We start from the raw sequence: 144,179 nt of genomic DNA on the forward strand, positions 1-144,179 counted from the left end.
AACACCAAAACAAGAAGTGGCGCTGAAGGCACGCCCCAGCCAGCACCGAAAGGAGGTAATTCAAGACATGTCGGCTTCTCACGACAAAAACCGACTCTAGCAACACTAAAACCTCACACCGACCACCCGAACCATCAACAAAACCCTTGTAAATACCCTAAGACCCCACTCTTCCCTAATAACCTACTAGCCATGGCTAGTGGATTGTAAAATCTACCCATCCCACTCTTTTCTCTCTCTATCTCTACCTTCTCTCTCTCTATCTCCCTCACTAAAGAGGCATCTAGGCCTTTTACAGCAACCGCAGGTTATTTGAAATGACCAGTGGGTAAGGACCACCTCTCAAGCCTATATAAAGAGGCCTCTGCTTCGCACAAGGAAAAAAAGATATACAGAGTGAAGAGGAGACACCCAAGAAAGAACACTCAAGTGTAGGAGGAGCATACTAGCTCCATGCACTCTACATTGTAAGCACCACTAAGCACGTAGTGCACCCATGCTTTAGAGCTAATGGTATCATGTTTTGTTGCAAGCTTTGGGCATTTTAACATTGGCAACATCACCATTCCCCCATGATTCACCACACCACGTTGAGTCACTAATCACGATCACTCTATGCACATGAAGTAGTCACTACTCTCCACCAAGCAACATGAGCATGCTTGGATTGAAGGCATCGCTCCCAATGTTGGTGATTGACGTCGTCGGTGCATGCATCGTCTTGCTATTTTCCCTCAACTAACCCTCCCTTTAACTCAAAACCTTGCCATGCACCATATGGCGCTCGTATTCCACGTTACATCCCTAATGCCAAGAGCCAGGTTTGTAGTCATCAAGACCATCAGTTGTAAGTATCTCCATTACCAGTGAAGGGTGTAATGTTGTCTTGATCTTTTGAGTCCATTCTCAATTTTGGTTTCCTAGGATTACGGGATGTTTTGCTTCTTGTACACCACCCTACTCGTGCTCCATCATGTGAAATCTCTTCCACCAGTCAGTGTGCCCTATCCTCAGCTCTTCACGTACCTCTCTTGTGCAAACACTAATGATTAATGATTAGGCATCTTTTCTACACATGAACAGTTATCACACCACCATTTCATGTCGATTACCTAGAGGGCATTTCACGTTTTCTACCCTAGGCCATGTATGTTTGCGTCCTAGCCGCATTTATGCTAGGTGGTGCCCCTTCCTATGCATAGGATCACTCCCACATCGAGATGATGCTTGGGGATGTTCAGGCTATGTGTGGTGCAGAAGCCACCCCATATGGCATGTCATTTTCGGCCATCAATGACAAGTCTAATAGCGATATATGTTTAGCGGATAAGGACATTTTGTTGTATTTTAGATGGATGATTATGTACAAACATTGACATTGTACATATAATTTATACATTGATGATTTATATATTCAATTTGCTTAAGTTAACTCTACTCCACTTGTTTAGTGTCAAGTTTATTTAAATCTTGATCGTTCATGTTCACTTTGTTTCAATTGTTTTTGTTTATTCACATAGTGTCAAGGAGAAAAAAACATTCTGTGAATTGATACTTTTGATTTTATTTTTGTGCAAATTTGTGTGTGTGTGTGTGTGTGTGTGTGTGTGTGTGTGTGTGTGTGTGTGAGAGAGAGAGAGAGAGAGAGACAGAGAGAGAACTAGTAGTCAAGGAGCTCACACTCGAGAGCTCCCCCATCTTAATGGAAAAAAAAGTTCTAATGTCATTAAACAACACCTGGTATAAAGGTGTCCCTTAAGCGATGCCTAATAAAAACAAAAAAAATCTTCACTGAAGCATCACTAAGTTTGTCACACTAAGGCTAACACTTAAGCGATGGTTACATAGTGACACCCATAGCAACATAGTTTTCATCACTCAAGTGACATCCTTAGGCATCCCTAACAACAAAGGTGCCTAGTTATAGTGAGAGTCTAGGCTACAAAACTCAAACATGGTGCTATGAGTTTCTTGTTATTCCATTTGGGTTAAATAGTGCACTTCCCACTTTCAGACGTGTGATGAGCCACATTTTCATGGATCACCATCATTTTTTAAAAAAATTCTTCATATTTTTCTTATTCTTTTCCCTTTTCAATTTCAAGAGGAGTAAGGTAAGTAAAAGCCCATTTAGAATTGCATTTGTACTATAAATTTTGAAGTGAATTAAATATGGCAATGTATGCCTATTTTTTAGCATACTTATTTGGAAATACTTTTGCACATATGGACTCACCAATACACTCCAAACATCACTAGGAATATATGCATGTGATAAAGCTAATAAATGGATATCCACAAAGACCACTTGTAATATAGGTGTGCCTATTTTCCAACTCATGTATATGGGATCCATCTTTCAATTTTGACCTCACAACCTACTTGTATGCATTGTATAGATCAAGAATACCACTTTTGGTGTCATTTGCCTAATTCAATATCCAAATAGATGAAGAATTTTAAAATTTTTGATGAATGAAGGGAAAAAGAAAGCAATGGGTATTTTGGCATCTAAAAGTCAAGACATTTCACTAGTGGGGCCCTAAACGTATCTACAAATCTTGGGCAACTTCAAAAGACAAAAAATACTCAAAATTTAGTAAAATCTAGTATAAGTGCACCTATTTTCTAGCTTCATCACTATGGAGACGTCAAACTCCACATATACCACTTTTGGATGACGATCACCGACAATCATCATCATTGGTGCACCTTGATGGATACACATATCTTTGCTAGTGACACTACAATTGGAGTACACTCACTTGGTGTTACTATTGTATTGATGGCACACTTATCCATTCAGCTCACTCACTAGTGTTTCACACTAGACCATTGTACTATTTTTCCTTTATGTTGTATTTTATTTTTATGATTTGTAGACTTCATATCTTGAGTAAGTGAAGAAGAATATGTAAAAGATTTGCCTCCATCTTTTTATGTGTGTGTGTGTATGTGTGTTCTTGAAAGATCTCAAGATCTCTGCTTCTCCATCTCTTAACATGGTGTTAGAGGCTGGTTGTGTCTAAGGAGCTTGGAGAAGACAACGGGAGAAGCAAAAGAAGCAATGTTGGCATTCCATGGAGCCATCATGTCTTGGGTTTGCATGCTTCCTCAAATTGATATTGTGTTACTAGATTTCCATTCCAAGTAGGGGGTTATCCTAGCATCGGCCTAATTGCAACCCACGAACAACAAAATTATCAATCCATGGATTGGCAACCCGGTTAGGGCTTGGATACTTGAGCGTCATCAAGAGCATCAAAATAGAGGATGCAATGGATCCTTTACCTATCATAGAGAGAATCCAAGGAAGGTTTTTCTCTAATAAAACACACAAATCTACTCACTAATCACTTTGCATACATTGTGTGATTAAAACTAGCCTTTACATTAATCACCATATTCACAATTCTTAATCAAACACATACACAAGTAATGTAAGTAACACGCCAACTTCACATTAGTGTGTCCATTCCGGTCCAACCCCTCAATGTTACTTTCCATGCTCAAATACTAATTACACCCTTTGTATAGAGAGAGAGAAAGAGAAGGAAGGAAAATACCTCACACACCATGGCCAAATGATGTGGCTAGAAGAGATTAATCAAGAGCTCAAGCGCATGGCAAGCCTAAGAACCTCATGACAATCAACCCTACAAAGAGAAAATATCACCCAAGAATGCCTTATCATTTAGCATAGGCTACTCTATAGGCTTGGACTCCAAGCCTTCTCATAATGGAATTAAATGGAGCCCTTTAGCCTATAGCTTATACAAGTTGGAATTCCATTGAGCCCAAGACCTATATAAAATAAATGGAAAATATTACGGTGCACATCCCTTGAACATCCTTGCTTATCTTTAATCTACGAGTCTTGGGGAAGCTAGGGTTCAATTTTATAAAAACCTCCTTTTCAATGCTTTTCACGATATTTTTAGTTTTTTCATGCTTTTCGATGAAAAGCAAGTCCGTTATTTAATTTGGGTGGATGAGAAGTAGTGGTTTAATTTTAGAAAATTTGGCTCTTTTTTTACTTTTTATGATATCTTTGGCTTTTTGTGCTTTTTGATATTTCCAAAAGGCAATGTGCTTTCTTAAATGGTCTAAAGCTAAAAATAGTATTTTTAGTCACCATTGGGATGAAAAACAGACATACAGTGAAGAAAAAAACTAAACAAGATTTTTACAAGAATTATTTTTATAAAAGACGATATTGTAAATACGTCGAGGCAATATGATGTGTTGTGATTACATTGGAACACTATAGTATAATTTAGGTCACTCATAATATCATTGGTTGCTAGAAATTGTACATGAGATTAAATTCTATTGATAAAATTGAATGGTTTTGGCCAAAGTTGACTTCCAAACACTATGCCATGTTTTTAGAAAAAAAAAATCCAAAAACTAGGTTCTAAATCCTCGACAGAAGAGAGGGTGCTACCTGCTGGCTTGGGACACACTCGTCGGCCTAGAAAAAAATGTATATAAACAGTTATAGTACTTATTTTTCAGTGCCTACAATTGTATAGAAAATCACAAGACACTATGTACGTATTGTACAGAGTGATACAAGCGCTTCATCACCATCTCCATAAGGATTTATCTCTCATTTGCGAGAAGAAGAAGAAGAAGAAGAAGAAATATTCTATCTCTCTATGTGCTTACTATACTCTCCTCTCTTTTCACAGTGTATATGCTCTTCAGCAACTAGTGGCAAAATACTCTACATGCTTAGAATACTCTCCTCTCTTTTCACAATGTATGCACTCTCTACGTGCTTAGTATACTCTCCTCTCTTTTCACAGTTTGTGCGTTGTTAGCGTGTAAACGACAAGGAAAACAAGTGCCTCTATAGCCTTGCACGAGTCACACTGTCGGAAGGAAGAATTATTGCATTACCAAAACCACTTGTGATCAGCACCTGTAAGGGTTTATGAAGAACCCTTCTAGCATGGAGCACACTTGGAATTAGGAGAAACCAAAGACATAATGGTGTATCTCGTCTTGAGTAGATGTCTGTAGAGCATCCATAGGCTAAAAACAGAAAAAAGATAAGAGAGTTATGGCCACTCACTTGAGACCATATAAGGCAATGTAGCCCTTATTACTAATTCCAACTTCATCACAAGCCTTCTGTACATCAACATCGCCCACAATATTTAAAACTTTAGCATCAACTCCTTTGTGACAGCATTGTTTAAATGTTCTGCATTTGGTGCTTGTAAAAGGGCTACAACATCCAGTTTCTAGAGGCACAAAATTAACAAATGGATGTGATCCTCTTGGTTGTGGCCACCACACAGCTCTTGGATGAAATTCCTACAAGAATGAACAAAAAAGATTACCAAAAATTTCCCACAAGAATGGACAAAAACATTACCACAGAAGTACAGATTGGAGCGTAGCAAAATGCACCTTGTAGCTGTAGCCCTTCTTTTTCAAGCACCACCTTCGGGGGCTAAAGTCTCTATGGCATTGAAGCTCCCCTTACGTTCCCTTGCACCTAAGGGCGTCTTTTTAAGATGCAAGATCTTATCTTCAAGCTTCACAATCTTAGCATCCTTCTCTTACACCTGTAGCTTAAGAGTTTTCACTTCCTCCTCTGCATGAACAATCCTTTTGTGCAATCCACTAGTAGCATGGGAAATAAGTTGACATTGGTGCAAAGACCATTGTGCGCTATCAGCTCCAATAGTCAACAATCACTTGCAGTATCCAAGAAGACCTTGCTCCCCCCTACATAACATCTCTTTCCTTACTTATGATGGCATCTTTGGTGCTACGGACAAAGTCTTGGCCTTCATTCAACAATTCGACTCGGCATTTGGAGATGAGGGCTTCACGGAGTCCTCTAGGCTATGCCATGTAGCTATGCATTTTCAAAAGTCCACCAGGCAATGGTGGTCTAGCCTACGAGCAAACGGTGAAGCTCCACAAACATGGAAAGCTTTAAGAGCTTCCATCATGAAGCAGTTTTTGGCTACCGATGCCAAAGACAAAGTAATCATCGAATGGTGAATCTTGAAGCTCTCTCCCTATAAATCTATTCACAAATATGTACACAAGTTTTGGGACTTACATCTCAAAGCCACTGTCTTCAAAAAGATGGATTTTAGAGAGCAAAAACAACAATTTTGTGCGGGTTTAACTGAAGATATAGAGGAGTATGTCAACTCCCAAAGGCCACGTACCATATCTACGATCATACACCATACCATGGTGGCTTCACGAATCAATTTCCAACAAGGGGCTAAGGGAAATCTTAAGCCCACGGAGAACCAGGACCACAATAACGAGCCCAAGGGGAAGGACAATGTCCAAAAGTCTCTTAAAGGCAACGCCAACAACAACAAAGCTAAGGAGAAGGGAGTCTATAAAGGCAAAAATAAACTCTCTCCTGAAGAGCTTGAGCATTATCGTAAAGATAACCGTTGTTTCAAGTGCAGGGAGCAAGGGCATGCCTATCATGCTTGTCTCCACAAGAATACATGAAATGAGCCTCCTAGAGCTACCTTGGTCAAAATCCAAGAAGAGGATGCTCACCACAAAGGATCTCCTCTATGCCATGCTTGGGGAAAGGTAAGAGAACATGATTCTTTTTTTCTCTTTGACCCTGGTTCTACTCACAATTTCATATCCACATCGTTGACCACCAAGCTAGGCATACAAGCCTATGAGATGGGAGATGTCCTACCTGCCGATGGTGCTTTCAAGGGGCAAGAAGCCTCAATCACTCCCTTAATTGGGAAATTGAGGCTCCATGTCCAAAGCTATGTGGACAAGGAGGACTTCTTTATCTCTCCTCCGAAGCACAAGGATATAATCCTAGGGGCACCATGGTTTGATCGCATGGCTGCCAATGTTAAATTCCCTGAAAGGAAAATCTACTTTAGGTTCAGGGAAAAAGATATGTACATAGATGCTAAGGAGTTGGGTAACACCATACCCATTGTACATACGCAAGCTTTCAATAAGTCAATAAAGAGCTCTATTTTCGTGTACATGATTTTTGTTAAAGATTCTCAAAATGAACCTAATGCTTTAGCAAAAGAAAATATAAACAATCGCAAGGAATTAGAGTTATCCAATTTTCTCAAGGGATTTCAAGATGTTTTTATTGACGACATCCCTTGTGAACTACCTCCTAAACGAGGCAATGATGACCATGCAATTGAACTTCTTCCAGGAAGTTATAGAGTTTCTCAAGCTCAACAAGAGGATATTATGCGGCAAGTGCATGAGTTAGTTGCGAAGGGCATGGTTAGGCCTAGCTCATCTCTATTTTGTTCACCCGTGTTTTTAGTGCAAAAGAAAGACGGCACATATCGTATGTGTGTCGACTATAGAGAACAAAATAGGATCACTATCAAGAATAGGTCTCCCGTTCCACGGGAAGAAAACCTATTTGATAAGCTACAAGGGTCGACCTATTTCAGTAGGATTCACCTAAAAAGTGGCTACCATCAAATAAGGATAGTTGATCAAGACATTGTAAAGACCGCATTTCGCACTACATTTGGTCTTTACAAATACATTGTCGTGCCTTTTGGCTTGACTAATGCACCAACCACATTTTAACCGCTTGATGGAGAGGCTATTTAGGCCTCACCGAGCCTTTACTGGAGTGTTTTTTGATGATATCATCATCTACTCTAATTCACTAGACGAACACAAGCAACACCTCCAAGTAATATTTCAAGTCTTACGAGAGAATAAACTTTATATTAATCGAAAGAAAAGTGAGTTTTTAAGAGATTCAGTATCTAGATCACATTATCTCTCAAGATGGCATCCAAATGGATCTATCAAAGCTAGAGGTAATAAAAGGATGGCCTAATCCAAGGAATCTACATGAACTAAGATGCTTTATATGTATGTGTGCATACTATAGACGCTTCATAGAAAAGTTCTCACAAATCGCGGGACCATCACATGACCTAAAAAAGAAAAATGTTAGGTATATATGGTCTGCCAAGGAGAACAATGCTTTCAAAAAGCTTAAAGAAAATCTTACCTCTCAACATGTGTTTACACTGTCGGATCTCTCAAAAACCATTTGAGGTCCAATTTAACGCTTGTGGTGATTGCCTTGGAGCTATTTTTCTCCAAGAAGGGCACGCCATAGACTATGAAAGCCAAAGGCTCGACCCTATTGAGCAATCTCTATGCATATATGAAAAGGAACTCCTCGCAGTTCTACATGTCTTAGACTCGTGGAAGCACTATTTATTGGGGACTCCTTTCATTCTGCGGACGGATCACCAAAGCCTTAAGTAGTTCATGACGCAGACCAAGCTCTCCAACAAACAAATGAGCAAATTTTCTTTCGCAGTTTCATTTTCATATTGCTCACATTGCTGGCAAGCATAATCAAGTAGCCGATGCACTCTCAAGACGACCGAGAGTAAATGCGGTTTCCATAGCAACTCACAATGATCTATCTTCTATGATAGATGAGTACGCTATTGATCCCGATTTTAGAGATGTGATTCTAGACCTTGCACTAGGGAAGAAAGGAGAACCATTTACCTTACAAGATGGTTATCTTCTCTATGACAATAGACTATGCGTTACTAATTCACTACGTGAGAAAGTAATGTATGAATCTCATGCTCCTTCTTATGCAGGGCATAGAGGGATTCAGTCTACCCTAAAGGGAATAGAAACATGTTTCTATTGGCCTGCCATGAAATCAAACATACAAGAGTATGTTTCTAAATGTTTGATATGCCAAAAGACGAAATTTGATTGAGGGAAGAAACCTGGATTGCTTCAACCTTTGTCAATCCCTAATTCACCCTGGGAGATCAAATCCATGGATTTTATCTTTGGATTGCCTAAGTCTATCCATTGGGATACGGTAATATGGACGATAGTAGACAGGTTCAGCAAACAACCTCATTTTATACCTATCAAAAAGACTATCAAAGCCCATCAAATGGCAACCCTCTTCATATCACAAATCTTCAAGTACCATGACTTGCCTATGTCCATAGTGTCGGATAGAGATCCTAGAATGACCAGTAGTTTTTGGAAGGGTCTCTTTGAGAATTTAGGGACAAGGCTAAACTTCTCTTTAGCCTATCACCCTCAAACGGATGGCCAAAGTGAAATAGCTAACCTAACAATCCTTGATCTACTAAAAGCCTACGTAGCAGAAGTAGATCAAAGGTCCCAATGGGAGAAGTACTTGCCGTTAGTGGAGTATGCCTACAATAACACTATACATACCTCCACCGGAAAAGCACATTTTGAGGTAATTGAGGAAAGATCTAAAATTCCCCTCCTACTTAAGGTACACAGGAAGATCTTCACTGCAGATGAGTATAGCCGAGACCTACAAGAATCTTTCCAAAAGATTAAGGATGATATCTCTATCTCACAGTAAAGGCAAAAGGCTACTGCTAATAAGAACATAAGAGCTCTAAAAGCCTTTAACCAAAATGATTGGGTCTTACTTAAATTTCCCAAGGCTCGATTAAGGCACACAATGGGCAAGAATTTTACGAGACACCAAAAGTACTATGCTAAACTAGCAAAAAGGTATTATGGTCCCTTCCATATTGTTAGGTCGATCAATGACTCGATGGCCTATCAACTCAAGTTACCCAGTCATTGGCTCATACACAATGATTTCCATGTGAGCTTACTAAAGCCTTACAAAAGAGAGCCACCTCAAGAACCAACTATTGCAGACCCACCGGAGATTGAGGACCAAGAAGAGGTGTTGCATCTCGAGTCCATTCTCCGACATGAAGACAAGGTATTGAGAGGCGGTAAGATTATCCGACGGTATCTTATTAAGTTTAAGAACTATCCTTTTGAAGATGCTAGATGGATGCAACACATACAACTAAAGGATAACCTAAACCTTGTCAATGCTTAAAATGCTTCCCTAGAGTAAGCAAATGTAAAATTGTTTGAAATGAACAAATTTTTTGTCTTATAAGACTCTCTTTTTCTTTATTGTGCACAAATGTTAAGAAGTATGCATGATTAGGATCATGTTTGTGGAGACGACGTCTCCCAAACACCAAGTAGAGCTTGTCACTCTACTAAGGAAGATTGATAGGACTAACGTGCAGACATGTTTGCGATAGCTTAGGCTCTCAAGCACCAAATGGATTAGTCATCCATTCTGAAACGATGTCGTAGGGTGAAATAGGGATCCTCTACCCGCTAGAAAAAGGACTAATAACTAGGCTTTATCTTCTCTACCTCATAGTCGAGGACGACTATGATTTCAAGAGAGAGGTAATGTCATAATAACTAATATCTAATTCTCCTAAATGATTTTCTCATGTTAAATTGATCATTTTATATGGGGAAGTACCAGGGGAGAAAAAGCTAGAATATTGGTTAGGCTGGTAGACCGGTCATAGTAGGGATCCAAGGGGGGGGGGCCTCTGCAAAAGAGCAATGTGCATCAATGGGCTTCAAAGACCCTAAGGTTCAGCCCATTAAGACTTCCAAAATGCTAAGGTTCCAAAATTCAAAGGTAATGTCCAATGGTCAAACCTTAGGGTAAACTGGATGCTTGTGGGAAGACTCAAAAGTCTTCCCACATCCCTATCTAGGAGGGGGCGAGCCTTTTATGTAGGGGATGAGAGAGAAACACACACACTCTCTTGCAAGCTCCCTTTACACAAAGGGCATAGTGGGCAGATGTCAGCTCCCTAGCCCAGTTGCCCCCAAGGTGCATTCACATCCTATTGGATGGCCATAGAGGTGGACCAATGAGACTTAGGCTAGAGTAAATTTATTTTAGATCATTTAAAAACACTTGATAAAAGAACCAATAGAAATTAAGCTCTCTAGAAGACTATTGGACAGTCTCCCCAGGGGTCCAATGAGCATTCAGCAACCCAATGGCTTGCCTGATTCCTATTGGCCAGAAGACTAAGAGGTCCAATGAGAGTTTAATTGCATTATTTAAATACCTAAAGCTCTCACAAAAGGGGAAAGGGGGACACATGTCACAAGGCTATCACTTATGCTTCTTAAGTATCATTGGCAGGGGCCAATAGGATGCTAGCATGAGCAAATAGCAAGAGGGGTCGACCAAGAGAGAGAGGGGGGGCTGATTTTTGCAAGGCATTATCGCACACACACTCAAACAATCTCATGTGTGAAGTAAAGAAGACTATCTCTCCTTCTCAAGCTTTAATGGAAAGCTCATCATCTACTCCAAGCTTGTGAGAAGGGAGGCCTACACCAACAACTCTTGGCTTTGTGATGTAAATCCAACCAAGAGCCAAGCTCCAATGCATGCTCATCTCCTCTACCATGCTGATTACTAAGCTATTAAGAGTGATTATGTGAGGAGACATACTTCTTTCTCGTAAGAATACTCCTTCTTCCTCTCGATCTACTCTCATACCCTGCTAGCTCTCACCATCTTTGAAGGTGTGTGAGGTCTTGGGTCTGAGACCTAGGGAATTAATGTTGTGTTTTCAAGTGTAAGCTTGGTGCTTGAAGCTTCCATCTTCATTGCACCAACGAGTTATTGAAGGAACACAAAATATTGTACTGTAAAATGTCTCCTTTGATGGGGGAAACCTATAATACAAATCTTTTTGGAGGGGGGACCGGCTCCATGTAAATCCGGTCCTCAACTATTGTCAATAGCTTAATTTCTCTCTCTTTTTGAAGTATTGTTCAGGCCTATCTAACTAGGTGTTATGCTTTTGTTGCTCTCTCCATCCGAGCACTCTTGCTATGCTCATTAGGAATCTAGTCTTAATGAAATGCTCACTATGTCTATGTTATTTTCCGCTACACACAAGTTACTAGACCATTAAATGTTACAAAATAAATAAACGAAATTAAAACCAGAAGAAACCATACCAAAAGGAGTGAGTTCTAGAGGTTTGGCGCTAGTCAACAAAAAGTTTGATCCATTGGAAGAAATTCTAAAGGCTTACAAGGCCAGAATAGACAATAGGCAGACAATGGAACATACATGGTTGACTTATCCTACCGCAAAATGGGAAAGCTACGATTGGTGATGTGCAAAACGTTCATTGAGACTACTCAAACTCTTATGGAGCCTCCACTTGCAATGCCCATCCAAGAGAGGATGGTTCTCCAACCATCTGCAGACTTGAAAGACCTTGATGAAACAAAATAAATAAGTGTACAAAGAAAGCACCTTGAAATTTCAGTCCCAAAGAAAAACAAAAGGGAAACGATAGACAAACAAGTCGAGGAAATGGAGTCAAAACACCATCCAAAAAAGGAACAAGTGGACATAGGCCAAAAGGCCTGATCAAATCAAAAATCAAAGAACACTATCGGATAACTCGGCTGACTAGATACCACCTAATATGCCATAGGAAAGAGAGAGCTGGCCGGAAGAACAAAAATTGATGACCATCCACCACCACTGCATGGAAGGTGAGAATTTGGAGGTCAGGACTTCCTCCAACACCTCGTCTCCCTCTATCATCGAATCTTCCTCCTCAATGGTGTTGGGCTCTTGCAAGAGGTCGACTGCCATAGATGCTTCACCCTACTCATCAACCTCTTTGATAGCTTCATTTGATTCCTCCACAATGGTCACAAGAAGTTTTTTGTTGGCCTTCTCCTTTGATTTTCCCTTCTTCGTGCCCTCAAGAACAAATAAGACCAGAACCATGTCCCAAGAAATGAATTGGGTGCCTATGCACCCCATGCCCAAGTCTATGAGGTCATCCTCATCCTCTAGCATGCAATCCTGTTTAGTGAACCCTTTAATAAACCTCAACAAGCAAAAGAAAAAGTTTTTATCGACTATGTAGAGGTGTTTGAGGAAATCCATTGGCAACCACACCATGTCAAATCCCTCAAACACTATGGCATATTCTTCCATGTGTTGCACCATGTACTCAAGAAAACTTTGGAACATCTCTCCATGCTGGCTGGTAGTGGCTTGCATGTCGATCGGCCCCTTGAACATATTGACTAGCTCATGTGCTCAATCCGCAAGTCCTACATTCTTAAGTTGTGCAAGAAGTGCGTCACAAGACGTTGTCATGGGTTCGTTCACGAAGAAAATTATAGGAGATCTTGGAGCTAGAGTTTTGTGAATATGAGAAATGAAGTTTAAAAACCTAGAAAGTCACTTATATACCCAATGTCACTTTTAAAGAAGGCATTCATGTTCCAAATCAATGAAATTCACATTTCAATCGAAATCTTGAACAGATTGAAAATGAACAAGTATGCTCAGATACAAGATTGAAAACAATATATTCAGGGAAACACAATGTTCTCACACAGAAACCTCTTCTGTTTTTTGGAATGGACAATCTTTTTATTAATTACAAAGAGGCATTGCTTGGGCAAGGTATATCTAAGATTAAGATACTCGCAAAGATGATTGAGCTGCCAGTCGTTATTAGCAGAGAAATTAGTTGATTCTCTGGCAGCAACATTAGAGTCTAGTGCCTCCCATTCTCCCATCGTCAGCTTCCATCTTCTGTAGGGAAAGACCATTGACAAGATTTACTTCGCAATATGGTATCTGAACACCACATTCTTAGTAACTATATAACACTTAATTCTATCTCCCTGATGGTTGACCACCTTTGTCTCCCATCCAACTGCAAGGAAGTCATTCATCGTACTTCCCCCTTTGAAAGTCCACATTTTTTGTTTTCTGTGAACACTTTGCAATCAAAAGATATACACAAACACATGAAGATACATAAACCATGCTATCATTGATTTGTGGGAACCATAGGTGCACTTCATTATTGCATGCATATCTGCCTTGATTCTCCTTTTGGTTATTGCTATCAAAGCACTATTTGGCTTAGGCCATTCTAGCCTCTTTATGATTGGTGACTGAACTTGAGAAAGATTACCATACCCATTTGGTGTAGGAGGGACATTAGTATGGCTATAAAAAAAACTGCCCCATGAGACAAGCTCAAAGGATGGACAACCAGCATTGAGAAACTTGCCAAGGCTAGCATGGATGACCTCAAAGGTTCTTGTGAGGGACTCTATTGGCTCCCACTCTAAAAAAATGGATAGAAAAACATCTGCAAACATGAACAAGCAATGGAAATTTTACAGTCATCAAAAGAAACATATACGATAAAAATAGAAAATAGAAAATCTAGAAACTTGATAGAGGAGTGATATTACAATTTGCAGGAAACCTTGATGGAGCCAATGTTGCCTCTAGCCTCACTTGTGAAGCAACATACACATGTTGCACCTTCATAAGCTTCTTTTCTTCCCTTTTAGTGGTGTGCTCGAGAAGCCATGTGAGACCTTGTGTGCACCTCTTGAGTTAGGCTGCATTGTCACCCACATCAATCGTTTGAACTCCATCGTCATCCAACATCCACTATTGTCTTCTACTTTTTTTCATGAAGTGGAGTCAATAACACAAGTCATCGAGTACCTGATGATGGAATTTTTAATAGTAGCACAACTTGCACACAAACACTTAATATTAATCTATGCACATCCATGTTCTCTTCTGTATAAAGAAAAATATTATTGATGGTACACAAAGACGGTTAATGCCACTTATTGCTATTCTATTCCACCTGCAAGCTGGCTTAATGGGGAAGATAATATAGAGGGAAGTAGATCCACTCTAGAGAGCTTAATGGATAAGGAGTAGGAAACATGTTGAGGAAAGAAAAAGGGAAGATCTAGTAGAAGGATATATTAAAGATCTTTAGCTTTAGGTAGAGGTATGCAGTGAGGCTCATGGAGCAATGGGAAGCCTCAGTTTAAGGAGAATGCAGCAAGCTTGAGGAGGGAAAGTAGGTTCAAACTTTTGTTGTAGAGCTTTTTGGGAGGGAAAAGTGACATTGAGGAAAGAGATACAACTTGCAAGGTATATTAAAGAGAAGTGAGAGATGGTATAGTAGAGAGAGAGAGAGAGAGAGAGAGAGAGAGAGAGAATGATCAACACATTTTTGAAGGGACCCCCTTTTAAGAGAGAGGGGGAGAAACTTGTAGCCATTAGAGAGAGAAAGGATTGGTTTTTACCCCAACTTTTTAGAGAAAAGTTTAGTTTTTTGGAATTTATAAGAGATTTTTTCTTTATATTCTATAAAAGAGTACAAGTTTGACCACCTACTTCTAGGACTTGCCATACCCACCATTTCACTCCACATGGCATCCACCCATTTGCCCCTTCCATAATCTATTTTTTAATCCCATGGAAAATAAAGAGGCCCCCTTAGACCCCATTCCCTTCCTAATGTAGTAAAATCACCAGTCAAATCGTCCTAAAAATTGATATTGAAGCTTTAACAACGAAAGATTGAATCGTCAATGTAACAATGTATCTATCAAACAGTTGATTGACGAAACTACGATAACTATTTACAGCTAACCATAAGGGAACGTACGCAATTGCTAAAGAATCTTATATTCAAGAGAAACCACATGCAAAAAACCTCAACATTAGAAGCCCTTGAGCAAACAGCCCAAGACCCTTATCTTATACAACATAGTGTTTTGAATTGCATTGAAATCATAAGCATGGTAGAGAGAATTAGGATTGCATATTGTGGAGGACTCCAACTAGGAGGGGAGAGACAATTTAAATGTGGATCCAAATGCATAAAAACTATTTTTAAAAGGACAATGTTTAAAGAGTCAATCAAGTGTTTACATGTTAACGTGTGATTTTTATGCAAAATTTTCTTACTATACGTTCATTAGTATAGAAATTGGGAAACATACAATATAATAACCCCTAGGTAGGTGTGTGTGTGTGTGTGCGCGCGCGCACGTGTGTGTGGTGTAAATATCATCTAAAAAAATCAAAAGCTTTATCATTTTTGCTTATTTTATGTATTTTTTGGCCAAAAAGTAACCAAAATGGAGCAATTAGCAAAAATATGGCTAAGTATAGTCTTTGGATATGTTTTGTTAATTATTGGCTTGGATTTCTATTTTTTAGTTTGGAATGTAACTTTCTTCTATTTTTTCTAATAGAAAGATAAAAATAGTAATAAATAAATAACAAACAGGCTTAGATTGATGAACAAAATTTATGAAGGTGATCAAGATGTGGCTTCTACTAACAAATCAGATTTGGTGTGCATAGATGGACAGGCAGTCTTCCTTGCCCAAGTGCTTATCCACTTAGTGACCAGTGGGGCCATCTGTCACTGCTTGTTGTCATCCATGCGAGCACACACACTACAGTCCAAACATCTTCAAAGGATCATAGATACATCGGCTAATGGGGGAGCCACCCCACGACAATGGATGAGCACGCCCTTTTGTCCATGCAAGTCCATGAAAGCGGCACCCATGGTCCTATTCCAATCGTCAGAGTTTATCTATTTTCCAATGGCGATGATCATCTCCCTGCTTTTTTGGATTATCTCTGTGAACTTAGCTATTTCCATGGATTTCTCGAAGATCCAACAGTTCCTTACCTTCCAAATATGTTTGAAGTAACAAAATCTCACGATTTGTGTTACGATGAGCAGCTCTTGGCTCTTGAACACCTTCCCACCCAAGAAGAGATCATTCTTGAAGAATCCTATTTTCCAGGTCTTTTAAACCCATTTGCAAATCTTCCCTGCTAGGCAAAAGATCATCGGGCACCCTTTGAAAAGGTGATAGGACTTTCCATTATGTGTGCACAAATGTTAACAACCTCTGATAAGGGCCTACAAAAAAGGTTAAAAAGGATGTTTGTCATCATTAACTTATCATGTATGATGTGGGACTAAAATCAGCAAGCTTCATCCATGGGCACAGGCACCTGCTGGCAGGCGGTGTGTAGCTGGGCTAACGAATTAAATTGAATTCCAAAAACGGGCAAGACATCCTAAAGGGGAAAAATGCTCGGAGTGGGAGTCCTAATTAGCTCACCTTCTTGGAAAAGGTGCAGGCTACAAGTGTCAACAATGTGCGCATGCATGCGCCATGCGGAGGCGGAGGCGGAGACGCACATCATCGACCGACTGGAGTCTGGAATAATCGGAATCGTATAATAATAATCTATACTAATATTTTAAATGAATCCGTGTCTCGGCGTTCAAGGCCCAATGGGGAAACATTCTAAAGGAGGTAGTTTTTATGGACCTTTTGGTCACGACTGAGGTTCTGAAGGGGGGGGGGGGGGGGGGGGAGAGAGAGAGAGAGAGAGAGAGAGAGAGAGAGAGAGAGAGCAACCTTCGAAGTTCGCATGCATCAGGAAGAAATTAATTAGGGTAGTAATAACAGGACAGGGTGATCTGTGTTAAAAGGATTAATCTTTTAGAACGTACCGTTCTGGCTCCTGCAAACAGCCTGATGAAGAGTCTCTAAATCAGGAGCTGGCAGCTACAGCAGCTTCGTTGAACTAAAGTAAAATGCAGTACTCTATATTCATCTAAAGGTTTTTTGGGAGTAGTTGAGCCTTGAGGTTGACGACCATCTCCGTCCGTCCGTGTTTGCATTCTTCTCAACTTAGGCTGGGTTCACAACTTAGAGTGTAGGAGAGTGGGGGTAGTGGGGGGAGTGTGAGAAGATCCCTTTCACTCTTACATCGCTTTTGAGCTACAACTTCGGCATAGTCTGTAGGGCAAATTGACACTGAGTCTAGGTGGCTCTAACTCCTACTCGCACACCAAGAAAGGTGACAACACTTTCCAAATTTCTTGGCAGGGGAGGTGAGTAATGTTCATCTCATCCACAGAGAGGAAAAAAAACTATCACTTTGGAAAAGAAGTTTAAGTCCTAGAGTATCCCATTTTATCTCTTTTGCAAGATGTTAAGGGGCGTCATAGAGATATTGTACATTAGAAAAAAGAACTTGATTTTGTATTCTCCTTGGGTCTCAAGAAAATTGGAGTGCGTTCGTAGGACCTTGCACTTAGGTTAGGATATGCACATTCAATCACAACTTTGATGCTCGTACGTAATGTTGAGTGCCATTGGAAAGGCATTGCTACCTTTTCTAGCCATTATTAACTCCAAAGAGTAGAGCAAAAAGCACTCTTCTTCACAATACTCGAACCTTATAGGAGTTTTTCGACATAATAGTATTCCTTTACTTTGTACAGAAAGAGATTGAGCAAGGCATAGGGGTAGATAGGTAGAAAGAGATACAAAAATACATACACAAGTGGAGAAAAAGTTTAGGAGGTATAGAGATAGAAAAATGAGTTACAAAAATATAGGAAGATATGGAGCCATGCGTACATGGATAGAAAGAGACCAAGACAAATAGGTTTAAGCATAGTCATGGAAGAGATATCTTGACAAGTGTAAACGAGTAATATATAATCCTAATAGGGGGTTACTCTATATGCAGCACAATTGTGTCATTCATTATTCTCTATCTAGAAGAACATACAAGTCACACAATATGTTCTAGATTTGGTGTTTTTCACGAATGTTACGATTGTGAGATACAACCAATGAAAGTGGTCAGTAAAGACATCTTTTACACTATTGCAAGCGCCCTTACCCAATTTCCCTTCTTATTGATAACCAAATTAGATGGCAAACACAAAAATAGATAATTCAACATTGGGGTAGGAATCATTTTCTCATGAATGTATGGTGGCAAAGGAATTGTCTACTATGTACCCTCACCAATCAAAAATGATATCCAAACACAAGACTTTGATAAGACAATCAATTTACTTTTATTTGATGGATGTGACAATCTACTTTATTCTTGCTTCGATTTTTCATTGTTCGAGTAGCATATCTTATACAACTTGGGAATGACCTTTCATTCTCCACTTTTAGGGGAAATCGATAATCCTATAGATATTTGTACCCATTGATTTCCATTTATCAAGAGTCAAATTATTTCTTGCTTGAGAGTGTTCACAGAAAAAATGTCTACTCATAAAATGCACATACACCCACACATAAACACATATATGCATGCATTGCCTAGCTAATTTTGAGTGAAGCCATTAAAAAGGGTTAGCAAATCCATGATGAAATTTCAATATTAAGGTTGTCAAAGTACTCATTATTGTGGATCAAGCAATCACAAAGAGAAACAATATCCATCATAAAGTTTTAATGCAAGGTTTGTCAAAGCTTAAGCTATGAGAGACTCAACAAGAGAAAAAGATTGGCAACAGAACACTCTTCTACTATCACCCTTTGCATCCAAACTACTCACCACATTTTCAACGATTTTAGGTCTTGTGGGAGCAAATAATGTCAATGCCAACACCATTATTCCAATTTCTCTTTTTTCATGATACCAAGCAAAACAACCACTATGAGCACAGCAGCAAACATGTCTATGACATAAAAAGGGAAATGACAAGCGAAACAATACACTGCTATAAGGGAAAAGTAAGTGGAGGCTATGAAAGAGTTGTGAGGACAAGTAATGGTATTTTGAACCCCACAAAGACCAACAAGACAAATGTGCCATCATGATTGCTAGTTTTTTTAGCTCAAGCATGCTACTCATGGTAATGGTTCACAATTCCAATGAGACTAAAAGGTGGCATGCATGCAAAAAACATAATAGACATGAACAAATCATTTCTATCTATGGGGCCAATCACACACCATACCAACTCCTCAATCACCACTTCAAATGCATCTATGCAAAAGGCATATGCGAGCTCATTGCAAATTCTTCATGGTTTTTCACATCCATGGCAGACTTTTTATGAAGAAAAACAATACGTCAAGGGGAGTGAATAGAATTAATCAAATAGGTGAAAGCTTTAAAGAAGAGATTCACAAGAAAATATGCATGGACAACGGTGGAATAAACAACAAAACCTAAAGCAAAAAAGCAATATCACATGCTAAACAATCCTTACTGATTTTTTAAAAGAGAAGAATCAACATTTGGATGAACCACTTGGGACAATCCAAATGGTCATCATCACCTTATAAATAATACATAGACGCATCTGCAAAGAGCGATAACAATGATAAGGGTCGCACCTATGCATCCAAGCTTATAAAAAGAGCGATAGAAACAATAAGAGTTCCACCTATGCATCCAAGATTATGGCCGCAATTATTATTGATGGTATAAAATAACAATATGGAGGTAAATGCAAAGATCAATAACAATAATAAGAGTCACATCTATGCATCCAAGCTTGTGACTGCTATTATTATTGATAATAGAAAATAACAAGCATGCAAAGGGCCATGATACCAAGAATAGTCACAAAGCTTATTACCACAATCATACGATGCAATGGCTCAGGGCAAAAGAATCTATTCAAAAGGCGAGGTGAGAGTTAATGCCCATGGCTAGGTGCGTTTTCTTTTTGTCCTATGACTAAGGGTTGTGACGGTAGGAGAACCATTTGAACTTTACGATAACGTTAGAGCATGAGAGCACAGCTTGATGCACCCCATTAGGCTCCTAATCTAAACACAACCAATACTAACTACGATTATTTCTTGAGTAAATCTTGATGAAAAATAGTTCTCATATTCAAACTCTTGAATTTTACATCTTCACCCTTTGTCTTAGGAAAGATATTTTCACTAGAAGGTAAAAATGAAATGCCAATGTTGTTGAAGTATAATTTTAATACCCACAACAACAGTATAAGCGTTTCAAAAAGCATCGATACAAAAGCATCACTATTTCGATCGGCAATAGTCTTGATGTGTGCATTGCCATCACAGTCGATAAATAGCGACTATGATAGCCACACACATAGCGATGCTGCAAACCATAAATAGCGACACTTGCAAGTCAAAAGAAATTGGGGTGATAGAGCTAGCAATCAACCATACTAGACAGTGAGGATTTCTCTCAAATTTTTGCATAAAAATACATCGACATAACTTCAAAAACATAGATATGAAGAGATATTTGGACAAAACTTGTATTTTAATGCTTTAAAATTATGCAATACATTGAATTTGCCAATGGCAAAGCGGGAATAACATATTGATATAAAGTTGAATATGAAAGCGTCTTAGTACACTACTCTAGTGACGATATGATTTCCTCCCTTTGTAGAGCAAGTTCTAGAAATCAAAATGAGAGAACGAACAAAGACTAGAAAATAAAATTAAATGCAAAAACATTAAGTAATACCAATGTAAACATTGTTCAAAGTTTGTATAGCTTATCGATCTGCTTTGACATTTTACTGTTTGGATCAACGGATGGAGACACTTGTTTGTGCCATGATTGCGCTTAAGAGAGGTGGAATCCCTTCCATTCATGGTCCAATGCTGTGAAAAGCAAAAAACACAATAAAAATTTTAGAGCAAGAAATTATAAATAGACAAATCTTTAACAATAAAAGCAATGCAAAAACACTTACAAATCCATTCCAAATATCCTCCGACCATTGGTACGAAGTAATGTAAAATCTCCGCCTCTATTTGCGCCCTAGTGGCCTCTCCCCTTTGGCTCCTCTAGTTGGGGGGTTTACGCTATTCCTTTTTTCATTTTTCTTTATCTTCTTTGTTGAGCCAAGGAGACTTGTCTCCTCCGTTCTTGAGCACTCCACGAACACCCGAGCATTTCTGCTTGCACATCCTTAAATTTGTACATTTGATGGAGAATGATGGAGAAACAATACTCCACATTGGACACAGAAAACTCATGATAAAGGATTCAATGACACAGTCTTTCAATGCACTATCAATCTCCTTCCATTTCTTCATGATGTGATGGCAGTAGACTTTGTACAAAGCTAGTGCATAGTTGAAATGCCTTGTTTTTCTTTCTTACCCAAGTATATATGACCAACGGACAGGTCTGTAGTGTAAGAAATCTCATGTTGTTAATTGCAGTGAAAGCGAGGGGTAACCGCAAGGGTTCCAACATCCGTATCTTCTACTTTGACACCAGAGGTATCATATGCTCGAAAGAAAAGAGTGTCAAGTGATGTATCATGCAATGTGAAGTGAAGAGTGTTCAATTGAAGCAAGGAGTGTATGAATGTCAGAAAAGTATGGAGTATGTGACGAAGTTCTGGTGTGAGTGGTAAGAAAAGATGGGAATAAAGGCTCTTGATGGCTCCGAGGTAGAGTGAAACCATCGGTGCCACCACCTTTATAGCATCTGCCTCCATCGTTGCTAGAGTGCCGTAGCCGAGAAAACTCACAAAGATGTTGGGTAGAAATCTATGATTCAAATTGCTCCAAGGATGTGGAGCGTCAAGGGGATAGGTGGTGTGATGAGCTTGTGCCTTGAAATGGAGATGAGAAATTATACCATTTCCTTTGGTTGAATCCACTTCAAGAAACCCTCCTTTATATACTGTAGAAGCACCACCATCCATGTTCATCTTTAACCATTTCAAATATCTGGACTTTGAATGCTATGTAATCCGCCGTCTAGATTTCCTATAGTGTTCCAAAATACGGCCACCACTGGATTCGCATCTGCTCACGATCGTTGTCGAGTAGACTGCACAAATGTTTCCATAACCCCACAAACAAATGTGCATCGCTTTGTGTTAACTTGCTCTACTCTGAAGTGGAGACATTTACAGCAACCTGCCATGTACTTGTATTACAACATCACCCAGAAGTGAGTTTTAACCAATAAAATCATGTCAAATGAGCACAAGAATCAGATATTTTAAAGATTTAATTGAGGGTTACAACCTTGCAAAAACTCCCACTCTTTATTTGTCACTTGTTCACCTTGTTATCGGGTCTCTTCCATAGCATCGTGCATCTATCTTATTCTCATGAAAGACAACAAGCTCCCAAGATCTTCTGGATAATTGATCAATGGTCGTTTTCCCCTTTTGAAGACATGTCACGCAAATTGTCGCTCTTGCTTTGCATCCTCAAGTCATGCAAGCCACTTCCACATTCATCTTTGCCTCCAAGTCCATGCTCATTCTCTTTTTCATACCTCGGCTTACCACCATAACTTTAGCCAAGCGCTCATCATCAATTATTTGCCAAAGCATGTCATTTGCACGATCAACACCAGGGAGCTACTATCCAATGTATATTAATGACTTTAGAATCATCCTATCCTCAATCATGCTTCCCTCTAAACATGCCCTTTGACACACATATCCCTTTTAGGAGTATCTCATTGCTATTATTCACACATTCTGATGAATTGTAATTGAATAAGCTATAGCTCAGTATAGAAAACACATAATAATTACATAAGGCGTGAGTTAATTCTTCTCTCTCGAGCGCCCTTTGTCATAAGGCATGGCTCGGTATACAAAACGCATAACAATTGAATAAGGCATATCTTATTGCTGCATCCACACATAGTGACGCATCGTATAGTTTGTTTGAAAACCAAAACTTAAACCGTAAAACATACTTAAATGTAAATATAAATTCTAAATTTTAAATTTATAATGCAAAACTTAAATCTTGCAAACGCAAACTAACCATAAACTATATATTAATCATAAAATAACTTTAACTAATCATAAATCATATACTTCAAATTCACTCATACTTCTCAGGAGATGTTAGCTGCATGCAACCATACATGAAAAACTCTATCTACATACTTTGTAGCACTATCTTAACCCTTATCTACAAATGCTAAAATAGTCATAAACCCCCCTTTCTACGATGTTCTTATTGTTACCATATACATGTGGTACTGATGTGTGTGAACACACTAGGACCGCCGGGGCATTTTTTCCCTCTTTAGGAGGTTTTTTCCCCCGTGCATTGTATATACGCCCATCACTCTAGGGCTATCAATCTTTCCATTGCACACTAAGTTACACACTCTCTATTGTGTGCCTTGAGCTTCCTTCGTCTTCTCCAAGCTGTGTGTTTCTCTGCAACCCTAATTCCAACAATTGGTATCAGAGCAGGTCACGTCCTCCCGAGCTTAGTCGCCAGCTGCTCTAGCACACGCCTGCTCAGATTTTTGATTTGGGCTCATTTCGGCCTCCGTTTCCACTACAGGCAGTACTACACACGCTATTTTGCCATTTTGTGCAGAATTTCTGTCAGTGCTATTTTCTGCATAACATGTGCCTTATAGTCTTCTACGGTTTGTGCTATATAGCACAGGTTGTTCCCGCTCAGTTTCTCCTATTTTCGGGCACTTTTCACATCAGGTGCAGCATTTACCATGGCTGACAACAACAACACAGATGTGTTCAAGATGTTTGCTGTTGAGGACAGGTTGGATGGGGACAACTACCCTCTGTGGGCTTATATGATGCAACATGTTCTTGTGTCAAAGGGTGTCTGGAACATTGTGCAGGGCATTGATGTACGTCCTGGTTCTGAGGATGTAGGCGATGTTGAGGATGTTGCAGCTCTTTCTGCAAGGATTGCAGCTGTTAGAGTTGTTTTGCCTACGACAGAACAAGCTCGTTGGGATGTTAAGGATGCGCAGGCTCATGCATTGATTGTGTTGTCTGTGAAGCGCACCATTGTTCCTCACATCCGTTCAGCAAAATCTGCAAAACAGGCTTGGGATATTTTAGCAGGTCTTTATGCAAGCCGCAATGAGGCTAAAATTGCTTTGCTGCCTAAAGAGTTGGAGTCGAAGATTATGCATGAGGAAGATGATATGGACACTTTCCTTGCTAGTGTCAAGGATATCAATGAGCAGCTTATTTCTGCAGGTGAAGCCATTTCAGATAGTTCCCTTGTGCAGACTGTTCTTGATGCCTTACCAGATTCCTACCAGACTTTTGCTAGTACTTGGAGACTTACGACCCAAGGAAATCCTGAAGTTGTCAAGTTTGATGCATTATGCACATTGCTGTTGCAAGAGTCACTTTCCAGAAAAAACAGGACTAGGCAGCGTGCAGTTGAACAGGCTTTTATTGATTCTCAAAGAAAGGGTGGTAACAGTAATGCAGCCACTTCTTATGGTTCTGCTGCGAGTGGCAAAAATTTTGTTCCTAATGCTTCTGCTGGCAGCACTTCGTCTGGCAATTCTGGTGATAAGGGCAAAAAGAAGATGCGTTGTCATTATTGTAAAGCCAATGATCACCATTAGGGCCAAAAACGACTCAAAAAGGGTTGTGTAAGGAATTGGTTAAATTACTAATTAGCAGAGCCGTTTGTGGTCAAAATGGCTCCAAATTTGTCCGTTTTGGTCATTTAAAGCATATCTACGCAATCTAAAGCGTATCTAGGTACATATCTCTAAATATTCAAAAAGATATCGTTTTCTTCACATTCCTTTGTGGCTCACCTCGAAATTTGTTTTCATTTACTTCACTTGGCGGCAAATAGTTGTTTCCACTTTTGAATCTCTCTTTTTTCTCTCACCTTTCGCGAGCTTTTTCTCTTCTTCTCTGATGCACCTTCTTCTCTGCTGCTACGTTATTTTCGTTATACTTTCTGCTCCTTCATTACTTACAATGACTAATACATCTTCCACTAGTGATAACCGCAAGTTTCACTTGAACATTAAGCTAAGCCAGGAATATGCTACTACACGGAGTGTCTATCAAAGACCAGTTACAACTGCAAATGAAGCACAACAACTTCGCAACGAGGGAAAAAAACACATTGATATATGGACAGATGGGAGCTTGTATCCACCGGATCCTAGCACTGGAAGGTATCCATCTTTTAATACACCTCATGATTTGATGAGATTTGTTGGTGATGGGGTTGATGGCTTACTAGGATATAGTTCTAGGTTATCTCATTTACACATTGATCATACACATTACATTCAATATCTCAAAACTGTTTTGTCTTCAAATGCAGTAAGAATTTTAGAACTTGAAAACCAAATAGCATCTCTAAAACAAGAAAATCACCAACTTCGGTCTTTAAAAGAAAATCCAATAGGATTAAGAGCACGATTAAAACGAATGAGAGATGTAGTAAACTTAACAGAAGGTTCTGGACAAAGAAAAAAAAGATTAAAGATTACTAGAGAACATGTGACTAGTCTTTTAGGATTTGATATGTCCAATGGTCAAGAAAGGGTGAGATTTTTGAATGAGGTAATGAACAAAAGTGATATTCTTAAACTTTTGAAACTTCCTGAAAATCAAACTCAGAAAAAATTGGTATTTCAAAGTTTACTGAAAGATATGGGTTTACTGGTCCAACCTTCTCAAATGCAAGAAGTTTGTGACACAGTGGGGGTGAGTAGAAGGGGTTACAAGGCCATCTCTAAAACCTGGTTTCAGGTTTTAAAGTATTACAAGATTAAAGCTTTTGGGTTGCCTAGGCCTCATAATGTTGGGAAAGTTAGGACTCTATTAAACGAAGAAATACCCGAACATTTTGGAGAGTACTATCATATAGAAGGAACGATGCCATATGAAAAACGGAAAAAAAAATCTTCTTTTGAGTATAATGTTTTTAATAACATTTGGATGAGTATAAAAAATGTTCAATCTGCTATGGTGAGATACTATAATATGCAAGAAGTAGATTGTGAAGGAAAACTTATATTTGTTCTGAAATTGGATGAAGCTCAAATTCAAAAATGTCAAAAAATGGAAAGAATATCCATATCCCTTATGAATAGAGCATTGGACTATAGCCAGGGTAAGCTTGATTCCCCATACCACAAAACTCAATCAGAAATGGAACTTTGGTGGATCGGAGCAGCTCAAATACCAGTAGAAAATCACGATACATTGAAATGGCTATTTTTGCAGACTGATATCCCTTCTGTTATACAGGACCAAAATGCAGGTGAAAAACTCTGTGTAGATGACATGCGTGACTTTTTTGTAGAATGGCACTTGAGTGCCGACCTAAAAGCATTAAAGTGCATGTTTGGTGTATGTGGAGGTGCCAATACCAAGTATCCATGTCTATATTGCATGGCAAGCACTGGAACAAAAGGATGGCTTGCAGAACATGAGGTTGGAAAAGCACCATCGAGGAATAGTGTTAACGTCATCGACTACCCATCGTCTTCTATGATTTGGGATCCAATTCTAACAATAGATTTAAAAAATGTACATATATGCACAATGCATGCAGAGATTAGAATCTTGGACAAATTGCTTCGACTCCATCTTGACTATGCATATTCTATTAAGCAAACTAAACTTGCAGACGAGTGCATAGAAAAATGCGAGACTTTGCTCTCTCAAATGGGTTTTCATGGTGGTCAAGTGCATCTAAAAAAATATCCCACTCTTTCAAAAGGAACCGGTGATGTTTTACAAGATGTTTCAATGGGTGGAGCAAAAGCCAGAAGATTTTTGAGTAACCATGACAACAAATAAGTTGATGCTATGTGGAACTGCTGGAAGGATCTTTGTGTTATAACAACCAATGTCAAAAGTAGACCAGATGTAGCCAACAAACGCATGGAAGTGTGGAAGAAGCTCGACAATTTTTTGAAAGTTTTGAGACAACAAGTTAGCTCTGCTACTTATGTAGATGACTTTAAAAAGACAATAAAGCTTTTAATAACTGCTATTACAAATGCTTGGGGAGCAAAAGACATCACATATTACTTGGTGAGTATTCAATTACTTTCTAAAGTCTGGATAGTATTTTACTTTGCATCTTATTGAGTTCAACTAACTTTTTTTTTATTTTTAGCATATTCTGTACCTGCATGGACCATATTTTGCAAAACAAGGACCCCTTGCAACATGGAATACTCAGGGAATGGAAAAATCTCACTATCAAACGAGGACTTCTTTTTTCAAATGTACGAGAAAGGGAGGTGGACAAAGAAGAAGCAATGCACTAAAGGAATTATTCAATTGGTTCTATAGGAGGCAATTACAACGGATGAGATCAAACAACCATGCTGCTCAACCACAGATCTGAGATTAATGCTTCACTTTGAAACTTTGTACTTCTTTCTAAAGAGATCCAAATTCAAAAAAGATATTTTGGTGCAAAAAATTATCAAATTTACATCAGTTTTTGATTTTTTTTATATCTCCAGGCATGTCACCCCTATATCTCAAAAAATTTCTTCTTTTATAGCCCCCAGGAAGGTTGACATTTGTCTCCTCAGCTGCTGCTGCATAGCTAGAGTAGCAAAGAAAGTATCCTTCTCTTGAGGCATTGAATCCTGCAGCATATCCAAACATTCGAAGTGCTGCTGCTCTCTCAAGTAGCATAATCTTGTTTGCATTGATTTGAAGGGGAGTGTACCCTAAAAACCGTGACAATATCTTCAGTGCAAACATTGGCAACTCAAGATCTTCAGAATACTACATGTGGAAAGCACAGAAGGTGGCACTATCCAATGTAGGCATGTAGTGCATGAGAGAGGAGGCATCCCTTCTTGAAGAGCCCTCTATTGCTTTCCCTCTCGAGCCTTTAGCTCTCCCAAGAAAATTGTCTTTGTCAAGGAGTTCAATCTGCAAAACAAGACAATGAGTAATTAAAACTAACTTGAAAAAAAAGAAAGATTTCAGTAGGGAGATCACCTTTTGCAATTCATCTTCGGCAATGACTTTTTCTTGAAGGAGAGTACATGATCCGGTCATCTCTTTTATGTCAAATTCCTTTCCAATTTTTTTCAGCTTAAAGTCTCTGCCAAAAGATTGGATGCCAAGCTCAACAAGCCTCTTCTCAAAATCCTCATCTTTGAGGGAAGGTTTTTCCTCTTCCACTCTTCTCATGCATAGAGCAAGTGCATCAGGAGCAGGCAAAAAATCTTTATTGGATGTATGAAGATCAAGTGCCAAAAACTCCTCTTTTGACTCTTCTTCTGTGTCAATAAAATCTTTGGCCACCTCAGAAGCTTCAGAAATGGTTGCAATACAATAGTCCTCCCTCATATTAAGCAAACACTGGATATGATGGAGAGGAATATACTCTTTCCCATTGATAAAGAAGTAGGGAAGGTTTGGAATAGTAAGGGAAGCTTCACATACCTCTACATCATCTGTTGGCTCATCAATGACAGTACTAGCTCTAAATTGAGCAACATCAAAATTTGCACTCTCTTGCTCCTCAGCTGCAACATCAACTTCCTCCTCTTCTAGAATTTCACTTTTTTCAAGCTGCAAAACTGTGGAAACATTTTTATTTTTTGCCTCATCTGTATCTTTCACTTCATTAGCTTTGCCTTGCATGTCAACTTTAAGGAACAAAAAGAAAAGAAAAGCAACTTCTTTTGGAACAAGGTTACAAGGTTTCAAATGTAATTGACAAGAAATGGTAGGTGGAAAAACAAAGGAATTCTTCTTAGAAAATCTTCCAAACCTCCTTGTTACTTTGCTCTTCTCAATTGAGTTTGTAGTATATTCGGTTAGATGACAATAAGCCTTCCCATCTAAAACCAAACACTTGCCTTCAACTGCTTCTTCAAACTCTTTGAATTCTTCTGCCAAGAAGTCTTTCAAATGGTCTAACAAAGCTGCAAGATCAAACACAAGATTGAATATTTCATATGCTTTGGTGTACACCTCCATGTCACCACCATCCATCACAGCCACCAATAGTTTCTCACGTGGACTCTCCTCCAAAATCTCCTCCCGGACTTCCATCATGGTAGAGGAGAAGTCGACAGGTGACGTTAGGTACAAGTGCCAATGTACCGCACCAAAATGAATCCGAACCACGCGATAGGTGCTTGATCCAAGCTTCGGAAATGCCTCCCTGCGCGTCGTGCGGGACAAAGTCACACAAACACCAAACGGACCAAACGATGCGATAGATGCTAGACCTGGCCTTTGGAATTGCTTCCCTACGCGTCGTGCGGGACCAAGCCACACAAAACCGTAAAACAACACCAAACGACGCGATAGGCGTTCGACCCAACCTATGGAACTTCTTCTCTGCGTGTCGTACGTGACAAGGCAAACAAGAAGCGATAGCGTCCACCAATGTGCAATTTGTAAAGATGAGATAGTGCGAAGCGAAAGGATTACACAAAAATAGATAATATCTCGCGTCGTATGCAACAAATGAACGTGCAACATTTTTTAAAATCGAGACCAAGCTTTATATATATCCGATATATGACCGTTAGTGACACGTGTCAGCCATGCACACGTGCCACATGGCATGACTACAACGGTCGTCGTACGGACGGCTTTTTGTATATAAACCCTTGTCACGTGCTCATTTTGTGCTTTCATCTATACTCGACCTTCGCGTCGTGTCGTCCTCAACTACCCGTACTTCACTTGTCAACCGTCCACTAAGCCAAGCCAAGTTTCTTCTCAACGACGCGACCGGAACTGTTGGGCATGTGGGTGCACCTTCTACTTTCTACCGCTTCCTAAGCGTCCCTTACGACGCGATAGGCGCAAGTCCCAGAGTCTCGGTGAACCCCTCATCGCGTCGTGCGATGGGTCGACTCGGCATAAAATTTTGACCTCGCATACGATGCTCTATACCATTTCCTAAGGTGTTTGTGTGCCTTCTACCGCGTTGTGGAAGTCTCTTTCTCCAAATACTCATGGTTTCCCATACGACGCGATAAGCGTATGTTGCAACTGTTAGGTGGGGCTCTCATCGCGTCGTGCGGGGCTTCTCGGCTTAAAGATTTCACCTCGCATACGGCGCGATACGTCGATGTTCTAGGTTGTGGTTGCGCCCTCTATCACGTCGTGTAGGCAATTCTGTGATATTATTTTTGCATGTTCCGGTGGTCACATACGACGCTTTCCACAGCTTAGGTCACCCTTCTATCGTGTCGTGTTACCCTTCTCTTCACACACGGCGCGATAGAAACATCTTGAAGGTTGTGGCCTACCCCTCTGTCGCGTGGTGTGTTCTTTTACCCAAATGGCTAGGACTAAGCAAACTGCAAGGAAGGTCTACCAAGCCCCAACTGATCCAGAAATAGGTGATGCTGAGAAAGATGCAAAGAAAGCACCCCCTCCACAACCTCTTCAGAGGCCCAATGCCAGAAAAAGATTGAATTATCAGGTGAAGTCCCTAAGAGAAATAAGAAAAGCACAAAATTCTACTTGTCTACTAATTCCAAAGCTCTCTTTCATGAGGGTTGTGAAAGAGATATCTGATAGACTTGTAAGCATGATGAATATCAAAACTTTTGTTTCGGTAAGGTGGCAGTCTCAAGCTATGATGTGCCTTCAGGAAGCTGCTGAGGATTTTCTCATAGACTTTATGAATGATAGCTACATTGCAACTGCATTTGCTCACAGGATCACACTTATGAGCAAAGATTTTGTGCTTGTGTCAAGGCTAAGGTACAAGTTTGATAAGGCTCTTGAGCTCATTCCTAGTGAGGATCTTAGAGCCTTCCAAATTTTAAACATCCCTCCTTCAAGGCAGCAGAAAGATTCTGGGGTTGTCATTGAGGATGTTACACATGAGTACGAGACAAGAAAGTCTCAGGATATTAAAGCAGGAAAGGAAGTTGAGAGGGAGCAAGACATGATATCCGAGGACGCTATCCTTAAAGAGCAAGCTGAAATTTTAAGAGCATCCAACTCTCTTCTTTATGAAAAAGTCACAGGCCAAATGGTGGTGGATGTCTCCTTGTTTGGAGATACTGAGGCATATTTGGACATATTCCCTCAAGACACAAGTATGCTTGTAAATCCCAACATTGAGCTTGGTGACACTGTGCTCTATATCTCTCTCAGGTGTGTTGCTTTGCTAATTATTATAATGTGCATGTGCATGGCAAACAGGCACAAGGGGCTCATTATGGCTTGTGTTTCCTTTTCCAGGTGTCTTATGAGGGATCTTCCAGAGGCTCTAGCTATGCAAATTGCCATACTTGACCCTCTAGTGACACAGTGCCTTTTCAACAAGCAAGGAACCCTTTCAAGTTTTTTTGATGATTTTAACATGCTGACCTGCAATTACATATTATACCCTTATCTTGAAGAGTAATTCTTAACTCCTTACATGTTATTTTTAACATTTTGTGGTATTCTTAGCTAATTTGTTTTTCATTTTGTAGAGGACATTGGAGTCTTATTATCTTCAATCTTTTGGAGAAAGATATAATATTTATGAATTCATTGTCAAGTATCCATGGGAAAAGTAAACTGTAAGTATGAAGCATAATCTATGCTTGATGATGGCCCATTGTTTTCTATTAGTAGCTTTTTGATTCAATGTCTTCTTGCAGTGCTGCCAAACTTATTGTTGGTCACCTGAGTACCACAAACAAGGATTACAATATAGAAGCTTTCAAGTACTACAATCAAAAAGTGCCTTTACAGACAGACTCAACATCTTGTGGATGGAGGGTGCTTGCAAATGCATGGAGATATCTTGAGTCAAGGCGCCGGATGACTACACTCACTGTAAGTGTGGTTCATGTATTTATTTTGATGTTTTATGTATGTATGTCATGTCCTTTAGTTTCTTTTTCTATTTTTTTCACTTGCATGACTATCCAGAGTCTTGGGTCACGTGGGTGAGAGAGAAGGCTGTTTCTATGGTTTTGGAAAGATCAATAAATCCAAATGACCCAGATTCTCCTTTGCCACCAAAGAAAGGTAGAGCCACCAAAGGTTTGGATGCAAAGAAAATGGATCAAAAGTAGAAAAGTCATGCAAAGATCCATACAAAGAAAAAGGATCACAAGAAGAGTCCTACCAAGGTGAAGAGTCCTACCAAGGGGAAGAGTCCCAAGAAGAAGATCCCTGCCAAGGGGAAGAGTCCTGCCAAAGGGAAGAGTCCCAAGAAGAAGATCCCTGCCAAGGGGAAGAGTCCCACTAAGAAGACTGCCAAGGGAAAGAGTCCCACTAAGAGCCCTGCAAAAAAAAGAGTAGATACAAAGGGCCATCCATTCCACTCACCATTGAAATTTAAGGTTCAAAAGCGTTGTACACTGAAGAACAATAAGGGGGAGTCACCTAGCTCACCTTTCAAGCTACCATTTATGTTGTCAAAGAAAGCTGCCAAATCACCCAAGACAGCCAGTCCTAAGGAGCCCAAAGCACCAACCCCTGCCAAGTCACTCGTGCCAAGCCCTAAGGGGTCCAAAGCACCAACCCCTACCAAGTCACCACCACCACCCACTCCTGAACTTTCACCCCTTCTCAACACAAAAGGAAAAGGATCTCTGAGGATGCAGAATCCTCTCAGGCAAAAAGAAAAGTGGAATTTCATGATTGAATAGTCCACAAAAGCTATGTACACTTTTGTTCATTTTATCCATATGAACATATATATATACCCTTTGGTGATTCATAATTTTGTACTTCAAATACTTAATACCAACTGTCGATTCTTAAATGTGTATCATGATGTCATGTAAGTTTAAAACAACATAAGTAGAGAAAAGATAAATATATTTGCAAAATGATTACAATATTGAACTTGTTTTTTCAAGTCCTTGCAAGTGGCTCAAATACAACTCTTTTTGGGGGAGGCATGTGATGCAAGAGGTTGAATTCTCCATCCTTGTGCTCACCACAATTTCATCCACTTTGAATCTATACTCGGGAGATGTTTCATCAAGAAACTCAAGAGATTCTCTAACATCATTTAGTCTCCAATTTGTTGTTACTATCAGGCTTCTATACTCGGTGTGTGGATGTACTGTGACCTTTAGTTCAAACTCTGGACAATTTTCCTCAAAGTCGAGAGGAACCCAGCTACCTAATTTGCTTCTCCATCTCCTATAGTCGTAGCCCAGAACTAATGATTGACGACATAGTTGATATGAGATAGACATAGAATTTGGGCTTACTCTACAACTAATATTGTCACCAATATGGAAAGTTTCTTTGGTGCTCCATCCGTCTCCAAGAACATTATCAAGTTCAGTCATAGAAAGTCTTCTATTAATCCACATCGTCTTTGTCCTCTGCAAATCCATTGTTTTGAAACATGCCACAAAGACATGTATAGGCAAGAACCATTGAACTTTAATCCTTCTTGGTATCCTGCCCGGAGACATAGCTTTAAGGATGTCTTCTTTGATCTTGGATTTGAAGCTTGATATAGTACATGCATCAGGAGCTTCCCAATCAAGTGAGCTTATGGTGGGAACGGGTAACTGATGCAGTTCTCCATATGCACCTTCTCGTGATGTAACTTTGTATTCTACAAAATAGACAAACAAATCCATTGTTTTGTAAAAGGAAGGTGGCTTGTCAGCATACATAGCATCTGCAATCCCTTTATGCATTGCTTTGAACGTCCCACTCAGACTCTCCACAGGCTGCCATTCCACAGCTGTTGAAGGAAATATATCTGGAATGGAATCAAAAAATGAGAAAAACAATGGGATAATGAAAAAAATTCACTGTATCAAATAGTTTTTTTTTGTACTTACAGTAAGAATACAGTGTGGGATGTTCTTCCCAGTCTAACACCATATCCTTGGCCATGTACACATGTTGAACCTTAGCTAGCCAGCCATTGTCGGTCACTTTGAAAGCAAGAACACGACCTTTCCAATGGTTTTTTACTTTATCGCGTTTAGTTCTCTTCACTCTGTGTACACCTTTGCATGAAGGAAGCATTGTTACCCAGTCATTCACACGAAAAGATATGGACTTCCAAAGACCATCCTCTCTAACGTTGTGAAAGTCACAAGAAGTTATGTTATGTGAAGGGCGACGTGCAAAAGACGCCATGGAAACTCAGAGATTAGAGAAGAAAGAAAGTATAGACGCAAACTAGAGAAACTAAAACCTCTCACAAACTAGAGAGCGAGAAAGGTATACGTTTGAAAAAAGTAGGTGATTTGTCATTAATGCTCTTGTTTTGAGAGCCTTTTGACATAGATTTCGTATCTTTTGACAACGCTTTTGTGAAATATAAAATAGAATAAAAGACGAGACTTCATTGCTTTGAGCCGCAAATTTAATGAGCTCTCTCGCCGAAAGCACCTAAATATAGTAGTTTCAGCCTTGTGATCAAGACATTTAGCGGTTCTCCGTCAAAATAGGACCACCAAAACCCACAATAGAGGAGACAAGAATGCCATACTTTTGTATACGTGTTAAATAACTATTGGACTATTCCTTAATCCTTAGATTAACAAACAGCCCTTTTTGAGTCGTTTTTGGCCCTAATGCTTGATCAAGTCGTGTCCTAAGTTGAAGGCCAAAGAGGCTAAGAAGAAAGAGGGTGGTTCCACTGCAAATGCTGGTTCCACTACAAATGCAGCCATTGTTGAGTCTTCTATGAAAAGAGACTGTGTTGTTGATGTTGATGCAGAATGGGTGTTTAGCGCAGAGTGCACTTACAATTCTGTTGTCTATGATGCAGAATGGGCGTTTAGCGCAGAGTGCACTTACAATCCTGTTGTCCATGATGCATGCTTGTCAGTTGCTGCAGATTCACATGTGTGGTATTTCGACAGTGGTGCTACAAAGCACATTACCTCACATCGTGAATTGTTTACCTCTCTCGAGTCTGTCCCTCATGGGAATTCAGTCACTTGTGCCAACAATGCCTCTTATCCAGTTTAGGGAGTTGGAAAGATTGTGCTTACTGCTGCTAATGGAAGTTCTTTCACACTTGTTGATGCACTTTATGTACCTGGGATCAAGAAGAATCTCTTGTTTGTATCCGCACTTGCTAGACTTGGACTTGTAGTCAAATTTGTGGATGACAGATGTACAGTTCATGATCTCAGTTTTGGTGATGAAATTGTTGCATCTGGCCTTTTGTGTCGTGGGCTGTATAAGCTCAGTTTGTATGACAAGTGTGGACAAAATTCTGCAAATGCTGTTGCAGATTCAAGGGCTATTTCAGATGCAACACTTTGGCATGCACGTTTTGGTCATCTGAATTTTGCCAGTTTGCTACGTTTGCAGAAATCTGATATGGTTGCTTCTTTGCCGCCTCTTGAAGCACCTGTCAAACATGTTTGTGAACGCTGTATTTTGGGTAAGATGCAGCGTTCTAAATTTCCAAAGGATGGTTCAGTTAGGGCCACATGCAGGTTGCAGCTTGTGCATAGTGATGTTTGTGGGCCCATGCAAACTCCGTCCTTGGGCAATTACCTGTACTTTGTGACTTTCATAGATGATTACTCCAGGCATGCATGGGTATTTCCGCTTAAAGCGAAGTCCGAAGTTTTTATGTGCTTCAAACAATTTCTGGCTATGGCTGAAAATGTCTCGAAATGTACTATGGGCACCCTCCGTTCCGATCGAGGGGGGGAGTATATGTCTCATGAATTTAATGCATTTCTGGCTAGTCGTGGGATAAAACACCAATGTACAGTGCCTTATACACCTCAGCAAAATGGTGTTGCTAAGAGGAAAAACAGGTCACTGACGGAAATGGCACGATGTATGGTCAAAAGTCAAGCTTTGCCGCATTCTTTTTGGCTTGAGGCCATTATGTGTGCCACTTATGTACTTAATAGGTGTTCTACGAAAGCTTTGCATTCTATTACTCCATATGAAGCATGGCATGATAGAAAACCTTCTATTGAGCACATGCGTGTTTTTGGTTGTTTGGCATATGCTTTGGTGCCACAAGTGCAGCGCAAAAAATTGGATGATAAGGCTGTCAAATGTATTTTTGTTGGTTATAGTGCTAAAAGCAAAGGTTACAGGTTGTATCATCCGCAAACAAAACGTATTCTGGTTTCTCGGGATGTAGTGTTTGTGGAAGATTCTGTTCAGCCCTTGTTGTCATGTACTAGAGATAGTAATGTAAGCTCACAAGACATTTATGACACTTTGTTGTCTCTTTTCAGTGATGGAAATACGAATGTAAGTTCCAATGAGGAAAATGTACAGCCTATGGGGGTTTCTGAAAATGTTCTAGATCAGCCTATTACTGATGTAGATGTACATGATGTACTTGATGAGGAAAGGGCTGAAAATGAGCAGACTAGAGGTATGCCAAAATGGCTGGTGCACACCTTGTGTGACAGTAAATTGGATGCACCTTTGTCTAGTCGTACTCGTTCAGGCTCTCGCCATGCATCTTATGCATCAGATTGTTATGCTTTGGTTGTGTCTAGCTTACATGATGTTGAGGAGCCTCTGACTTTTGATGAAGCACAAAATTCAGAAAATTGGATGGCTACCATGCAATCAGAATATGATGCACTTATAGAAAATGACACATGGGCTTTATGTGATTTACCTCCTAGCAAAAAGGCCATTGGTACGAAGTGGGTTTACAAGTTGAAACGCAAGCCGGATGGTGAGATCGATCGCCATAAGGCTCAACTTGTTGCAAAGGGTTATGCACAGCAAAAAGGCATAGATTATGAAGAGACTTTTGCTCCCACTTGTCGTATGACTACTGTGCGTTTTCTATGTGCATTGGCAGCTCATTTTGGTTGGGATGTACATCAATCAGACATTGTTACTACTTTCTTGAATGGTGACATATTTGAGGAAGTTTATGTAACGCAACCTCGCGGTTTTGTCATAAAAGGACAAGAGGACAAAGTGTGCAAATGTAACAAGGATTTGTATGGGTTGAAGCAATCTCCTCGTGCTTGGTATGAGACAGCTGACACTCATTTGGTCAAACAAGGCTTTCATAATAGTCCAACAGAAAGCACATTGTATGTAAAGCGTGAGGGTGATGTACTTCTCATTGTGGTTCTTTATGTTGATGATTTGCTGATCACTGGACCAAATGAGAGACATATTGCTGAATTTAAGGCTGATTTGAATGCTACTTTCAAGATGAAAGATTTGGGGCTGTTGCATCATTATTTGGGTATACAGTTTAAGCAGTGTGATGGTGGTATTGCCTTGTGTCAGAAACGTTACATAGAGACATTGCTATGTAAGTTTGGACTTGAGGATTGCAAACCTATTGCCACTCCCATGGAAACAGGTTTGAAGTTGATTCTACATGATGCTGGTGATCCTGATGATGTCACTCTTTACCAAACTGCTGTTGGCTGCCTCATTTATGTATGCAACACGAGGCCGGATATTCAGTTTGCAGTCTCACAGGTCATCAGATTTATGCATAGCCCAGGGTCTAAGCATTGGCAGGCTGTCAACAGGATTTTCCGCTACCTTAGTGGCACTTTACATCTTGGCTTGTTTTATCCCAAGGGGGGATCATTGCCGCCAGACTTACATGCTTTTTCGGACTCAGATTGGGCTGGTTGTTTTGACACGCGAGTGTCCACAAGTGGTTTTTGTTTCATGCTTGGCAGTTCATGTATATCATGGTTGAGCAAGAAGCAACCTACTGTGGCCACTTCGAGTTGTAAGGCTGAGTACAGGGCAGTCTTCACAGCTACGGTTGAGTGTGTATGGCTCAGATGCCTTATGGCTGATTTGGGTGTTGGACAGGACACTGCCAACACTATCTACACTGACAGTCAGAGTACATTGGCAGTTGCGAGGAACCCAGTTTTTCATGCTCGCACAAAGCACATTGAGGTGCATTACCACTATGTCAGGGAGAGGCTCTCAGCAGGAGAGATCAGCTTGGCTTATGTGCCAACACAGAACAACCTTGCAGATCTTTTCACAAAGGAATTGTCTCGTGAGAAGCTTGAAGCTTTCCGCAAAGCTTTGGGCTTACTCCCCTTTGTGGACTGATCCTGTCCTCAGGGCATGGCACTTCCCTTTACTCATGTGCCAGCTCTCGTTCACCGCATCACTCCAGGGGGGATTTGTTACCATATACATGTGGTAGTGATGTGTGTGAACACACTAGGACCGCCGGGGCATTTTTTCCCTCTTTAGGAGGTTTTTTCCCCCGTGCATTGTATATACGCCCATCACTCTAGGGCTATCAATCTTTCCATTGCACACTAAGTAACACACTCTCTATTGTGTGCCTTGAGCTTCCTTTGTCTTGTCCAAGCTGTGTGTTTCTCTGCAACCCTTATTCCAACACTTATAGTTGATTTAATCCTCTCCATGTGTGCGTGTGGGGGGGGGGGGGGGGGGGGGGGGGGGGGGGGGGGGGGGGGGGGGGGAATAACTGTAGATAGTGTCATTTTTGAAAATTTTGCCAAAATTTCCTTCGTATATTGACAATAGTTTCAAAATCTTATCAAGTAAGCATGCCTACTACTTAGTGGGATTCCCCATGGGGCTTTCAAGCTTTCAAATCAAAAAACCTTCCCCAACAACCCGCCCATACGTACGATAGATGTTAAAAAATAAGTGGAGGTTATTTATATTGTATACACATGTAAGCCCTATCCAAAATCCACCTTCTTCACACTCACATGATATTGTACGGACCTACATCGTGAATCCCCCAAATCATAATTTTTATAAATTAAAAATAGTCTTAACTTTAAGTAAATACAAACTACCCATAAACTATATACTGACCTAAATTATTCATAAACCATATAGTACTCATAAATTATACTGACCTAAATTATTCATAAACCATATAGTACTCATAAATTATACTGACCTAAATTATTCATAAACCATCTAGTACTCATAAAGCAACTTGAACTTACCATAACTAATCATAACTTAAAACTAATCTAACTATAAACAAATACAAATGGACCATATCCTATATACTAATCTAAATTATTCATAAACCATATAGTACTCATAAACTAACTTAAAATAACCATAAACAAGAGTAAACTAACTTTAAACCTAAACAAACCATAAACTAACTTGAAATCATAAAACATAACTAAAACTAATCATTATAAAATTAGCATCATAAACTTAGAAAAATTTGAGCATAATTACACATATAAGAACCTTTATTAAGCACTTAAATGTATTGTTCAAAATCTAAGAATTAATCAGCTTCCGCTTCCTCTCCCCAACCCTTACCACACTCACCTAGCATCATCTAAGTGAAATAAGAGGGCCCCTTTCATACCACCTAAGAGATCGAGATTGGTTGAAACAAGCTTCCCCACTTGATTAAATCTCTTGAGCTCTCCAGAAAACCCTCCAACCTTCAATCCTCTCCTGGCAAGCCCCCTTCAAAGCTATCTAACCATTCTATGGAACCGTCAACCTTGAAACAAAGGACTTCTCAATCCTTTGATAGACCGCGCCCTCCACCCAATCCGAAAACCTCAAAATATCCCTGCAAGCATATAGCAAGCCACTTCACACCAAGAAAGCACGATGCTACATTACGAAATAATCCCATTCTTTCCATCCCCAAGGATGTTCCTAAGCGAGGCTTGCCAAGCTCAAGAAAAGGTGTAGGGAGGAGTGACTAGGGCTATTACACCCAAGCACTTGGGTTCATAATTTGTTCACCAAGCCCCCCCTCCTTCCTAACCTTTGGAATACCTCTTCTTCAAACTCACTTTCTCCCATCTCCCAGATGCCATTGAAGAAGCCCTTCACCCAAAAGAAAAGAACTCCAAGAAGTCGGCACAAATTCTGGCTTCCTCTCACTCACCCTAATGAATACAAGCTCTATATTTTTAGTAAGCAATCCACCCTTCTTTTTTATAGTAAAATTTCAAACTCTTTTGTTCATAACAACTCATCCATACCTCTTTCTTCCCATGAGCGGAAATGCTTAGGACTTGGCCTTAAGTACATCCCCCCCCCCCCCCAAAATCCCTCCCCCTCAAATATTCTCCAAGCACATGGCAACCTAGCTAGAAGTCTCCATATTAAAACTTTTTCAAGAATAAAGGCCCCCTTTCGCTCCCATCTTTTAAGAAATCCAACCCCACTTGGATGCCACCCAGCCTTAATCCATCCTTAGACCTTATTCTCAAGAAACATCACTCTAAACTTTGCTTGAAACTTCAAAATTATAAAACACACCGCTCTAAGGTAGCCCTCAAAAATTTAATCTCCGATGACACTATTGATATCAAACCTGCAGATAAGAATCTAGGGCTTACAATCCCCCCAAGATCTTGGTACCATTCGAGGCCTTGAGGCAACTAAATGACTACACCACCTATGAATACATAGAAGGTGTTAATTTTGAGTTTTTAGCCTCCTTGCTCATGGCCCTAACTAAGAGCTTTTCCCTCCTTTCCACTTTGGAAAGAGATTATCCTAGCTCCTCTCCAGAGCCCTTGTAAACCTTGTCCTATTTATTTGCTACCTAAGCTACACAAACCCACCCTAGTAGCTAGACCAATTTGCTCATATAAGGGCTAATTATTTGAAAATACATCCATTTGGCTTCACAAGGAACATTACCCTATCCTACTCTTACATAAGCAGCATCTCATGGACTCCCAAACCTTGGTAAAGGACCTCTACACCTTGCAAGCAACCAATGTTTACATGTTCACCTTTGATGTCAACTCACTTTACCCCAGCATTCCTATAGATGAGGGTTTGAAAGCGCTTAGGGTCTCCATTATAGACCATATGGACCCCAAAATCTAGTTTCGTTCTCTCCATAGCTTCCGTCATCCTCTCTCACCACTATATTTCTTTCCAAAACACCACTTGGAAGCAGATTAAGGGCACTACAATGGGCTCTAACTTTGCAGTTGTCTACTCCTACCTCTTTCTTTGCATTCTAAAGAAGCTTTCCCCTCTTACCACCAACCCTAGTCTGTTATACTACAAAAGATACATCAATGATGCATTCGAGGTTTGGAACGGTTCAAAAGCTTCACCATACGTAGCTCTTAAATCCTATGGAGAGCCACTGCAGGAACCCATCACAATTGTACCAACATTGATTCAAGGAGTCCCGATTTAAAAATCATTATTTTTTGGACTCCAAATTCTTCCAAAAACCTTGTAATGCATATAGCTACTTCTAGTGGATATCTTGGCACCCCACTTCTCAAAAAGCAGCCTTTATTAGAGCGAAACTTGGGAAATATATACTTAGAGAAAGCTCATTAAAGGGATACCTTGAAATTTGTAGCGTTTATTTTAGTAGACATAGAGCAAAGGGTTATTCTAGGGATTTTCTCCTCAAGATCTTCCACTCTCTCTTTTCTAGAGAATAAATCTCTCTTGGCCTCGAACACCCCCATCAAAAAGGTGTTTCCCGTTGTCATCAAAATCCCGTTCTCCCCTGAAAATAGAAAACTTGATTTCTCCGCCTTTATTAGAAAACCTATTGCACGTGCTTGCCGAAAAATTTCCCACCTTACCACACTCCCTATACCTACCATCTGTTGGACCAATGAACATAACTTGCATAGCTTGCTTACACAGCACCACCCACCCTAATGATTCTTTAGTTTTGTTAATCCTTTCTTTGATTGTTTACAGGATGACGTTCCTTTCCCTCTTAAGCTTCTCTCTAGATACCTTGAAGCATTTACGGCACCCCCTACTTTAACCCTTTCCTAAAATCCTTCATTAAAGTAGATGCTCGCCTCCATAACCCCCCCCTCCCCTCCCCCTTTTAGTTAAATACCTTCTTCCTCTTTTTGCCTCCATCTCCCCATTTAAAACTCTACCTACCCTCCTTTCATTAAAAGAAAAATCTACCCTTATGGTGCCTCCCCTTAACCAACTTCCTAGTTAAACCCCCCTCCCATTCCCTTTTTCTCAAACTCCCTCTTTGTTACTCCCACTGATGAGCTCCTCTTAGGAGCGAAACGCAATTGGGTTTAACCCTTTACCCTTTATCTCCCTATTGAACATCCCTCTCCTCTCTCAAAGCAATTGATCATTGATGTATTGCTTCTTCGAATTTAATTAATACACTTTTGTAACCTAATTTTTGAGCCCCCGCCCTCCGTTTTAAAGTGTTTCGCACGCCTTATTCATCATCGCTCAAACGCATAATAATTGAATAAGACATATCTTATTATTGTCGTCCACACATACGAAATTGTAAAGTTTGTTTGAAAACCAAAATTCAAACCGTAAAACATAAACATAAATTCAAAATTTTAAATCTATAATGCAAAACTTAAATCTTGCAAACACAAACTAACCATAAACTATATACTAATCATAAAATAAGTGAAATTAATTATAAATCATATATCTCAAATTCACTTATGCCTCTGGAGAGATGTTATCTGTATACAACCATACAACAAAACTCTCTATCTACATACTCTGTAAGTAGCACTATCTTAACCCCTTATCTACAAATGCTAAAACAGTAATAAACCCCCCTTTCTACAATGTTCTTATAGTTGATTTAATCTTTTATGTGTGTGTGTGTGTGTGTGTGTGTGGGTGTTTAATCTCTTTATGAATAATTGTAGATAGTGTCATTTTTGAAAGTTTTGCTAGAGTTTCCTTTGTATATTGACAATAATTTCAAAAACTTATCAAGTAAGTATGCCTACTAAGTAGGATTCCCCTTGGGGATTTAAAGCTTTTAAAATTAAAAAATCGTTCCCCCACAACCCGCCCATGCATACGATAGATGTTAAAAAATAAGTGGAGGTTATTCATATTGTACACACATGTAAGCCCTATCCAAAATCCACCTTTTTTACACACATGATATCGTACGAACCTACATAGTGAATCCCCCAAATCATATTACTAAAACTAGTCTAACTATAAATAAATACAAACTACCCATAAACTATATACTAATGTAAATTAATCATAAAACCATATAGTACTCATAAAGCAACTTAAACTTACCATAAACAAATGCAAACTAACTTAAAACAGAGGATTATAATTAATCATAAATTAAAACTAATCTAACTATAAACAAATACAAATGATCCATAACCTATATACTAATCTAAATTATTCATAAACCATATAGTATTCATAAACTAACTTAAACTAGCCTTAAACAAATGCAAATTAGCTTTAAACCTAAACTAACCATAAACTAACTTGAAATCATAAACTAATCATAAACCATAACTAAAACTAATCATAAAATAATTAAAGTTTAATTTGAAACAATTAGCATCATAAACTTAGAAAAACTTGAGCATAATTGTACATATAGAAACCTTTATTAAGCACTTAAATCTACTATTCACAAATTGAACTTAAAATTAGGAAAAAAATAAGCTTTTTTGTTTTTGTGTGTGTGTGGATCTATACAATGTGTGTTTTTTGTGTATATGTGTTTTGTGTGTGTGTGTGTGTGTGTGTGTGTTGTGTACACAAGAGAGAAAAAGACAGAGAGAGAGACGGGGGGAAGCATTATCTGCAACAGATTTGGGATAGATGGGAAAGCCTCTCTTGCCCTCAAAACCTCAAAATAAGCTCGTGACTTCTCTCAAAAGACTTTTAACCAAGAATAGTGTCACTATTAGCGTCACTATCACAATCCCAATTTTTGACGCAGCTATTAATGTTAATAGCGACTACTATTCGAACACCTCAAAAACATCGTGTAACATAAGCATTGAAAACCTTTAGAAAGCCTAGCAGTGGCTCCTCCTAGTTAATCAAGAGATGGGCCACCCTTGTCTAAGTTGGTGGCCCCATTTTCCAAGAATAGTTTAGCAATGCACAATTCAAGAAAGAGCACTAACCTGATAAGTAACATGTCCATATGAATATCTTTGCAAATCAAAAATATCGCGTTCAAGAAGCTACAAAAAAAAAAATAGAGCACAACTTAAATCCTTAATACTTTAAACGTTTTTCAAAATAGTAAAAGAATAAATAGTGCATAGAAAAAATAGCCGTACAGAAGTATGGTAAAGAGTTGGCACATTGTCTTTTCAAAATTTATAAAGAATGGAAGGGGTGCCCAACCCTACTACACAATCATGCAAATAAACAATGAACAAACCTAAAATTGGTGCAAGGTTGCATTTTAAACGAGTATTGATCAATCTTTCATACCATACAATAAATATCGTACCAGTAATCAGTACTTCACATTGACATGTGTTTTGTGTCTTTTAACTAACAGTCAACACTTTACATATATTGATTGTTAGCTAAAAGACACAAAACACAGACATGTGTATGCATGCATTTACCTAGAGTTCTATACATATGGTGTGTGTGTGTGTGTGTGTGTGTGTGTGTGTGTGTGTGTGTGTGTGTGTAGCATATACATGCATTTACATGTATACAAGTATGCATACATAGACACGTACATCTATTTGTATTCTATACCTAACAAAATTTATGTACTAGTACTGATTACCCATACCGCACAAGGTTTTTTTTGTATCATACCTATCCACCTCGAATTATTGGCAAATTGATGATGCACACAATTTAAGAGATTGCAACAATCATTGAAAAACTCCAACCATCCATTGCAAAAAATAGGTAGCTCTCTCGTTGTGTTCTTGAGCATAACCTGTAACCACACATTCCAACAGACGTAATTAACAATCACGCTGAACTATTTTGCCCCACATCCACGTATTCTGCTTTCAAAATTCAAGTAAACACGATAGAATTTGGGCAATAGTCCTCTCCAAGTAAGCATATGAAGGTGTGAGACCTTTATGGTCTACTTTTTCTTTTGATATCAAATAGAAAAGAGTCGCATCAAACCATAGAAGGCAAGGTGTTCTTACTAAAAGCTTGCATTGCATAGGAGGAATAGGGTTAATGAGTCAATATTTCACATAAACCTTCTATGTTAATATGTCAAGAATCTACATTTTCATAGTCACACTTCATGAGTTGGCATTAACCAGCATCCTACATGGGTGGCACACACTCTTGTTATGTGGAGCACTTCGTCTAGTATGCAGCAATGTTGTAACATTGTGTCTCCTCACATCAACAACTCTATCTGCATGATTCCGCAATAATGACTTTCAAAGGGGAGGATGTTCAAATGGAACCAGTACAACTTTGGAATGCACATTTCTCAAATATGTAGGCATCGGGACATTGGTACAAAAAACTCGTTAGACAATGTTCAAGGATATTTTAGGTTAGTTTAAGGTATCGATGTGAAGGTTCATGACTTGTATATACCATAGAGCAAGCAATGCTCAATGGTATCTACAAGGATATTTTTACTTGTACTGTGTAGGGAGCAACTAGGCCAGTCAAACATGATAGCAACAAAGTAGTCGAACTCACAGCAAGATGGGAGCAAGTGCTACAATATGTTGTAGTTGGTCATGTTCACAAGAATCCCCCCTTGTAATGCATTGTACTAGCTCGTGTCTTGTTACGCTAGAGTTGTAATACATGATGTACTACCTATCCATTGTCCCTAACAAATTGTTGCGGCATAGATCCAAGCACTATAGAGACCAGAAAGCCAGTAGTCGTGGGTGTAGTTGAGCCTGAGAATCAAGAAAGGAAGGCTAGGATGAGAGATGAAGAATCGAAGAAGTTGGATAGGGTGAAGAAGTTCTAAGAGAGGTCACAAAACGTGAGAAGAGAAGTTGAGAGGGTATCAAAAAGGAGTGCCGGGATAGTTTAAACTCTGAAGAGAAGATGGCCTTCCCAACGGATGTGGTTGTCAAAGCATGGAGACGCATGGATGTTGAGTCCCTTGGCTATAGCAAAGGCCAAAGCTGAGAGCCTTAACAATTTAGGGAGAGAGAGAGAGAGAGAGAGAGAGAGAGAGAGATCTCAGCTTCCTCGTCGACTTGTGGGCACAATAGAGGTGGTGACTCGCGACAAGAAAGCAGTTTCGAGATTAGCTTTTAATATAGGACAAGAGATTTCAATAACAAAGGCACAACTTTTCATCTGTGTGTGAAAATTCACATCTCTAAGCTTTTAGACTAGAAAAGAAACAATATGCATTAGACTTACCAAACCCAAAAAATACACCTTGATGCAGAGGGAGTGCATGTGGCATTCGCTTGTCCATAAGGTGTGTGTTCTGTGTGTTTGCTTGCAGGTGGGGTGTGAGTGTGTGCCTCCCTAATCTGCATGTGTTTCTTGCATTTTCTCATTATTCTCTTGTTTGGTGGGTACGTTGGGTGCGAAGGGGTGGTGGGTCGGTTTCGGGCCTCATCTTCAGAATTGTCCTATTTTATGCAAATGCTTTTACATGTTGTAGAGAGTCATAGCCCTATTGATTGCTTCCAAGGATGCCTTGAGCCTCTCCCCCCCAAAGTTCTGATGCAAACAAACTATGCAATGTGATACCTCTTTTTACTCCTTTGAACAATGGAAATCCAAGCCGACTCTTTGGATAAGTTTTCACAAGTTAGGGTGGCCTATTTTCTACTACAGTTCTCTTTTACAACCCTTCCATCACTCCTTTGTCCCTAGCCCTAGATGTTCATCCATCTTTTGTAACACTGTAGTATTGGTACTTTTCCCCTATGTTTGTTATGTCCCATGCGTTATTATTGGAACTTTTTCCCCTATGGTTTGTTATGTCCCATGCGTTTTCTCACTGCCAATTCTGCTCTTTACTGTGAAGCCCTCAGGCCTTGTATTTTGCTTATGCAATACAAAAAAGCTGCAAAATACCGCCCCCCTCCCCCCCCCCCCTTTTTCCGGACTTGTATTATAGTATTCATCTTATTCAATAGCAGGCTCCACAGACGTCGATATGGGAATTAGAAAAAAAAAAGTGCTCTTCAGGACTCTGACTAAATGTTTGTCAAAATCTCGTCTGAACAGCGTGCAATGCCATGTAAAAACAACAAATTGCAGCAGATCTATTTTCTTGAACATGCATATATTTTTGAGAGCTATAAAAACCATACAATAGGGTCATATATGCCAGGTATATTGCCATAGGTTATCCTTTGAAAGCAGTGTTAATACTTGTACATGTTTACAATCAAGTCAAAGTGAAAGCAAAACTGGCATATGCGAAGAGGCACCATCACTTATACTAGTCGCTGCTCCATTCCTCACACCGGGGTGGTGACTTATTAAGGTCTTCAGTCATTCTTGAGCGCTTGGCCACAGGCAGACCTTCAGCTGTCTGATAGCTCTGAGCAACCGAGTCCCTGCACAAACAACATAAGGAAACTAGCATTGCCATCCTTTCACACAAAGAACCAATTAGAAAGCTGTCTGCATGCTTACTCGTAGAGCAAGTGCATATGACATACTGTAGACATGTCCTAATGTATGCGCATATACAAAACGGATATCATTTGGGTGTGTCAATGTCTAGAGAAGACCGCAAATAATAATCGATCACAACCATAACAGAAAAACACTAAGAATGTGCATCACTAAAGCATGTGTTGCATAGCAAACCTTGCAACAAACTGATGGTTTTAATTAAAACATGTTCTGATCTACAACAAGGATCACTACAGAAGAGCATCTGAAGGCAACATACCGCTCTGCAAACAGAGATGCATCCATCAGAGGGGCTCCATCGCATGCATGTTTATCGTGCCCCCCAGCACCAGCATTTCCAGAGCCAGTTACCTCCGAAGACGCGAATTCCACAATCTTTTCCAGCACATTTGAATTTCCAGTAGCTGCCCTCCGTGTCGTTGCTATCTATTGCACATGCATATTCAAAGATGTCACCAGAAAAAAAAGTACAAACTAAAAGATATGCGACAGACAGTGTGAGTTTGAAACAGCTTTGTTCATACATAAACATCTCAACAAAGCACCATCTACAGCAAGCAAAGAAAAAAAAACTTTTTACGGGTTGTGTTTCAGTCCAACCGCAGGGGAGAAGACATACATCACCCTCGCAAGGCTCACCTAGGACTGCAGCCATCTAACAAAAAAATAGCCCACATTTAAATTTGAGATCCTCCTCAAGTAGCCAGTAATTTCTAGAGCAAACCTTTTATTTGAGCAGTAAGCTGCAATGTACCTCATGGATACATTGCGGGACAATCCCTCACTTCTCCTACAAAGCACGAAGGCCTGCAACAAACGAATTTCTGACCGGAAAACTCTGCTTATGATATATACAATGTCTCCTGACTTGCATAATCAGTATTCAGAGAAATAATACGTGCAGGTTTCCTCCATAACTTTTCACATTTCAACGTAACTCACAGAATGTAGCTTCCACGCCTTGTCTAATCAGTGCCATTTGAACACATCATTAGGACTTGACTTTGGCCTTTGTGTGATGTTTCATAAAAAATGATTATGGAAGAGGATTGTGTGATGTTCCATAATATAAAAGAGTCTCACAGTCATCTATACAACTCATCGACACCCTCATGGACCGGCCAGCCATTGGATGTAATCCAGTGGCTCGCCACACACCACCTTCAGTGCCCTATGCTTACAGCATGGACAGACTGGAAAGCATGAAAACCTGCCAAGCAGTAAAATATGACCTTATCAACAGTAAGTTAGCTTCTAATGGCTTGAAAAGGTTGGAATAGCAGTCCAGAAGCCATTCCTATCAGAAGAAAACAGAATTCCATTTCCATTCTTTGTGCCACGGATGACAAGTGGGTAGCCCTTTTGCCTCGTCTAGGTAAGAATCGTCCACGTTAGGTAAGTTCCACACAGACAGAGAAAGTAGCAAATCATCAGCTTCACAGACAATGTCATACCACTTCTATCGGAAAGTGCAGTACCTTAAACAGCTCGCTCCTTACTCCTGACAGTACCTGGTACCTCCACATCTGCTGTCCTTCCTCAGGAAGAAGGGGGCTCCTACCTCTGCCACTTACCATCCTTCCTGCTCAAAAGACAGGACCTTTGGATACTCTGTAGCAATGTTTAATCTCTGGAACACAAAGCCTTAACACCAAGGTAGATAGATATGTTAAATACTATACGGAAAGTATGAAAAGAAATGTTGTATGGTACAGAACAACAACTTTGAACCATGCAATACGTTTAAGGACTGAACAAGATTTATGTTTAACATGTATGTGTGTGTATCTTTGTGACTACGTCTGTGTGTAATGCACGTTTTCTGTCACACTTCCATAGCATGCAAACTTTGAATTTAGAAGTCACAAGTTTCTTGCAACATTTAGGAGTCAAATAATTGAAGAAAAAACAACAAGTTCGTTAATATTGGATGACCAGTGCAATAAAATAGAATTTACGTCTTGATCGATAAATTCAAGAAATTTATGCAACCTTGAAGCAACACAGAGACCCTCATTCTTTCAAGCATATTCCATAAACTAAAGTAACAAAACCTGTGCGCTGCGACAACAAACACATAGCACCAAAATAAGATTTGAGATGTCTTGACACTTTTTGATTGAAGTATTCCTGCTTCGGAAAAGTACTACCATGGTGGCATACCCTGGTATGTGCAGCTCAAAAGATTCCCTCCTAAACTTAAATGCAGGCAACTTGTTGCTATCCATGGTCACCTAGAGTCCCAAAATACCTCTTAAAATGGCTGTAATATAAAGCACAAGACTTGAACAGCACAGACGTCAAATACCTTCTCTTTAATCTCCTGAAGTTGCTCAAGAAATAGCTCCTCCTGCCATAGAAAAACAAAAAGAAATCTAGTGCGCATCACGTCGATAAACTGTGCATGACATGAGCCAAATAGATAAAAAGTAGTGTTCGTCGACTAGGACAGCCTGCTTGCCTTCTTAGCACGGATTCGTCCTAAGCTGTCATGGATTTGTTGCTCCAAACGGATAAGGTCTCGCGACGACAGCCGTTCCAAATCGTCACCAATCAAGATACTGAAAGGGCAAAGCTTTGTCAAAACATGCCATTGATAAGCTTTGCCAATGGCTACGATTACTTGAAGCTTATCAATCTTAGATCTACCTCTGTAAACTTTTGAGCTTCTCCGTGAATTGGGTCACCCTGTCCGCATCGCCATTGCCATCGCCGAGCTACATGGGCATGCACATTGATAATTATCACCAAAGTGAACATTATGAACAAGCAGAACGAAAAATTAAGAGGGCTGATTGTCAAGTACTGACATTAGAGCAGCCGGCGCTGTTGTTTTTGGGAGATTCGGAGGGGTCACAACTCTTCATGTAGCGCTCCATAACGCTTTGCATGCTGCCACACGCACACAAACAAAACCCTCCAACAAAACTGCATTGCAGGACTCGTTTCTCTCGCCTTGCAGCTGCCGAGAGCTGAATCAAATGTATAGGCTACAACTTCAAACGTTTTAACCCCTCTCTCTCTCTCTCAAACCCTACTGAAACACTGCTGACGGATGTGCCCGCCAATGAGGTGCGGTGGAAAGCTTCAGATGGTCTGGCGAGGGAAAAATCAAGGGAAATTTACCAAACTACCCCTCTAATTTGTGGAAATTCCCAAAATTCCTTTGTATATATTTTGGTTGAATTGTTTTCAAGATTTTTTAATCTTTATTCCTTTTCGACAATTGATATCCGTTTTTAAGTGCTTAGCACTAGTCTTGTAAAAAATCCACCACTTTTGTGGCTTTTTGAGACTTTTATAAAAAAATTCTCAACATTATGTTAGCTATCTACATAATGTTTCAGGGAATCATGACCAACACTCAAAATGAGTTGATAAAAAATAGTGAAGAGCTAAATGAAGGTCTAAAGGTGTCTTTTCATTGCCATCTTCTACAACTAATTTGTGCGGAAGAACAAATTTCTTATATTTTCTTTTGAAAGTAAATCAAATTATTGTTAAGGAGGCCCAAACTTCTTTAAAAAATCCCTCGATAGACATGCGATAGATGTACCAAGCTTTTTTAACCCATATTTAAGAATGCCAACATTTTTTACTTCTCCAAGTTAAGCAGCGAAGTGTAGTTTTACGTAAAATTTACTCGTTTTAGAAAAGTAAATTTTTTTATTTTTAAGATTTTTATGTAAACTGTGTATTTAGAAACCTTTTTCATATCTTAAACCCATAATTAAGAAGTTTCATGAAATTTTGACGTCATATACAAAAGTTATGTTTCATTTACTAGAATCCTGATGTGAGCCATTTTTGTGGCTTCGATCAATTATGTGGCTCATTACAAGTCTAGTGTTAAGACACAAATATGTCTAAAAACAATGAAGCAATTCATCTCCAAAGCCTACATAACCAACTCAAATTCTGATTAGTCTTCTTATGAAAAGCTATAACTTCCTTTTATCTTTGGAGAAATTTTATCTCACAACCACGGGTATTTTGGGAATTTTGGAATATTTGAAGGACATTTTTAAGGGTATTTTGGGAATTTCTTAAATTTGAGAGGTATTTTGGGAATTTCCACAAACTAGAGGGGTATTTTAAAAATTTCCCAAAAATCAATTACGTTTTGCGAGATGGGTGGGGTGGACATTTGCGATTTCACTAATTTGGTTCAAGATGCATCCGCAAGTTTGGCCATTGGGATCAAGAAAACTCACACTGGTTAGAGCACATGCCTCATAAAAGAGGTGGTCCGCCTTTAAGTACCCTCCTTTCTTCCAGCCCCTAATTTGGGTCAAGATCTATCCAACGAGCCTCTCGTCTTACATCCAGCTATGCATGGGCATTTAAGACCATCTAGGATTTACACGCTCGAGGGACGACTAAAAGAGCACTATAATAAATGAAGCCCAAGCCGTTGAATCACACGCGGTGGTAATTTACATGCATATATGTCTTACATTATTGTGTGTAACTTTAGTTTATGGGCTTATGTTTTTCCCTAGAGGTTAGGTAGTTCAATGCGGGCACAAAGTTTAAGTACAACCATCTCAAGCCAAGGTTGGACGGTCCAACTTTGGGGATGCACTCAAGCACCTAAATTTTTCGACGGTTGTTATCATGTACTGCAAATGTCTGGAAACCAGTGGTGGGCTAGTCTTAAGTGGCCATGCATCTCCTGAGAACTTAAAAGAATTGGTCCATTCTCCTCTTCTTATTGACATTGTAGAGGTCAAATTGTTAAAATCTCACTAAGTACTACTTCTTGTAATCGACAACCTAGGGCCTTGAGTCTCTTGTTAATGGAAGGCTCTCTATCCACTAAATTGTGAGTTTGTCTTGTGTGGCCATAAGTGGATAGTAAATCTCTGACGAACTCTGGTAATCTATCATTGCTGCCCTCCCCGTTGTGTAGTCTCTCTAAGGAAGCAATTCTCTTAAAGGCGCTAAACATCTAGTGGGATTTGGGAATAGTCCCAATCTACATTGGTCTACACACTCTAGGAGCTAACCTAAAGAGAGCATTGCTTCTTAAATAGAAACAAATCTCTCTCTTTGATAGCGGTGAGGGCCGCTTTTTAGTCCATGTCATCATCTTTTGGAACAATTTGATTACAAGAAGCAACGTGGTTGGAAGCTACCGGAAGAAACTAGAAGTTCCTGGTAGGAAACTGTTGAAGAGTCATTTTTATTTTTATTTTTTATTTTTTATTTTGGGAGGGGGGGGGGGGGGGGGGGGGGTTCCGTGCACAAACAACCGCTCGAAGGATCAAAGTTTCACAGAAAACCTCTCACAAGAACAGGGCATCTTGCCATGGGACAAATGGTCAAGCAGTTGCATTATTGTCAAGCCCTAGCGGAGCCGAGAGCATCTTCTTTTCCCAAGAGTCTTCTTTCCTATGGGGCTCCACCCTTATTAAAATATTATTAATGCATATACTTTTTTAATGGGGTGGCCATTATATCACAAAAGTCGCCAACAAGGAGGAGGAGGGACCTCTTCACCGCCACCTCCCTAAGCTCTCTCTCTCTCTCTCTCTCTCTCTCTCCCCTTGGCCAACAAGAGAATTGTTCTCTCTTTCTTTCACACACACACACACACCCCTACACACACTGAGGGTGGTTTCAGACTAGGCAGGAGCAGCACACAGACGCTTGCAGGCAACCAATCGCAAGGGCGCACGTCGGATGGGGTGTTCAGATAGTGCGGCGGAACCAGTCAAAAAGGCGTGCTAGCTCATGGAAGCCATTCAGGGTGTTTCTTCCAACCCCCCCCTCCCCCCCCCTCCCGCCCAAAGGACTTCCACCCTCCACGTGGGCTGCCGTGTCAAAGGCTCACCCTCATGAACGTTACGAACGTTAAGCCATTACTAGAATAAACTTTCATTACCCCCTGGGCCCTCTTTCACTAAGGTTTATGAAAATTACCAAAATACCCTTTTATTATTAAAAACAAATTGGAGAAATTTACTTTCACAGCCGAAGGAAATTTTAGAAAATTTGAAGGGCATTTTGGCAATTTGATACACCATAGACGGTATTTTTGGAATTTTTGAAATTAGAGGGCTATTTTGGGAATTTTCACAAATCAAAGGGATATTTTGGTAATTTTCCCGAGGTTTATTGGTACACTTGATAAATATTTTTTCCTTTTACTATTTGTTCCGCCGCCGCCCAATGTTCACAATAGACGGCGAAAAAAAATCGAGTCATTTTTTGTTCCACCCTCTATGTGAACAAATGGGTGGCGGAAGTATGCATTTTATAACTCTTCCACCCGGAAAAGCACTTTTTGGAGTGTTTCTTCCACCTCCCAAATGTGAACCCAGCCTGAGTATATAGACACAATCTCTCCTCTCACCCTCATGCCATTCCCCTCACTCTCTCTCCCTCATAGCAGAATCTCTCTCTCTCTCTCTCTCTCTCTCTCTCTCTCTCTCTCTCTCTCTCTCTCTCTCTCTCTCTCTCCGACAGGTCATGAATAGCCTTCTCTCTTTACTCGACACACACATACACACCCTCCCCCCCCTCCCCCTCACTCCCTTCTCTCTCTCTCTCTCTCTCTCTCTCTCTCTCTCTCTCTCTCTCTCTCTTCGATAGGTCATGAATAGCCTTCTCTCTTTACCCGAGACACACACATACTCTCTCTCTCTCTCTCTCTCTCTCTCTCTCTCTCTCTCTCTCTCTCTTCGACAGGTCATGAATAGCCTTCTCTCTTTACCCGAGACACACACATACTCTCTCTCTCTCTCTCTCTCTCTCTCTCTCTCTCTCTCTCCCCGAGACACACACATACTCTCTCTCTCTCTCTCTCTCTCTCTCTCTCTCTCTCTCTCTCTCTCTCTCTCTCTCTCTCTCTCTCTCTCTCTCTGTGTGCAGAGTAGGTCTCTCTCTCCTTCAGCTTATACACACACACACCATGCACACTAGCAGATCACCCCCACACGCGTACTTCATTACTCTCATTATCTTTCCCTCTCTCTCAAGCTCATTCACTCACTCTCTCTCTCTCTCTCTCTCTCTCTCTCTCTCTCTCTCTCTCTCTCTCTCTCTCTCTCTCTTTTTTCACTCTGCCTCGGATCAACCCGAAAATACCTCCCACACCCCTACACACATGCACACATAATGATGCAAACACACACACACTTTTACACGTGCACACAACGGCGAAGAGCGACCAAAATCACAGCGACAACAAAGGGTAACGATATCAACCATGGGCTCACGACAATGATCCCGCATGGCACGACGGCGTCAAAAAATAGGTGACATCTCTGTTGGAGAAGAGCGAGCATGTAGAGGTGGATCATATACTCATTTAATATACATATCGATCATTGTTTCGTATATCCATAAACCTTTCAAATTTCCAAAAAACATATTATTTTTGGCATATATACTGAGTGTCTTTTATCTTTAACTCAAAAAAAACCCTTTCAAGCATGTAATTTGACATACATTCATACATTCCAATCCAAACATCATCCTCTTTAATCCACCAATTAGGTCTTGTCCACACCAATTAGGTCTTCTAGACAAACATAAAACCCTAATCTCTTTGAGTTTGTTTCACATAATTAGGAGATTTCAGAGATCATTTGAAGAGCCTTCTAAGAAATTCTCTCTCTAGAAAAATTTCTTAAAATGCACTTACACTTATTCCAAAAGGACAACTAAACACTCTGAAAAGTGAACCTAGCTTTTCGACCATATTTAAAAACAGTCAACTTTTCCTTAAATGCGAGTATCCTTTTCATGAGGTGCGTGCCGTTCATTTAATATGTCTTTCGTCATCATTGAAATGAAAAATAAAATCACAAAACTATTAACTAGTGTTATATTTTTAAGTTTTTGACACCACCAATGCATCCAAAACACCAAAAAAACCTAAAAAATGAATGTCTACTTGCCCTATTCTTATACCCAAAGAGAGAGAAGACAAAAACCGTGCAAATGATGTAGCACAATATTCACTCTCTAAACCAGCACACCCTCTAACATGTGTCAACCTCAAAACTCATCCAAATCAACAACACCATCAAATGTATATCTTCATCATTTATTTCCTTATCTTCATAAAATTCCAAGCTTTCATCTTCAACTTGCATGTCGCTTCTTGAAGAGTTTCACTCTTTTTTCAGCAATAGATATCTTCATTTTTGTACCATCTAGCATGCATAACACATAAGGAGCGTTGTCATAAATATGTTTTGAGAATATAAGAATCAAACCACCACTTAAACCATCTTCCCAAAAGCTATCATCAAGATTGTTGTCAAGGATTCTTCAACAATATAAGGATACTCTTGTTCACTTTTACCCTCGAGGCGTTCACTCAATGTAAAACCATTATATCGCGTGAGTTCGAGTATTATAAAAATCCCTTATCTGTGATTTTTTCATGATTATAACACACCCTTTTTCTATACAATCTTTTTTTTTTAAAATGAACTTCCTTAAATGATACCCCTCTATATAGGTAAAAATGTGACAATACTGGAATTTAAAAATATCCTTCTATTGAACTTACGAAATAGATACAATATTATAGTTGACTTATAGGTGACCCCCAAGATTTTACCCATTTCCCTTCGAGTTATATGCAATAGTGAGAGCCAGCTTAATACCCATTTGAGAAAAGGAATCCCTGACTCAATACCCATTCCAGCAAAGAAATCATTGGTCTCATTAGCATCCACTTCACCTTTCAACAGTAATTTTTCCAATGCATCCATAGCTGCATATATCATCCTCAAGCAAAAATTTAGATACTTGACTTGTAGTCTTGATTCTTAAAGCCCTTCCTCCAACCTAGTTAGGAAAATCTTCCCTTGTAAGCACAATATACTACATCTGACCTAGATCTCAAGCATACTAACTAGACCCACAACCCATTTAAAATGCATAGCCAAAGGATATAGAGGACGCAAACCATCAAGGTGCTTTATGTTCGAATAAAAATGTCGTACAAGTTTCCACAAACTAAACCATATCTTCATGCATCTCCTTCTCTCAATCACGATCCTTGATTGTTGCAGAAGTAGTCCAAACTCTTTTATTTCCAACAAGCTTTCATGAAACTCCTTGATAAATTGTAATTTCACATACTACTGTCTAAGGAGTCCCTCTCCTCTGCTTCAAGTGCTTCCCTAAATGTCCATCCTATAGAAAAAAACCATAAGCCTTCTTTCGTATCATGTTACATTCTTGGTCGCTCCATTCTTCCTTCTTTGTTAATGTATTCAAATATCAACGAGTTAACAATTAATCTTCATTATACATTTCTTTAGAGAAAGTCAGAAGAGCATAAACCATCTTTCTACAATTTGTATATAGCTGTGAGAAGGTAAAAAACTTCAAACCTACATCTTCGTTCTCAATTATCATATCCTCTTCCTCTTCAAACCTGAGCATGTATGGATAACAAATCAACAATTGGATTATCTATTCCTGCAATGTGGTGAAATCCAAGACAGAGAGACTTAATGTAATCAATCCAGCATAACATGGCAATATTTGGTGTTGAACAACTCATTTTAATTCCAAAAATATGTAAGCAATCCGTCTCTACTACCATTGTAACACCCATAAAAAAAAGACGATTACAACACCCTTAAGTTCTTTCTTAACTTGTAAATATGCTCTTTATCGAGAACTAATACTTTAGCACCAAATCTTATAGCATACATACTTTCATCCTTATCGTCTTGTCCAATTGTCCATCCAATTCATATGGGCCTAGTATCGATGGTCACAATAATCAATCTTTCTCACTTATAATCGACTTTTCTCAATATCAAAGCACATTGTCACATCTTGTATGCACTCCTTTCCGTATAAACCTTTTTCATTTTCAAAGCTATTCATATAGTACTTCTGCAACATAAGCAAAATGAGTTAAACCAAATTAAGTAGAAAACACATGCACCTCAAAAACTTCGAACTTCTGTAGAGCTAAAATGCATGATTCCTTCATCCTTTGGATATCTTCAGCTTTAATTGAACTTGGTCTTCTATTAAACGGTCCACACAAGTGGCCCATAATCAAAACTTCTTTAACTCCTAACCTGGACTTTTGCCTTGAAAATGTAAAGTTAACCTCTTCAAGCCTGGATAAAATCTTATCACAGTTAGCAATATGGTTGATAAAAAAAATTTGCACCTCCTCTGGTCCCTTGCCATACCCTTTTTACTCCTTATTGACACATCATCAATAAAAGGCATCGTGGTCTGAGGAATGAAACCCACCTTAACACCTTATTCATACCATTCATTACATGTGCAACCAAGTCGGTGGCCCCTTGTGGTAAAGTACTCACATTTGAAAAAATTTGGACTCTGAAAGGGACCCTATAAGGAGGTTTGACTTTGCCTCTCTTGTCCAAAGTGGGCAATCCGATGAAGTACATAAACGCTTTGTCAAAAACCCTATCAACGAACATATCATTGGAAAGATCTTAGAAAGTAGATTGTAAATCCCCAAACTCCGACAAATTTGAAGTTGGTTTGTAGAAGTTATGACCTCCCCACTTAAGCTGAAATGTGGGGAGAGATTCCGTTTATAAGATGGAGTTGTCACATGAAAGAATGGAATCTTCTAAAAGATAAGGAATCTAATGGCATGCTATATACCAATGGATAGATCTCGATGAGTACATTCTAAATCCGAAAGGTACGACAAGTTTTAATTTCACTTGTAAAAAATTTACCGTGTGGTCGTTTTAGACAAGAGAGAGAAAGTCAAAAGTCCTTATAGAGCCCCTTTGAGAGTCCAAATTTTCCTTAATGTTCTTACGAATCCCAACGGTTTACGCATAGTAGTTAAATCCCTTATTTCCATGGCTAATTTAAACTCATCATATCTCGATTAATCTCTCTCATAGAGTAGATGTCTCTCCTTGCAAAAGCCTTTGAATCATCCACAATACAATCAATTCTCACATTCCTGATCTTCTGTTTACCAATATATATCTTGAATAAATTTCAAAGTATCATTCGTTTTAGAAACTATAAACCACCTAATTGAATAGAAACACAAAAAGCTTTCAGAATTCCCATCCAAATATTTTCATAAGCAAATCAATCAACTTTGGAAGATAAGTATTTTGAGTTAGTATAGGTCGTATATTCCAAAACATATACATAACAATGAAAATAATCATTGATGCTACAATGTTAGAACCTACACATCCAATCCAACCTAGTCAAACGAAAGCCTTCCTACATCTTTGTAGCACTTTATCTCCTCTTGTGATTAAAAATCCTCATCTCCAATCTTCAACTCTTGAAGTCATATACAACTCTCTTCAAAAGAATCTTTCCACTTGACCAAACACTTTGTATATTGCATGCCTGGTCTCTTTTCTCGATTGGTAAGTTTGTGTCCTATCTTCCTTGAATCTTTGACAGTAGGCTATTGAAAAGCCTTCTCCATAATCTCGTCGTCCTTTGGTAGAGGTACTACTACAAGTTTGACTTTCTTTGCTACCATTTTTGAATGTTGTATTAGCATGTACATTACCTCCATCTCCGAAATGTTCTTTAAATTGCAAAAGAACTTCGCACATCTCTCTTTGGGCATTACACAAATACTTCAAGTTCTTTCCTTGTATTGGTAGAGGAAACTTCTTCAAAAATTCATGAGATAACACTTGAATCCAACACTTCACACCCTTGAAAATCTCTTCAAACATTGCACACAATTTTTTCCCTATTTCCATAAACCATTAAATTTTATGTAAGATACGAAACCTTTAGAAGTTAATCCAAAAATCTTGAAGAAAAATCCAAATTGACCATCAACAATCAGCAAGAGCTTTTTCTTATAAGTATCATCATGGTCTTGCTTTATAATAGACCTCAAAAATTCCTATATATTTGTCTACTCTTTAAAATCCTTTGATAATCTTGGTAAAGATTGATCCCATAGTGACAACCCGAAACGAAAACGATAAAAACAAAAACAAAAAAACTATAGTTTCGGAGTTTCGACCTCAGTCAAAATGGTTAAGAAACGAGGTTTTCTTATTTATTAAAAAAACCAATATAATACGTAAAACAAGAAGCCTAGAAAGATAAGTCATTGCTCATAATTTCATATTCGACAAAACTTCTAAATTTATATGACAAAAACTCAAAACCTTCAACCTACGAGTTACAAGAACCCTATTGTCATGCATCTCCCCACTATGCAAAATGAGTTGGTAGGCACTACAAAGGACTCGACCAGGCACCTCCCAGTACTCCAAAAAGAAACTCAAAGTCAAACCATCGTCCCGTGGGCAACTACCCCTCTTGAGTGCCCCGAGGACCTCCTGTAGATCCTCAGTCTGGAGCAAACGCTCAAGCCCTTCCCTTTTCCCTTCAAATTGACCCTTAAAAAAAATAAGGTTCAAAAAGTTTCTTCCGATCTCAAACAGTGAGGAAACGGCGTTTACATTTCAAGCCCTCGAAACGCAATTGCTTGTTACTATGGTTGATCCCAAGACTATTCGTGTTCCTTGTAGGGTTTACACCCAAAGTTAAAAATTAAACACCTCTTACCATCTCTGCTTCGAATTCTAGCATAAGAAGATCCATCAGTGAAAATCTCTGCCTCCATTTGCACCACCTTAATAAAAGGTTTTCCCAAAATGAGAGGACACGCCTCTTTAGGTCGCTTAATTACTTCCTCCTTAAATAGTATCAGTGCTTGTACTTTCTACAATCAATTTATCCACCTATTTGTGTCTTTTAGCATCATTTGCCAATTATAAAGGCCTAAAGAGATGGCCACCCAATGTGAAACATGTAACCAGCACCAACAACAACCGACACGACCCCGTCGACATACAACAACCAACTATTACCCTCATAAAGCGCCCATGCGTGTGGTCGCCACTAGCAACCAAACACTGTTTCCAGCCATAGCTACCCATGACGAAGATCCCGAAAGGGAGGCCTCTTCCTTTTGATACCATAAGACCATCTCCCTTGTTTCTTATATACCATCAGCCTACATTCTCATATTTTGCATATGGGTTAAAGGGAGTGCCACATGGCAGCTTATGGATGCCCCCCATTCCCCACCCCAACTTCACATATTTCCATTGTTTTAGCTTCTTTTTTGGATAAGGAGGGCTCCGAAAAACTTGCAACTCGGCGCCGGGATCACAAACACAAGAAAAATCCTACAAACTCTCCGTACGGGTTCCACATTTGACATACATATCAACCATAATTTTGCAATATCCATAAAATACCAAATTCCCACGAAAAATACCACTTTCGGCATAGATATAAACATCTTCCACCTTGAACTCAAACGAAACCCCGTCCAAGCATGTAATTTGGCATACATTCCAATCAAACCTAATCTTTCAGGCAAGCATCAAGATAGGCATCAAATCCCATAGTCTTTTTTAGCATTTTCATAGTGTGCACACGATGTGGCACCATGGTGTTAGGCCATCTTGGTGGGAAGCGGTTGTGCCGATGCCACCCAAGTCTCTCATATGTCTCTTTGTCTGAGCTCCTATCTCACCAATATCCTCCTCTCTCTTCGTCAAAGGGACTTCTGTGGTTCACTCAAATCATATTGAGTAGACAACCACCTTTCCATGTTTTGTTTTGTTTTAGGAGTCGGAGATGGGTACTTTGGACCATTTTCCTCGCACACTAAAAATGTGCAAGAAAAATGACCGAAACTTCAATTGCACCCAAGCTCCTAGGGCAGATGTTTTTGTCACTAGTTTCCCTTGGACTACGTGAGGCTTTCCCTTCCTCAAAAGGCCAAGATTATCTATTCTCTTAAGAGCAGTGCTCTTGAGAGACCCATCTCCCTGACTAGTACGACTACACCTTTCCATGGTGTAATCGTGCTCTTGTACCATACCCTCTGGTCAACTAACTTTGCCAATATTCTAGAGGCCTCATATGCTAATCTCGGGAGTCTAGGTAGTCCCATCTCTCTAATTTGATGAAGAAATGATACCAACTAGAATAGAGCCTTCGTTGTTCCAAATCATATGTGACGACTACAATATCTAGGGTTTCTCTAGTCTACTACTTGATAGTGTGGATAAACCGAGTGTCCAAACTAAACCTTTTACATTAGTGCCGGTGACACAAAGGTGTGAAAGAGCCCACACTTCATGCTTAACTCCTAAAAATGTGCTTGTTGACACATTCTTTCAAGCATGGCCGATAAACCCTATAGCAATGAGAACCTCCTTGCTCTCCTAACAAACGTGAATCCAACATATAAATAGGAATCAAACGCATCCACCTATGTATCGAAGTTGAGGTGGGAAAGATCATACACTTGGTTTTATCACGGTTCACTATGAGGCCTCAAAATGCACAAAAATTTACCATGCAAAAAAGTGGTGTTTTAATCCCTGATGTGTGTCATCGACATGTAACAACATGTGTACCTATGTACTGAAAACTCAACTCCAACTCGACCTTGACTCTGCATAGTCAACATCATCATCAATGTATAGTCCAAATAGGGTAGATGAGAGACGACAACCTTGTTCACACCAAGGCATCACACGTCCCAACACACAATGCTAGTACATTCCGATGTTAGTACAAGGCATGTGCAAGATCAAGTGTACCTACTTTTAGCAGTTGTGCAAACTTCAGCCACCTAAAAATAGGCCTTTTATGTTAGTCGAGCACTTAGTCTCCACACAAAACACATAGCCAAGAACACATTGATAAGTCTTGATTGTCAATTGATCGCTCAAAAAGAGCAGTGTAGTTGTCCTCATCTGACCGATCCCACCTTGCCGTGGTATTACATTCCTAATGAAGACTTGTATGAGAATTTGGTATTGCTCATATCTTGCAAAAGTTGTTTTCCTCAATAGTCAAGCACATGTACAGGAGCTTCTTGCCAAAGCTATCTTCCTCATCAGTCAAGCACATGTAGAGGAGCTTATACTTAATTACTAGTACTTTTTTTCAATGTGTGCAATAATTTTGTAATGATAATATCTTGTCGACTATACTTCCACTTCTCTACACAAGATCCAACAATCGTGTCAAACTTCCTCAAGTCTATGTTTCCACTTGACTAGCGCTTGATGACGTACCGTATACACCCAACTATCCTTATACATTTGCTTGCCTTCAAGCACGGAGAGTTCTCTTATTCCATTTGTATCCTAATGTACACTAGACTTGTCAGTGACTTAAAATTGATGCATGAAATCCAACTTATAGTACAAACCCAACAATCCTTATACATTTGGTTGCCTTTAAGCACGGAGATTTGGCTTATTTCATTTGTATTCCAATGTACATTGCACCTGGCAGTGACAAATTTGATGCATGAAATCCAACTTACAACCCTTGTTCCAAATAAATATATCATAAATAAGCCCCCCATTCGATGTCATGACTTGATAATGAAACAATCCCAATAATCATGCTATTGTTAGAAACTTGAACCTTGAGTATAGGAGAGATATCCTATATATCTTCATTCCTTTAACCACAATTTCCAAATGCAATCATTTCCATGTAGTAGGGGACACATATAGACTGTATAGAGACAAAGAATGTTATAAGAATCCAGAGCAATCCTCCTGTTCATCTAGTAGTCTTCCTGCATAGCCTACTCATATAGCAATCTTCGAATGTGTTACAAAGGGAATAACTCTTTGTAGTGGTATGCTTCTGAGGATACATAGATCATATCCCCCGTTGGATTGCTTTGTGCGAGTGTATGGTCGTTGTGTATCCTCAAGAACCTAAATGGCCCTTTTGGTCTAACCATCCTTCTCTTGTGATCGCCTGACCGGATGTACTATATAACTAGGCAATCCTTGCATCCTACAGATATCCTTCATGAATTTAGCCATGCTAGTTGGTATATCTAGTTATCATTTGACTCGAAACTTATTTGTCAGCTTTACAATCAACCATGCCGAGTCTTAACATCGTATAGTAGATTGTCTATAACCATAGTGATACCTCCACATTCCACTGGGATCTCTTGAAGGATATCAAAGTCCTCTTGCTTTAGCGCCTCTATCTTATGCTCATAGTATACTTAAAAAGATTAGAGAATATCAGCTACTAAAACAAACAATAAGCAAACACTTCTCATGCTTTACCTTAGTAATGGCAAATGTAAAACTTAAGAATTACTAAAACCAACCAAGCTAAAAACATTAAACCACACCACCATGTGAACACACATCACAACTAGGTTCAACAATTATTATTTTTTATTAACATGCAATAACCATCACTATACACATTGGTATACACGCCTGCATCCTAAGTTTCTTTTAAAAGCAATTACACAAGTAAATAGAGAAAGTAGATAAGAGAGTATATAGAATTTAGACTCTAGAGAGCCCAAAGCTTGAGAGACGAGAGAGAGAGAGAGGCTTGATAAAGATTAGATAGAGGGAGCTTGAAATTTGAGAGAGAAGAGGCTTGTCACTTGATAGAGAGTAGACTGAGGGCGCCTGAGAGAGAGGCTTGATTATTATTAAAGACTCCAGAGTAGATAGAGGGAGCATGAGAGCTTGCGGCCAAGGGCAAAGACCCAAGTGAGATTGTGAGTGAGGCTTAGGGCTTGCGCTAGAACATAAGACTCAAAAGTGTGAGCTTGAGGCTTGAGCATTGCATTGAGGAGACCTCCTTTTAAAGGCCTCCGAAACACCTTAAAGAGCCTCGAAACAAGGTGTAAAAGATCCCTAAAGCCCCCCAAAAACTAGTCGTTTTCTATTCGTTCGATTTTTAAAAAAACTGGGCATTGCACGTTCCCTTCCTATTTCTAACCGATTGTTGTTGCTACACCATTCCGAATGGCCATCCCTGTGACCCGTCAACAAAGGGGAATCCCATGTTGAGTTTAGGCATCTCAAGTGAACTGCCCAATGTGATCCCGCTATTTATTTTGGCTTTACTGAGGTGGGTATATATGTGACCCCTTGTCCCCATTGTACATTGTATCAGTTTGTTCATTGCCAAAGTTGGTTGGTTAAGGAGACTCTCTCTCTCTCTCTCTCTCTATCTATCTCTCTCTCTCTCTCTCTCTCTCTCTCTCTCTCTCTCTCTCTCTCTCTCTCTCTCTCTCTCTCTGTGTGTGTGTGTGTGTGTCTCTCTCTCTCTCTACGCTTTCGTATCGTCGACTTTGACGTGCTATTAGAGTTTAAGGCTCCGTGATCGTTGGGGAGGACTAGCACAAGAAGAAGAAGAAAAAACGATGAGGGGTGACTAGCGTTTAACAAAATACATAGAGAAGTGGCACTATTCGCATTTGTTAAGACGGCCTCAAGAATTGGCTTTTTGAAACGCTGCGAGCAGAAAGGCCAAGCCAAGTATGCAACGGCGCTTGGGTGTTTCTTGGGCTACCGTGCACACGTTCTGAAACGTTGTGGATGAGGGCAGTATTGGGACAGACCTTGCTACTCTGCACACATTTGGAAATGCACTACACGACACAGCGTGCCCTGGACAACCGACGGCCTACCCTTTTAGGTATAAAGCATTCTGAAATGTTGCGTTCAAAGGGGGCTCTAGCGACAAGCTTGTGTGCCGACGTAGACAAAAGGCGAACGCTTATGCTGAGATGTAGTTCTGAGGTGGCTACGATGGGCCGCCAAAGGAAGTGTATACAACAGCAAAGGTGCTTGATAGTTTGTTTTGAGTTTTTTTAATGCTATCAACTTAAGCCCTAGAAGTTTGTTCCCATGATTATCTCCAACGGCTATGAAGGACCAACACGAACCATTGGTGTCACAAATTGCTAACGTGTCAAGCCACTGAAGAGCGAAACTAACTTGCAGGTCCCGGCCAAGGGGCCTAAACCGTAAGAGGGAGCAGCAAAAGAAGTTTTACCAACTTGCAAAGTCTTGCCGAGTGGCCTTTTTTCCCAGGGAGTTCAACAATGTATATGTGACATGGCATGTGCATTCAACAGCAGGATTTTGATTTCTTGTAAATTTACAGAAACATGGGTACAAGAGGGGTGTAAGGGGTAGTTAAAATCCATTTTGGTGAACGCACGTGATATAGGAAATTTTAACTTAGTGAACACCCCGGGCCTATTTTTAAAGAAGAGTTCCCACCAACTGATGGGACCCCGTCCGATAGGGGCCAAGTGACATAAAGGCATTAAAAACAAGACCACACACACTCTCAATTCCTTGAAAGCAACTGATGCTGTGGCACAACTATACGAACAACCCGAAATTCACATTGACATGATGACATGGCAACAGTACCTATTTCTGCCTTTTGCGCTTATTACAGGTGCTGGTGTGGCAAGTGTACAGATTTCTGTAAATCACGTTGGCAATTTTTTGGGCTCAACGTTTTTGGGCCTGAAGCTTTTGAGTTTATAACTTTTCATGTTACTGCTTTTTATGGCCAAGGGCCTTTAAATATATGAGCCAAGGGCTCATTCTCTAGCATGCTTCCTGGAGAAGGTGCAGAGTCTGGAGTGCCGGCATTGTACTGAGTTGAAGCAATATAAAGAAATATCGAAAGGGGCTCCAGGGTTGGGGGAGAGAGCACAAGGTTAGGGGCCAGTGCTCTCTCAAGGTGAAACTCTGCCACTCCCCATCTTGTGTCATGCAACTCTTTCAGTTCAATTGTTATTTGAAGTGCATAAAGCTGTTCAATCTGTTCTTTTCTATTGGCGCGTGGTGCAATGGAAAGTGTATCAATCGATGCCCAGTTAGCAACCTATGCTCAACCGCAATTCTCAAGGAAGCCGTAGATTTGTTTGGCTCGAGATTGTGAAGCGAAAAGCAAATGGATGAGTTCACTAGAGGACAGAGGCAAAGGAAAGCTTGACAAGGACTGTAGTACTAGTACTCAATTAGCTGCCTCAGTATCCACGATGTGCCAGCCATTGTTATAAATATGACTCGACGCTTTGTTTGGCTCGGGAGTTTGAAACCAAAGAAAAAAACAGGAACTCACAAAGAGACAAAGGCAAAGGCAAGCTGGACAGAGATAACGGTGATAAATATTTGATAGAGGAGATCGGCATGGCCCACATGGTGGGGACCATAGTGGATCCAGCACCAGATTTCTAGTCAGAGAGCAGTTGCTCCCTAGCTTCAACCAGAGAGAGGCTTGTGAGTGGCAAAGAGAGGCATACAGTACTCCATATAATTAATTTGGACCCTAGTGTTGGAGTTCAAATTATCGGTGTTTGAACCCGTGGGTCAGAGTTCAAGGCATATGCATCTGGCAAGGAACCAATCAAACGTATCTTAAACACTATGGATGAGTGCACCAATCCATTGTTGTTGGTCGGATAATCGACTAGATGTGTTTCAAAGTTCATTGTCTCGTAAGTATTTAGGACACGATGTATTCACAATTCGCCTATGGGGATTCTAATTGGACGTAGTGTGGTCCCGAGGAGTCCACTACATAAAAATTGCACATATCACGTGCGAACAGAAGGTATTTAAATAATCTCTTACTTGTATATATTTGTATCCCTTATGTATGTATTTTTCAAAAAAAACCATTCCTTATGTATAAAAGTTCACTTTCTATATTAAAGAACCCTTTATGTATGTACATTTTTTTGTAAATATACCTAATTATAAATCCCTTATTTTGTTCGCATGTGCTATCTTTTCTAAAAGGCAATCGATGCTCAAGAATACATAAATCAAAATCATCTTCAAAAAGTCATATTCCATTCATTCATAAAGCCAAATTATGCCAGTTCATCCATAATTTTCCCTCTAATATTTGTTTTGAAACGAGTATCTCCTCATACCGCTGTATTTTCAATATGTCAGTCTTGCTTATTCTTGTGCCTTTTTGGGGCATCCTGCAAAGATATGTCCTTGTTCTCCACATTCAAAACACTTTTCCGCTTTGAAATATTCATCTCTCTATTCTTCTGTCAGTTGAGATCGTGTATCTCTCTTTCATTTGTTTCTGTTGTGACTTGTTGAAGGTTCATCTGGTGGGTAAGTCAAGTTACCCGAATGCATAGCGAATCCTCGCTTAGCATGTCCCATTGATTGTTGTATGGACTTTGACTTCTTCTCAAGATAGTAGTCTCAAATTTCTTTGGGAAGTCCACCGAAAAACCGCTCAATCTGCTCTTTAAAACTAATCTTCTTAAAGGATGAGACAAGTAGAAAAGTATCCCAAAATCTTTCACAATAGGTATCCAAAGATTCGGCCTTGACCATCCAAATATGATTCCAATCGATAATCACGTCCCGTTCATATTCTTGAGTGAGCCATGAAGAAATAAAGAGTTTCTTAAATTTCAATCACTTTGTTGGTGCTTCTTTTCTTAACAAGAGAGTGGACCACCATGTCTGTGCATTGCCTTTCAAAAAGAATGTTGCCTGTCCAATCTTGGAATGCCTCCAAAAAATGCTAAATCAAAATGCTAGATAAAGGCTACATCCTTGGGAGTATCTCAAATTCTTGAAAAGTAAACAAATTTTGCTACATGTCCGGCTTCTTTGAACTCCTTGGCCTTTTTGCCCTTGATTTGAGTCAGAAGAGGATGAGTTGTCTCAACTATCAAAAGAAGATGAGAACGCACTGGACAATCCTTCGAAGTGTACACACTTCTTCTGTTTTCTGGCATTCTCAAAAGAGGATTTTTGGCCAAAGTAACCAAGGAAGTCAATTCCCTTGTTACGTTTCTTCATTTGCTTCTCCTTTGACCCCAATAGTTGGTTGACTTGTTTTTCAACAACGTTTTTGAGTTCATCTTTAGTAAACATCCATGGAACAAGAGATTGCTTGAGGGCTGACTTGATTGGTGTATCAATGGCTTGTTGCCAATGCGTATGCACCTCGTCAATCGAGTGTCGAGTCCAAAATATTTTGCATATTGTGGATCCTTTGCAAACTTGAGCATCTGCTTTGAGCACTCATCAACCTATTGTTGAGGTTGCATCTCCATTAGTTAATACTGCGTACGCCGAGGTGGCCCATATTCGTGATCTACTAATCCATTTAAATTTTCCATACTGCCTCTTCTTTCAGAAGTATCAAGAGAGTTCGTCCGATTCTTGCGGGATTCATCGTTTGAATCCGTGTGTCGCAGTAAGAGAATCGGATTTCTCGGTAGCAGAGAAATCGGTCGTGCTCTGATACCTTTGTCACAAGCTTGGACACCCTAAGCAAAGAATCTGACACGGCACACGAGTAAATCACTTAAAATACTTCACAACTTTAAAAAACTTGAGTCGACACGGCCCGACATAGTTCCGTGCCCAAACATATTGGCCCCAAAACCTGGCGTCCCTTTCGGTATTTCTTTATTATATTAATGCTTTAGCAAAGTGCAACTCCCGAAGGGGTTCTCTACTCTCAGACTCTACGGGAAGCTCTGAAGAGTGAGCCCCTAGGATCCTTTTATTCTTACAAGGAATGCCAAAAGCAGAGCCCCAAAAGCTTATAAACCCAAAAGCAACTCGTCAAAAAGCTACCGCAAAAAGCATGAGCGCAATTTGCAAAATTCCGTACAATCTACTACGTCAGCACCCTATCAACGCGTTTTACGGACGTCCGTAGAGTCACGCGTTTCACGAGTGTCTGTACTGCCAGCCTGTCAGCACATTTCACGGACGTCCGTACTGCCAGTTTGTACAATTACTGCCACGTCATCATTGTGTGTCCGGGCAGTACTGCTAGGTTAGTGACAAGTTCCTCTTGTATCTTGTGTTAGTCTCACAATTGTATGTGCTACTCTTCTCTCTATCATTCTTGAATTTAGCATGGCAAGACCTCAAATGACATTCGTTCTCGTAAATAACCATCGCGGTTAATATTAAATGAGAAACCTATCTAGAAAACAAACAAAAATGGATAACTTTAATTAAAGATGACAAATTAACCATCGAACTCCTCAATCTATGCAATACACAACCATTGAAGGAGGTACATGTGGCACTAAGAACTTTTTGGCCACTGATTCTATATTTGTACACATCTTACTTCCGTGTGAGCAAGTCTCATACCAAAGATTGAGCCCTACATTCAAGCTTTAAGCCTCAAAGTAATATTATATTTGCAAAAAGTTTGCAACACTCGTATTCTATACTTCTCCTAGAAAATACCGTGCAATCCTTACTAGGCTTTATACGAGAGAACTTTGCACATGGAGCTAGTAGAACTTATCAGTTTCTACGATAATTGTCAATGCATTTTGCTTGGTCTTTTTGGAGACTTAGTGGCTTCTTTCAACAAGCATAATCACCGATGCACTAATATTTGAGAATATTACTTGACATAAAGGAGAAATTTTTTTTAAGAGACTTATGTAGAAAGATTCACCGTTATGACTTGTGACTGATGGGCTAGGAAGAATCCATCAATGCCTCTATATGTTTGTAGCATGTAAGCTCTAAAAGAATTGACATAAGGAACCTACGCAAATTAAGATATTTATTATCAAAACTTAGCAAAGCCTACAAGATCTTAAGTTCAAGCATATCTATGATGAACATAAATCTTTAAGATGAAAATTTGAAAAAAACCGTGTGATTTTAGCGAAACAATGATATTGTAAAAGCCACAATTTAGGGATAAACCTACTATGTAATTACCCTTCACTCTAAATACTAAATCCCTTTTTGTAAAAAAGTTAAGACTAGTATCATAGTTTTTTCCATATGGCTATCATGCGGCAATGGCTCGATCCATGAAAGGATGTTATTGAGATTTTAATACAAGCATGCATGATCTTAATTTCCAACTATGTAAATGAGCTTCTACAAAAATAAAATAACTTAAAGGAGATACACGGTATCACAATAAGCTTAAAGAATGTGACATATATAATCAAGAGAAGTGTCATACCATGAGAGTTTTTCAAACCTGTATGTGGCTACTTTATAAACAATGAATAGGATTAAGAAGTCTTGTTTTAGCGTAACTTCATCCAAACATGCTTGTATACAAGTATGAAAAGTTTTTTTGTCAAAACATTCGGTTATCCGAACAATAGTGAAATATAAAAGTTTAAGGAGAGCACATCGTGCTTAATATTCAAGTACTTTTCTTCTGCTCATAGTACCTAGTCAATGAATACAGTTAGTTCTTATCCATATGTCAAAAGCTTTGCAAAAAAAAGAAATTTTGCCACTTATGCCTTTCATGTCTCAATAAAAGTGTGCTAGTCGTAAGATATATAAAGACCATGGCTTGATTCCTATCTCATGTTAGTGATGTGAAGAACTAACTTGATGTTGGACCAAGACCCTAATATTCATAAGCTTGGATCTACAATGCACGCAACCCCCTCCCGCCAGGCCTTGTTCTAGGGCTTTCCAAAGCGGTACCTTCCAAGGGCACATCGGCCTTTAATTGATCTATGCCTAATATATCGAGGCCCATCTCTCGTGGTCGACCCATCCTGCAATTTGAGGGCGTTTCAAGTTTCCGAAACATTTCCCTCAGGCGGTGAGAAGAGGCGAAGGGCCTTCTTCAATTATGCTCATACAGACTCCAGCTTCTTCAGATTAAACACAGGAAAGGGACTTGGAAAGCAAAGGCCCTCAGGCCTTCCTCACATTAAGCACAGTAGTTTAATGGAGGCGGTGAGAAGAGGCGAAGGGCCTTCTTCAATTATGCTCACTCAGACTCTAGCTTCTTCACATTAAGCACAGGAGAGCGAAGGATAGCGAGAAGGCTGACCTGGGGTTGGCGAACTGAAAGAGCTTGCCCTTGCAGGAGAAGACGATGACGCCCACCTCCGCATCGCACAGCACCGACAAATCGTGTGCCTTCTTCAGCAGCCCGCCCCTCCGCTTCGAGAACGTCACCTGCCGTGTTGTTGCATTCTCGATCCGCTTGATCTTGATCTTCCTCCTCGCCATCGGGTACCTGCACAGCACCAGCACCACTGATGCACCCGTTAGTCATGAGCAGCACCAAGCAAGCCACCTCCCTCAAGCTTCCACAACGCAAAGCTCACAATGCTCAGAAGATGAAGGGGTAAACACTGCTGCAAACCTACGCCGACCCGGAAATGTGCAGCTCCCTCGCTCCGCCCCTGTCTAAGCTCCAGCTCTTGCGCGCACCACAAGATTTTTTGGCTTATTCGATTTGTTAAAGTGGGATGACACGTTTTTCGCGCAGCGCCCCACCACTAGTCATTAAAAGGAAGGCCGCCCAATAACCAGTACCCATTTAAAAGCCAAGTGACAAGGTGGTCATTTGCCAGTGATTAGTCAAGTCTCAACTCGCCCACCAAGGCTCAAGCTTATTATTTAGGGAAAATTACCAAAATTTCAAAATTTCCCAAAATACACTTGTATCTATTTTGGTTGAATTATTCAAGCTCATCATTCCTTTATTCTTTTCTGACAATAAAGATATGTTTTTGAGTGCTTAGCATGTAATTTGTCACAAATTACCTCGCAAAAAAGGGCAATTATATCTAAAAATAATGAAGCAATTCATCTCCAAAGCCTACATAACCTACTCAAATTCTAATTTTAGTATCTTGTATTGATAGACAATTAGTCTTCTTATGAAAGGTACAAATTTTTTAATCTTTGGAAAAATTTAATCACACAACCAGGGGTATTTTGGGAATTTTGGAAAACTTGAGGGGTATTTTGGGAAATTATGACAAAATATCGGAGGTATTTTGGGAATTTCCACAAATTAGAGGGGTATTTTGGTAATTTTTCCTATTATTTATAGTTGGGCTGGGCTGCTTGGGCACCTCTACATGTATATGTATGTCCAACGTCCACTATCACGTGGAAATCCCCGATTCCCAATGCTTGAAAGGGAACGCTACAAGAGACCTTCTTAGGATACCCCCACATAAACGGGGTGATTGTTATTGGATTACCCCCCCCCCCCTCCCTCGCATAACTGCACCTCAAAGACTGCACCTCTTTGAGGTGAAGTTGGATTTTGCAAAGGTTAACCCCTCTTCCCCTTTCATGTGTGCTTGTGCACAAGTCAAATCAAAAAAGTAAGTGTCTTGTCTTACAAATTACCCCCTCCCGTGTGGGGGATACCTTAGCCGTCAAAAGAGTGTTCAGAAACAAGGTGAAAGTTCACCATGGCCCCCATATAAGGCTATTGAAAGGGCTTTAATAATTATAAGAGAGTTCTTTGCGAGAGAGAAAATGAGAAAGTGACGCTAGCATCTTAAAACATTTGTTGTCACAACAATAAAGTATAAAAGTAATTGAAAAGAAATGTAGCAATGAACTATTTGGATTATAATATGTATCAAACGAGTTTTAAAAAATGGATGAAAAAACACATGGAGCGTTCTAAAAAATTAAGGAAAAAAAAGTGAAATGGGATGGGAAAGCTTATGTGTGACCCAATATCCAATGCCTGTAACATTTAATGGCCTAAAAACTTGTGTGTAGCGGAAACTAGCATGAACATAGTGGGCATTTCATTAGAATAGATTCCTAATGAGAATTACAAGAGTGTTTGGGTGGAGAGAGCAACAAAAAGCGTAACACCTAGTTAGATAGCATCAACAATACTTTCAAAAGAGAGAGAAATTAAGCTATTGACAACAGTTGAGGACCGGATTTGCATGGAGCCGGTCCCCCCTCCCAAAGGCTTTGTATTATGGTTTCTCCCATCAAGAGAGACATTGTACAATACAATTCTTTGTGTTCCTTCAAGACTAGCTAGTGCAATGAAGATGAAAGCTTCATGCACTAAGCAAAACACTTAGCAAACACAACTTAAATTATCCCCGGTCTCAGACCCAAGACCTCACACACCTTCGAAGATGGTGAGAGCTAGCAGGGTATGAGAGTAGATTGAGAGGAAGAAGGAGTATCTTACGAGAAAGATGTACATCTCCTCACATAATCACTCATATTAGCATAGCTTAGCTTAGTAATTAGCTTTGTAGAGGAGATGAGCATGCATTGAAGCTTGGATCTTGGTTGGATTTGCATCCACATGCCAAGAGTGTGTCGATGTAGGCTTCTATCTCGCAAGCTTGGAGTAGTAGGTGATGAGCTCTCCATTAAAGCTTGGGAAGAGATAGTCTTCTCTTTCTTCACACATGAGATTGTGTGTGTGTGTGTGTGTGTGATAATGCCTTCCAAAAATAAGTCCCCTCTCTCTCTTGGGCGAGCCCTCTTGCTATTTGCTCTTGCTCTACCCTCATTGGACCTCCCCAAGTCAAGCCAATGACAATTAAGCAGCATAAGTGATAGCCTTCTGACATGTGTCCCCCTTTCCCCTTTTGTGAGAGCTTTAGGTAATTTAATAATTCAGCTAAACTCTCATTGGACGCCTTTGCCTCCTAGCCAATAGGAATCAGGCAAGCCATTGGGCTGTTGAATGCTCATTGCACCACTTGGGAGACTGTCCAATAGTCTTCTAGAGGACTTAATTCTCATTGGTTCTTTTATTAAGTGTTTTTAAATTAATTAAACTAGATTTACTCTAGCCTAATTCTCATTGGTCCACCTCCAAGGCCATCCAATAGGAATTGGGTACACCTTGTGGGCATCTGGGCTAGGGAGCTGACATGTGTCCCTCATTCCCTTTGTGTAAAGGGAGCTTGTGTGTGTGTGTGTGTGGCTTTCTCTCTCATCCCCTACAAGAAAGGCTCGCCCCCTCCTATGTAGGGATGTGCAAAGACTTTTTGGGTCACACACAAAGCATCCAATTCCCCTAGGGTTGACCTTTGGACACAACCTTTGAATTTTGGAACCTTAGCATTTAATTTGGAAGTCTTAATGGGCTGAACCTTAGGGTCTTTTTAGCCCATTGTTGCACATGGCTCTTTTGCAGATGGCCCCACTTTTGGATCCCTATTTTCCCTCCTTTGGATCCCTACAGTGGCCGGTCTGCTAGCTTAACCAATATTCTAGCTTTTTCTCCCCTGGCACTTTCCCACATTAAATGATCAGTTTAATATGAGAAAATCATTTAGGAGAATTAGATATTGATTATTATGACAAGTATCTTATGAGAAAGATGTACATCTCCTCACATAATCACTCATATTAGCATAGCTTAGCTTAGTAATTAGCATGGTAGAGGACATGAGCATGCATTGAAGCTTGGCTCTTGGTTGGATTTGCATCACAAAGCCAAGAGTTGTTGGTGTAGGCCTCCCTTCTCACAAGCTTGGAGTAGGTGGTAAGCTTTCCATTAAAGCTTGAGAAGGAGAGACAGTCTTCTTTACTTCACACATGAGATTGTGTGATAATGCCTTGCAAAAATCAGCCCCCTCTCTCTCTTGGGCGAGCCCCCTTGCTATTTGCTCTTGTTGTCCTCCCATTGGACCTCCCTAGAGCTAGCCAATGACAATTAAGCAGCATAAGTGATAGCCTTCTGACATGTGTCCCCCTTTCCCCTTTTGTGAGAGCTTAAGGTAATTTAATAATTCAACTAAACTCTCATTGGACCCCTTTGCCTCCTGGCCAATAGGAATCAGGCAAGCCATTGGGCTGCTGAATGCTCATTGGACCACTTGGGAGACTGTCCAATAGTCTTCTAGAGGACTTAATTCTCATTGGTTCTTTTATTAAGTGTTTTTTAATTAATTAAACTAGATTTACTCTAGCCTAATTCTCATTGGTCCACCTCCAAGGCCATCCAATAGGAATTGGGTACACCTTGTGGGCATCTGTGGTAGGGAGTTGTGACATGTGTGTGTCCCTCATCCCTACTCCCTCTCATCCCCTATCCCAAGGCTAGGGATTTGTAAAGACTTTTTGGGTCACACACAAAGCATCCAATTCCCCCATGGCTGACCTTTGGACACAACCTTTGAATTTTGGAACCTTAGCATTTTGGAAGTCTTAATGAGCTGAACCTTAGGGTCTTTTTAGCCCATTGTTGCACATGGCTCTTTTGCAGATGGCCCCCCCTTTGGATCTCTATTTTCCCTCCTTTGGATCCCTACTGTGGCCGGTCTGCTAGCTTAACCAATATTCTAGCTTTTTCTCCCCTGGCACTTCCCCATATTAAATGATCAGTTTAACATGAGAAAATCATTTAGGAGAATTAGATATTGATTACTATGATAGTACCTCTCTCTTGAAATCATAGTCGTCCTCGACTATGGTGTAGAGAAGATAAAGCATATTCATGAGTCCTTTTCTTAGCGGGTAGAGGATCCCTATGTTACCCTACGACATCATTCCACAATGGATGACTAGTCCATTTGGCGCTTGAGAGCCTGAGGCTGCTGCAAGCATGTCTGCACATTAGTCCTATCAATCTTCCATAGTAGAGTGACAAGCTCTACTTGGTGTTTGGGAGACGTCGTCTTCGCAAACTTGATCTAAGCATGCATACTACTTTATTTTTGTGCACAATAAAGAAAAGAGAGTCTTATAAGACAAAAACTTTGTTCATTTTTAACATTTTGTACATTTGCTTACTCTTGGGAAGCATTGTAAGCATTGACAAGGTTTAGGTTATCCTTTAATTGTATGCCTTGCATCCATCTAGCATCTTCAAAAGGATAATTCTTAAACTTAATAAGATATCGTCGGATAGTCTTACCGCCTCTTAGTACCTTGTCTTCATGTCGGAGAATGGACTCGGGCTGTAGCACCTCCTCTTGGTCCTCGATCTCCGGTGGGTCTTCAATAGTTGGTTCTTGAGGTGGCTCTCCTTTGTAAGGCTTTAATAGGCTCACATGGAAAGCAGTGTGTATGAGCCAATGATTGGGAAACTTGAGTTGATAGGCCATCTCATTGATTGGCCTAAGAATCTGGAAGGGACCATAGTACCTTTTGGCTAGTTTAGCATAGTACTTTTGGTGTCCCGTAGGATTCTTGCCCGTCGTGTGCCTTAATCGAGCCTTGGGAAACTTTAATAAGACCCAATCATTTTCTTTAAAGGTTTGGGCTCTTCTGTGCTTGTTAGCAGCAGCCTTTTGCTTTTGCTGTGAGATAGAGATAGCATCCTTAATCTTTTGAAAAGATTCTTGTAGGTCTCAGCTATACTCATCTGCAGCGAAGATCTTCCCATGTACCTTAAGTAGCAAGGGACTTTTTGATCTTCCCTCAATTACCTCGAAAGGTGCTTTTCCCGTGGAAGTATGTACAGTGTTATTGTAAGCATACTCCACTAAGGGTAAGTACTTCTCCCATTGGGATCTTTGATCTACTTCCGTTACATAGGCTTTTAGTAGATCGAGAATTGTTAGGTTAGCTATTTCACTTTGGCCATCCGTTTGTGGATGATAGGCCAAAGAGAAGTTTAGCCTTGTCCCTAAATTCTCAAAGAGACCCTTCCAGAAATTACTGGTCATTCTAGGATCTCTATCCGACACTATGGACATTGGCAAACCATGGAACTTGAAAATTTGTGAAATGAAGAGGGTTGCCATTTGATGGGCTTTGACAGTCTTTTTGACAGGTATAAAATGAGCTTGTTTACTGAACCTGTCTACTATCGTCCATATTCCCGTATTCCCATGGATAGACTTAGGCAATCCAAAGATAAAATCCATGGATATTCTCTCCCATGGTGAATTAGGGATTGGCAAAGGTTGAAGCAATCCAAGTTGCTTCCCTCTATCAAATTTTGTCTTTTGGCATACCACACATTTAGAAACATACTCTTGTATGTTCACTTTCATGGTAGGCCAATAGAAATATGTTTCAATTCCCTTTAAGGTAGACTGAATCCCTCTATGCCCTGCATAAGGTGGAGCATGAGATTCATACATTACTTTCTCACGTAGTGAGTTAGTAGCACATAGTCTATTGCCATAGAGAAGATAACCATCTTGTAAAGTAAATGGTTCTTCTTTCTTCCCTAATGCAAGGGCTGAAATCACATCTCTAAAATCGGGATCAATAGCATAATCATCTATCATTGAAGATAGATCATTGTGAGTGGCTATGGAAACCGCATTCACTCTCGGCCGTCTTGAGAGTGCATCAGCTACCTGATTATGCTTGCCAGCAATGTGAGCAATATGAAAATGAAATTGCGAAAGGAAATTTGCCCACCTCATTTGTTTGTCGGAGAGCTTGGTCTGAGTCATGAAGTACTTAAGACTTTGGTGATCCGTTCGCAGAATGAAAGGAGTCCCCAATAAATAGTGCTTCCATGAGTCTAAGGCATGTAGAACTGCAAGGAGTTCCTTTTCATATATGCCTAAAGCTTGCTCAACAGGGTCGAGCCTTCGACTCTCATAGCCTATGGCGTGCCCTTCTTGGAGCAAAATAGCTCCAAGGCAATCACCACAAGCATCACATTGGACCTCAAATGGTTTTGAGAGATCCGGTAGTGTAAGCACAGGTTGAGAGATAAGCTTTTCGAAAGCATTGTTCTCCTTCGCAGACCATGTGTACCTAACGCTTTTCTTTGTTAGGTCATGTAATGGTCCCGCAATTTGTGAGAACTTTTCTATGAAGCGTCTATAGTATGCACACATACCTATAAAGCTTCTTAGTTCATGAAGATTCCTTGGTTTAGGCCATCCTTTTATTACCTCTAACTTTGATGGATCCATTTGGATGCCATCTTGAGAGATAATGTGACCTAAATACTGAATCTCTTGCAAGAAAAATTCACTTTTCTTTCGATTAACATAAAGTTTATTCTCTCTTAAAACTTGAAATATTACCTGGAGGTGTTGCTTGTGTTCGTCTAATGAATTAGAGTAGATGATAATATCATCAAAGAACACTCTAGTGAAGGTTTGATGAGGCCTGAACAGCTTCTCCATCAAGCGGTTGAATGTGGCTGGTGCATTGGTCAAGCCAAAAAGGCATGACAATGTATTCGTAAAGACCAAATGTGGTGCGAAATGCGGTCTTTACAATGTCTTGATCAACTATCCTTATTTGATGATAGCCACTTTTTAGGTCAATCCTACTGAAGTAGGTCGATCCTTGTAGCTTATCAAATAGGTCTTCTACCCATGGAACGGGAAACCTATTCTTGATAGTGATCCTATTTAGTGCTCTATAGTCGACACACATGCGATATGTGCCGTCTTTCTTTTGCACTAATAGCACAGGTGAGCAAAATGGAGATGAGCTAGGCCTAACCATGCCCTTCTCAACTAACTCATGCACTTGCCGCATAATCTCCTCTTGTTGAGCTTGAGAAACTCTATAAGGAGATTTGTTAGGCGGTGAACTTCCTGGAAGAAGTTCAATTGCATGGTCATTATTACCTCGTTTAGGAGGTAGCTCACAAGGGATGTCGTCAATAAAAACATCTTGAAACCCCTTGAGAAAATTGGATAACTCTAATTCCTTTTGGTTGCTTTTATTTTCTTTTGCTAAAGCATTAGATTCATTTTGAGAATCTTTAACAAAAATCATGTACACGGAAATAGAGCTCTTTATTGACTCGTTGAAAGCTGGTGTATGTACAATGGGAATAGTGTTACCCATTTCCTTAGCATCTATATACATGTCTTTTTCCCTGAACTTAAAGGAGATTCTCCTTTCAGGAAATTTAACATTGGCAGCCAGGTGGTCAAACCATGGTGCCCCTAGGATTACATCCTCATGCTTGAGAGGAGAGATAAAGAAGTCCTCTTTGTCCACATAGCCTTGGACATGAAGCCTCAATTTCCCGATTAAGGCAGTGACTGAAGCTTCTTGCCCCTTGAAGGCACTATCTGCGGGTAGGACATCTTCCATCTCGTAAGCTTGTATGCCTAGCTTGGTGGCCAACTCTATAGATATAAAATTGTGAGTAGAACCAGGGTCAAAGAGAATAAAAGCATCATGTTCTCTTACCTTTCCCCAAGCATGGCATAGAGGAGATCCTTTGTGGTGAGTTTGGTGAGTCTCCTCCTCTTGGATTTCAACCAAGGAAACTCTAGGAGGATCTTGGCGGTTGTTCTTTTGGGGACAAGCGCATTACGCATGCCCTTGTTCGCTGCACTTGAAACACTAGTTATCCTTGCGATAACGCTCAAGCTCTTCAGGAGAGAGTTTGTTTTTACCTTTGTAAACTCCCTTCTCTTTAGCTTTGTTGGAGTTGCCCTTAGGAGACTTTTGGACATTGTCCTTCCCCTTAGGCTCGTTGGAACCCTTGTTTTCCGTGGGCTTATTATTTCTTTTAGCCCCCTTTTGGAAATTGATTCGAGAGGCCACCATAGTATGGTGTATTACCGCCGATATGGTACGTGGCCTTGGGAGTTGACATACTCCGCCATTTCTTCGGTTAAGCCCGCACAAAATTGTTTCTTTTGCTCTCCAAAATCCAACTTTTTGAAGACAGTAGCTTTGAGTTGTAGGTCCCAAAACTTGTCTACATATTTGTGGATGGATTCATAGGGAGAAAGCTTTAAGCTTTGCCATTCGGTGAGTACTTTGTCTTTGGCATCGGTGGCCAAAAACTGCTTCATAATGGAAGCTCTTAAATCTTTCCATGTTCCTGGAGCTTCACCGTTGGCTCGTAGGCTAGACCACCATTGCCTGGCAGACTTTTGAAAGTGCATAGCTACATGGCGTAGCTTAGAGGACTCCGTGAAGCCCTCATCTCCAAACGCCGCATCAAACTGTTGGATAAAGGCCAAGACTTTGTCCGTAGCACCAAAGGTGCCATCATAGGTAAGGAAAGAGATGCTCTTCCCTCCCTCTTTGAACTTCTTCAACTTGGATGACCTCTTCCATGCGGCATTGGATTTCCTATGGCCTCTTCTTTTTGATGGTTCAAAGGTTGCACCATCACTTTCTTCAGAAGGTGAAGAATTTGAAGAAGGTGGAGAAGAGGGTGACCTCTTTCTCGCCTTTTTCTTGTCTTGATCTTCGTTGTCTTCACCATCACTTTCATAAGAGGAAGACGATGAAGAAGATGGAGAAGAGGGTGTCCTCTTTCTCGCCTTTTTCTTCTCTTGCTTTTTATCATCCCTCTTTGAGTTATGGTGTGGAGAAGAGTGTGATGGTCTTCTCCGCTTTGGTGGTGATGGAGAGCGTTTAGCCCGCCGTCTTCGTGGAGCCATCTCTGTCGAGGTGGCGGGAGACTCACTTCTTTATCGTTCCTTCGGTGGAGGCTCTTGAGTTCTCCTTTGGGAAGGAGATGCATCATCAAGAAGTAAATTCTTGAGCCCTTCGTATGGATTCTCTTCTTCTTCCCGAATCGGAGAGAGACCTCTTTTGGGAGTCTCACAAGGAGGCTTCCTAGGTGTTCTCTCGTCATGGTGATGAGCTTGGAGAATCCCGTGAGCAAGGAGCTGCCGTTGCACTTCACTTTGGAGAGATGGATTGCCCATGGCTTGTTGAAGCCTAGAAACAAGATAGTTAACAAGCATCGGAGCATCATTAGTAGCTTGCTCATTAGCAAAATCAAAGTTATCAACATTAATTTCACTCTCTTTACTATTGTCAGCTATTCTAACAACTTTTAGGTGTAAACTTTTTAGGTGTACTTTGGCACTTCAAGCCCTAGTTGCTACTCCTCTTTACCCCTTTAGAAAAATCACTCAAGCTACTGTACCCGTGGCTCGGATACCATTAATTGCAAGGAATAGAAGAGAGGGTCTTTCAACACCAAAACAGGACCGGCTCCTGTCAAGCTTCTAATAGCTCAATAGTGGTTAAGCAGTAGGCAAGCACCGCAGGACTCCACTATTAAGACCATAGCTCTCGACGGTGATGCCCCGTTAACTGCACGAAGGCAGGCGCACTGCAGGCTGAAAAATCCCTATTCTACTTACTCACAGGCAATTAATAAATATACCAACCATTTATAGCTAGCTTGAGGACCTCCCTTCTTGAGCAAGAAAAGAGAAACCTTGTGCTCTGATACCAATGTAACATTTAATGGCCTAAAAACTTGTGTGTAGCGGAAATTAGCATGAACATAGTGGGCATTTCATTAGAATAGATTCCTAATGAGAATTACAAGAGTGCTGGGTGGAGAGAGCAACAAAAAGCATAACACCTAGTTAGATAGCATCAACAATACTTTCAAAAGAGAGAGAAATTAAGCTATTGACAACATTTGAGGACTGGATTTGCATGGAGCTGGTCCCCCCTCCAAAAAGCTTTGTATTATGGTTTCTCCCATCAAGAGAGACATTGTACAATACAATTCTTTGTGTTCCTTCAAGACTAGCTAGTGCAATGAGGATGAAAGCTTCATGCACTAAGCAAAACACTTAACAAACACAACATTAATTATCCCTGTTCTCAGACCCAAGACCTCACACACCTTCAAGATGGTGAGAGCTAGCAGGGTATGAGAGTAGATTGAGAGGAAGAAGGAGTATCTTACGAGAAAGATGTACATCTCCTCACATAATCACTCATATTAGCATAGCTTAGCTTAGTAATTAGCATGGTAGAGGAGATGAGCATGCATTGAAGCTTGGCTCTTGGTTGGATTTGCATCACAAATCCAAGAGTTGTTGGTGTAGGCCTCCCTTCTCACAAGCTTGGAGTAGGTGGTAAGCTTTCCATTAAAGCTTGAGAAGGAGAGAGAGTCTTCTTTACTTCACACATGAGATTGTGTGATAATGCCTTGCAAAAATCAGCCCCCTCTCTCTCTTGGGCGAGCCCCCTTGCTATTTGCTCTTGCCGTCCTCCCATTGGACCTCCCTAGAGCTAGTCAATGACAATTAAGCAGCATAAGTGATAGCCTTCTGACATGTGTCCCCCTTTCCCCTTTTGTGAGAGCTTAAGGTAATTTAATAATTCAACTAAACTCTCATTGGACCCCTTTGCCTCCTGGCCAATAGGAATCAGGCAAGCCATTGGGCTGCTGAATGCTCATTGGACCACTTGGGAGACTGTCCAATAGTCTTCTAGAGGACTTAATTCTCATTGGTTCTTTTATTAAGTGTTTTTAAATTAATTAAACTAGATTTACTTTAGCCTAATTCTCATTGGTCCACCTCCAAGGCCATCCAATAGGAATTGGGTACACCTTGTGGGCATCTGGGCTAGGGAGCTGACATGTGTCCCTCATTCCCTTTGTGTAAAGGGAGCTTGTGTGTGTGTGTGTGTGGCTTTCTCTCTCATCCCCTACAAGAAAGGCTCGCCCCCTCCTATGTAGGGATGTGCAAAGACTTTTTGGGTCACACACAAAGCATCCAATTCCCCTAGGGTTGACCTTTGGACACAACCTTTGAATTTTGGAACCTTAGCATTTTGGAAGTCTTAATGGGCTGAACCTTAGGGTCTTTTTAGCCCATTGTTTCACATGGCTCTTTTGCAGATGGCCCCCCCTTTGGATCCCTATTTTCCCTCCTTTGGATCCCTACTGTGGCCGGTCTGCTAGCTTAATCAATATTCTAGTTTTTTCTCCCCTGGCACTTCCCCATATTAAATGATCAGTTTAACATGAGAAAATCATTTAGGAGAATTAGATATTGATTATTATGACAATGCCTCTTTTTAAAGAGCGAGGTAAACAAATGTCAACACCCTCTCACAAGGATCTAAAAGAAAAAACAAAAAAAAGGAAGTCTTTCATCATTAGCTTGCCATGTGGCAAGTTTTATCCAATGCTCTAGAGATGTACCCAAATTCTAACCCTTTACTAAGGACTACTTATGTAGTCCAACAAGTGAAAGGGTCACGGTGGCTTTCTAAAACAATAAGAAAGTGAGAAAATCATTGGGTTGAGTTTAACTGGAATTTCCAGCTAAACCAGTGTTCGGGAAAGAATTGCCTCAGCTTAGCCTTGAGCTGGTTGAAAAATCCGTGAAATATGAGAGAAAATAGTTCAAAAATCTTGCAAATTTTAAAAATTTTGCCAGTTTTTTTTGTTTGCTTCTTTGCAAGGAGGAAACTCAGATGGTGGCCGCTGATAAAAAGAGACTTTCCCAAACACTAATTGGAATTAATCTGTAGAATGCAAGAAATCTCGAACACTAACTGGAATTAAGCTATAGAATGCAAGAAAAGCCAAGCCATGTGAGGCTATGAAATGAACGGTGAAAGAAAAATAACTCATTAATATGTGTGTGTATGTGTGTGTGTGTGTGTGTGTGTGTGTGTATGTGTGTGTGTAGTATTTAGTATAATTATGCAAGGTGAAGCTTTTTTTTAGCATTCTAAAACAATAAAATGCAAGAAAAGTCAAGACATGTCAGGATGTGAAATGAAAGGTGAAATAAAAGATTCATTAAATATTTTAAAACCAAAATAGCATTTAAGGGAAGTCTCAATCATCACTGAAAACATTGAAAGTATGCCTAACTCAACTCTCCCCTAAGGCTTCTTTTAGAAAGCCAACGAAAATTAAACATACAAAATTCATTTTAAGGTACATTTAAAGAGGAAATTTGCAAAAGTCTAGTGGATTTTCTCCTTCTCCCCCTCCCTTCAATCGGCTCAAGACTAAGCTGAGGCACACTTTTCCTGAAATCTGCTTCAAAAGCTCACATGGATTCCCCTTGGATCCCGGGCAATGAGATTTGGCCTTCCATAGGAGAATGCCAATTTAAAAGTTAGGGTGCCATTAAAGGCCTATGTCGACTAGTCTTGCTCGGCATTGCAATAGAACATCTATAGAACATAACATGACATACCCAGATTAACATCAAGCATCTATGAGAAAAGAAGTAATCTATTTGATACATAGATATGATGATTGAGATTGAGGGGTAAAAGCATGTATAGGTGGTCCAAAAAGGGCTGTCTTGGAAACTCCTTTTTAAAGTAGTTTTTGAGAACTTTTGAGTCTACATTTGATTTTGGGGGGAGGAAACTCAATATGAGTAATGAAGATGGGGGAAATTTTTTAAAAAAGAGGGGTATGCATTTTTTACCACCCCTATAGTTCTTGGACGTGTTGGACGTACGAGTACCCCCTTTGTCTCCTTCTCTATGTAGGCACAAAGCTACAGGTTTAGGGCATTCTCTGTGCGCGGTTTTTGCATAGAGCAAAGCGCCTTTATCTCCTTCTCTGTGCGGTGTTTCTGCAGCTCATTCCCTTTCTTTCTCTACGCATGGTTCTCTATTGTGTGTTCTTAGTTCTCCATCTCTCTCTCTCTCTCTCTCTCTCTCTCTCTCTCTCTCTCTCTCTCTCTCCAGATAGGATGGAGCCTTCTCGCCAGTTAGGTGTGTGTGAGTGTCTATGACATGTTTGGTCTTGTTGATGCCTGGGATCTTCATGATGTATGTTCATGCATTGAGCTCGTTTTCTTGATCCGGCTCCATGCCCACCAGTACACAGTCGAGCAGAGTCTCTCGAGTAGTTCACAGGCTGCTTACACGATTACTGGGCGGCAAAGAAAAGGGAACAAAGAGAGAGGCAAAGGCAACAAACTTTCTGTGATGAAAAGCAAAAGGATGTCCAGCTCGATGAGAAGCAAAAAAGGAAGATTCTTCGTGCCATGTCAAGGTGCTGGCAAGAGCAGATGCAAGGATTGACAACCAAACTCCAAGGAGAGATTTTTGAAAAGTTACTCCAGCAACCAATATATTGCAACTTGCAGAACTCGACACATTCTATACAGAGAGCAATGCTTTCCAACATTTGCAACACCTTGTCAAAAGTCAAGGTCCTGCACTCAGCCACAGAAATGCTTTTCAAGAGGGCAATAGTGATGGCATGCATTAATTCAATGAACGAAGTAGATGCACGTCCCTTTACGGATAGAGCACTTGCAAAGTCATTAGGCATACACAAAAGAAACATCATGCACGACTCCATTTAGAGGATGAGAACAATCCTTTTCCAGTCTTAGCATGTCAACGACAAGCTCATCGTTCTACAAACATCACAGAGGACATTAAGGAGGTTGTGTTTGGTTTCTAGACAGCAGAGACCTGAGTCTCTCCGAACAAGAAGGACATATGCCAAAGGCGTATCGGCCAAAAGGCTGTTCTTATGCATCCATTGCATTTGCTGGATCAACCTCATGTATTATCAACCACTTCCAAGTAGTATATTGACCAATGTTCACCACTGTCAAGCTGTCACAACCAGAATCAAACTGTAAAAAACCATTGTCAAGTAGTATAGTGACCATTGTTCACCACTTTCAAGCTGTCAGAACCACTGTGAAATTGTAGAAAACCTCTAAAAACTGAGAAAACAATCGAAAAGTGGTTAAATCCCCCTTCAAGTACTTTGCAAAGCAGTTAAAGTATTGATAGTGATTTAAAGTACCTAAAATACTGCTTTCAACCCCCTTAGGTTGGAAGCTTGTACTTTGCAAAGTGCTAAAATAGTTTGTCACCACTTTATAGGATTTTAATAACCACTTGCAATCTGCCAAGTGCTTAGGTGAGCACCTATGTAAGCACTTGGAAGTTTTCAAATTACCTGAAGGTGATTGAAAGTGAAAAACAAACCACTTGAAAGTGGTTTAATGACCACTTTCAATCTTTTTAGGTGGTTTTAAGTGCTTCAGGTGGTTTGAAATCTACCAAGTGCTTGGGTGAGAACCTTGAAGATTTCAAACCACTTAAAGATAATTGAAAGTGGTTTGATGACTCTTTTCAATCACCTTTAAGTGGTTTTCAGTGCTTCAGGTGGTTTGAAATCTGCCAAGTGCTCAGGTGAGAACCTATGTAAAAACTTGGAAGATTTAAAACCACATGAAGGTGATTGAAAGTGGTTTGATGAACTTTTTCACCCTAAGGTGGTTTTAAGTGCTTCAAGTGGTTTCAAGTAGTTCAAAGCCACTTTCAAACATGCAAAACCACTTCTAAGTGGTAAATGTTCCTCTTGAGTGCTTTTACAAACCCGAGATTTGGGTGTCATCCAGCTGAAGGTGATTGAAAGTGGTAAACAAACCACTTGAAAGTGGTTAAATGACCACTTTCAACCACCTATAGGTGGTTTAAAGTGCTTAAGTGAGAACTTATGTAAGCACTTGGAAGATTTCAAACCACCTGAAGGTAATTGAAAGTAATAAACAAACCACTTGAAAGTGGTTTGATGACCTTTCTCAATCACCTATAGTAGGTGGTTTAAATTGCTTCAGGTGGTTTCACAAAGTTTAAAGCCCCTTTCAAACATGCAAAACAACTTCTAAGTGGTAAATGTTCCTCTTATGTGCTTTCCACAAACACGAGAGTGGGTGTTATAACTTGTGGGTGATGGTACCAACCATTTTGGTTATTTGTTCTCACATTATCTCTTTATTGCCTGCTTTTTTGTGCAGGTGGAATTTTACAGGCGGTTTCAGGAAATGCATCGGAGGGTGCGTATTTCGCTGAGATGCTTTGAGAATTTGAAGCCCTTTTTTGTTCGAAAATTGTGGGACCTCAATATCTGCTACTGCGAATATCATGTGAAGCTATCTACTTAAAAGATGCTTTCAACCAAATGCCTCAAGGTAGGTATGGGAGTCCTTTTTGTGTCCTAAACCAAAAAATTCCATGTTTCATTTACACATCTGCTTGATGGGAAAATGCGATCAATGCGGTGCCAAAAAACTTAGATGTTACACTCTTGAAGTACACAACGACAACTTTCAGGTGGCTGCAAAGGTTTTGTTGGTGTGGAGACACAATCTATACATGAAGATGGCCAGCACCACAAAAGGAAAGATCTTGCTATTCAGTAGATTGGGTGCTTCACTTTCATTTCATTCATGAAAGACAAGCTGACCAAGTTTATCAAACATAACTACATCTACAGATGGTAGGCCAACCAATTCAAAGAGTGTCTACAGATTTTTCCAAGTGATGTCGTTGTCTCTATCGTGGACTTTGCAAAAAATTACAGTTTTAAAATTCAGAATGAGATCCAATCCATGCACTGGTATTCTGGCCAGGTGAGCATTTTGGTCCACATATGCTATGTGCGCTCGACAATGGGCGACATCATGAAAATCTCCATTTTTATATATACGATGACAATGTGCATGACACATTGTTCGTTCAACACTGCTTTCTTTTGCATGACCAGTGGTTGAAGGACCAGGGTTTTTGTTTAAAGCGACACTGGGTATGGTCTGATGGTGGAACATCACAATTCAAAGCACGACAGCCTTTCTTCTTTGTTGCAAGGTTTTCTCAGCTTACTAGGCTTGAGATGATGCACAACTATTTTGGGTCAGGTCATGGAAAAGGTGAACATGACGGTGCTGGTGCAGTCATAAAGAGGGCATTAACCCATGAGCAATTGAAGGTGGATGGACACCCCCTGTATAATGCAGCAACAGTGGTCAATTACCTCACTCTAATGAACAATAGGAAAGACTGTTGGTCATCCGCAAACAAGGTCAATAGGGTCTTCTAGGAAATCAAGGTGGGTGATGTGCTAAGAGATATAGAATGGGATTGCAAGAAAATCAGTGGATCACGTTCGATGCATTGTGTGAATGGTTTCTCTTCAACGGATACGACTGCACTGAGGTGTAGAAACATGTCCTGCTTCTGTCATGTTTGTGTGCATGGTCAATGGAGAAGATGTGCAAACAAAGCTCACGTAGAAGCATGGCAGTACTTGAGGATCATACCAACAGATGCTGACATAGATGAAGATGTTTCAAGTGACGAGGAGATTGATGCACCTATGTATGCTGTCCATCACGATGATTTGAGCGATGCCTTATGAGTTGGAGATAACTTTGCAATCAACGCTGAGGAGGAAGACACTGATTTTAATATATTGAGGTGTTGCACGGAGAAGAGGCTATACACCGCGACTCAGAAGGATGCGTGGCACAATTAGATAAAGAAGAACTCCTTCTATGTTGAGGGGCACTTTTATGATAAAGTCAAGGGACGCTCCGATCGGTATGTGTCATTAGATGATACGCCTCCTGCTTCCATGTCCTCGCACCTAGTTTGATGCCTTAAGTTCCCCTTGTATCCTGAGAGAGATGAGCCTAATGTCTACACTTTGAGTGATACCGTGTATGAGCACATCTACAATAGCATGCTCTCTGATACCAAGCCTATTTAAAACACATTGACCTCATAATGTATAATTGGATACCGCTTTCTTCTATCTGTTCCTCATAAGAACTTAAGTTCCTCATCCAGTAGTTGAAGCCTTTCTGACACTTTTTTATTCTTTTGAGTACATGTAGCTTACAACTTGCCATCGAGTTGCAAGTGCTTTAAACTACCTTCAACTAGATTTTACAAAAATATCAATCACTTTAAGCCACCCAAAAGTTGTCAAGACACCCTTATATACATAGTTTCGATATCATTGACCACCTACAAGTACTATCTAAACCACTAGCAAGTGATCTAGAAGGCCTTTGCAAGTGCTTTAGAACCACTTGCTTGTATACGTAGTGTCGATCTCATAGACCACCTGCAAGTGCTATCTAAACCACTAACAAGTGGTTTTGAACCACTATCAAGTGCTATCTTAACCACAAGCAACTGGTTTTGAACCACTAGCAAGTGCTATCTAAACCACTGGCAAGTGGTTCAGAACCACCTGCAAGTGCTATCTAAACCACTAGAAAGTGGTTCTGAACCACTAGCAAGTGCTATCTTAACCACTGGCAAAAGGCTATTTTAACCATTGCAAGTGGTTCTGAACCACCGGCAAGAGGTTATTAACCACTAGCAAGTGCTATCTTAACCACTAGCAAAAGGTTCAGAACCACTGGCAAGTGGTTCAAAACCACTTTCAAAGTGCTTGCAAGTGGAATAGAAGACCTAGCAAGTGGTATAGAAGGCCTTTGCAAGTGGTTCAGAACCTCTTTCAAGTGGTGCTTAACCACTTGCTAGTGGCTACCCGTTTACATAATGCAAATGGTTTTCAACCACTTGCATGTGGTCCACAATTCACAAGTGGTACAGCTTGCACTTCTGCCCACTAACTGCTGATTTTTATCTTCTACAAAACCCCTAAGACAAACTGCTAAAACAATTTAAAATCCGCTTATAATAAGACATCTTGCAAGGCACACAATAAAATGGTTGATTGAATAGCAAATCATGTTTTTACATTAGAAATCAGTATTGAATTCCACAATAAAATGTCGGTTTTTTCCCCATCTTACAAAACAAAAGAAGTCCTCATCATGAGTTACAATATCAAACTCATCATGGGTATCTACATACATGATCACAGGTACACAACTCTTAAGATTTCTGTTGAGACCGGAGATCAGAAGGCAGCCTTTTATAACGTGGTTGTGGAGGTGGTGGAGGTAGCACTTTGCCTTTGCCGCATGATAATTTTTCCCTCACAAATTCAGCTTTTTGAAGAGTCTGCCACCCTCTTCTTCTAACATCCAGTTTACAAGCAGTGATCAACTCCGATCGATTATCTGTTTTCTTCCACTCATAGACAAATGGCAAAACTTCATGATGCATAAACCTCTCCCATTGGTCTTCCGTATGGTCCTCTAGAGAAGGCAAGATAACATAGGAGTCTTAGTCGTTCAAGCAGCACCTGGGATATTTTTCATCTAGCAGGAGGGCGTTATCTTTGTTGAATTGTGGAAACTCTTTCCAAAAAGTGTGCAAGACTAGAAAGAGCATATGTTCCCCTTGCTCGTCAAGCCATGAGCTTCTACTGCATGCCTCCTTTGCAATCCACCCATCCAAGCACTTGCGGGCCTGAGGCAAGCACAATTCTAACCTCTTTTCCATGGCTTGTGTTCCAGACGTACACTTCAACTATCTCGCTAGCTCCATGAACAAACCACTTTGCAAAATGGTGCACATAGTGGTTCAGATTGTTGTCCTGCTTCACCTTCCGAAAGTGCAGCATGTCCACGTTAGGCGGGCTTGGTCCCTCTCTTTTGTCGTGAGTGACAATAAGCATATCATTAATATTAATACTCAAGGCATGCCTATTATCCTCCAAAAGGTGAGGGACACAAAACTGAGTTACTAGGGGTGTCTCTCAATCAAAGTACCCCAGGTCTTCTTGAGCACAATGCTAGTGCCCAACATTACCAATCACTTGTATTTTTACTACAACGCCCAAAAAACCACCCAGTAAATTGTAGTGAAGATTGACACCATGAGACAAAAAAATATATCTTATATTCAAAATAAGTAAATAGCACAAAAAGCACATGGAACTTAAATTTTCCAATGTGCGCGGGTTTTGGGGGGGGTCTTGATTAGTACTTTTCTTTGGATATGGATGATGCACTCCTTTCTCCTGTTGTCACTTGCGTTTGTTCCTCAGGGTATCTGCAATTACTAGTAATGTCTCCACATCCTCTGCGTCCTCTACTTTATCCTTTGGGATCACAATAAGGTTCAGGGGGAAAAAACCAAAATCTGCTCGAACAAAAATGAAACACTACATATATGCACTTCATTACCTCCTGGTTGTCGGTTGAGAGCTTGTTGGAGTCATGTCCAATGGTTTCCTTGCCATGGTTCTCAACCACGAAGGGTTAAACCTCGAGGTCCTCCACTCTATCCCCACTTTTCTCAGCAACCTTGCTGTGCTGAAAACCCTCAGATAACTCTATGTTGTTCTTGTCAAGTTCAGACAGTTTTGTATTGTTCTCGTCAAGCTCAAGCAGACGAGAACTTTTGTCAGCATTGGTTTCTATGAAGAAAAAAATCATGTTAAGTGACTTATCTCATGACAAGTGGATTTAAGCTGAGTATAGTGAACCCACCCTCTGGCTCTATGTGCCCAATTCTAAGTGCCGAGCACTTGGAAATTTTTGGAATCTTTACTGTGCACAATGGGTGAGTGCACTCTGCCATAGTGCTGCATAGAACTGCAAAGTAAAATGGGTGATATTTGTGTTGACATTCTAGCGAGAAGACCCCTGCCATGTGGTTAGCTAAGAGGGGTTTCCCACATGCAACACAGTCACCCCAATTGGATGTCTGTATCCATAAATGCTCTTCGAGACATTATGGCTTCTAATTCAAATTCCAAAGTCATATTCCTTTGCTGCCAACCATAGCATAAACAACAACGGAGAGTAAGATCATTTCATGCTTGGATGGACTTAAGTGCACAAGCTTGAATGCTTCTATTCTACTTCTTCTAAAGAATTCAAAGCAAATTAAAAAAATGCTTGACAAATCTTATCAAAATGCTTTCTAGGCATTTCTTAGCGCTTTCTAACAACTTGTTTAGCACTTTTTAACCACCTATTGAGCACCATTGAGCACTTTCTAACCACCTGGTCACGACTTTCTAAGCCCCTAGTAACCACTTTCTTGGTAACATAAAGCATATTAAATCACTTTCTAACAACCTATTTAGCAACATTGAGCACTTCAAAGCACTTTCTTACCAACAAGTCACCACTTTTGTTGGACGGATACGCCGCGACGGACGTCAACATAGCGAGAACTCACCTAACATATAATGTCAACTGAGGACGAAGCTCGACCCGCAGGCGCGTGGAAGCAAGCAAAGGGTGTCAACCTCTACTCGACCGACTAGTGACTACTTCCTACAGAGATATCAACTCTACATGCCATCGGTTCTGTGAATGTGAGAGTCTCCTATGATGCTACCGCAAGCCAAAAGCCCATTAGACGTTCTCGAAACGTTACGAAACTTGAGGGATATCCTATCAACACCAATAGGCCACTCTCCCTAAGGTCCGTGACCAAAAAAACCTACTCAATACCCTCCGTGCAGAAAACGCGCAGGATGTCTGGCCGATTTTTGCAGGTCGACGTTTCCAAAAACTAAAGTGCCTAATGTGTAGTTCTACTCGCTCTGATCGCGTGGATATGCTAAAATGCAAAAACAAACAACAGTTACTCACCGAAACTCCAAAAGTAGCTCGCGGGTGAATCTGCCAAAACACAGACGAACGCGCGTGATGTAAGCATCAACGCGTAGCTCTCCTCGTGGCAACACACTGCTGCTCTCCGTTTGCGATTCCGACCACCGTAGCTTCTGTAGCACACACACACACACTCTCACTCTCTTGCAGTTTCCCAACGACACAAAAGATCAGATTTATTAGAAGTCTCTTTACAAAGCTTTAGGTTTTGGCTTATATACTAAGTCTTAGAAAACCTAATGTCCGACCAAAATGACCTTATTTGTCCCTAGGCTTCTATAGAGCTTAATACAACACCGCGAGCTGGCTTTGCTCATCCAACAAGCATCTGTGGCCTCAATACAATTGCTGACTTAAAATATGAAGTTCCCGTAAACATTACAAAAGTGGCCGTAATGGCTCAAAATGATAATAACGGGATATTTGATGATGTCCATGAGCTTGTATCTTCACATTACAGCATCCATCTTCGTCTTCATCACTTCATCAACATCTTTATTTGGAATCTTTAGAGAATCTTTGAGGGATCTTTATGGAATCTTTGTGGAAGCGTTGTTGAAAGGTTGACCTTTCAACACTCTCCCCCTCCGAAGTCTTGTCGTCCTCGACAAGACTCTATGTCTGCAATGGCCTTGGCAAGTGGTTCATGTTTTGGTGTTGGTTGAATCTTTTGTTGTTGCAGTTGCTTCTACCAGATGCTTTGTATATTGTAGAGTTACCTTTTTCTTGTACATGTAGTGTAGTTGAAGCCATAGCTCTCCCCCTTCGATTGGTTGTTGTAGGGTGAATAGGTTGAGTGGGGTTTGTTGTTGCAGCAAGGCTTTATCATGGCAGCTCTGTATTGTTTGTTCTTTGGGTGTCATCCTACATGTGTACCTGTAAACTTGAAGCCTTTTTGAATTTTTTCTAGGCCGCTCCCCTTTGATCCTGTAGATGATGAGCATGCAGTTGTTTGGGTATGTCGTTGGTCTGCTTTTCTGTGTTTTAATAAGAAAAATAAAATAGTAAAAATAAAATGTGGCGTATATTACAAAATGAAGGTCTTGGATACCTGTATAGGACTAAAGGGAAAAACCCAGTGGGAAAAAAATGCCTTTAGTCACCATTAAATGTGAGGCTATATGTACTTATGTTTGATGTAACCGAGTTTTGTTGAGTTAAAGTACTTATGGCCGTATGGCTACTATTACTGGATATACAGTGGATAAGTGTTAGTAGCTTGAATTCAGAGTCATTGTTGTTGAGCAAATTCTTATGAAACCTGTTACCACTTCGTCATCGTCATTTTGTTGTGTAAGTGCATGGGTGGAACACAAATCGTGTCAAATGCAAATGTCCAATGATGGGACATTATATATGCTTGCACAGATAGATGCATGGGAAACAATCTGCGGTGCGAGAGGAGTTTGAATGGGTGCTTCCTGGAGTGAACGTAGCTAGAGAAGCAAAAATATATTTGACTTCAAGAGCTGCCGTTACTCACAAGAAGGGCTTTTGTCGACGAGGTTTTTTCCACTCTCTCACTGTGTTCATGTGCGTGAGTGTTTTCTGGACTACTCCGCTACTCCACCATTTAAAATAGTAGACTTTGACTCTTATGCTCACCTCTTCCAGCATGAGTGACATGACTTTATGTATGCTCAACTCTCCAGCTTGAGCTTTAATCTAAATATCTAGACTCATAGACCACAAAAAATATTAAGACATGAAGCTTGGGTCTGACGCTTGCTCATTTAGTGGCTCAGCTGCCCCACTCTTGACTCTTATGGCATTATTTTTATGGCGACTTCACTTACTCTCGGGAGCTTTCAACCAAGAATAGGTTGTGAAATTCAAAACTCCCATCCTCGAAGAGAGGATTTGTAAAGGACCATACTGGCAATATTGGTTTCTTTTGCCATACCTGGGTGACCTTGGTTGTCAAAATTTCATTTTGTTGTTGTTGGTCCTGTGGTTGAGAAGATTGGCTCGTTCCATTCCTCGTAGCACTTTGTCTATCATGTCTTGACATTTCTTGAGAGCTAGAGATGAATTCAATCTTCTTCGTTATTTGTTGTTCTTTTGGCACCCATTTGTATCTGCATCGTGTGATTAGCGTGTCTTTGCAGATATCCTTTGCCTTGACTGTGACATTGTCCTTGATTTTGCCTTCCGTGAAATTGCGATTATTTTCAAGCTGAAGTCGTTTGCTTGAAGAATGTTTACCTGGCATCTTTGGTAGCCAGATTCTCCGATTTCCTTGATAGTAACCTTGTGCTTGAAGAATTGTAGATGGCACTTCCCATGATGTTTTTGATGTCATATTGAGATGTACAAGAGTGCCATTTTTGGGATTATTTATCGATGAAGTCCTATGTTGGTATGAAGGCCAGTTGGATTTGAAATTTCCTGCATCCCTTTGGCAAGCCTTGTTGGTTGGTCTCCTTTGGCGATATAAATATGAGCTTTGTTGCTTTTGGGGACTCTTTTTGAAACCTTTATCCACCACATAAGCCGAGGTCTGTGGTTTTGGTAACCAAAGTTTCTTTTGACCCTCATAATAGCCTTGCTCTGCTAATCTGTAGTGGGAGGCTATCCATCCCATATGTTTACCTTTCGTCAATCGGCTAGGCTCATTTACCCATATCGGGTCCTTGACCTTGATTTCTTCAGCTTTGATGTAGACCTTGGAAGATTTTTGTCGACGATGATCTCGCAGTGTAGGGTATTTTGGTTGAAAGATTTTCTTTGGAGTCTGTCTTTCATGTGGAAGCATGTGGTCAGTTGATGTCGAAGCTATGTCTTGAACTTTTCGGGGCTGGATTGAAGACTCTGATTTAAGGGGCTGCTTCTGTTGGTAGGACATTTGTGGGCTCATTTTGGCTTTGCCTTTGTCGGTAGCTGATAATCTTGGAGCAGTAGTAGGCTGGATTTCTTGAGAGCTGGTCGTGATGACCATTGTTGAAAATTCAGGTTCTTTTGCCAATGTTTTTGCCCAGTGCTTGGACAAAATCAAATGTGTATTCATTTTGGAGGAATCCGCCACTAGGAATTTGTCTTTGATTACCTTTGACCGTAGTTTAAGGGTAGCTTTCACAATCCCTAAACTTGTGACGGCTATTCCATGTGATATAGGAACCTGTACCTGGATTTCATATAGTTCTGGCTTACCTAGAAGTAACCATAGCCCATAAGACATGACATTAGTCGTGGCAGTGCAATCTATCTCTACTGTAAAGTTGAATTTCAGTTTCTCATGCACATCCAACGAGAATTTAATCTTCTTGTTGGCTGCCAAGTAATTGATGTCCTCTTTGCTTTTGGTACTTGTCTTGGACTTTTGTGCCTTGAAGGCTTTGTCATCCTCTTGTATGTTGAACTTCTTTGTCATTTGACTGGTTGTAGCATGTCCCAAGTGCTTACTATCTTGTGTTGTAGCTGCTTGTTGGTGTTCATTGCTAGTTTCTGACTCTGACGCCTTGATTCTTGATTTCAGAAGCTCTTTGTCACTGCACTTGAAGGTCATTCAATGGTGACTTTTCTTCTTGGAAATGTTTTGAAGCTTGTGTAGCAGGATGTTGAGGTTTACTCTCTTCTTCTCATGCAATGGTCGCTGCGGCCTTTGGTTTCCATTGTTCCATGGGTTTTTGTAGAGTCTCTTCTTGAAAATATTCATTCATATCGTGTATTGCTTGTCCTTGGTAGTCAATCTTGGACTCAGTCATTTCCTGTTCTTCTATGCATTGTATGTCTTCAATTACATCTTCTTTTAGCTTCTCATACTCTTTGATTTGTTCAATCACCAATGAAGAGTCTACAATAGAAAATTTATTTGGTAGACTTTCAGCTTCATCCATTGACTCTATTTGCATGTCTTCCACTTGTGATGTGGCACTAAGATTTTTTGTTACCTCTTCCACCTCTTCTTGCGTTGGCTCACTATCGTCAGAATCTTGGCTTCTTTTGCTCTCGAACCTTGAACTACGAGCTTCATCTTCATCACCTTGTGGATGCTCTGACTTGTCCTCACTGAGGTTCCTTAAACGATCTTGAATCAGCTGATTCAATTGATCTTTTTTGAAAGCCTGATTCTCTATGATAATGTCGTTGACACCCTTGACTTCAAGCAACTGTGTCTTGAGCCTATCTTTTGTGCTCTGCGACAAGATCTGCTTCTTTTCCGGAGATCTTGTCGGGGATTCTTTCTTTTGTTCCCTTGTTGTCACTGTCTGAACTTTGCTTTTGGCTTGTTGCTTCTTCTTTTCCATGTAGAGCTTTACTGGGCAGTCCTTCACTAAATGACCAATGGCACATTGGTCGCAATATGTTGTTATCTCAACATGTGCACCCTTTGGACGAGGTAGCTCTCCATAATACTGCTGATAATGGTTTCCTGTGGTATCTAGATATAGATATGACCTCTTCTTTGCATGCATGAACCTGTAGATTACGACTGACTTAGGTGTATCCACTGGCTTTGTCTCTTTATCCTTCATCGTCTTGTCCTTGAGAAGCTGAAAATAGCTTCCATTATTGCTTGCATACAAGATCAGATCACTATCCATGATTTCTAGCAGTTGTAATGCTAATTCTTCCATCAGTATATGGTCTTTGACGTGGGGCTTCTGCATAGCCTTAGGGCTATGTTTCCGAGTTGATTTTGGCGAGTTCTGCACCGAGGGTGAAGGTCAAACCGAATTTTTGTTTTCCATTTCCCTTGATGGTGCTTTTGGACGGGGTCCAAGTATGTGACTTACAGGTTGCCCACAATTGCTAAACCCATCCATGTTTTTCACATTGGCTATTTCATAGTGCCTATCGTATTTGTCAACCACAATGGCATCTTGACCTAACCTTCTACATTGGGCATTGTGAATTTCCAGTGGTATCTCCTCCGGCTCGGCATCTTCCAATGCTTCTTGAAATTCCACTTGGACTCCTGAAAAGGACACTACTTCTTGTAAAACTGGACTTCTTAATCCCACTCTTGAAGATATAGGGTCTCTTTGTTGAGTTTGAACTCCCCCCATCCGAGAGTGTTCCATATCTGATGTTAGCATCTGTTCAATGCCTGATGATATGACTTCTTGTGCTTTGTTAAGTAGCTCTTGAGACCGATCTAGTTCTTTTTGAAGTTGTGCTATCTTCATAGGTGATACTTCCGGCGTATTCCCTGTTTGTGCAATTTGGTGTGTTTGAGATTTGTCTTGTGCTGGTGCGGTGCACGAGACTTGTGTCATGTCTTTCCATGTGGTGTCTTGTGTTGTGCCTTGTTGTGTGTCATGTAGTGTGTCACTCATTTGTGTAGTGACAGCCGTAGGTGTCAATTCTTCCAGGTGCGTAGTTAGAGGTAAACCCATGACGAGATGGTATACATTACCACCTTTAGACATGTAGTCTTCTCCTCTTGAGCCAAACGCTTCTGCTGTAAAGTAATGATTGTTTTCTACAGGAACTTCATGATTTGTGACAGCCCTATAGTATCGACCGTCTTCATCTCCATAGAGGGTACCAAACTTCTGTTTTCCATGTAGTGCTTTGTACAGAAAAATACTTGGAGGATATGCGTAGAGTTATGTAAGTTGATCCTTGTACAACATTTATATCTCATTGTCGATGTATTTTCCGCGCCTCATGTAAATTGATCCCAGACAGTCGTCCATGAAATTTGGATGTGGGTGTAGTACATTCTTCGCTGTTTCAACTTCCACATATTGAGATGTCCGAGTTTCCTCTGTATCTTTCTTTGTCTTGATGTACAAATTCCGATTGACATCCTCATAGCATGGCAGTCCTTTGTAGTATCCAATCACATAGATCCGAATTTGCTCTCTTGTAATATCTGTGGATGTACTTGAAGCTTCTTCCTGACTGGTCTGATTCCTTTGAGACGCCATTGCTTTTGTCTTGACTCCCTTGTTGTTCCTGTTCAGTGATAGCTCTAATTGCTTGCCTCAATGCTAATAAAAAATATTAGCACCCTTGTGTCGGTCTCTTTCGCTTGAGGTTCTTCAGCTTTTGTGGATGTCTTAATCTCTGAGTTTTCTGAATTGGGCTTTGCTTGCACTGCTTGAACTTCTTAGCTCCCTTGCTTGCCAAGACTGATACTGTCTTGTCTGGCTGCTTGCTTTTCCTAGAGCCTTTTAGCAGGCCTCAATCTAGTGGAAGCACCGTGATAAGTTATGCAACTTACCACTATTCTGCAACGACTGCTCCCTTTGTAGCGATTCTTGACTCGAGCTAACTTGTGTTCACTTTAGCACACAATCTGCAAAATTCTATTTTGCTGGCAAACTTTTTCACAATGAATGCAAAAATCCTTGATGTACCTTTGACGGCCACACTTGTTCCTTGAGCACCTTCCAGCGGGTGACCAATGGTTTTCCCAAAAGATATTTTCAATCTGCTAACTTAGCAGTCTTCAAAAATCGTGACCGTTTTCTCACAATTCTTTCGAACTATCTGTTTTAGACACCCCTGACTTCCGGATGCATTTTGAGGCCTTAAACGAGGTTTTTTGCAAATAGAACTAAACGGTTGCCGTAGGCAGACATTTAGTTCATGTTTCACTCTAAGATCTGTAGAGTCGCTCTCAGGCTACGTTTTGATATAAAAACTTTTCCGATCCGATACTGTTTGTGAAAGTTATGGCCAAAACAGTGAATTGCAGTTTAGAATGGTCAAAATGAAAAGAAGATTTGGGATCTCTGTGACACTGTGAACACTCCTGTATGGTCAAAATTACAGCTGAAACCTGAAACTAGCCTAGAGACATCCTACGTGTAGGATGTCTATATGCTCAGAATTTAACAAAATTTGGTCCAGATACTCCCCTTAAGTCCAGCAACACAATGGTATGCTCAGAATTTCATTTGGACCTAGAAATGGCCTTGAGACATCCTACGCGTAAGATGTTTTTTTGCTCAGAATGACTTGAAATTTTCACCCCAGCTTCTCCTTGATGTGCTGATCACAGTGGTGTGCTTATAAGTTGGTTTGGAGTCCTAAATCAAGCTGGAGACATGCTACGCGTAGGATGTCTAACTGCTCAGAATTTGTCCAAACTTGATCCCAAGATTCTCCTAGTGCTCAACAACCCAATGGTATGCTTAGAATTTGAATTTGGATGCCAATAGGTCAAGATTTGGGCTGCATAAGCTTCTAGTGCACTCCAATGTCTGACAATTCTTGTCTTTGCTTGGTAGATAGGCCAAACAAGGTCCAAATTCACTTTTGAAAAAAGTTCTGGACTCCCTGAGACACTGGGAAACTCCCTATATAGCCAAAGTAGAATTTTGACCACTTTATGACCCTGGAGACATCCTACGCGTAGGATATCTTTTTGCTCTGTTTCAGCTCAAACTTGTACTATAGCTTCCCCTTGATGTGCTAAGCTCACAGCTACTTTTACTTTTTGATTCTGACACCTATAGGTTGGTCAAATGATCCAGAATCTGCTCCAGAAGCCTGATGTCTGTTCTGATGAATTCCTAAGTCAAATCAACTCCAAATTGGACCAAATTTGCCTAGGAGGCTTACCTAAGGCTATACAACACCCTCCTATGTCCACAGTTTGAATTTGGCCTCTAAATCATGCCTTAGACATCCTACGCGTAGGATGTCTAACTGCTCAGAATTGCCCCAAATTTAAACCACAGACTCTCCTTAAGGTGTTGATACTGTGGTATGCTCAAAATTAAGTTTGGAGTGCAAAATCACACATATAACATCCTACGCGTAGGATGTCTTTTTGGCATGTTTGACCCCAGACTTGACCCAAAGCTTCCCCTTGATGTCAGCAACCCAGTGGTATGCTCAGATTTTGGTTTGGATTTCAAAAGACCCCAATTTTAGCTGTTCTAGTCTTTTTCAGTCAAAAGTGCTAAAGTCTGCTTAGGACCCCCGTTTCTCCCCCAAATGAGATGAAAACTCTCTCAGTCACTCAATATATCATGCAGATCATGCTCCTGCAGCCATCCTATGGTTTTGGTCTTGGAATAATGCCTTGGCACAATTTGGGTAGGATGTTTGGCAATTTCAGTCTATCTGGCTTTATCTATCAAAATATGGTCAAATTTCTACTTTCCAGGTGAAAATAGGGTAAAACCTACCTTCTGAACACACTGGTCAACTCAGAATTTCAAAATTTCCACCAGATCACCCTGTAGACATCCTACGTGTAGGATGTCTACTACTGATTTTTTGAGACTAAAGTGTCCCTGATGCTTCCTTATGCTCTCAGCAAGTGCAAGTATGCTTCACAAATGCAAAAACATGCAAAGATCACTCAATTTAAGCCTTTTCAGCAATTTTACGTTTTCTAACTCCGCCTTTTGGCAACAAAAAATAGGGAAAAACACTCAAGTCAATATGTTACTAGGGTAAAACCTACCCTCTGAACCCACTGGTAACCTCAATTTCCCCAAATTCCCTGCCAAAAGTGCCCTGGAGACATCCTACGTGTAGGATGTCTACTGTCTTAAAATGCAAATTTTTTCTGGCAGTAGTACTCCCTATGCTCTGTAGAGCTCTCATCAATAATCACAGAAAATTTTGGACTTCAAATCAGCTTCCAAACACAATTTACCGTCTTTCCTATTTAGCATTTCCCACTTCTCTGATGAGCCTAACAGCAAATAAGACATGCATAAAGTACTCTAGATCAGCAATCAAGATATCCTACTTACCCTACTCCTACTCATCAATGTGAGATGGTGATTTTGATGTCTTGGTTGCTTCCTGGCCTCACACGGACTCTCAAGTCAACCTACCACCACATCTACCACTCCAACTCCTACTCTCTACACCACAACCAACTACTACCTAATACTACCTAAGACGAAGGATCTAGGCCAGACACACGCTCCGTAGACTCCCTCTAAGACCAAAAGAGTCCACCACTCTCCGATCCTATCTAAAAGAATGAATATACTCTGGCAAGCCAGAGGGACCTCTATCCTCAAGGACTAGTCTCGATCACCTACTTAGGGCCCTCGTCCCCGGCAACGACGCCAATGTTGGACGGATACGCCGCGACGGACGTCAGCATAGCGAGAACTCACCTAACATATAATGCCAACTGAGGACGAAGCTCGACCCGCAGGCACGTGGAAGCAAGCAAAGGGTGTCAACCTCTGCTCGACCGACTAATGACTACTTTTTACAGAGATATCAACTCTACATGCCATCAGTTCTGTGAATGTGAGAGTCTCCTATGATGCTACCGCAAGCCAAAAGCCCATTAGACGTTCTCGAAACGTTACGAAAATTGAGGGATATCCTATCAACACCAATAGGCCACTCTCCCTAAGGTCCGTGACAAAAAAAACCTACTCAATACCCTCCGTGCAGAAAACGCGAAGGATGTCTGGCCGGTTTTTGCAGGTCAATGTTTTCGAAAACTAAAGTGCCTAATGTGTAGTTCTACTCGCTCTGATCGCGTGGATATGCTGAAATGCAAAAACGGACAACAGTTACTCACCGAAACTCCAAAAGTAGCTCACGGGTGAATCTACCAAAACACAGACGAACGCGCGTGATGTAAGCATCAACACGTAGCTCTCCTCGTGGGCAACACACTGCTGCTCTCCGTTTGCGATTCCGACCACCGTAGCTCCTGTAGCACACACACTCTCTCGCAGTCTCCCAACGACACAGAAGATCAGATTTATTAGAAGTCTCTTTACAAAGCTTTAGGTTTTGGCTTATATACTAAGCCTTAGAAAACCTAATGTCCGACCAAAATGACCTTATTTGTCCCTAGGCTTCTATAGAGCTTAATTACAACACCGTGAGCTGGCTTTGCTCATCCAACAAGCATCTGTGGCCTCAATACAATTGCTGACTTAAAATATGAAGTTCCCGTAAACATTACAAAAGTGGCCGTAATGGCTCAAAATGATAATAATGGGATATTTGATGATGTCCATGAGCTTGTATCTTCACATTACAGCATCCATCTTCGTCTTCATCACTTCATCAGTATCTTTATTTAGAATCTTTAGAGAATCTTTGAGGGATCTTTATGGAATCTTTGTGGAAGCGTTGTTGAAAGGTTGACCTTTCAACAACTTTGTACTCCGTGTGAGCAGAGAAAGTGATTCAGAGTGTAGATTGGTTCCTTGAAATCACTTTGAAGTACTTTCTAAGCACCGCTCAGCATTGTAGAGCACTTCAAAGCAGTCTCTTCACTCAATCCTTACCACTTGGTATAAACTTCATAACCACCTAGTAAGCAGTTAGGAGCTATGTCAAAGTACTTTCAAGGACCCTTTCAGCACTTTCTCACCACTTTCTGACAACCTATTAAGCCCTTTCAAGGATATTGTAGACACCGTTGAGCTCTTCAGAGCACTTTCAAAGCACCTGGTTACCACTTTTTTGGCACCAAAAAGCATTTCAAATCACTTTTTGACCACCTATTGATCAACAGTAGCACTTCAAATCACTTTCTTACCACCTAGTCACCACTTTTACTCTTTGTGAGCAATTAAAGTGCTTCAGATTGCAGATTGGTTCCTTGAAATCACTTTGAAGTACTTTTTAAGCACCATTCAGTATTGTGGAGCACTTTCTAACCACCTGGTTACCACTTTCTTTGCACCATAAAGCATTTCAAATCACTTTTTGACCACCTATTAAGCAACATTGAGCACTTCAAAGCAGTTTCTTACCACCTAGTCACCACTATGTGCTCCTTGCGAGGAGTTCAAGTGCTTCAAAGTGCTGATTGCTTCCTTGAAAGCACTTTGAAGTACTTCCTTAGCACCATTTAGCATTGTGGATCACTTCAAAGTAGTCTCTTCACTCAATCCTTACCACTTGGCCAAAGCTTCATAACCACCTAGTAAGCAGTATAGAGCTATATCGAAGCACTTCAAAGTACTTTGAAGGACCCTTTCAACACTTTGAAGCACTTTCTTACCACCTATCAAGCATTTTTAAGCATATTGTAGGCACCATTGAGCACTTCAAAGCACTTTTACGTGCTTTTAAGGCATTTATTAGCACTTTCTAGGCACTAGTGAGCACTATGAAGCTTTTTCTAACCACTTGGTCAACACTTCCTACTCCAAGTAAGCAATTTAGACATATCTCAAAGCACTTCATAACATGAAGCACTTCTAGTCTAAAGTCTAACCACTTGGTGAGCACATTCTACTTATCTATTGAACAATTTGAACTTATCACAAAGCACTTCTAGGCACTTTTAGTAGCAAGCTGACCTGCAAGGAGTCCAAATCTTCTTTAAGCTGCCATGAATCAGTAGTGGCACCTGCCTTGGACAACATCTTGGTGATAGTTGTGACCTCTACCTCTTTGCGGTCTACCTCCCGTGGATTTGAATCGGGTGAGGTCTTGAGCACCTCCAGCTCCTTGTTTAGTTGGTCCAATTCCCTGTAGAAGTCACTGTAAGGAAAAAAATGCCCTTCATTTCTAAGCCATAGGTCCCTCTTTTCCTCCAGCTGCACTTTCACCTCGCCCAAATAACCTTTTTTGCTCATTCTCCTGGCCACTAAGTCCCTCTGCCATGCTAAGCACCAACTGAATATACATTGGTAACTCTACTGCCTGAAATGGCTACAGCTTGCTTACCGACATTGTCGGTATTGATGACAAGGTACCGTCATAGATAGATGCTTCTATTTGAATGACACCTGTCAAGCCATAATCGGTGCGGAACTTGTTGATCTTCCACTCCAAACCCCCTTTTTCTATCTTGCAATTTTCAAGGACACTGCCACCAAACCTTGCCCATGCAATCCGATGTCCAATCGGATCACTCGCTCTGCTGCTAGACACCTCTCAGACACGAAACCCGGTGCAAATTTTGTTAGCAGCTCAGCATTGGTACTCAAAATTGATGGGCAAGAATTTTTTTTCAGCCGCACTCTTGAACTATCATTAGATTCTATTTAGAGCTTCCAAAAATGATTTCATCAATCACAATGGAGTAATTTGTCAAAGAGCAACTAGGTGAGAACCTCACGAGTACTATGTGTGCAAATGCACAATAGATGACATCAAGCTGCGTTTTGAGTGAATTTTGCAGTTTATTTGGATGCATCTCCAAGGTGATAGACTGGACAAGGAATGTTTTGCATTAGTAATAAGGGCACAAGCACAACAACCGGTAGCATGGGCCAAGATCATTCACAAGAAGATCTAGAAATTTATATTACAAGGGTCATAATGTGAAGAAAACTTCTAGGCTTGGATAGATTCTTATAGTTTTACTGCTTACCAAAGAAATCAATGTGGATGAAGGAGTAAGCTCTATAGAACCTTTGAAAAATTTAAAGAATGTGGCAATAGAATCGGTTCCAACTAACCCCAAAGGCAAAGTCAAGGAGACATGTCGAGATTTCCAGAAACGCAATCGTCCCAGTAGAGAGAAGTAAAAAGGCAAAGCAGATAATTGAGATTGTGCATGTGCAAGAGGCTACACCTCCTTCCAAGAAGAGGTAGACAAATTCGCTTACCAATAGCATCCCCAGCATATCAAGAAAATCTACATCTTTTTTTTGTGATGCTACCATTAGTAATGCATGCAAAGAAGTGGCCGAGAAGCCAAAGGAACTAGCTACTAACGCATAGATGATATCAACCGCCACTCTATCAAAACTATCAATCGTATTCCTGAGCATTGATACCAACATCAATGACTTGCCGATGTGGATGGTAGTATCTCTAGGAATTCATGCAATGCAAATGGCCTACAATAGGTATGCCACTTCTATCCTATCTGCTCTGCTCGAAAAAATGCAAGAACAAGTTGACTGCCTACAAGCCATGAAAACTAGACAAAGCTCTTATGATAACTAGCTATTGGATGCGGAGTCATATATCACCAAGCTTAGGAGGAAAAATAGGCCGAGAGCTCTCAGCATGCCAAGGAAAGATAACGTTTGTTGAAGGCCTTAGAGCATGCCAAGAAAGAAGCCAAGAAGGCATACCAATGAGACCACGGATATCTAGAATGAGAAGATGGGAATTGATGCAATCATCAATGCTATACACACAATGATGAAATCTATGAGACTTATGCCCCTCTCTTGGAAAAATGATGCTTGTGTATCCGAGATATCTACTACAAGAGCTGTTGGAGCACACCACCAAGTTACTTGTACTGGTGGAGTATGCACTTGAGTGCATGAATAGGTCCAATTCCGCTACTGAGAATTAATTTATTGAGAATGACGAGATGTAGAAGGGGAAGCAAAAAGTATAGTAGATTAGCAAGAAAATATTAAAGAAATGACAAAAGAGATGAATCATGTGCAATTGGCACTTGCAAAACTGACTTGATGACATCCAAAACTGACTTGATGATATCCAAGCTCATTGTTTGAGCTTTCTTTCTTGGACTGGCTCCGTGGTGATCCTTAGTTTGGTTCTCTAAATGGTGCAAGCCAAATTGGTTAATTTTTTTGATGCATCATTGTTATAAATAGTATATTGTATCTCTTTTCATGCATTGTCTATTATGTATATGGTTGATTACACATCCAACATTGATACAACAAAGACTATGATGTGTGGAGGAGATTGAGAAGCAACCTATGATCTAGAATACATATATAGGGACCAAGAGGGTTAGCAACTCCGAGAGAGGACTCAAATTGACTAGGAAATGTGCGATGATGGTCCCAACCTTGTCTTTACATAGATGGTCAGAGGCCCTGCTACTAGATATGGAGTTCATTAGTAGTGACTTGAAGTTTGGTGAGTGACCTTGTCTTTACATAGATGAAAAGAGGCCTTGCTGCGAGATATGGAGTTCATTAGTAGTGACTTGCAATTTGGTGAGTGATTGCTACGTGCATGTTAGAGATTGAGGATAATAGTTCTAATGATTGGTCTCAACACTATGCGGCTAGATGGACATGCCTCCTAATCATGGATGGTGAGCTTATTTTGATCCATAAAGTTGGTCCATTGTCGTTTAGTAAGGGACCCTTTTCTTCTTGATTACTTAGATTGTTCACATGTTCTTCAAATACGACTTTTGTTTTAGGGTTTGGTTCCTCCTTTAGAGCATCCAAACCTCCCTTGGCAATCAATCAAGTAGAGGTCTCCCATGATGAGCAATCATGTTAATCTTATGTGTCCCTTAGAGGAGGTATCTCTTTAATTGCCCCTCTTGGCATAGTAATATTGGATCTTTGTGAGTGAATGTGACCATTTAGCAACCTAATCAAGAGCCAAACTCTATCTTTGAATACATAGTTCACATCAAGCGGCATATTTTTCTAAGGCATCAACCCTCCTTTCACTGATCTTGCGAGTTCAAGGGTTGTTTATAGCAGAGGCCTCCCATGATTTTCTTTTTTTGCTTTGGTCTTGTATTTGGAGCCTTGGAGTTAGCAAATGGGTATCTCACTTCTTCAAAGGAAGTAAAGAGGTAGATAGATATATTGTGTGTGTGTGTGTGTGTGTGTGTGTGTGTGTGTGTGTGTGTGTGTGTGTGTGTGTGAGAGAGAGAGAGAGAGGGAGAGAGAGAAGCTTTGACATCATGGGAACAATCCCAAGAGACTTCATACATACATACATACATATCCACACACACACATACACACATATATGTATGTATGTACATGCTAAGAATGTAGTTACAAATGGCTTCCAAGGGGCTAAAAACACGGTCATATGATTGAATCCTCTCTTGAAACTAGAAAATGAAACCTCATAACCCATTTCTTGCAAGAGAACGCAAGAAACACACACATTTCTTTTAAAGCTACAAAACAAAGATCACATGCACTTTAGAAACAATGCCTATGTCACTTCTTCTCCTTAGTTTAGAACGTAGATCCAAGGAACTTCTTGAAAAAATTTCAAAGTGCATCAGTGCCAACTTTGCCATTAATGCCTCCTCCATGGCTAACCATATGCGAAAGTTGTTGTACTACTGGATTATATGCAAAGCATTGTCATGGAGCAAGCCTAAGGGTGGTAAAGCAACCTAAGGGATGTTGTCCTCAAGGGGTTCACTACTAAGAAATTATCCAAGCAACATTTTTTCAAAGGGTACTAAAGAAACCCCTTCACTTAAATGTTACACAATAATGAAATAACCCTTTTTTCTTGAAAAAATTAAGGTGTTTCTGCCAAATTGCAATAAATGTAACCCTATGAAATTTTGATAGTTTTTGCAAATAACACGCCTCTCCTTTTGAGTACTCGTGGTATACTTATAGTATTAGAGGTATTCCAACACCTACAAATATGGCACAGTAGATGAGTCACAAAATAATATTGAAAATTTGGCTAACCAAGGCTAGGAAGCACAACAAAAAATACAGCTCTGAATACCTCTTTGGACTAACACTAGGTTGGTAACCTAACAAGACATAAAAGTGTCGTTTCAAGGTTTTGAAAAAAATATAATACTCCTAACTAAGGTGTCATTTTTTGGCAATCATTACTTGATCTAGAAGCTGAAAGACCAACCCCCAATGGTAAAGATAATTAGCCTTCAAAATTCCCCACTATTTGTTCATGGTAGTCTTCCAAAGACAATCTACTTCCACATTTCACCAAAAACACCAATTCTCTAAGTGCATCCCATACTAAGAATTTCATCAAATTTTCTAGAGCACCAAGCCATTTTACCATAAACTTCAATAAGTTGCTCATCAAAATTTATGGTTGTTGAAACCCCATAATTTTTATTATAGATATAGAATTTGCCACAAAAATATCACATTTTCTCATTTTGTTGACATATCATTGATGTTTCCACTTAATATATATCTTTTTTGGTACACTTTTTCCCTTTACATCCATACATACCCATAGAATGTGTGGAATTCTTCAAAATAATCCATCGTAGGACGATTTTGGACAAGTTTAGGACATAATTTTGAAGTACTAAAGCTATTGTGTATAAAGAAATTGGCTTCCATAATATGGCCTTTATGATCCCTTAGAAAGCTGTTAACACATGGCCAAGCTAAAAAAATTAGTGGTTTTAGGGTTTGCCATACATTTACCATGTTTCCTCTATCAAATACAATACTGAATTAGATATAATTATGTCTTAAAATGATCTTGATTCTAGTAAAACCAACAAATAACCCCAATGTTGCATTGTTCATTGTATGGGGTATTAGGCAAAAATTTTTTTTAATTGATATGGAATCCATGTGCACAATTAAATTTGTGTTTATATAGCATCTAAGATGCTAAAAAACTCAACAAAGTGCAAACGTTGTTAATAAATTAGCACATGCAAACTTCCATAGATAGGACATAATCTAAAATACAAACATATCCTATTTTTGACAAGCATACAAACATATTAGAGACCAATATTGCAAGTTATTAGCAGTCTGGACCTGACTTAATCAAATTTTAGGACGGTCATTTGCCAATATTATGGAAAAATTGGCAGAAACATCACACACATTATTTTGATACAGTTTAAGTTGAAAACCCCTTGGCAGGCACAAGGTTAAAGATGAAATCTATAGTCCAAAAAATGCCAAGTCTTTTTTAGCTTATAAGATAGCTTTGAGGATACAAAACACTTGAATCTCTTTGAATAATCCTAGAAAGTTGTTTGGTTAAGAGTACATTAAAGTGTCCCACTACCAATCTAGTGCTAAACATGCATGTAGGAGACCTTTAGAGGACATAAAAGTGTCCAGTACAAATCTAGTGCTAAACATGCATATAGGAGACCTTCAAAGGGCTAAAACATTATGGATTTTTCTTTCGATCCCAAAATGTAAATGCAAGGGTATTGTTTGGGATAGGAACTAAAACTACATATCTCTTCATCTTTGGCAAAATACAACGTTTATATACGCTTGCCTTAAAGTTGGCAAAATGGAAATCCAAAGTGTGTAAACAAAAAATATCTCCACTTTTGCTAGCAAACCTGGAGATGTCTTCTCATTATGTCTTGCAAACACAAATTCAAGGAAATCCTTCACTACACTTTGAAAGAAGATGACCACCAACCTCCTTGAGGTGCAACACGCAATGGTGACACACAAGCATAAGTTGCCCTTGCAAAGTATTGGCTCATGTGCTAGAAAGTGTCAAAGAGCAACCCATAATATGTTCAAGTAGGCTAAGGGACATTGTCAACTAGTGTAATACAACCCCCTCGAAGCCACAAAATGCAATCGAGAACATGGTTTTCCGAGGCTAAATTCACCACCACAAAAGATCCTTGAATGGCATAAAAAAGTACAAGTATGGCTTCTCTTTTTTGATTGAAAATGCACGCACAACAAGCTTCATAGGACCAAAAACATGATCATATGGCTTTATCTCCTTATGGTAAAAGTATCGATGCAAGGGGTTTACCCATGATTGGAAACACAACTTCATAGCCCATCATCTGTAGGGAGAATGCAATAGCCATTCACACTTTTTTGTAATGTTGCTAAATGTTGGTTAAAGGAGTGTCAAAACCAAAGATCATGGAGCTCTTGGCTATTGCCCTTCTAAAACACAAGTATCTCTTTCTTTGCACAAAATATGCATGTATGAGTCAAACATTGCATTGGTAAATACACATGATGTATATGTGTGTACATGTTCTCGTATATATGCATCTCTTGCGTTTTACTCTCCTTAACTACAAACCACCACTGAAGGCGGTGGAGTGGGATACGCTAGTGGTCCTGACCACTAGTGTTTTCAGATGCCCAAATTAACAAGTCTCGCAGACAATGTTGATAAGTGATGGACCTCCCATGATCAATAAAGTAAACCAAGGATGGAAGCAAATAATCTAATTGAAGGATCATTACATTGATAGATTTTCTACAAACTGCTGCGCACCCAAAAGCAAAGGAGGGTCCATGATAGTTGGAAAGTTGGATATTTTATGGACACTAGTGATCAACATCATACTTAGAGCAATAGATTTTGTAGAGGAAAATACCCTCCTTTCACTTTACTTTATGCCAAGAACTCGACTAACTTTTATCGTGAAGGTATTCTCTTGGCCAATGCAAGATTCATCCCTAAAGGATCTTCGTTGGCTTGCAGATTTTGTCTTTCCTACAAGAAGATTCTCTTAAAGAGTCTGTAGATGCTACCTCCAAAAAAAATCACTTGTTCTTGACTTGTCTATTGGGTTCAAGCCCTAGTCTAACCCATGGTATTGGGCCCTATCACAAACTGTTGCAGACCACTCCTTAGGTGGAGTCTACATGGTAAAAAAGCATGGCTATTATTGTCTTGGCAACCCTATATATGTAAGCGGTTTTTCCATTAATAGAATATAGTGTGCAATTTTTCTTTGTTGAAGTTTTACTCTCTCTCTCTCTCTCTCTCTCTCTCTCTCTCTCTCTCTCTCCCCTTCTCTTCATGCTCCCTCCTGTACTATGCCCTCATCATCATCCTCCATAGCGTGGTTGAAGCTTTCTCCTGGGGGGATGCAAAGGGTTGGATTTTCTTTGCTAGCAAATTTTTAAAAGTGCATATGCATAATTAGGTTGGAAGGACGTGAATCCTAGAGTCTTCTTTGATACCTACATAAAGCCACTTTTGATCCTTTAGGCAATATCATCAATTGCTTTGACTCAACTAAAGTTCCTACTAACCATATAGATGAAGAAGCGTTGAGAAAAATTATTATCTCAATTGTATTATTCTAAGAGAATGTTGATGATGCGAGCCCAAAAGATACGTGTTTTGCCTTTCTAATCTAAAGGAGGTCTCTTTATGGCTTGCCCATAGTCCCTTGCAAGGGTCATTTTGACGAGTTGGATATAGACAATATCGTATTAGAATTTTTTGAGTTCTTTCACCTTGTAAGAGAGGATTTTGGATTCTATTTTGTGCTTATTGCATTTCATGTGAATTATTTTTTTTGTTAAAAAGGATCAGGGACCTTGCCTTCATAAATTTAGAGAAGATAATGTTTACTTGGTGATCTTAAGGCACTTTTCCCAAAGGAGGCCAGGGTGTTAAGCCACTTAGCTCAATCATAACCCTCAATTAGGACTTTAATCCAACATTTTGTGATCACCTATGTTCCATCTTTGAAAAGCACCAGCATCCCCTGTGTTCCAATGTTGAAAAGCACAAGCACGAACTATCATATCCTACTGCATTGAAGGCCCCTCCTCACCAAGAAGCTTGAGACATCACCATCCCTGCTTTCGGCACTCACCGTAGCAAACAATCTCGACTCCAACATAAGTCCCCCTCCGCTTGCATTCCAAACCTACTTCTTCAAGTCGAAGCTCCCCAACATATACATTCTCGACCATCTTTCACTCATGCAATATTGCATATAGCATGCTCATGACATTGTTGATAAGCAATGCCTTGCAATGTTGCTATTTCCTGCACTACAATTGTTTCTTGACTCATGATCAATATCTTTGTCAAATCATTGCGTGAGCCCACCTAATATCAAAGTAAGCATCGTTGTGTTGCTACCTCCATGCTACAAAAGCACACACAGACACACGCATGCGCACCCGCACACACACACACACACACACACACACACACACACACACACACAGAGTGAGCGATCGCACGCGAGAGAGAGAGAGAGAGAGAGAGAGAGAGAGAGAGAGAGAGAGAGAGAGAGAGAGAGAGAGTTCCTAAATTGTGAAGAAGGTTGGGTACACGAAGGTTGCTGCCAGCAAGGGAACACAGTAACAAAGTTGCGTCCAGAACCCCATCTCAAAGGCGTTGTGTAAGTGATCTATGATCAGATGAACATCGACACATATAACTACTTAATAATCAAGATCGTCTTAGGCCTGCTACATATCAAAATTGGGTACCCCCTCATGATGTATCAAAAGCTTTCAAATAAACCCCCAAGGCCAAGTGAATTTTTGTCGATCTCTATTATATTCATTTCTACATCAAATTCTTCTGAATCTCATCCCTTCCGGTAAGGGAGACATTAGCAAAGGGTTCTAGTAAGGGCTATAGTTATTCTTCAACTAGGGTTGCTTCATTCCTAGATGCGTTCACAGCTAGATGATCCATATTATCGCCTCCGTAAGGCACGTCTTTTCACCGACTTTTGAAGTATCTCACAATCTAAATAATGCCCGTTAGATCCATGTGGTGACTCACAGGATCACTCCAACAACGACTATGCTATACATAAAAAAATCCAACACAAGTTTATTCACGATCCAAATAACGCCCACTAGAGTCATGGAAATACACACACACACACACACACACACACACACACACACACACACACACACACGCACACAACAAAGAGAGAGAGAGAGAGAGAGAGAGAGGTTCACACATCGGGTTGTCCGGATTTTTGTTGTCTGCATCCTCTTGAAGCTCCAAATTTTCTATGGAGTCATAGAACTCGTCTTCTTCTTTGTCTTCTGATTTGCGACATTCCTTTGTTTTCTTTTCATCTCAGGAACTTGTTGATGTCTAATTCTCTTTATTTTCCTGGATCACGCTCACTGCAAAGTAAGAAAGGACATCAAAGCCATCTTTATCACAAAGCTACATTGTTGGATAGTCTTGAATAGTGCACACATCCAGAATAGCCAAGATGTGTTCCCATTCTAGTGGCTCTAATGCGTCTTCTGGAAATGGTTCTGGGACATAGTCCTTATCCTCTATAGCCCTCTCTAGGATGCATTCCTCTCGCTTTAAGCTTCCGCATTGCGAAGCTCCACACATCCATGTTTCTTTAGGTAGACCTAACTAGGCTAGAATTCTTGAATCCGCAATAGTGACAGATTCAAATTCTTCCATTGGAGTCCTCTTTTCATCTCTGTACCTGTGATCTTTGAGATTGATTCTTGTACTAGTCTCGATATTTTGGAGATAGATGTAATCATAACCCCAATCCTGGACCATTTTCATATGTCACATGAATGGTCTTACCAGGATGATGTCATAATTATTCTTCTTGCCAAAATCGACAACGACAAACATATGCTCGATTTCTATCCCGCAAGATGTAGCTACTACCTTTTCTAGCAGTCCTAAAGGCTTTTCCATGTGGCCATCAATGAGTTGTAGCTTCAACCGTGTAGCTCTTATCTTTGGCTTGCCCCATTGTTTCCAAATTTCCTTAGTGGCGATGGCTACTCCGGCTCCAGTGTCAAGAATTGCCTTGGTTGTTACACCCTGGAACTCGATAGGAAGAGTGGTGTTTCCATCTTCTCCTTTGTAGTAGTCTCCTACTTTGTTCAACATAATTGGCTTTGTGTTAGCCATTGATTTTTGAATCGGATCCCTCTCTGGATCTTCTCTGATGGATCTTTGACTCCAAACTTTTTCATAAATTTGCCTATCATCAACCGCATATATGGTTTAATCTTTAGTAACTCCGCTAGTAATCTTGCACATGTGAATCCTTGAGAATCTATCACCTTTTTGGGAGACGGTCTATGAGATGGCACAACCACTATGTTTGACTTCTCTTCTTTCTATTGCTTCTTGAGCTAAGGGGACTACCTTTTCTGACGGTTTCTGAACAGGAGATTCCAACAAAGCTTGAGCCATCTGAATAATTCTCTGGAACATTTCAAAACTTTGCTTTTCAAGCTCCGCATATGGATAGATTGTCCATCTCTACTCTTGGGTTTGGTTATTTGTGAGCCTCATCTCATAAGCTTGGAGAATAGTATCTAAGGATTCATTCACAGTTTCAGCTAAAACGGATCCTCCTAGGCTCGCACTCTTAGGCTCATCTATTTATACAGGCATTTGTTGAGGTCAGGTAGTCTCTTCACCCACTTGGATTTTATCTTTCTCAAACACACTCAGCTTTTCGTGAGCTTGTTTCAGCTTCTCTGCTAGGGATTTTTGCTCACGTTCTCTCCTAGATTTCATTCTTGCCTTCCTAGCCTTCCATGTATTCCTTTTGCTCTTGGATTTTGACTAGGTGCGTTGGTCTTTGGTTCATGATCTTTGGTTCATCCGTCTGTGCACTTGCATCAGTTTTCACTTTCAACACCTTCCTTTTGAGCGCAAGCTCAAAAAAAAGCTCACGGTCTTTGGTTCATCTGTCTTTGCACTTGCGTCAGTTTCCATTTTCTCCGTGTCTCTGGATTTTCAAGAGCTTTCTTTTGAGCGTGTGCTCTCGTAGCTATTTGAACTGATACGACATTTCCTTAATCAAGCTACTGGGTAGATGAACGATCCCTGAGACATTTGTTGTGATCTTTCTGACTCGTTTTGGGTTTTCTGGATAGTTGAGGATCGAGTGAATGATGCCCTAGTCAAGACAGTAGGCATTCACTTGAGTGATCACCGGCTAAGAACATTGTTTGACCAATTGGTTGTCACAGCTTTTGTGACAATTTGTCTCTAGTTGAGGAGCTTCTTCTTGCATTTACTCTTGGCTGTAAGGCTCTGACCTAGCTAAGCCACTATTTGCAATGAACCGCAATGTCCTTTTGTCCATCTTATACCTTCTTTCTTCAGGTCGAAACACAGGAGGTGGAGGTCCTACCGGCCTCACCATTCCATGGGTTTCTCTTGTCTGATGTTACTCTGAAGGGTAGTACACACTTTGGATGTTACAGTACATTGTAGTTGGTACTAGTGCTTATTTATTAGACATGCATTCTTGCACTTGGTAGCGGAGTTTGTTATCCTAAGACAGTTTGTGGCCTTGAAACTCCTACTGGACCTGGTGCATTCTCCGTAATGTATCTAGGTGGAGTAGGTGCTACTAGAACAAGTTGTACATACCTCTCCCTAGCGTATTCCTTGCTATAGTAGCACTATTTTCTCATATGGTTTATCCATTTCCTCTCAATTTCTCACCACTTAGGCTCCCCCAAATAAGACTTTACAAGAGGAGTTAACCTCTTGACTATGTTGTCGAAAAACTTTTTCTAATCGATAGGTGCCGTTGGTTTTGCAATGGATTCAATCATCTGTGAATCACTGTGCTGCAAGGATGTGGTCATCCTCTTGACTCTTACAATACTTTTCTTTATATACCTCACAGTTATCCTCATGATAAAGAGCTTCTTTAATCAATTTGTTATCGTCATGCTCCTTATCATATGCAAATCCTTTTGAAGACCCGCATGTCTCATACCCTGGATAAATCGTGTGTCTGTGTAGTTAGTTTCGCCCTTGGACGGAACTTGACATATAGTAATGCCGTTTTTTGTATGATTCACCCTCTTTTTTCTTGAATTTGTGAATTTGCGAGACCGTATTGTGAGCTTGCCTTTCTGCAAGAATTCTCCGATGAATTCTTCAAATAGCTTGTCTAGAATCTCAAAATCTCGTCTTTCCACTGGGTCAAACCATGTAGCCGCATCATCTTCCAGAGTCAGTCCGAATCCCGCAAACTGTGTCGCAAATTCGGAAACTTCTTCTCCTTTGATCACTCTTGAGAATGCCGCTATGTGATCTCTTTGATCTTTATCTCCGTAGTATTTCCTATTTACCCATTTATGGATTTGGGACGGTTTGATCTTGTGATGATCCACCAATCTAATCGTTTGTTCACCCAATCCATCTCTATTTTCGGGTCTCTAATTATGGTTGGAGTTTTCCCCTACATTGTCTCTGACTTTGTAACCTCGTTGTTGACTATCAACAAGAGGGTCTTCTCCCGGATATTTTTTTTCTTCTCCCCACTCCACTTGTAACATTTCAAATCCTGCATGGATTGTTGTTTGAGCTCTATTTCCTTCCCGGAAGTGCTGCGATGCGTACTGCGGTGGTCTATGTGGCTATGGCATGATGGCTATAAATGCACCGGTATTATCCGCTTGGTCTGGTGTTGCATGGTTGTAAAGCCATGATTCCCACATTTGTTGGCTTTCCATTTGATACGGTGTTGCGCGCATTTTGAGAACCCCGTTTTTGGTAAATTTGTACATACGGACATGAAGCTCGATGTCAAAAGTGTGTGAGGGATTTCTTTTTATGGGGTTTTTAGCTTGCTTTAGCAATCACATGTACATGCACTGCAAGTCACTAGTCTAGTGACAACTGTCAAGTTGCTGTAAGTGCCTGTGAGTGAGTTTTTTGAAGTGAGACTTGTATATAATTAAAACTCATGTACAAAATTAAAAAAGTTCAGCCAAAGATCATAAATTTGCAGGTTTTAGCTCTTTGTGTCTCCTTGGTGCTCTTGGATGCAGTTTTTTGCCCCGACTAGCCTTCCCTACGTGTAGTCGTGCTGGGACAGCTTTCTGTTCGCGTCAATTTTGCTCATGGAGGAGTATGGAATCAAATTTGGTCATCTTCATCTTTCTCGCCAGTCATTTTTCAAGATTTCTCTCAAGCTTTAAAGTGCCCCAATTGGAGTTGTGCTCATCAGGTTACGACTAGTTCTCTGCAGGGTTATGGCTATGGCAGCGTAGTGGCAAATTGTGTGCTTACAGAGTCGGAGGGCATGTCTCTATGAATTGTGGAATTGATGTTGAAGTTGTGGGTTTGTGATGTTCAATTATGAAAGGGGAGGTCCTTGTCTTCATATGCATTGGTCGGTGTGTGCTGTAAATCCGTGCTTTGACAGGGTTTTGCTCCTATGTGACATAGTCTCTTGGGTGGGTGACGGCTGGTAAATTCCCAAGGGGACTACTCTTGCTAGACTTGTGGTGTTTCCTTTCAACGCTCTTGGGTGACATCGCTATAGAGGTGTTTCAATTTGCTTGTTTCCCAACAATGTTTTGGTGCCCACCACCGAGGATCTTCTTCAAGTGACCTTGAATTGATAGCTTTGATGGCTATGGTGACAGAGTTTCCAAGGTTCTATGGTCATGTAGGTGAGGATGCGGATGCATTCATTGAAAACATGGAGTTTGCGTGTTTGATTGCCAATAAGGAAGATCCGATGCTTATGCTGAAGATTTTGTTTTTTTGCTTGAAAGAGGATGCAAGGATATGGTATGATGAGTATGAGTCTTGGTGGAAATCATCTCAACCTTCACAAGTGATGAATTATCATGTAGTAAAGAAAACTTTCCTTAAGAGGTTTAAGAAAGTAGAGGACCCAACGGATGTATGGCACTCCATTGAAGGACTTGTCCAATGTGATGGTCAAAGTGTAGATGCCTTTGTCAAGGAGTTCAATGCCTTGTGGAAGAGATGGTGTGTTTCTTTGGGCAATGATTCTCCTCCTCTTATGCTTAAAAAGTATATGTTTATGCAAATTTTGAGGGCTGATTTGAAGTTAAAGGTTGAGCTTAAAAGGCCACTTACATTTGAGGATGCAGTACGGATTGCAAAGCATAAGGAATGGAAATTAGAGAGAATGCAAGAGCTTGGATTGCAGGGTGATGTGGAGCCAAAGGTTTCTCTATGCATTGATGTAGGTAAAAAGAGTGCCTCTAGTGCAGTATTATATCATGATGGTTCTCTTAAGAAAAAGAATCAAGCATGTACTAAGGAGAAAGAGGCTAAGAAGAATGCTCTCATTATGCCGTCCTTGTTGTTTATGCCACTTAATGGTGCTCTACATGCCAAAGGTGATGTTTCTACCAATGTGAAAGTTAATGAGAAGGAAAAGGATGCAAGTAGTGAAGTCTTAAAGAATGATCATGATGAGAATCAGGTTGTAGATTCCATTGTTGATGTGTCCAATGTGAAAGATGAGCATGTGGGTGATGCGAAAGTGGATGTTGAGTATCCCTCTCCTTTATGTGAAGTAGTTGAGAATGATTTGCAAGTCAATGAGGATACTTATATAGAAGTAAATGATTTGAATGAAGAGATCTCTCAAATGCATGATATTGTTGAGTCTTTTCCACTAAATGATGTTGCTATTGAGCATGTTGTGGACCTTGCTAATGAGAACATTTCCATGAGGACTCTCATGCTTGCATCTATGATGATGTATGCAGCCATGCCTTGATCAAGAAGGAGAATTTAGAGGTGTTTGAGGATGTTGAAAGCCATGAAAATGTAATACGGATGCCTAAAGATGTGATGGCTAATGATTCCTTGATTGATCCTTATGCTAAGGATAGGAAGCTATGTGTAGAAGATGTCCTACCTATCAAGCATGGTATGGTTGAATTGGATGGATGCTTAATGAAGAGTGGGGAGAATGAAATGGATATGCATGAGGATATAAAAATGATTGAGTTAAAAGTTGAAGACTTTTTGGATGAGATGTTAAAGGCTTCCTTGCATGGTATAATGATGAAAGGGTGTTTCTATGTTGTATTTGTTGAGAGTACTTTATGCCTAAACAGGATTTGGATTCTACATATGGTTTATGCTTTGATATTGGGAGTGACACAATTGATATGGTTGGTGTTTCTTCATGCATTCTTTGCTTATGTTGTATGGCCCTTTGATCCCGGTGGACAATATGCTTATGCTACTGCTGAGCATGAATGCTCTAGTAGACTGGGGGGTTGGCAAACTATGTTGCGCGCATTTTGAGAACCCTGTTTTTGGTAAATTTGTACATACGGACATGAAGCTCGATGTCAAAAGTGTGTGAGGGATTTCTTTTTGTGGGGTTTTTAGCTTGCTTTAGCAATCACATGTACATGCACTGCAAGTCACTAGTCTAGTGACAGCTGTCAAGTTGCTGTAAGTGCCTGTGAGTGAGTTTTTTGAAGTGAGACTTGTATATAATTAAAACTCATGTAAAAAATTAAAAAAGTTCAGCCAAAGATCATAAATTTTCAGGTTTTAGCTCGTTGTGTCTCCTTGGTGCTCTTGGATGCAGTTTTTTGCCCCGACTAGCCTTCCCTACGTGTAGTCGTGCTGGGACAGCTTTCTGTTCGCGTCAATTTTGCTCATGGAGGAGTATGGAATCAAATTTGGTCATCTTCATCTTTCTCGCCAGTCATTTTTCAAGATTTCTCTCAAGCTTTAAAGTGCCCCAATTGGAGTTGTGCTCATCAGGTTACGACTAGTTCTCTGCAGGGTTATGGCTATGGCAGCGTAGTGGCAAATTGTGTGCTTACAGATTCGGAGGGCATGTCTCTATGAATTGTGGAATTGATGTTGAAGTTGTGGGTTTGTGATGTTCAATTATGAAAGGGGAGGTCCTTGTCTTCATATGCATTGGTCGACGTGTGCTGTAAATCCGTGCTTTGACAGGGTTTTGCTCCTATATGACATAGTCTCTTGGGTGGGTGACGGCTAGTAAATTCCCAAGGGGACTACTCTTGCTAGACTTGTGGTGTTTCAAAGGGATTTCTCAAATCTTTTGGTGTTTTGTAGTTCTCTTTCAACGCTCTTGGGTGACATCGCTATAGAGGTGTTTCAGTTTGCTTGCTATCAAAAGTGGAGGTAAAGGCTGTGTGTCGCACTCTAGAATGCGTTGCATCCAACTCGAAGCTATCAACAAAGTTATCGAAAGGTATGCATGTGTATGTTTTGCATTGTTTTTTTCCTTGCTTCAGTCTTTGCAAAGCTGGGCTTTCAACAAGCTCTATTTTCTGGTGCTTGAAGCATTGGAGTACTCGCGGCTATCAAGATTTTACTTCTTGGCTGAGGAACTGCCTCAGGGGGTTCACTGTTCAGTTCCCCCCTATATAACGTGCGTTCACAGGGTATTAAAAACCCCCTCTTTTAACATGTCTGAATGAATAAAATGACCCCTTATTTTAGAATTTTTTCCAAAATTGATTATAAAAACCCCTTAGTCTAATGTATCTCTGTTAAATTGCCTAAATTTTTTGTATTTTGAAACCCCTCCTTTTGAGCTCACGTTATACATTAACATGATTACATAGTGCACCCCCCGAGGAAACTGCATGAGGAGTACAGGCTCAGCCTAGAGGGGAAACTGCCTAAAGAGCTCACAGATAAAGATATCCCCGATGAGGAGTGGTTGAGTGTCTTCAAGTGCCTGCACAAGAAAAGTACAAAGCTATTTCTCAACCATGTGAGGGATGAGCTGGTTGACGAGTACCGACTTTTGTACCAAAAGATATATCAAACGGAAAAATACCTACCCCCATTGTTTCCTTCGTTCTGAGAGCCTTTACTTTTGCTCCCTTTGTGAAATAATCAGTGTCTACTACTAGCAAGTCTGCATTCTTGGTAGGCCATGCTGCCAACTTAAAAGGTCTAGTCCAAAGTTCTTCAAATGATCAAGTGGTTGTTGGGGTTTGTGGGCTTTAGCCTATGCTTATGTGTATCATGTGTTGTCTATTAGATGCCTAGATGGTAGGAATCATGTGATAGCATGTGAAAAAAACACCTTGGGTGTGTGGGTAACCATGTGGGTTACTTCTTGAGGGTGTAGACTCACCTAGACTTAGTAAAAGGGTTCATGAAATGTCCTAGAAGAGCACCCACGAGTTTTCTGGTGATGTGGGATGATTTGGCTAATTCTATGATGTCATGCATGATGCCCAATGAGCAGCCTTGGCTCGCTCTATATAATGATCTTCTTTGTACTCATTTTTTAGCAATTAAGTTATCAATTTTATGTCTACACTCTACTTCAATTTTGAATTATGTGATCGAGTTATCATTAGCATGTTAACACCATGAAGGGTATTGGAGCCTAAACCTCTTAGGTTATCAGTTCTAGTTAGTCTTTGCATAATTAATTATGTGGGATCAAGTTATTGGTATCCCTACTGAAGCATTAGGCTCCATGGTTAATTAGCAAAGATTAGGAGGAGAAATTCAGCATTATTGTTTACTTGATTTCTCCTTTGCATTGCTAGTCTCATTTGAGAACACATGGGGTTGTTTCTTGCATAATAAATTATCTTGATTGGTGTGCTCATAAACTCTACCAAGAGCTTCCATTACAGCCCTCAAGTGCCTCATTTGGAGGAGAGTAGCCCTCTTAATCCTCGTTCTAAATTTGGGTTTGTGTGTGTATGGTTTCACTCTGTAGAATCGTTTAAAGAAGGTTTTTTATGGGAGATATCACACAAGGTGTCCGCATGGTGAGTTGGATTACCTCACCAAACATATCCCTTGAGCCCTCACATGGTAACGTGCTTGAATTGTGTCTTATTTTGGTAAGGGTGATGGGAATGGGTCTTGCTAGCTAAGGTGGGTGATAAACAAACATTGTGTGTACGCGTGAGTGTGTGTAGGATAGATTGTTAAGCGATTAGGTTCCAAGATAGATTAACTTGGACTCATAAAAACCATCTTGAGTAGTTTTTAACCCATCATAGAGACATGTAATGCAAACGTGGAATGGATTTGTTTATTCATGAAAGAAGCTTTAAGTAGCTCTACATCTTTACACCATTACATGCGAGATAATTCCACCTCTTCTCTCATTCACTAACACTCTAATGACTCTAGGACAAAGCCCATCCCGGCTTTAAATATTGAAACCAAGGAGCATAGAAAGTCATAAATTGGTCATCTATAAGTTTGGAAGATATTGTGATAAGGCATAGACAAGATGCCAATTCCCCCAAGGATGTGGGGATAAGTTTGGTCTCACTAGATGTGACCAACTATAAGGCAAGAAATCTACAATTGAAGATAGACCAACATGTATCGAAAAAGACCCATATATGAGTGACGATGTGTTGAAAATTAAGAACATTTGTAAATCCCTTGAATCTATTGGCATTACAACTAATGATGATGACAAGGTGGAAGCTTGCTTTCATGGTTTTAAACCAGCGTACAAGGAGTTCAAGACCTCTATTCATACTTGACGATGGCATACTAAGTTTTATAATTCTTGGCTTTGTTGATTGTGGAAAAGAAGAACATTGGTGAAGACTCATCTTCACAAGGTGTGGGTAATTCTCTCGTAATTCTGAACATGTCTTTTATAGAAGAAGTAGGGTAGAGGACGTGGTGCAGGCCAAAGAAAGGTGGTTGGATTGTGGAAATGAGAAAAGGAAATTAGGAGATGTATGCCAATCAAAGACATGTTACAAGTGGTAGAGGAAACTCCAACACAGGGAGAACCAAAGAGGTTGTGAAAATTTTGGTAGAAACCATGCACATAATTATGGAAGGGGAGGTGGGACATGTGGAATTCAAGACCGCTGAGAGTGATTGTCCATGAAGAAGGTTGCAAAATTATTATGTAGGTACTAGCAGGGGTGCATATTAGCTAGAAAGATTATTTGTTATGTAGCATATAATAAACACTATGTCTGTAAATGTATCAAATTGTGGTGAGAATGTATGGTATGTGGATTTGGATGAAATGAATCACGTGAACAACCATGGTAAATGAATTAGGGACTTGCAAACTTTGGACATTGTAGTCATGTTGAGATAGGGGGTGCATTCTATTGTGCATTCAAGGAATGTGCCATTGTCATTGATGTATGGCAAAGTTAAATACTTGGTTGACATCACTAATGTAATTCATATACCCAGCATAGACTACTCATTGACCAATTGGAACACACGGTACTTGAGTTTGCATTGAAGAGGTTATGATGGAAATGTAGCGATCATGCTTTTGTTACATGCAGAGGACAGAGTTCTGTTAGCCTTACTGTACCTTATGATTGTTTCTAAAAACTTTTCCCCTCATAGTAGGCTGCTTGTGGATGGGTCCAAAACAAAGGTTATGCTTGTGAAATTTCTTGACAAGAAGAATCGATGCATTGTATAACAGGTTGGTTGAGGAGTTCGGTGTGCTTCTCGGACTCGCAGTTTAGGTAGGTGACTCTAGTTATCGATTTTGGTGCTTGCATCGAATACGCTCTCGAGTCTTAGTGTTCTTTTGTTTTTGTTAGCTTAGATTGGATTTGTCATTTCGTTTGCGTTTGTCTTTATCCTTAGTGTAAATTTTTCTTTTATTTTAGTTTATATCTTTGTTTTTGTTTTTGTTTTTGTTTTTGTTTTTGTTTTTGTTTTCGTTTTTAGGAGAAGCATTAAGTTTATAATTCGGTTTTGATGTTGCATTGCTTGCATGCAAAGTGCTTGTGATACCATACTTTGGCGAAATTTGCCATAAGTGACTAAATACGCAGAGTGCACAAGAAATTTGATAACTTGAGATCTAGAACATATTTTTGAGGAATTCTTGTTTGTGCACTTGCATACATGCTTGATAAACATGTATGAGAAGTTTGGTTGAGTTTAGCTCAAGTTGTTCTCTAGCTTGACTAGTTGCGCACGTCTAACTCACATGTGGCAACTCAAAACTCGCCCAAAAGTTAAAATTTTGCAAGTTTTATGGTATCATTGGAAAGCCAAGAGTGTAGGGATTCCAAGAAAAGTGTTCGGATCTTCATCTGGCACCAATGGCACCAACCGCGGTTGCTGCCACCTGGCACCTTTTGCAGACCTGAGCATATCAGTGGCTTACGCATCACTTGTACATCCCAGATACACCTTCCCCTATTTAATTGTGACTCATAGATTAGTAGAACAAGCCTGACTTGTCCTGACAAATTTCAAGTGGTTTGTAGTCTTTTGACATGTCAAAACTTATCCATTCTGTGAGTGCATATGATCAAGAGAAACCCTAAGTGATAAGGTACCTGGTAGAAGTTCGAGAATTTGAAAACTCCTCAAGTGGAACCAACAATGGTTGCTGCCATCTGCCACATTTTTCAGACTTGAGAGTATCACTGGATAGCTCATCACCTGTGGATCCCAAATACACTTTCTAAATCTCAAAAAGGCTTACCGATTGGTAAATTGGGCTAAATTTGTCCCAAAAAGTCACGTTCAGTGTTTTGGTTGTTCAACATACTAATAGGGGTATAAAAAGTACATATAGGTCAAAGAGAACCGCCAAGTGATAAGGAACCACAATCTATGCTTAAAAGTCAAGAAAACTACATGTGGCACCAATTGCGGTTGTTGCCATAGTCATCAGATTGGCTATTATAGACACCACTGGAACCCTAGTAGCACCAAGATCCCATATTTTCCTTCCACAGCTTGATTTGACAAGTGGAAGGCTGTCAAAACACCAAAAAATACCAGCCTAGTCTAAAACAGTCAGAAGGACCAAAAATGGACTGAAAAGTGTCAAAATACTTCATACAAGGTGTGGTTAGACTCAATACACAGTGCCAAGTCCATAGGAAGGGTATAGGAAGTGATTTTGTTGTGATAGGACACTAGTGGCACCAACCACGGTTGTTGTTGCCACCTGACCCCTTTTGAAAATTTGCAACTTCCAGAGTCTAGAGCACATCCTCAAGATTGTGTAGACACCTTGAATAGGTCAAACAGACGCCTAAATCACATAGAAATATCTTTGAAAGATTTGAGACTGCCTGGCCAGAGTTGATCTGAAAGTGATAGTGTGACTGAATAGTGATACCTCTTTCGACAAACAACCGTATCAAATGGAAAGCCAACAACTGTGGGAATCATGGCTTTACGACCATGCAACACCAGACCAAGCGGATAATATTGGTGGATTTACAGCCATCATGCCAGAGCCACATAGACCACCACAGTTGGCATCGCAGCACTTCGGGAAGGAAATAGAGCTCAAACAACAATCCATCCAGGATTTGAAATGTTACAAGTGGAGTGGGGACAAGAAAATAGAAATCCGGGAGAAGACCCTCTTGTTGACAATCAACAACGAGGTTACAAAGTCAGAGACAACTTAGGGAAAAACTCCAACCATAATTAGAGACACAAAAATAGAGATGGATTGGGTGAACAAACGATTAGATTGGTAGATCATCGCAGGATCAAACCATCCCAAATCGTCGCAGGATCAAACTATCCCAAATCCAAAAATGGGTAAATAGGAAATACTCCAGAGATAAAGATCCGAGAGATCACATAGCCGCATTCTGAAGTGATCAAAGGAGAAGAAGTTTTGGATTTTGTGACACAATTTGTGGGATTTCGATTAACTCTAGAAGATGATGCGGCTACATGGTTCGACTCAGTGGAAAGACGGGATTTTGAGACTCTAGACAAGCTGTTTGAAGAATTCTTGCAGAAAGGCATAGCTCACAATATGGTTGCGCAAATTCATAGATTCAAGTCGAAAGAGGGTGAATCGTACAAAAAGCGACATTATGGCTCAAGAGATATGTCAAGTTCTATTCGAGAACGAAACTACCTACATAGACACGATTGGTGTTGATCTTTATCCTGGGTATGAGACATGTGGGTCTTCAAAAGGATCTGCATATGATAAGGAGCCCGACGCTAACGAATTGATTAAAGAAGCTCTTTATCTTGTGGATAACTCTGAGGTATATAAAGAAAAGGATTGTAAGAGTCAAGAGGATGACACATCCTCGCAGCACAGTGATTCAGAGATGACTAAGTCCATTGCAAAACCAGCGGCATCTATTGATCAGAAAAAGTTTATCGACGATATAGTCAAGAGGTTAAATCCTCTTGTAAAGTCTTATTTGGGGGAGCCTCAGTGGTGAGAAATTGAGAGGAAATGGACAAACCATATGAGGAAAGAGTGCTACTATAGCAAGGAAGACGCTAGGGAGAGGTATGTACAACTTGTTCTAGTAGCACATACTCCACCTAGATACGTTACGGAGAATGCACCAGGTCCAGTAGGAGTTTCAAGGCCAAACTTGTCTTAGGATAACAACCTCCGCTGCCAAGTGCTAGAATGCATGTCTAATAAACAAGCGCTAGTACCAACTACAGTGTATTATAACAACCAAAGTGGGTACTACCCTTCAGAGCAACATCAGACGATAGAAACGTATGGAGTGGTGAGACCGATAGAACCTCCACCTCCTGTGTTTTGACCTGAAGAAAGAAGGTATAATATGGACAAAAGGACATTGCGGTTCATTGTGAATAGCGGCTTAGCTAGGTCAGAGCCTGCTTACAGCCAAGAGGACATGCAAGATGAAGCTCCTCAACCAGAGAAAAATTGTCACAAAAGTTGTGACAACCTATTGGTCAAACATTGTCCGTAGCCGGTGATCACTTAAGTGAATGCCTATTGTCTTGACTGTGGCATCATTCACTCAATCCTCAACTGTCAAGAAAACCCAAACCAAGTTAGAAAGATCGCAACAAATGTCTCAGGGATTGTTCAACTACCCAATAGCTCAAAAAAAGAAAACATCGTATTGGTTCAAATAGTTACGAGAGTGCAAGCTCAAAAGGAAGCTGTTGAAAATCCAGAGACAGAGAAAATGAAACCTGATGCAAGTGCAGAGACGGATGAACCAAAGATCGTGAACCAAAAACCTGAGCTTCCTTTTGAGTGCAAGCTTGAAAGGAAGCTGTTGAAAATCCAGAGACAGAGAAAATGAAAATTGACGAAAGTGCAAAGACAGATGAACCAAAGACCAACACGCCTAGTCAAGAACCAAGAGCAAAAGGAATACATGGAAGTCTAGGAAGGCAAGAATGAAAGCTAGGAGAGAACGCGAGCAAAAATCCCTAGCAGAGGAGCTGAAACAAGCTCACAAAAAGCTGAGTACGTTCGACGAAGATAAAATCCAGGTGGGTGAAGAGACTATGCGACCTCAACAAACGCCTATAGAAATAGATGAGCCTAAGAGTGCGAGCTTAGGAGGATCTGTTTTAGTTGAAAAGGTGAATGAATCCTTAGATACTATTCTCCAAGCTTATGAGGTGAGGCTCACGAATAACCAAACCCAAGAGTAGAGATGGACGATCTATCCATATGCGGAGCTTGAAAAGCAAAGGTTTGAAATGTGCTAGAGAATGATTCAGATGGCTCAAGCATTGCTGGAATCTCCTGTTCAGAAATCGTTAGAAAATGTAGTCTCCTCAGCTCAAGAAGCAATAGAAAGAAGAGGAGTCAAACATAGTGGTTGTGCCATCTCATAGACCGTCTCCCAAAAAGATGATAGATTCTCAAGGATTAGTGGACATCTTGTTAACTCCTATCACATGTACAATAACACTAGTAGAGTTACTAAAGATTAAACCATATATGTGGTTGATGACAGGCAAATTTTTGGAAAATTTTGGAGTCAAAGATCCAACAGAGAAGATCCAAAGAGGGATCCGATTCAAAAATCAATGGCTAACACAAAGCCAGTTCTGTTGAACAAAGTAGGAGACTACTACAAAGGAGAAGATGGAAACACCACTCTTCCTATCGAGTTCCAGGGTGTAACAACCAAGGCAATTCTTGACACTGGAGCCGGAGTAGCCATCGCCACTAAGGAAATTTGGAAACAATGGGGCAAGCCAAAGATAAGAGCTACACGGTTGAAGCTACAACTCATTGATGGCCACATGGAAAAGCCTTTAGGACTGCTAGAAAAGGTAGTAGCTACATCTTGCGGGATAGAAATCGAGCATATGTTTGTCGTTGTCGATTTTGGCAAGAAGAATAATTATGACATCATCCTGGTAAGACCATTCATGTGACATATGAAAATGGTCCAGGATTGGGGTTATGATTACATCTATCTCCAAAATATCGAGACTAGTACAAGAATCAATCTCAAAGATCACAGGTACAGAGATGAAAAGAGGACTCCAATGGAAGAATTTGAATCTGTCACTATTGCGGATTCAAGAATTCTAGCCTAGTTAGGTCTACCTAAAGAAACATGGATGTGTGGAGCTTCGCAATGCGGAAGCTTAAAGCGAGAGGAATGCATCCTAGAGAGGGCTATAGAGGATAAGGACTATGTCCCAAAACCATTTCCAGAAGAAGCATTAGAGCCACTAGAATGGGAACACATCTTGACTATTCTGGATGTGTGCACTATTCAAGACTATCCAACAATGAAGTTTTGTGATAAAGATGGCTTTGATGTCCTTCCTTACCTTGCAGTGAGCGTGATCTAGGAAAATGAAGAGAATCAGACATCAACAAGTTCCCAGAATGAAGAGAAAACAAAGGAAATCGCAAATCAAAAGACGAAGAAGAAGACAAGATCTATGACTCCATAGAACATTTGGAGCTTCAAGAGGATGTAGACAATGGAAATCCGGACCACCCACTAGGTGACATTAACTAATTCACGGTTTTATGATTATCTAGATCAAAGACCCAGGAACCAATGTCATCGCTACAAGAATAAAGTGCATCAGAAGTGGGTTCCCAAGTCCCCGGTGGTGATGCAACCACAACAAGCATCCTCATACATATCTCCTATATAGGAAGAAAAGACTCAGCCAAGAAGAAGATGGCCCTTCCAAAATTAGTTTGAAAAGTCCTTCCAAAAACAACAATCCAAGAGCAAACAGATAGTAACTTTTTATGACCAGCCAAACCACAAAGGGAAAGCACCAGATATCAACCTTGATGATGATAGCAACTCGAAAGCGACAATGGAAAATCTTATGGTTTCCCTTATCAATGACTTGTGCCATCACCTTCAAAATTCAACCTTGATGAGGATAGTAGCAACAATGGTGATTCTTTTGACATCCCCTATCATGAACTCAGGTCATCATCATCACTAGAAGCTTCCGTAATAACAACCGTGGGCCAAAAGTGAAGAACGACAAGTCAGAGCCAAAAAGTTTCACAAATTTGGATACCAAAGAGGTAGCTCGGCCAAGAGCAGTTATTGATCAAGAAGACGAAGATCTCCGACAAAAATCACAAGATCCAACACCAAAAAGAAAACAGTCGAAGTATGCAAGAACAACTAAGAAATTCGCACGGTCGTAAGCTTCCACAACTCAGATTTGAGTTTCAAAGAAGTTGATTCAAGCACAAAGAGGTCAGTAGTTCAATTGGAGTCTGAAATGGTTAAAGTATCAACTCTTGAAGTCTGAATCTCGTCCACAGCCAAGCATACAAGCGTTGAAGCAAAGACCGTTGTCGACTCACACGAAAACAAGGTGGATCCCGACAAAGTCTCTTCAAACAGAGACGAAGCAGTGACAAGTATGGATTCCCAAATGAGCATCATCAGCAAAATTGTCAGTGATCATAAAGAAGTAGGTCCCAAAGGAAACTAACAACATTACTATCACAGCTGCGTAGCTTGAATTATTTCAACTCCCGCTACAATTATAGTTCAGTTAAAAGAGATCAAGTTGCTCACTCCACCATTGCATGTTGCATAAGGCTTACGACTCTTCCGCAGATACGGCAAACTGATCGCTTAGCAACAATCCAAGTCCGTGGAGTCTACAAGGACTTCAAGAGCTCGAGAAGCTAAAAATCCAGGAGCAGGTAAAGATGCAACAAAAAAGAGCTGACAAAAATGCAGATACAGAAGAGGAGAGTCATTCATTCAACCATCAAGATCAGCAGTGGGCATGTCAACCTCTCCACAAGTCAGCAAGATCAACATCTCCACGCACCACGACTATATAACCCAAACAAGGGAGGGGGATGTACAACACGCACCAAAAAAAAAAAGAGAGAAAAAGAAAGAGAGAGAGAGAGAGAGAGAGAGAGAGAGAGAGAGAGAGAGAGAGAGAGAGAGAGAGAGAGAGAAAGAAAAAAGAGAGAAAAAAAGAAAAAAGAAAAAGAGGAAGAAAAAGAAAAAAAGAAAAAAAAGAAAAGAAGAGAAAATCAGGAAGCAGACACAGATACACAAAGCAAAATGAAGACCAAGAGATGAAGTGAACGCATAGGAAAAGCTCAGAAGCAAAGAAACAAAGGTCAACATATGGCCATCACTATGCTGGAAATCAAGTTATGGCAAAAGTTGGAATAGCAGACCTGCATGGTATGGACTCCAATCACCTCACAAAGACTTATGATCACTACATGCACATAAGGCGTCCAAATGAAGCGTGCATAGTACCAAAATGATCAACAAAGAGCTAGGAACCCAAACAGCTCACCAAAGTGCCAAGTAGTAGCAACCGCGGTTGGTGCCACCTAACTCCAAAACTTAGGCAAGTGATACTCATAGATAGCTCTAGTCACGGGGGGAATCCAGCGCCAACACCCAAACTCAATTTGGACATGTAAATCATACTCAACCAAGCAGGGAGGCCAAGGAGAGGAAAATTCACATCTACAAAGATCCATTAACCCAAATGATTGGTGCATATGCTCAAAAGAACCAGCAAGACATGGGGAACAAAGCCATATGAAGATTTTTCAAAAAAATCCACAAGTGGCAGCAACCACGGTTGGTGCCACCCATCAACAAATGAAGATCTGAAGATACCATTGGGTTCACCATGACTAGAGGCGTCCAGGGGTACCTCTCAATCTCAAAATGGACACCTGGAACTCAACCAAATTAGTCCAAAAGGTCCTGAAGAGTCTTGACATAAAAAACTGAGATCTACAATGATCTACTTGGCCAAATTTCATGTCCATAGGCTCAAAAGGATCCCCACAGCATAGGGAACACAACCATGTAAAAAGTTCCCATAAATCCTCCAGGTGGCAGCAACCGCGGTTGGTGCCACCCCCCACCAAACCAGACTTTGAAGATATTTACATGTTCACCATTATTAGAGGAGTCCCCAAGTACCACCCAGAGTGAAATGACCACCCAGAACCCACCCAATCATGCAAAAAGGTCCCACAAGTTCCATACTGAAAATCTTAGATCTACAATGATCCAGAGCTCCAAATCAGGCATGCATAGGCTTAAAAGAACCAACAAAGCAAGGGAAATCCAACCATGTAAAAAGTTCCCAAGATGAAAGCAACCGCAGCTGGTGTCACCTCCCACCAAACTGAGAAATAATGATATGGTTAGCTGCGCCTAGCGTAGAGCAACCCACATTTACCACCCAAAGTCAAAATATATGAGAAAACAGGTCACTTGAGCAAAAATCGTGAAGTCACAGTACCAACTGAAAACAGGTTGAAACAACTCAAAAAGAATGGTTTCTTTAAGAATTTTGAGTCATAGTTCAATGGCAATGAGATGAAGCTATCCTAAAAAGAAACCATGCAAAAAAGCATCACGGATTTCAAGTTACGTTGAAATATGCAAAACCATAGCATTTTTCACCAAAACTATTGTGAACACCTAAAAAGGAGTGCCAAATGCATGAATTTCCTCATGGATAGCTCAAACATGTCCATATGAAGCTACATGGAAGATTTGAAGATGAACGTGAAACCATCACCTGACCATAACTAGCCGAATTCATAACTAGCCGAAGGCTTATTTCACAACAGCAAAAATTATGTATAATGTCCAAATCCCTGATGAAATAAGTCATGGAAAGCATAATTGGACTCTACTCATCAAGAGGAACCCAACCATACCACTTTAACCCAATTGGCCATAGTTGGCAGCGACCACAATTGCGCCGCACCTACAGCCTTTTGTCTTTTCAAGCATAGAAGTCAATACAGTGGATAAAAGTATGGAATGTGGATACTCTACAGATCATAAATTCAAAGAGGAGTCCAAATATTGTTTCAAATTTGGTAAAAAGTGGCTGGAGTAAAAAACCACCCCTGCAACCCAAGTTATATGACGGGAGCCGATATTTTTTGACCTAGATTTAAAATTTTGAGATTCAAATTCATCAAGCATAGCGTAGATGAAAAGAGCATAAGCTAAATATACAAGATATATGACCAAAACCAAAAACAGATACACTTGGCAGCAACCACAATTGCTGCCACTCTGAAAGTCTTTTTCCTTCTCAAGTATAAAAGTTAGTACAATGGATAAAAGTATGGCAAGCCAAGTTATTTGAAAGGAGCCGACACTTTTTGGCCTAGATTTGAAGATTTTGAGATTTTAATTCATCAAGCATAGCCTAGATGGAAAGAGAACGAGTTAAATATACAAGATATATGACCAAAACAAAAAATTGACACAATTGGCGATTGCTGCCACTTTGATAGACTTTTTTTATTTTCAAGCATAGAAGTAAGTACAGTGGACAAAAGTATGGCATGTGGGTACTCTACAAGTCAGAAATCAATCAAGGAATCCAAATATGGGGTCAAAAGTGATGATAGTTGATCGAGGTAAAAATTGATCACTCAAGACCTATGTCACCAAATAAGGACAATACAATTTTTCGGCAAAAAATAAAATCCAAATGGACCAAGCAGGACATAAAGAGAGGACCATAGGCTACATATACCAAATCTACGAACAAAAGCCAAAAATGACATAAGTGGCATCGACCGCGATTATTGCCATGAAGCTATGATACAGATATTGATTGACAAGCAAAGAGCTCTTGTCAAGAGGATTCTACCAAGACTTCAAATGTTCAAAATGTACATCCAAAGAGCAAAAGAATGCAAAAAAAAGATCACCAATCTAGAAGTACCAGTTCAATCTGAGGGCTTGCCAAAAAAGCAAGAAAGCTCGAGGACGGATGGACAATTGAAAAAATAGGCTAAAATTGAACAGGAACAAGTGGATGGAGAGACTCCGGAGGGCTTGCCAAAACTGCAAGAAAACCCAACGATGGATGTTCTCCTCTCCAAAAAACACAGGTGGAAAAACATAAACTGCAGAACATGGTCATTTACTTCTATACATTGTCAAAGTGCGAAAGCTAAGGAATTACAATGATCATCGACTCCAAAAATCTTCAATGTATATCAAGTTAAACTATAAAGGTAACTAGAACAACCGAAAGAGCTATCAGTTGACACACCAATTTAGCTCATGTTACAAATGTCAAAATAAACAAGAAATGCTCACAAATCTGCCGCACTTGCAAAGAAACCAAGAGCAACAAGGACCAAGACAATACTCCTATACACTAACAAAGGTCTTGTTGAGGACGAGAAGGTTGCGGGAGGGGCGAGTGTTGATGGTCACCGTCAACAGCGGACATCGTCAACGGGCATCGTCAACAATGGATGCTGTCAACACACGTAATTATCACTATTGACATGTAAACCACATCAATGGAAGAATCTTGAGAGCTGAAGATCATCTACATATCAAATTCACTTGCTGATTTTAGTTTGGACACCTGTTTCATTTAAAATGCCCGAGTCATTATAATTTAGGAGAATCATGTGGGAACTTGTAAATAAATCTGTAATTACTATCTGATGAGCCGGGAGTCGCTAATGGACTCTCAAAGTTGTAAACTTTGGATTTTGGGCCATATATCATTTTTACCCTAGGTATACATGCCAAAATCAAGATTGGCCTACACTTGTGTGTTCACAATGCTTTGTATCTGTAAGGAAATCATTTGAAATTCAAGGTGTTGCTTCTCTACACTTCGCATTGGTACTCTCTATGCTGTGTTTGAGTGTGTGTATGCGATGCATTGAGCGATTTTGACACAGACACAAACAAGTACACGTGCACACACACACACACACACAAACAAGCACTCACTCACACGCATACACACACAAACAAGCACACACACACACATAAAAATGTTAATATATATATATATTTTAAAGTTAATTTTTAACTTAAAATTGTATTGAAAAATTTTAAATAGGGGGGACATTGATCATTTGTTCTTCATCTCTTTCTCTCTTAAGTTCCATCTTTCTCTCTGTCTCGTAATATCTCTCTCTCTCTCTCTCTCTCTCTCTCTCTCTCTCTCTCTCTCTCTCTCTCTCTCTCTCTATATATATATATATATATATATATATATATATATATATATATATATATAGATATTTCACATAAGCTCTCAACTTTCCCCTTTCTCTAAAGCTTTCATCCCGTTGCATAGTGTGTGTATTTGCTATTTATGACTTATATGAGTGTTTTTGATGAAACACCTTCATTTGAGCCCTCAATTGTCTTTTGGTGAAGGTCGGGGGTGGCGATGGTTGCGGTTGCTCATTTCCCACCCACAACCAAACAAACTTTTGATGGCCCGAATGTGTTCTGCATAGTCTAGAGACCTCCCATTTCAAATTTCATGAAGTTTGGACTTCGTTTGAGTACTCTACGACCATTTGTGTGTGAGATAGACCGCACAAGAGATGGGACAACTTTTCGTTCTTTTGACCCTTTTAGGTACATTGATCTTACCTCCTCAGTGCTTAAGCTTGTTGGAGCTTTGCTTTCGTGTATATCAAAAAGTTTAAATTTGTATGAATGTCCATCCTTTGTGTGATAGCCCAAGCAGCCAAGGACACTCTTTTTGGGCATGTCCAACAATAGTGTGTGACACAGGCCTAAGTATCCAAGTTCAACTCACCTTGCAAGTTAGGTTGTGCATGGTGGAGACGAGTTAAGTGTGAGGCTGCCACATGGTACCAAGGCTTGCCAAAAACATTTTTATTTATCAAAGAAAATAAGGGCACACTTAAAACTCTTCCAATTTTAAGGTCAAAATTTGCCCAAAATTTGAAGCATCTTCCAATATTTAAACTAAACCTTGTAGAATTTTGCCAGTTTTCGAGTCAAGGCAAGCTTGGAATCTTGCAATTTTAACCTATTAAAAACACACTAAACCTTGGAAATATGCATGGAATCATATGCCAAACCCGAACATGAGAAAAGAACTTCGTGAAGAGCTAAGAAAAACCTCTGTTTAAATTTTAGTGTATTTCCACCTACAAATTTTGAGGTTTATCTCTAAATACGAAAGGTAAGAAAAGGTACAAAATTTTAAGGGAATTTAGTGTGAAAACCTTGTGGAGAAGCAACAAGGCTTATCAAACCCCGCTCTTTCAAATAGCTTTCTAAAGGATGCAAGCATTTTGAAGCAACATAACTACCCTGAATGCACTCCTATTTTGCCTCCTCATCGCTTTCTAGTACACGTGTGATCGCTCTTTCAATTTGTTGCAATGATCAGCGACAAGCTATCGTAACTTACACTTGTTGGGAAATTCAAGCACCTTCATCAAAAGCCTACACTTCAAGATTGCACCCATAAAGCATCTTCAACATGCTCGACTCCTCACCAGACCATACCATTTTGTATAAGTGCTTGGGTGTAGCTCCATCTTGTCCATTTTCCCTTGGCTAGGTAGTCATCACAACTTCACCACCCTACCAAAGCAGATTTTAGTAGCTTTCAAGCATGATTTTCTTCTTGTGTTCATGCAAGATGCATTGCACCATGGTTTTAGGCAAGCACACCATGGAGCTTGACACATAAAATGAGTGTGTTTGTTTGTGTGTGCGTGTGTGTGTGTAATTAGGCCAGTTTTAAGATCGTAACTACATACTACATGCAATGTGAATGAGGTAAAACGTAAGTTTTAGGAAACATGGAAACTCATCGCCATGTCAAGTGTTAGGTACCCCCCACAGGGAGCGGGGTAATCAAATATTTGGTTGGAGTTACCTCCATCACTTCATGCACACACGTAAAATGTTTGTGGTTGTAATTTGAAAGGGGAGGGGTAGGCTAACTGCACGTCTAAGAGGTGCAGTTGAGGCACCAAACTCATTTTTGAACATTGGGATCTTCCCATATCCTTGAAATTCACTCTCACACCTTTTTCAAAGCTTAAGTGATTGCAATTTTGCCTCAAAAGACTCACTTTCTATTATCTCTCTAGTCTCAATCTTTTCTCTCTCATCCTTGGGAAAAGGTTAAGGTCAAATCCACAAGTTCTAAATGAATAAAAAATTAGAGGACTCACAAAACTGCAAGCGCCCTTTTGACGTGTGACTGCTAAAGGAAATGGTTTTTTGCTTTTTCCTTGTGAGAGTGTTGTTTTTAGGGGGGTAACATATAACAATTATCCCTATGCGTGTGGGGGCCCTCTTACCATGTTGTAGTGCTACAAGTTTCAAAATAAAATAAACTAGTATGTGACCCGCGCGTTGCTGCGGTCAAGAAAAGCATGATTATTGGATCTCTCTTTTTCTCTCTCTCTCTCTCTCACACACACACACACACACACACCAATGTCCCTTTTTGGACTGTTTCCTTTTTTAAAATTATATTCTCTCTCTCTCTCACTCTCACACACACATACACACACCAATGTCCCTTTTTGGATTGTTTCCTTTTTTAAAATTATGTTCTCTCTCTCTCTCTCTCTCTCTCTCTCTCTCTCACACACACACACACACACACACACACACACACACACACACACACACACGCGCGCGCGCACGCCTTGGGATAGATGTAAAACATCTACAGCTTCTTCAAATATGTGAAGCTAAAGTAGTCGGCGGTAGTGGCTCTTAGAAGCTAAAACAACAATGTTAGCCATAGAATAAGCCGAAATGCATCCAATGCTAAGATGATTTGCATCCTTGCATCCCCAATTAAGGTCTTTTTGTATTATTCACCATTGCAAGAAAAGGACCCATTTTAAATTTTTGCTTCAACTACTACATCACCATCATAACCTGCAGATAAATATCTCTCAGTACATCAATCCGCACAATGCTCTAATGTATAGAGAACTGTCATCGCTGCTGATGGGGAGGTGAGAGAGAGCATGGAGAAGAATGCGTACCCTAAGTTTGACAATGGAATGGGCTCCTACATATCTCTCTTTCTCTCTCTCTCTCTCTCTCTCTCTCTCTCTCTCTCTCTTGCACATACACACACACACACACACACAATTTGTCTGAGTTGTGGCTACAATTGCTCCCACCTAAGCCATTAGATCTTTACTCTCTTGTTACCAGACCAAAATCATAGTGGCTCAAGCAAACACATGCACACCTATTGCCTTGAGTACCCATCTTTTACTATCAAGCACTCCAAACCAATGGATAATGCTTGTCCCTTGTTCGCCTCTACATGATCATTAGTAGATATCTGGATCAAGGCCTTGGTCTTGGTCCCGACGACCCACCTCACTCTTTCTCTTTCTTTGTCTACTTGCTAGTGGCAAAGGGCTCTCTCTCTCTCTCTCTCTCTCTCTCTCTCTCTCTCTCACACACACACACACACACACACACACACACTCTCTCTCTCTCTCTCTCTCTCTCTCTCTCTCTGTGACACACACACACACACACACACACACACACACACAACATTACAGGTCATTGAAAGAGGATGGAATTGCATAAAATCTGAACAACTTTACTCAAATTTTATAGGCTCTTTAATGTGTCTATGGTAAGGCGGACGACCCATCAACAACTCAATTTCAGCGTTGATCCAATAGGCCATACAAATCAACCAAAAAACAACAACGTGGAGGCCCTCTTCTTCTTTTAATTTTTCAAACTCCAATATAAAGAGTATAAATAATGGGCTATTGAATAATAGAAAGAATCTATTGTGTATCCCAGTGCTCAAGAAAAACCTAGGTTTAGTATAATCTCATCTATAAATTTTCTCAACTATATCTAATGCACCTTGGAGGCCCTTTCCACGTGACATACGGAAAGGGCTTGGAAGGGGGGAGGGAGACTAAGGCAAAGCAAGAAAAAGAGTGGATTGGGTGCCAAGAAAAGGGTCTCTCTCTCTCTCTCTCTCTCTCTCTACATCCATAGGATGGGCCACACACTTGTAAGATTTAATTTGAATGTTAGTACACCCACAACAATTGGAGGAAAAAAATTAGGTTTAGTATAATCCCATCTAATTTTTTGAGATTTAACTCTAATTGCGAATGGCTTTTATCAAGCAGGAAGAAGCGACTTGCCGAGAAGACGAAGATAGGTCCTTGATTTGGGTCATAGTGGATATGCCAAGGTATGCATGTATTCTTTTTCAGTTAATTCAAATCAAGCTCTTAAGAGCATTTTTATATTAAAAAAAAGAAACTACAAAGGTTAGAGAACATAAATTAATGTTTACAGAATCTACAATGTGTAGAGAAGTTTAGTGCAAAAACCTTCAAATATAGTAAATTTGCCTCTAAAATGTTTGAAAAAAGGTATGGTCTAGCCAAATGCTTGAAAATCCTTAATTTAGTGTAATTCCACCTGTAGATTTTATCTCTAAATTCTAGATTTGAAGGTGAAGAAACCTACAAAGTATATAGAAATTGAGTGTAAAAGCCTTAAAATATAATCAAGTTGCCCCTGAAATTCCTCATACGCAAGTTTTCTAAGTTTTTTGGAGAAAGCACTATGCCTCAACTCGATTTAGTGTAACTGTTGTACTTTTTTTTGGCTAAGGGCATGGGAATTTTGACAGAGAAAGAGAACACTTGCATGAGCTATTGAGCACTTGAAGTGAGCTTGAAAGATTGTTTTATTATAAATCTCCATGATGATACTCTCACTTGATTTGCCTTGAGGAGTTGTTTTGATAGATTATGACGTGCTTGGAAATATTCTTATAAAGCCCTCAACCTTGACGATTAAAGATCGAGCTCGATCATTTCTAGAAGCGTACCATGGAAGCCGAGGAGCATGCTGAAGCTGTCCAGAGGAAGGGAATTGAGCATGATGAGGTAGCCATATACGCTGTTTTTGAGCCATGTTGAGGCTGCCGAGAACAAGAGGATCACGACGACCGGGAGGGGGTCGCAATAGGCTGAGGGATTCCCCTATGTGTGTGTGCATCCGTGAGGAGAGAGAGAGATGAAAGAGAGCTGCCGCAAGATTGGTGTGAAAGGGGGGCTTGAAGAGGCTATAATGAATGAAACAAAAAAAAGGTATTGTAAAAGATTTTTTTCGTCTGGAATAAACTGACGAGAGGGTGGTTCCATCTGAGGAGGTGTGTCGATCTATCGAGGAGGCACCGCCTGTTTTGCAGAGGGTTAGACTTAGAGAGAGAAAGATGGTCGACTACAGAGTCGCCAGGGGAATCCGAGCGAGCAGAAGTGCATGAGAGAGAATCTGTGAGGGATGGCCATGTTTGACCTTGTAGAGGAGGCCCATGGGGCTGCGGAGGGCTCGACCCTGTTGACAATTGATTTGCTGCCAGATGATGACGAAAGGATGTAGCGAGAGGTATGCAACAGGCCATTGTCGATGACGAGAGGGGGCTGCATAGAATCGAGGAGAGAGAAGGTGAGCCTTTGCAAGCCCTACTGAGAGAGCAAGGAGCCGGAGAGCGATTCTCTCTGAACGCTTGCGAGGGTGAGAAGGGGCAGCCACTGTGGATCGAGGAGAGAGAGAGCTCGATCTCACTCTCTGCAGGGAATTAACAAAAAGAGCAATAAAAGGAAAGCTCATTATGCTCACTAGGGAGCACTCCCATAGCAAGAGAGAGGAAACAAACCGTCAAATGTTGCCTTGCTCAAATGAGAATCGAGGAGGGAGAAACCGTCTTTAAGCTGCCCGTGTGTGTGACAAAGGGGAGCTCCACTGCTCTTCAATGCAAGAAGAGAGAGAGAGAGAGAGAGAGAGAGAGAGAGAGAGAGAGAGAGAGAGAGAGAGAGAGAGAGAAGCTGGCCATTTGAAGGGGCCGCAATGAGAACGTCTACAAAATTTAGATAATGAAAAAAATACCATCCTGAAGCTGTCGTGAAGAAGCCCTTGGCGCGATGCGACGATGAAGCCGAGCCATCGATAAGTTTCTTCTTTTTCTCATAACATTGGATGTAAATTTATGTTGATTGATAAAAAACACATAAAATACAAACTCTTGCAGAATCTCTTTCTCTGTGTCTCTCTCCATTTTCATAAAAAATACATAAGTGTCTTCTCATGATTTTGTTGTTGAGTCTGAGCGAGTATATCCAACCCCGGCATTGTATGGGTTTGAGGGACAGTGTTTGATACATACTTTGGCAGATGATTTAGCCGCACTTACATTGTTTAGGCTCCTTGTTTTGCGAGTGAGTGTAGCAAATTGCTTGAGCTCTTTTGTTTGCTAGGTTTTTCTTGGTCTTGGTCTGCTCCATGGCCCAGGCATAGAAAAATATCTATCAGTAACCCCTCTTACAAAATTTTGAGATTTGTGTCAAAAATTCTAAGTCGCCTTTAAACGGTTGAGAAACAACGCTTGAGAAAACCTAGATATAGTGCAATCCCGCTTACAAATTTTGAGATTCACCTTTGAATTCCAAGTAAACCCAAAGGCGAGAGCACTCACAAAACTCAAAGATATCTAGCGTAAAAACCTTCAAAAATAGCCGAGAATTGTCGAAGTTATCTCTCATCATCCACCTTTGCCGTTTGTTGAGGTCTGCTCCTACCTTGGGCTTGTACATCTTCTGCCTTGGATTTATCGGATTGAACTTTTTAAATTGCGTCAACTCTCAATTTTGTAAATGTCGATGTCGAATTTTTATTTTTGATTCCCGATTGTGGATTTCATTGATTGTCGCTTTGTCAATTGCTGATTGTAAACCCAATGCTTATTCTCTCTCCCCTCTCTCTCTAGTGCTGGTGTGAGAGCCCTCTCTCTCTCTCTAGCCACGAAGAGATTAGTTCTCTCTGTCTCTCTCTCTCATAGACACACACACACTCACTCACATAGGTTGTAGTAAATGATGCTCCCTCTCTCTCTCTCTCTCTCTCTCTCTCACTCACTTATGCTGCAATCTCTCTCTCTCTCTCTCTCTCTCTCTCTCTCACACACACACACACACACACACAATGTGTGCATGATATCCATAATAAATTGTTGGACTCCTATTGTTGAATTGTTGAGCTCAATGTATTTCAATAATGCATTGCAAATGTGAAAAGCCTTCATGAAATGCGCCAACACCTCGGAGAATAGCACGTCGACTTTGTCTCTTATATTCACACATATTGAGACAATGGGTCTCTTTCTCTCTCTCTCTCTCTCTCTCTCTCTCACACACACACACACACACACACACACAAACATACACACAAATATATGCATCTAGCTTTTGAACTTCGAGCGTCGAGATCAAAAATCATTTACGACATAGTAGGTCCGTGCAAACATGTAAAGGGGGGTTTCATTGAACAACACAATTCTTTGTAGCCTTCAAAATGTAAAGGAAAGCCACCCTTCAAATGATTTAAAAAAATAAAAGTAGTTAGTGGTGTCAGCTTTGAAATTGAGGACTTAAGTATTATAAATTTAGAAAGAATAGAAATTTGAAATTGAGAACTTAAGTATTATAAATTTAGAAAGAATAGAAATTGAGGACTTAAGTATTATAAATTTAGAAAGAATAGTAAGGTCTTTTTGACTTTCCACAGCAAAAGACAACCTCACAAGTCTTTTCATTTTCTACCATCCTAGTACTTACTCTTCACTTTTGCATTTTCAATTAAATGTTTTTAAATTTTTTAAAAGTTATCCATGAAATGAAGCAGAATGTGACACATGGAGGGTCTCTCCTTCCTTGAAAATTTAAAGCTGCTTCATATATAGTATAGAAGTTGAAGTAGAACGGTGACTAGAGTATAGTAGTCCAAATGAGTTAGTTTGGTTGGTTGAGCATTAGTCGGTCGTGATTTGGTCATCGGTTCGAATGGAGCCACCCTGATATTGCTCACAATCGTTCTTTGTGACATGATAGTGAGAATGCTCGTGTTGCTACCAAATTTAAAAAAAAAGATATTTCTAGAGCAAAATTATAGTTACAGCCACTGAATATCTAGTCTTCTGGGAAAAGATAAATTTTAATCCTTGTATGCCATGCCATGAGAGGGTTTTGACGTGGCCGTTAAAAATCTAGTCTATACCAAGACGCCTCCAATCAATAACTTGCCCACACTAAACCAAGGTTAGCAAGATGAAAATACTAACACAAGATGTCCCTTTTTAGTAGATCAAATAAGTTTGTACGCATGTCTTTTTAATGAGAATCTCCTATGAAAGCATTTGATTGAGAGTTAAGATGAAAAAGGCAAGAAGAGAAAAAAGGAGGGCACATGGTACGTGGAGGAAATTGGTTTAATGTGACTAGATTTTTTTGTGGGGACTCGGGAGAGAATCATAGGATGATAGGTGTTTCTTTCCCTGTCCTTCGCAGCCATGGTGTGTGCGCGATGAAAGGCAGAGTCTTTCCTACTCTCTATGCTTGGAAAGCAATCGCGACGCAAGGCACGATCTCTTCGCCCTCCAATGTCTCCACCAGAGCATCATATCGTTGCTTTGTAATGTTCACAACTTGCAATCTACTTATAAGGACCCTTTGAAAACAGTTATCGCTCCTCGTGTGAAGTCCCTCGTACCTATGTTCTCTCTTTCTTTCCCAAATCATAGCATATAACCGCATACTCAGTCCTACCTACTACTCGGTCTCCTTCTAATACACGGAATCTCAACAGATTTGTTCCAGAGCTAGCCTACCTTTATTCAAATTGAAGACCTATGTGAGGATTAACCCCTCCCCTCGTTCTCATGGTCGCCTGCTACACACTATCACGCCTGCAACACCCCCCTCACACCCCTTTGTTGCTACGTGGGTTCGTTATGCATGCGTACCAGCAAGGCCTGCCTCCACCCCTGCTGAGAGAGAGAGAGAGAGAGAGAGAGAGAGAGAGAGAGAGAGAGAGAGAGAGAGCATTCTTGCTACTTGTGCGGACACAAACACACACACCGCCTTACAATCATGAGAGAGAGAGAGAGCTATTGGCGGATACACAGACTGACGCAGCTGACATAGAGAGAGAGCGATGATATGAGGCCGATCTGTTTGTGTGTGTGTGTGTGTGTGTGTGTGTGTGAGAGAGAGAGAGAGAGAGAGAGAGAGAGAGAGAGAGAGAGAGAGAGAGAGAGCTATGGAGGACCTCATGATGCTCTGGTGGAGAGAGACATTGAAGGGCGAAGAGACCGTGTCTTGCATCGCGATTGCTTTCCAGACATAGAGAATAGGAAAGACTCGGCCTTTCACCGCGCACACACCATGGCTGTGAAGGACAAGGAAAGAAACGCCTATCATCCTATGATTCTCTCTCCCGAGTACCCACAAAAAAATCTCATCATGCTCTTGACAGAGTAAACCAATTTCTCTCTCCTCTTTCTCTCCTCCACATACCATGTGCCCTCCTTTTTTCGCTTCTTGCCCTTTTCATCTTAACTTTCAATCAAATGCTTTCGTAGGAATCTTGGTAGATTTTCATTAAAAAGACATGCGTACAAACCTATTATATAATTATATAATTGAAAGAACACCAAAGAGAGAAAAGTTTACAAAGAGTCAAAGTTTGTTCCCCCAAAGTAGACTAAAGGCTTCACAGAAATCCTTGCAGGGGCTTTAAAGAAAAGATGAAGCGTGAGCCACTCTAGTTTGGACCTCATGAGCGTACTCGGATGACAAAATCTCTCTAGCTCTTTGTTTCAACACGGGGTCGATTCACTCATCCATTAATTAATTTCTTGCTCAGATTTTGAATGAGTCTCTTATTTTCAAAGCTAAAGTTGTTCAGTTGTCGTGATCACTCCTCCGACGTCATCTACGCTCGTCTGTCCAGCATCCGCTGCACTCGTCTGCCCGCCATCCCCTTTACCAATCGCACACTCCCCCACCCTTGTGCATCGCACTGCCCCACCTCGCCAACACGACGGCTGAGTCTCGCCCTCCCACACGCCATTCCTTTGACCTTCGCTCTTGACCCTATGCCCTTCGCCTTCTCCCATCGCCCAGACCATCGCCGCTCCTGCAGCCCCTACTTCTCCTTGTTCACACATGCAGCTCAGCACGAGCTGCAATCCAAGCTCCCACAATTGTCACCAGGATTGAGCCACGCAATGTGCAACTCAGACCCACAGACAGGAGCCAAAGATGCTGTCATGGCCTGCTCTGCACCCCCTGGCAACCCGCTCCTGTGCCTTGCGATGTCTCGTTGCTATGTATTTTCTGCAGCTCGCACTCCGTGATCATGCTCTTGATTGCTCTTTTGGCCTGGGACCTACCTCACTGTTCGTTGCATGCAGACACCTCACGCAACAATCGATACACGTGTCTCGCTCTCTCTCTATCGTTGGCATGACAGACAAGGACCTCTCTCTCTCTCTCTCTCTCTGCCCCTCCCCTACACGTGTCATCTTCTCCCCTTTTCTCCTCAAAGCATTGGGAGCATCTCGTTAGATTCATGCTAATTTGACCTGCTTGGAAGATTACAACCACATACTAGCTCTTTGTTTCTTGTGGGACACCTGCATGCAAACTATAGTTTTACACATTTCATATTTTAAAGGCTTTTGTTTCCTTCAGCTCAAAACATACTAGATTCGTTTTTATCAGAACATGCTTGCCTACCTAAACCATAAGCTTAACCGGGGCCTTTTAAATTTTGATTACCCCCCTATTTCACTCTCCCCTAAAGGTTGACATGAGTAAAGGCGATTAATTTTTCGCCCAACTAGACTCCAAAAAAACATGAGAACCATTTTTTAAGCAAGTTACTGCCATTGCACCACCTTTTCTACACAAATGATTGCTTGAGGTGTCATCAGATGTTGATACAGTGTTGTAAACATTCGATAGGATGTATGTAGCTCCGATTTTCTCACAATGGAGTTCTACATACACTTGTATCTAATTGACCCTACTGGCAATGGCAAGTAAGGATGCCCAATAGCTCAATGTATTCCTAATGAATTCAAAAAAATTAAAAGGTATTGCTAATTCAAAGATTCTCTCAACAAAAAAAAAATGATGCGCTAATCTATAGCATGTAGCAACGAGCGCAATGATGAAGCACATATATTTGCAACAATATCGGCAAGATGTGAGGAGG

General features: G+C 40.3%; 2 protein-coding genes and 1 long non-coding RNA gene across 7 annotated transcripts; all 3 read right to left on the reverse strand.

Annotated features, from left to right (window-relative positions):
- Window positions 1-27,371: 27,371 nt before the first annotated feature.
- On the reverse strand, window positions 27,372-30,863 carry LOC147461508 (uncharacterized). Its single transcript, XM_086509041.1, has 2 exons — window positions 28,260-30,863; window positions 27,372-28,190 (listed from the first exon to the last, which is right to left on the reverse strand). Exons 1-2 carry the CDS (start codon window positions 29,757-29,759, stop codon window positions 28,041-28,043), a joined length of 1,650 nt encoding a protein of 549 aa, XP_086365167.1. The 5' UTR covers window positions 29,760-30,863; the 3' UTR covers window positions 27,372-28,040.
- A 16,280-nt stretch (window positions 30,864-47,143) lies between these two features.
- Window positions 47,144-71,612, reverse strand: LOC147461509 (MADS-box transcription factor 23-like). 5 transcript variants are annotated; one of them, XM_086509046.1, is made up of 11 exons: window positions 71,440-71,596; window positions 71,160-71,348; window positions 50,330-50,411; window positions 50,169-50,236; window positions 49,981-50,080; window positions 49,828-49,869; window positions 49,670-49,753; window positions 49,094-49,119; window positions 48,998-49,013; window positions 47,779-47,945; window positions 47,144-47,437 (listed from the first exon to the last, which is right to left on the reverse strand). In XM_086509046.1, the coding sequence occupies exons 2-11, from the start codon at window positions 71,339-71,341 to the stop codon at window positions 47,320-47,322; spliced, it is 885 nt and encodes a 294-aa protein (XP_086365172.1). In that variant the 5' UTR covers window positions 71,342-71,348; window positions 71,440-71,596; the 3' UTR covers window positions 47,144-47,319. The 5 variants fall into 5 exon arrangements, with proteins under 5 accessions (XP_086365172.1, XP_086365170.1, XP_086365168.1 ...); XM_086509044.1 differs by lacking the exons at window positions 48,998-49,013; window positions 49,094-49,119; window positions 49,670-49,753 and having other exon boundaries at window positions 71,478-71,612; XM_086509042.1 differs by lacking the exons at window positions 48,998-49,013; window positions 49,094-49,119; window positions 49,670-49,753 and having other exon boundaries at window positions 71,440-71,595.
- On the reverse strand, window positions 52,742-69,791 carry LOC147461510 (uncharacterized). Its single transcript, XR_015187600.1, has 2 exons — window positions 56,883-69,791; window positions 52,742-56,678 (listed from the first exon to the last, which is right to left on the reverse strand). It is a non-coding gene; the product is annotated as an uncharacterized LOC147461510 (long non-coding RNA).
- Window positions 71,613-144,179: the final 72,567 nt, after the last annotated feature.

This window comes from Adiantum capillus-veneris, chromosome 3, assembly GCF_014529385.1.
Source record: "Adiantum capillus-veneris isolate H3 chromosome 3, ASM1452938v2, whole genome shotgun sequence".
Lineage (NCBI taxonomy): Eukaryota > Viridiplantae > Streptophyta > Polypodiopsida > Polypodiales > Pteridaceae > Adiantum > Adiantum capillus-veneris.

Bases quoted from the DNA above. Each gene is read 5' to 3' on its own strand.
- LOC147461508 (XM_086509041.1), bottom strand. From the start codon at position 29,759: ATGTTGCACGTTCATTTGTTGCATACGACGCGAGATATTATCTATTTT. The intron at 28,191-28,259 runs GTGATCTCCCTA...CTTGTTTTGCAG, and splicing joins CCGAAGATGAATTGCAAAAG to ATTGAACTCCTTGACAAAGA.
- LOC147461509 (XM_086509046.1), bottom strand. From the start codon at position 71,341: ATGGCGAGGAGGAAGATCAAGATCAAGCGGATCGAGAATGCAACAACA. The intron at 50,237-50,329 runs GTCAGTACTTGA...ATGCCCATGTAG, and splicing joins ACAGCGCCGGCTGCTCTAAT to CTCGGCGATGGCAATGGCGA. The intron at 49,754-49,827 runs GTATTTGACGTC...TTGGGACTCTAG, and splicing joins TTCAGGAGATTAAAGAGAAG to GTGACCATGGATAGCAACAA.